At 46.9% G+C, this 143753-nt stretch overlaps 3 protein-coding genes across 3 annotated transcripts in view; 1 reads left to right on the forward strand and 2 right to left on the reverse strand.

Moving 5' to 3' along the window:
* Positions 1-14977, forward strand: part of TP63 (tumor protein p63) — a 101607-nt gene extending 86630 nt beyond the window's left edge. Inside the window, 4 exon segments of the mRNA XM_017810818.1 lie at positions 10765-10922; positions 11860-12004; positions 12848-12941; positions 14207-14977. Coding sequence (XP_017666307.1) covers positions 10765-10922; positions 11860-12004; positions 12848-12941; positions 14207-14503 — 694 coding nt within the window. The 3' untranslated portion in view covers positions 14504-14977.
* Positions 14978-31752: 16775 nt separating this feature from the next.
* P3H2 (prolyl 3-hydroxylase 2) lies at positions 31753-98282 on the reverse strand. The gene is made up of 15 exons (XM_017810854.1): positions 97839-98282; positions 49170-49316; positions 48022-48211; positions 45182-45313; positions 43885-44027; positions 42356-42445; positions 41824-41864; positions 41236-41330; positions 38291-38418; positions 37610-37705; positions 37367-37517; positions 36725-36842; positions 36173-36248; positions 35098-35238; positions 31753-34067 (listed from the first exon to the last, which is right to left on the reverse strand). The coding sequence occupies exons 1-15, from the start codon at positions 98280-98282 to the stop codon at positions 33975-33977; spliced, it is 2085 nt and encodes a 694-aa protein (XP_017666343.1). The 3' UTR covers positions 31753-33974.
* Positions 98283-139278: 40996 nt separating this feature from the next.
* The window catches only part of CLDN1 (claudin 1), an 11669-nt gene continuing 7194 nt past the window's right edge, over positions 139279-143753 (reverse strand). The window contains exons 2-4 of the mRNA XM_017810807.1: positions 142269-142433; positions 141756-141840; positions 139279-141254 (exon numbers count right to left, since the gene is read on the reverse strand). Of these exons, the coding sequence (XP_017666296.1) occupies positions 141092-141254; positions 141756-141840; positions 142269-142433 (413 nt within the window). The 3' untranslated portion in view covers positions 139279-141091. The remainder of the gene's footprint in view (positions 141255-141755; positions 141841-142268; positions 142434-143753) is intronic.

A 143753-nucleotide genomic window follows, 5' to 3' on the forward strand; every position in this document is an offset into this window, starting at 1 on the left:
CATTGACAGCCTGGGGTGAGAAACCTGCTGCATGTGCCTGCCCCAGCTGGGGAGCACAGGCTGGGTGCACTGCTCTCTCGTCTGCTCCAGGGGAATGGCAACAAACATGGAGCCATCTCCCTTTCTTCTCCAGAGAAGCATCCGCTGATCCACTTCCAGCATCTCCACTGAGCATCTTGCCACAGTGTGTAGAGCTGGGACTGTGAGCACTGGCTCAACTGAGTGCTTGGACCCCACTGCTGTGCATCTCTGGTGTGTTGGAGGGCTGATGTCTCAGTGGGACAACAATACTTTAGGTTGCTCAGCTATAAAACAGGAAACTGAAAGTCGAGAACGAGGTTGAAACGTGTAAGATTTCCTTTGTGACCTGTGGGCACTTCAAAGAAAGACTCTACACGTGCACTTTTAAAGTGTTGTCAAAAACTATACTTTGCCAACTGACTCTCCATGTTGCTCATGAGAAATTTCCCATCTGGGCAGGTATAGGCCCTTTCTGAACTCAGCTGACAGGGCTGCACTGGCATTGCTTTGGGTGGTGTAAGTGCCAGGAGGTCGGGGAGAAGAAGGGCCAAATAAGTGTCTGGTTTCCATATTCCTCTCAGTTCCCAGAGCTTTGCAGTTACAGAGGCCAGGTCAGAGAATGACTTCCCAGACTTCCCAGCAGTGTTGTTCATGAGCATTGCTTCACCTGCTGTCTCGGGTGACACAAAATAGCTGCCCAGACTGTAGGCGGCTGCCAGCGGTAGTGTTTGGAACTCACGCGTTCCTACCGGAGAGCTCTCGCGTCAAGAGGCTGTGGGTATAACTCATTCCCCTGCAGAGGTTAGCACGAGGCCAAGGCACCACATAAGTCCCACTTGAGCCTGTAGGGATTTATTTCGGTGCCTTGGCCTTGTCTCAGGACTTCTGCAATACCGCAGCTTTCAGCCAGATCTCTGCGCGTGTTCGCATTTCGGCCTGTGTGTTTTTAGTGTCAGCTGGAGTCTCGCGGAGGTGTGAAAAAAGCCTTGTGCCAAAATGGCTGGAGCATCCAGGGCCTCTGGACTCTTTTTTGGGGGGGCACTTAAAAATCTCATTATTATTAGTTACTTTTATCAGTCATCTACACTGTTTGTATATACACTATAGCTTGTATTTACTAGCTTCTAGGCATTGCGGCCTTTGTGTGTTCTGCTGCTCGTTTTCAAAGCTCCACGTGAACCACAGCCATTTCATCTGAGAAATGGTTTTGTAAGCAGAAATGGACAGCAGCAGATGACAGCTTTCGCTTGGTGCTGACAGTTGGCTTTGCCATAATTACTGTTTTCATTCTTCCTATATCAGGAGGATGGGTTTCTGGCAACGGAGGTTGATATTTGTGTTACCTTTAAGACCAGCATGTAGAAGTCCAGTCATTTAATTTAATGAGATATCTTTCAGCGTGTCTCCTGGCACTTGTCCCATTATAAACTCATTTTTCTCAGTTGCTGAGTGTGCTCAAATACAAGGGAGAAAGATTAAGAGCTTTTAAGGATGCCAGGAGTGGGGAGAAAAATAACTTTTCAGTGCTTGTTCAGAGCTGCTGCAGTTGTCTCTGCCAATAGCCTGCCATCAAGCAGAATCTTCTGTGCTGGAATGCTTATTCAGGCAATAGTTTCTTACGTGCAGTTGGGTTTTGATGCTTTTTCCTCAATAATCCAGGCTGTGGCTTAATATCTGAAGGAATTTGTTCAGGGCAAAGGGATTTTTAGGCTGAAAAGACTCCTAGATGCAGTTGCACTCCAAAAAAGAATCATAAAGGAGCTTCAGGTCCTGATGTGAAAATGGGGAGAGCAGACACTTGGTAGGGAATGGTTTGGATAAGAGCAGCCTAGCAAGTAAGCAGGTTGCTGGGAGATGTCTTGCCACTGCTTCCTTGTCAGGCTGGCCAAACTCAGCAGCACAGAGACTCCTTGGTGAGTCTGTTCTGGCCTTTCATTTTGTAAGTAGGGATGTACTTCCAAAATTCAGGCTTGGTTCACCTTAGTTCAATGCCTATGTGAAAAGTGGAAGCTAGGAAAGTGCATGTGCCATGACCAAGTTTGAGTGTGTTGGAAGCTGTAGGTCCCAGCAGGGCTCTGTGGGACTGGAATGTTTGCAAGTTGCCTTGACTGCTCTACAGTCAAGCCTTGATGGAGGAATTGCTTGATTTTTTTTCAGTTTATTTTTCAGGGCAATGATTAACATAGAGAAGCTATCGAGGTGTGTGGGAAGAGTTGTCCCTTTCATTCCTACAACATGGAAAATGTCATCTTTTTTGATGAGTAGGAAAAGCAAGGGTGAGGTTATAATGGTGAAAGGTAGTTTTAAAATGATAAATCTATCATTTTGGAAAACAACTGTATAATTGCCCTCATACACATACAGACCAGTATTGCATTTGACAGGCTAGCAGATGTAGCTGGAATGTTCTGGAATAAAAAGGACAAATCTGATGACAATCAGAAATCTCGTGTCCCACAAGATGACCAAAATACTGCGATGTTCCACGTTGTGCCAGGCTACAATATTTCTCTGTCTCATCTCCTCTCTCTGCTTGCTCCTTTGTGCATGGTTTTCTCTTATTTACTGTTATGCCAAATACCTTCATGATCATCGGTGGGAAGTTGTTGGGCTTTTTTTCTTGCAGTTTCTATTCTTCCTTTTTCACTGTCTAATCCTGCGGCCCATGTTTGAACCGCAGCACACATACTTATTTAGATGATGTCCTTTTCATGGTCTGCCACCATCTGTGTAAAACACAGATTTACCAGATAATCACTGCTGCAAGAGATATCAGAGGTGGCGAGTGCTTTGTTGGAGAGAGAATGTTTCTTTGATACCCTGATGTGAAATACATTTACGATCAATATTCCCAGGGAGTTATCTGCACAGTCTTTAAGGGTTTCACTGGAAAACACTTTTCCATATTCAGCAAAATTTCCTGTGCTAGATTTCACTCTGAGCGCTGTTTTCAGAACAGTCTGTATTTCCATTTACTGCAGCATAGAATCATAGAATGTCTCAAGTTGGAAGGGACCCATAAGGTCCATAAGGATCACTGAGTCCAACTCCTGTGATTGAAGGATTTTCACAAAGCCTTCCAATGGCTACTGAGAAGAGGGCTCTTATGTCCAAGTGGGATCTTGTGTCCCAGCAAGCATTTCTTTCATATCAGCAGGGCTGCAGCTACCAGCCCACTGGCTGCCTTAGTGAGCAGCACAGCTCATTATGCAAATGAGGAGGAATTAACCTCATAAGTGAGGTGTGACAGAGCTTAGTTATCCAGTGCCTGGAGTGCTCCACCTGAGCTGGGAGCTGCAAGGATCCCGGTGCTTGCTGTCTCAGGGAGGGGGCTGATGGGGAAGGTGTTCTTCATACCTCCACCTGGTTAATCTCATTTTTGGAGTGAAACCTAATAATGGATTTTTGCATGTTTTGTTTTGGTTTTGTAGTGCTGTGCTTGCGTGTGAACTCCAGGCACTTGGATAGCGTTCTAACTAGAGAATTGCCAAGATGAAAGTAGTCAAGTAAAAGCGCTTTGTGGGCTCCAAAGATACAGCGCCCTCTGCATCAGCTCATGGCCCCAGGGGCGTAGTTGAGCTGTAATCAGTATGGGCAGTAGGCACCATCCTCTCTCCCTAGCACCAGCCTCTGGTTTTGAAGTGATTTGTAGTTAGATGTGGACTCAATGGAAGCTGCTGCTCCTTTTCCCCTTTGGTTGAATGCCTTTGTTCCTCTTTTGTCGGTGGGAACATTATCAGGGCATTATTTGTATCCATGAGACTAGGACACAGAATCGGATTTCCATATCAACTAGTTGTTTTCCCTTCCTTGCCAAGCACTCGCTTGTGCCTGTGGCTTTCCAGCTTCCTAAATCTCCCTATCACATACCCTCACTGTAGGTGCTAAGACATCTGCTTTTCCCCTCCTTCAAAGCCCATACTGTGATCATGAAGGTGGAAAGTGACTGTTTCTCTCTTGGTGGCTGGTGAAGGGTCCTGTACATTCATCTTTTTCTTTTCTCTGATTCCTTCTTTACAGTCTCCTTTCGGCCTGCTTCAGGAATGAACTCACGGACTCAAGGAGAGACCCTCCCAAACAGACTGATGCCATCCTAAAACATTCCAGCCCCCCAAACCCATCAGTATATCCATAAACCAAGCTGGCAGAGTCACTTTGCCCAGCTGGTGGGACTAGGAACAGTGGGGCAAATACACAGCCTGATAGCAGCAGAGTGAATAGTGAGAGTAATCTTCTGAAGGGACTCAAACTTTGCAAAAACAACAGACACATCTACAGACCTCTTAGCTGTAACCCATAGCATTGGGAGGTCAGGAACCATGTTGTCTGTCTTGGTGTAACTTTTTTCCTGTTTTTGTAATGTGTCGATACTCTTTCTTCTTACTTCTGTATTTTTGAAACTCAGCAGGGTTTCTCTGAGCAGGTCTCAATTTTAAAACGCCTTTTGTCTTGTTTAAGTTAAAAAACGTGTTCATGGGCTGGGGGGACAGAAGCGGGGGATGTGTGTTTAAATGGTCTGTGATAGTCAATTTGGCCTGTTTAATGCTGGTCATGCACTAATGGTGCAAGCAGCTGACGTATTTGTACTGCTGGACAGGGAGAGGTAATAATTATATGAATTGACACTGCTAAGAAATCACTTTTTTTTTTCCACTGATTTAGCATCATGAATTTTTCCCCTTATTTTCAGCCTTAAGAAGGGTCTGATCTAAAATACATCGAAATTGTAAGGAGGACTGGGTGACTTTGACTTTGCACCAGCCCTGCTGGCATTGATCCAGCTTTACTGAACTTAGGAAGGTCCCTTCTGAGTCTGTGGGCTTGGTCCAAGTGGTGGACTGAGCTGCACAAGTTGAATGTGAGGTTGAAGTGTAATGACATCCATGTATGCTCAATGTCCCTGTCTCTTTGCAACTGAGGGTGTAAAGGGCAGTGTCCAAAACTGCTCACTGCCCTACCTGTGAAAAGGGGTCAGAGTTTAGCCCCTTTCCTTACAGATGTTCAGCAGTTATTAGATGTCGCCATAGTGTTTTCATCAACCCTGCTATCTTTTATCCTTTCTCTCCAAATCTCATAGTTCAAAGGAAAGCAGTGCCAGCATATGTTGCAGTTTGACTCAGCCAAGTGGCCTCAGGCCATGCCCACCTTGTCCGTTAATCCTGCAGCCAGAGGATTTTGCAAATTGTGTCCATGAAGTGCATCTGGGTTTAGCAATTCCTGCACAGAGGACTGTTTCTCAGCAAGGACTTGTAAATTCTCACTGCTTCTGTCAAACTCTTCTCTCTGAAAGCCAGTTGTACGGGGCTTGACAAGGAGGGTTTCGAGTCATTTGGAAATTTCTTTTCTAAGTATCAAGCCCAGACTATCACAATAGAGGAACAATCAACAGGCAAGTAATGTGTCATGGAATTAACCTGTCAATGCTGAGCATGGCACCAGGTGTGGATCCTGGCAATGAGGGAGGAGCTAGTTGAGAGTGAGCATTTTGCCTGCTATGGCTCTTCCATCTGAGAAGTGCTCAGATATCTTTGCATGAAGAACAGCCCCTAATGCTGGTAAGGAAGTGTCCATCAAACCACACTTTCAGGCAGTGGCATTGCTTCTGAGGAACCCTCCAATGTTCACAGCAGCAAGAAACAGAAATGTGAAGAAGTTCCTGAGGGTGCTGTCTCACCAGATCAGCAGTGGCTGGGGAGCAGAGCTCAGTTGCAAATGCCAGTGATGAACAGCTCCTGAGAAACACAGGAGGCTGTATCAATACTGGTGGGGACCTGTGTGCCCTGCAGTGCTGTCTGTGCTGGATTTATTTGGGGCAGGTGCATACCCAGCACTGACAAACTTGTCAGCACAACCTGAAGAGAAGGTGCCTCCCAAATGCAGAGCGGGCCTCCTGGCCCACCCACTAACGAAAGAAAGCCTGATACACTGGGAGAAGACTCTTATCTCTGAACATCATATCATCTGCTTCCAGGCAGCAGAGCTGTGATCTGAGCAGGTGATGACTTGTACTAACATCTCCTTTGAGAGCCATATCCCATCTCTGGATATCTCCTTCATTGTCTTAGCAAGACTTGTTCTACCATAGGAGTGTGGAGGAGGGCTGATGGAAAAAAACCCCAAAATTGTGATTAATATATAAATAATAACTAATTAAACCCCAGCAGTGATTATTTCATATAATTGCAGCTCTACCATCATTCCTTGTGTAAAGATAATAAAAATCAAGTGCCTCTTTACTTTGCCTGTGAATTCCAGGAAATTCTTTAAGATCACAAAGCAGGTAACTATTGTTCTGTGCCTTTTTATATGGGAGAAGAAGGCCAGTAATTCCTTTCCCTATGAGAGATGGGATCTGAACTCTAAATGCAGCCCAGTTGTACAGTCATGCTTGGCGCTGTTGTCTGTCCTTCCAATGAAGGTTTATTCCTGGATCTTGTTCTTGTCTGCTTGTGGATGGCAATATGAAAACACCGTGACAGGGAAACACTAATCTGGAAACACTAGAGCTCTGCTCCAGGGCCTGTCCGCCAGCAAGTTTGAGGAGGCAACCCACCAGAAGATACAAGGCATGCCACAGCCTGCCCTGGGAAATTCCAGTTTGGGCTCCAGTTCATCATTTGTTCTGACCTCTAGGAAATCTCTTGTACCGTGATGGGCAATACAGCATCTCAGACTTCCAGTAAACAAGAATATAAATTATTTGGATCCTGTTGTTCTCTGTAAAGGCTTTCCAATTTGTCCTACTTTAGCTATAAGAGGATGATGATTGTGAAACTAATCTTAATGGTGACTTGATTTGCTCTCCAGCTACAAGGTGCTTAGAAGGTGCTATTTTTTTTTTTTTTAATGAAATACCTGGAGCTGAAAGCAATTTTAGTTGCTTTGTAGTCTGTCCTCTGCAGATAAAATGAAAACTTTTTCCCAGTTGTCTTTTCATTGCTTCTTTACCATCTCTGAGGCTTCAGGAAAGTAAGCTTTTTCCTTTCAAGGAATGACTAAGTGGACTAAATGGGCCTTATCAGTCAGTCAGGTCATATCAGTCTGTGTCAACTAGTTGGTGTATATCCACTCCCTGTATTACAGCTCCATTCCCTGGAGAGCAGATTGCATCCACTGCCTGCCTTGGGAAATTCCCATACCTGAAATCCAAGGGGAGTTATTATCACCACCCCTGTCCCTTTAGGTGCTGTCTGCCTGCAGGAGCTCCTCCTTTCCATGCTTCCAGTTAGTTACCAAACCTACAAACCACTGGTGTGGTTAAAAAGATGCACTGTTCATTGCTCTTTGGGATGTGGGGAGCAAGGGCATCTCTCTGCTTTTTAGTGTCCTGCTTCATGGGCTTTCAAAGCAGATGAGTGCAACTGAGCATCATCTGTGTCACTTGTGTGCTGTTACTAGACTACATCAGTGACACCCCCGTGTTATGCAGCCCAGTGGGAAAACTTGCTTTTAAAAAACATTGCCAATGGGCACGTTGACCTTATGTGAACTTGGGATGTGACCTTGCAGTGGCTCCTGTAAGGGAAGGCAGACACAGACCTGGACAGATTTGATTCTACTTGTGTGTTTCTGCATCGTGGCTGGCTCTGGGTCTTCAGGGGCAGCAAACTGTAGGCACAGGGGATTGGGTGAAATCTTAAACTCTAAACCTGAGCTGCCCTATTCTTTTAGCTAATGAACCTTTGATGTCATTTGCATTAAGGCTGCTTACAGGGCAGTGTGCTTCTCTAGTCAGTAAGGACTCTGGGACTCACCTACTCAGTCAGGTAATTGGTCTACCCAAACAGTTAACTACCTCTGGTGAAGGGCTGGTATCCAGTGAGTTGGGAAAGTGTAAAGTTATACAAGGTAACCTGTGAACTGAACTTAGTTCATATATGGGAGAAGAAGGAAGTTCCTTCCTGACCTTTTGAGATGATCAGTATATGCCTTGAAGCATGAGAGACAATTGCCCTCATATGAGCTTGCATAACTACAAATGTTATTTGCTAAATAATTACATAGCCTCTTGAAGAGAGAAAAATCAGTTGCAGAATGTGACTCAGTGCCTTTTGTATCAGACTGTTCCAAGAAGTATAATAGCCTCTTAATTGAAGTCTTTATACCTTGATATTAAAATGCATTTCGTTGGCATTGATATCAAAGAAATGTTAATGCTTCTACTTCTAATCTTTCTTGAGACATAGTAAGTACAATTTTAATGAAAATCACTGTGCATGACATTCTTATATCTGTTTCAAAAAGAAAATGAGAAAAAAAGCAATATATTTTAAATGAATCCTCAAACACCATGTAGTCCTTGTGCTTAATACCAAAAACATTTTCTTGTGTTTCTAAGGCTGTTGCTATATTGATGTGTGACATTAATTTTCAATAAAATTTTGCATCTTGGTTTATCTTGCAACTTTTCTTTGGCTAGATGGCTGTCTCTAGGCCTTTTAAACATCTGCTTATGTGATGGAATAGCTTAGTTGAAACTAGTATGGGTACAAAGAAAAATGCTTTTGTTTCCTGTATTTTATTCACTTGAGCTTGATTGTCTTCAACTTGACTCTTATGAGTATGAATGAGATAAGAATGGAGTCCCTAAGCTATATGTTGAAGTATGCATTTGTTTTCTAAATTGTTTTCTAAAGCTTTGGGTTGGTTTGTTTTCTTTTTTCTTTTATCCCCAGAGTATTTTGTAGCCTCCTAACTAGCTTTGCTGAGATTACTGTTGGTGGTGGAGAGGGCAGATATAGGGCCACTACTGACCTCAAACAATGCAACCCAATCTCTGTGTGAAATTCTTTGTTGATTTGCTTTGGAATTTCACTGTGTACGTGGTGACCTCCTCACTTGCATATCATGCAGATTTTGCCGTAAGAGACTTTTCAGATTTGTATTAATTTCAGCTGAAGCTCAGTTAAGATGGGTGCCTGAACCTGTAAAGTGGAAATACTCACTGGTCCTAAATCCAGAAGCCTTTTAGGCTAAGGGTGGTGTCAGCCTGACTTGAATTTCATGACTGACCTCAACTTCATAATTAGGGAATTGAAACCTCAGATCTGAATCATTCCCTTCACTCTGAAAAGTTGGGTCTGAACTTCATGGCTCAGTTTCACTTCCCCTTGGGAGTTGCTGCCATTGTTAATATTAATTTGTGAAGCTTCTTGTGCTTTCCACTTCCTTGAGTCTATGAAGTTTGCTGGATCTTGTCCTGCATCTTCACTGCCAAAGGACAGTTCACACCCTTCTGTACCTCCTGTAATTGTGTAATTAGGTAACATTTCTTCAGGGCCTTAGATACTCTAGCCTGTTAGCATAGATGTTTTCTCCACCCAACACTCCAAGTCTTGAAAGTACAGAAGCTGGAGACAATGTAATTGTATGGAACTTGACCTTGAGTGCTGAAGGTTTTAATAAATTATCTAGGAATAAGCCTTTTCTTTCCTTTTACACTTTGCTTATTTGAAGTAATAACTATTCTATTTGCATAGAAGAAAAGCCAGTTCCCAGGAATTGGTGTAACCAGTTATACCCAGATGAACAAGTTTCCCAATGGGAAATAAGATGGGAATGTGCCCTTCCCCATTCACCATGGGGTCACTGTGATATGAGTGCCAGGTTCTGTGGCGAGCTGGGCAACCTCTGCTCTGCAGGAACACCACAGCTTGTGAGGGTGTTTGTGCTTGGGAAGCAGGAACATTTCCCAAGCCTTTGCCCAGTCCTGCAAATGCCCCTGGTGAGAGAGAGAAAAACCTGCTCCCTTGTGGCATGGCAGTGCTCTGCCAATTCTGCTGTTGGACCAGCTTTAATGATAATTTTCTGCATATCCCACATAAGACCCCACTCCAAATGGGATGCCACAGCCGTAACTCGATCTGGGAACTGGGCTGCTGTTCAGAAGCAGTCTGGTCTTCACAGTCTGGATCACTTACACAGCAGGATTGCAGCTGGGACCCTTAGGGCTGGGCAGTGGGTGCTTGCCAGCAAGCCTCTCTGGCCCAGTTCATGAGTATGGTGGATGGAGTTTGGGGCTGGATGGACTTGAGGGAGGGTAATGCTGTTGTTGAGTGGTGGTAGGAACCTGATACTCTTTGTAAGCAGCCTGCAGGGTTTGGATACCAAGTTTTCCTTAACACGAGCAAAAGCTGTTTGTTGGCATCCCAGGCAGCTCTGTCCATCTCAGCAGTGAGCCCTAAGGTGTATGGAATCTGTCTTGAGCAAAGAGCTTCTGGCTGTTAAATATGCACCTGCTAACAACCCGATCATATGAATAACTATGAATTTTGGAGAAACCAAGGTGATAAGTGCCACCTGATCTGAGAATTGTTTCTGCAGTCAGGTGTCAGGGGTAGTTCGAATGGTTTGAGATGGCTTCCTCGGTTCTTTTTCTTATGAAAAAAGTTTTTGAACACAAAGAGAGCTTAACTTAAAAATACACTTTGAATTTTGGTAGCTGGTTGCTGGCTTTGCATATATTCTTTTCAACTGAAAAACTTCCATAGACACTCTACTTTTAGTTCAAACTTTTTATTTAAGTAAAAACTTTACCTTTCTGGTATTCACTTTTTTTTTTTTTTTTTAATAAGTTGACAAGAATACCTGGGAAACTTCTTGTCCTGTTGACTCACTCTCCAGTGATCTTTATCTGTGATGATCCCATGGTGTCAGTGATTTCACTATAGTAGGTCATGTAGCCCCTTGGATGCACATTCTTAACAACCAGGATTCCTGTCCTAACTTCTCCTTGGTTTGCAGGACCTCCATGCAGTCGCAGTCATCCTACGGCTCTAACTCTCCACCACTCAGCAAAATGAACAGCATGAACAAGCTGCCCTCAGTCAGCCAGCTCATCAACCCCCAGCAGCGCAATGCCCTGACCCCAACCACCATCCCCGACAGCATGGGAACCAACAGTAAGAAACACTTATTTTTTCTTCTCCTGTTACCTGTGCGCTCCCTGCTAGTCTGGGCAAGGAGACTTGGCATCTCCAAGTGGCTAGTGTTAAGCTGGAGAGCCTGGAGTCATTTGCTGTGAACCTGCAGAGCCAAATAAATATTGCTCACTGATGTGCCATGGGGCAAGGCTTCAGCATCCTGCTCAGAGCCTCACAGGGGTGAACAGAGCTGCTTCTTGCTGCAGTTCTAGCTGGCTGCACTGTCCTCTGGCTTTCAAGATTTGTTTCTTCATCTTTTCCCAGCACAGGAGATGCAAATGTTAGCAAGACTTTTTTCCCTCAGTTCAATTAAGACACTTCTTAATTTCAAAGGAAATATCTGCATCTCACAGCTCTGTTCCTCCTGGCTGCTGAAGAGTGCCCAGCAGGCCTGTAAATCCAGGATGACAGACATGGTTCTGGGGGCTGAGTTTTGTTGGGGTTTTTTTTGTTGTTTTTTACTTATTTATTTATTTATTTATTTCAAAAGCACTGGACTCTTGCCCACACCTGTTGCTGATCCCCTTCGGGTGCTCTTGCTGTCTCTGAAAACAAAGCTGTTTGGCTTCTGTATTGGGTTACTCTGTTGGCTCTGTCCTGCTCCTCTCCCATGGCAGGGCAAGCCAAGACGAGGTTTCTTGCTTAGGTTTCTACCAAGCCTATCTGTGAGGGAAGGTGACACGACAGAGGCACTGCTGACAGTTGCTCCTGTGAGGAGAGGGCTCCTGAAGGACTGTCTGTCATCTGGTCCTTGTCCCTGCCTGAAGCTTCTCATGAGCTCGCCCTGTGCAGGGCATTGCAGGGGAATTAAGGCTGCTTGGGCTGTGGGTGCTGTCCTTCTGTGCCGTGCTGGGGGTGAAGCAGGGGTCTGGGGATGCCTGGGTAACAATGTGCTCCTCCTTCTTCTCTCCTCCAGTTCCCATGATGGGCACCCACATGGCCATGACCGGTGACATGAATGGCCTCAGCCCCACGCAGGCGCTGCCTCCTCCCCTCTCCATGCCTTCAATGTCCCACTGCACCCCCCCTCCTCCATACCCCTCAGACTGCAGCATCGTCAGGTGAGCGGGAGCAGGCTGCCCGGCGCATGTTTCCCACCCGCAGTGAGCACAGGCCTTGTCTCAGGAGCCTGAAGGGTCCTGCCAGATTACTTGTCCCATTCTACTGGAGCACTGGATCCCCCTGGGCCCTTGGCAGTCGTGAGGCTGGCACCCTCTGGGTACCGAGCCTCAAATTCCCACCTCTGAGCAGCTGAGAGAAACAGGGATGTTAGGACTGCAGGAAAGCTGAGGGATGCAGCATCTGTTGGACTGGTGGAGCTTGAGGGTGCTAGGCAGTCTTGCAAACATTTCTTATTTTTCTTTTTTCCCCTTTGGACACTTGACAAGCTATGGCTGGGGTCAGAAGCCCCTCTGTCCTTCATGAGGTCAGAAAAGTTGAAAGATGCTGCCCATAAAGGAGGAATCCCTTACACTTAGAGAGGAATATGCTGATTAGAAGTGCATGGTGTGTCTGAGCCTCAGACCTTGTGCCTTGCTGAAGCCCTCTGTGCATGCAGCAGGCTGCCATGGGCTCAGCCACCTTCTGGGTGAACAGGACCTGGCAGGAGGGTCTGTGTGAGCCTTCCTGCCCCAAGACCCAGACTGTGCAGCACTAGCTCTTGACTAAGGCAAGGTGCTGCCATGAGGGCTGTCTGGTAGGCGCTGAGCTGAAGGACTCCCTTGTTTGATGTAGCAGTGATGTGGCTTGCTGACCTGGGATGTCTTGGAGGAGGTCAAGCCAAGGGTGAAAGCTTTGTTTCCTATTGCTGCAGATTGGCTGAGTGTTTGGTTTTTCTGTGGTTTGGGCTGTTGCAGCCAGGGTGATCCTATTTTCTCTCTCCTTCCTTCCTTCCTCCTCTGCAGCTTCTTAGCGAGGTTGGGCTGCTCATCCTGTGTGGATTATTTCACGACCCAGGGGCTGACCACCATCTATCAGATTGAGCATTACTCCATGGATGTAAGTAACTCCTCACCATTTCCTTTGTTTGCATTCTTGGCCCCGCTTTAGAAAGAAGTCAGAAATCTAGGCTTAGTATACTTTTATTTTTACATGATTAGTTTGATTTAAGGCTGTAGCACACAGAGAAGACATGTTGTGAGGTGAAGAGAGGCTGGACTCAGGGCCAGCATTGTAACTGCCTTGCCTGGCACAGAGAAAGTGTGTCTCCCCTTCTCCACCACTCTCTGTTTTAGCCCCCGAAGTGGCCCCAGCCCACACGCCTGTTAATTCTGCAAGGCTTGGTTTCAGTTTACACCTCGCTCGCCTGCAGACAAGTAGGCTGTCCAGAAGTGGTCTGCATTTTTCCCTTCCTGCTTCTGTTTTCTGGCCTTACCTTAATCATCTTCCCTTGCCACTGGCATCTCAGCCCTGTTGGTTGTTTTTTTTTCTCTTGCATGGCTTTTGCTGCAGGGTTGCTGCTTCCTCTCCTGAGCCATTGCTCTCCTCTGAGCTGGCTGTCCCATTTTTTTTCCCCTGAGACTTCGGAAGGCTGTGGTGCTTTTGCTCCCTAGCATAGGCTGCCTTCCTTCTGTTGCTGCTCTAATTAGAAAAGCTGACCCAAATTAACCAAAATTGATTGCTAATTTTTTCAGAAGCTGATACCACGTATCCCAGAGTTTAGGTAATGCAACCCTCAGGTTTTGCACCAGAAATGATGGGGCCTCAAAGTACAAGTTTTCAAAGATTGTGTCTGTTATTAGGTTTTAGTTATGTTCAAGTAAATAAGACAGTTCCTATAGAGTCAGACCCAGAACTTTGAATACTGGAGCTTAACTTGGATTCTAAAATCCTTTTGCAGCCTTTGAAATAAACATGGAAGTTTTCAAAGCCATTGACCTTCAGCAGCCCAGCATACCCCACCACTGACAACCAACAGATCTCTGAGGTTGCCTTGGAGGCCTTGCAGTCCAGTTAAGCATCTAGCTTTAGATCACCATGTCTTATGCATGAACATGTGTTTTGTGTAACTTAAAAATAGACCTCATGCCTTAAAACCAGACCATTACTGCCTCATGGCCCCATGTGCCTGTTCAGAAGTGACCAGTTCAGAACCACTTTCATGATCAGTGGTTTGTCTTCTGCAGTGTATTGTGGCCACCTGGATTTTAGCAGCTTTGGTGCTTCATAGCATTTGCAGGGTGGCCCAGTGGCTGCTTTTACTCCTGGAGCCCGTCTTGCCCAGGGATTAATTGCCCTGCTAAGCCCTGTGCCTTGCCTTGCAGGATCTGGTGAGCCTCAAGATCCCGGAGCAGTTCCGCCATGCCATCTGGAAGGGCATCCTGGACCACCGGCAGCTCCATGACTTCTCCTCCCCTCCCCACCTCCTGCGCACCCCCAGCGGCGCCTCCACCGTCAGCGTGGGCTCCAGTGAGACGCGGGGGGAGCGCGTCATCGACGCCGTGCGCTTCACGCTCCGGCAGACCATCTCCTTCCCGCCTCGCGACGAGTGGAACGACTTCAACTTCGACATGGATGCCCGGCGCAACAAACAGCAACGCATCAAGGAGGAAGGGGAGTGAGACTCTCAGACTCCCCCCCACCCCGCCTCGGCCACAAACTGCTCAGCCCTTCATTTGTTTTCCTTCTGCTTGGTACTGTGCACCCCTGGACGAAGGGCAGAGGGAACCTTCTTGCTCACTCGTGCCCAGTTATGCCCTTGATGCTGTCTAGGTCATACTCCTGGACTGTGACCTCCACCCCAGCTCTTGCAAGGGGAAGAGCTGAGCGAAGGGGGAAGGCGGGTGGTGTTTCCTTGAAAGCCGTTGACCTTCTTGAGAAGGTGTTGTTCTTATTTCATGTTTTCCTTTGGGGAGAGGGCTTCTTTTCTTGACTTCTGAATCCTCGCACACATTGTGGGCGTCCTGACATGCAAACTTGTTTCTGTCATCCAGTGATCCCACTTTGAAAAGCAGAAAGGTTAAAATAAAATTTTTTAAAGGCAAAAAAAAAAACAACCCACAAAACAAAAAATCAAAACCAAACAACCAAACCCATGCTAACAGCAAATGCAAAAAACCTAAAGCAACCCAACCCTGAACTGACCATCTTGCTCTTAAAAAGCCTCTTCCCATGGAGCTGAGTGCTCTGTTCATGTATGATATTCTCCAGCGGAGACAGCACATGCACTTTGCTGGGCAGGCCAGCACTTACGGCACCTGCATCCTACTTCTCCCTTTTCCCTCTTCCCTCACCTTCTCTGGGAAAAAACAAACCTGCTGTCTCTTCTTGTTTTGGATTTACATTCTTATGTATGTCCTGGTTTGCTTCTTTCAGGCTATGAGTGTAAATAAAGCCACCATCACTTGAATTCTGCCCCTAACCAGCCTTTAACCATGATGTACCACTACTGACATTTAAGTTAGAGAATTAGGCTTTGCCAAATATGCAGCCTGGCTAGTTTAGCAGGGATTTGCCCACCTAACCTCCAGTTGAATGGAGGACCAAGAGCTGCACACTGATCTGTAGGGCTTCAGCTGTCCTAAACTCAGACAATCTTTTATTTAGACCAGGCTAGATTGGTTTCCTCCCATGTAAAGTAGAACTCTCTTTAGATATATCTGTGATAGGCTGGAGCCTGTTGTGTTTTGTTGCTATTAACTATAGGCTAAGTGACAAGCAGCTAGAAGTGGATAATAAAAAAAGAAATAACTGCCAACTGCCTTAAATCAAGGACCTGGTAATATGGGTGTTGTTACTACAATAAGTAATGTTTACATGAGAACTTGATTTATCTCTGTTTTTTTCTTTATGTGCTCTACAACAGATGTGCTCTGAGGCATTTCCTCTGACTGCCAGTGGTCCTGTGGACAAGTCACTGAGCAGTGTGTTTTCACATTTTTATAGGCCAAGGTCGTGGAACTGTCACGAATACAAAATGTACCTAAGCTGAGGAGCAAGGCTCAGCACAGCTGCTTTGAAGTTGGCTTGCTCTTTTTAACAGTAAGTCTGACCTTTTTTGGCTGGGAAAAGATGAAAAAAGTAGCTTAAATGACTTGTCATCCTACCTTGCTACAGCTGAACAATCTTGTTTCAATGCAGTGGCTGTTTCCTGGGCCCTGCTGTGTGCCATGTATTTCATTTAAGTCCAGTATGGTTAGCACCCTCCATCTGTCTGCTGTGCCGGGTCTGTGTTGTGTTCAAAAACTGCCTTTTGGTAACTGTGCAAGCTGGGTTAGCTATAAATGGTAATGCCAGATGGTTACTGTAAAATGTGTATATAAATGGTTTTTGTATGTGTAATTTTTGTTTTCCTACAGCAGAAGACGGGGAATTTTTATTTCTTCTTGGGCTACTGGGTCACACAGAACCACAATAAAATGTTGTTTGTTTTTCTGTTCTTTTTTTTTATTATTATTTTTATGCAGAACACTTACATTATACCTTGAGACATATAACTAGTGACTGGAAGAATATATTTGTATTTTTCATACTGAGATTCCTGTTACTTTGCAGTTGAGGAGGGAGGGGGCAGGTACTGAAAGTCTGTTTTATCATTTTATTTTGTAACACTTCAAAGAGCAGTGTCCTAGATTTCAAAGTATTTAACATGCTCGGTGTGAGAACTTACTGTGTCTATTAATTTTTTTTCTATATGATACAAAGGGAGAAAGTCATTCTGCTCTTAATACAATAATTAACTCAGTGGGGCAGTGCAGGGAAAGTGTTGGTGCGGATACTTCACAAATTCTTGGAAGTGAATTAGGCTGTGCCCTTCTCACATCCAAGGTTTTGCATCTTTCTAAGCTGTTACAGTATTGTACTAATATTGACGCTAAAGACCCAAATAATTTTTAGGAACTAGGAAGCTTCTGACTATAAAGGTTAATGCAGTTAGTGCTGTGCCCAGAGTCTGGGTACAAGAACTTCAGTGTCTGCTTTTCAACTCAGCAGTGAGATGGAGCTTTTCTGATGCATCATGAATGATAAAAATATATGCTGTGAAAACCTTATTTCCACGGGATAGTACTATGGAGCCCACTTGGGTATATCTGGAACCTACAAGTGAGTTTGAACTACTGTAGCTTTTACCCTCCCCTGTAGAGCTGTGATTTTGTTGTTGTTGTTGTTTTGATGCCTCGAAGCATTATGAGCTGAGAATCTGCCAATGCTTGTAGCAATGACAGTCTTGTCTGCACCAAGATCACTATGTGTTTTGGAACGCCTTGTTGTTGAAGTAACTGAAAATAAAAGCCAAACTGAAAATGACATTGAATTGCCAAACAACTTCTTTTTTTGCCTGTGCGCCTTTTTGGAAATGAGCAGGAGTGTTTGCTGCTGTGTCCTCCTCTGAGCAGCTGAGGCTTAGTGTCACATTTGCCCATGGGTGCAGTTTTCTCATCCCCACAGCATCCATGTCACGAGGGTGTGTTATAGGGTGCCATCACACACAGATGGAACGGGTCAGCCCCGTAAGCCTCTTGCTGAACTGTGTTCTGCCTTTTGCATGGCTCTTTTTTACCCTTTTATCGGGTTTCTTTATTCTGTTTCTGAGCAATGCACCAGGTAGCGCCCTGTGTTCCACATCCTGCTCAAAGTCAGTGGAGCTGTGACTGCTGTGTGCCCTGTCTGGGGGCAGAGAGCATGTACTTTAAGCAAGTAGGGTCAGTGCTACCCTGTTCTTCCTCTGTGCTTGGGAAATAGCCTTCCACGGCCATCTCCATCATCTCCCTTGGAGCTTGGGTGGGGGGGTTAACATCTTTATTTAACTACACCAAAAGCTTTGTGCATCACTCTATGCATCCTCTCCCCTAGCAAAGCCATTTCCCTCTCCACCTCAATTCTTCTTCCAAGGATTTGAAATAAGAATAGCTCAGAGCCAGTGGAGCGGCTGTCCTCAAAGTGATGGAGTGGCCTCCATCAGCCAGGGGCATCATCCTGTCCATGGACCACCACATTAACAGCCTAGCTTCATCAGTGGTTTCTGTTTGGGACCCCATGTCTGTCTCTTGCAGTTTCCTGGGTTATAGTTGGGAGAGGATGTTCAGGAATGGGGAGAGTCAAAAGAAAACCCCACAAAGATCCTAGAAGAAGAGGTGTCCGTAGCTTCCCTTGGGGGATAGCTTTGTTTGGGTAGGGAATGCCTGCCTGATTTCTTTGGTTCTGATCACTGTTTCTTTTCCCTTCTGCCAAATGTTTAGAGAAGTAGTTGTCTCCAGATACCAGTATCCAGAGGCATCAGTACCCTGGTTGCACTGGCAGGTAGAAATTGCCCAAATGTGGTGTTAAAAAGTATGTGGTGTTAACTAGTATGTTGCTCTCAAAGAACTGCTACAAGAACTAGCTGTGAGAACTTGTTGTTTCAGCTAATTGACTCCTTGCGTCTAGATGAGCAAATTGGACCAGATAAAGTAAGATTTCCGTTTCCATTAAGCAGGCAGGCTTGAAATATGGTTGCAGTTTCTGTCTGCTGTGATCCACTGCTGAAGTAGGGAACCTCTACTTTGCTGAGGTTACAGCAAAGGTTTCGGTGCTGAGGAATCCCAAGCTGGTGCTCTCCCTTTTGCCCTCCACCCATACTCATTGGAATTTTGTCTTTGAATATTGGGATGCTTCATATGCAGGCATGAAGTTGTTAGAGCAGGGATCCATTACAAGCTTCCAGCTGTGTTTTGCAAGCCTGGGTGGACCTCTGAAGACGGGCATGCCCTTCTATGCTGTTAGTTCTAAGTGTGCTGAAGCTAGCAGTCCTCTGGAATGAAACTTACCCGGACACAACAAAACCTGGCAAATATCCAGGTGGAGTCTGTGAAGAGTGTCTTGCTCATCATGTTCTTCCTGTCCTGTATGCCTTAGCAGAAACCCCTTCCTTTCTGATGGCGAAGTGGCTGCCTGTGCTGTGGGGGAGGATTGTGGGACCTGGCCTCCTGCTCTGCCTCTTTGCAAGTTGTTTCTCTGTGGGAAAACCATGTGGGTAGCCCAGCCCTAGCACCAAGTCAGAGCTAGGGCTGTTTGGCCTTCTGATTTATTGAGCTATAAAATGCATAACTTACATCATTTGCTGTGTGGAGGTTAGTGAAGAGCTGTGGCAGGCCCTGCAGAGCTCCCCTGTGGGCTGTGCCAGTGCTGAGCCTTCGCCAGGAAGGTTTGGCAAACAGCCTCGTCTGGCTGCCAGGCTCGAGCTGGTGGTTTCTGGGTCCTGAGTTGTTTTGCCTCTCTGCCACCCATGGCAGCAGGGATTTGTTCTCTTGAGTATGTAGCAAAGGGTGGAGGCTGGAGTTTTGGAGCCTTATTGGTATTGGGATACACTGGCCATGCAGGTCAAATAAACTGGGAGGAAGCTAATCTTTATGCTCTGTTGGCAAGGACCGGCTGTGGCTTTCTCCCAGCTTGCTTCCCTAAGATTAAGGAGCCAAAATTTTACTCAGAGGTATATGGCAGTTGCCATTTACTACAGCTTTGCTCTCCTGATCTGGGCCCCATGGACTGATCTTTTCCTTATATGGCCGGCCTCAACAATTGTATATGGCATTCCTTCCCACAAGGTCTTAACATCAGCACTGTGGAACCAGGTAGTTTTAGTTTTTTATGTGTGTGCATTTTTATTAGTAGGTGCCTTTCATTCAGTGAGGAGTCGGAGCCCCTCTGTACCCTGTCTGTCTGCCTGTGGTTGTTGCAGGGCTGCCCATTGCAGCCATGCCCTGCTGCTGGGTGAGCATGGCTATGGGCTTCCATGGCTCAAACTGGTCAAAGTCCTTTTTAGGGTGCTGGAGGGATCTATCGGCTTTGTTAAAATGCTTTGACTTCCCTGCAAACACTCCTAGTGTCATATGTTTTTTTCTTAGGAAACATTAGCTCTGCCTTCCTGAAATGAGCGAGGTGCCTGGGGCCACAGGTGAGTGAAGGAAAGGCTTTGTGGGATTAGGGGCAGGAGATGCAAGATTTGGGCCAGGATGAAGGGGCTGCAGGTACAGCCCCAGGACATGGGCATCCCTGGGGGTGGTATACAGTGACTGCAGCATTGAAGCCAAGGGCTGAAGAGTCTCAGCTACACCTGAAGATATTGACTGTACCCAGTGTGTTTCTGTCTTGGTGACTGCAGTCACTGCAGTACCATGGCTCACCCTGCTCCCACAGCAATATCCAACACAGGCCCATGGACAACTGGATCTCAGTTTGAGAGCTCTAAGATTGTTTGGTGAGGGTTTCCACGCACCATTCAGCTGATTTCCTCACTGCCATTGCAGTGCACTGCCCTTTGCCTTTGTGGTAATGTAAGATCAGCAGCCAGTGGCTTCTTGGCTGTGCCACTTCCCTGGACGATGGGGATACATGTTCCAACAGGAGGTGGGTGCCTTCTGGCACGCTCAGCAATTACTCACAGGCAGCTGGGCTGATACCAACCATTACAGCATGCAAGGGAGATGCTTATATTGTCTCTCCCAACAGCCTAGGGTAGGAGATTAGGCTCCCTGCATCATCAGTGGCAAGGAAGTCCCTGGGGAACCATTCAGAGCATATTAGATTCCCACTCTGAATCATGCCCTGGAAGATGTGGTCTAATTATTGCCTGCATCAAGGCCAAGGGAAGACTAAGCTCATTTGTTAACATTAAGCAGGATGGCTCTGTCCATACAATCAACTTTACTGAGATCCTAAGGCTTGTGGCTGCACTGCAAGAGAGACACTGTCCTGGCACAGCCATTTGTAGCAAAGAAACTTGTGCAGGGTCTGAGGAGAAAAAGGGAAAAAATGAAACAAAATAAATCAGCACAACTGAGGAAGAGATCGTAGTTTTCCTCTTCTGTTTAACTGCCACCACTCTCAAAATGACTGTCTACAAACAATCTTAAAAAAAAAAAAATAAGAGAGAGAGAGAGATGAAGAGAAGAGTACAAATCCAAGCTTGCATTAAAAAAAGAATAACAATTGAGGCAACGGGAGATCTGGCTGCACAGAAACCAGGACTCTCCCAAGTACATCATCTCCCACCCACACTGGTTCCTCGTCGAGGGGGATTTGCAAACCCGCGTTCCCAAAAAAGAGCCAAGTGCCCAAACGGCGCTCCGGGCCGGGCGGTGCCGGGCACCCACCGCCCCCTCGCGGCTCCGCCCGGGATCGCGGCACCGGCACCGTGAGATCGGCGGGTGCGGCTCTGCAGCAGCCCCGGGGAGCCCGCGTGTCCCCCTCGGCCCCTCAGCCGCCTCCGGAGAGTGGGCACGAGTTTTATAAAACGCCTTTTTTCTCACCCCTCGCATCCCAGCAAGATGCAGAGCAGCAGCGGCAACTCTTGTTTGTTTATTTTGCATGGGTGGAATAAACAAGTGACCTGTTGGTGTTACAGAACAACTCTTACTGCGGCTGCCTCTTAGGAAAGCTGCTGGTGTCCTGCCCTTTGCTGTGCACCCAGGGGATCTCCAGTGTTGTGCCCATGCCAACCCACACTAGAGCAAATGAGAAATTCTAACACCATCACCTGCCAAACCAGGAGAAATGACTACTCTCAACTCAGGCAGCTCTTGGGTGCAAAAAGCCTGAACCTGGGCCTTCCATTGGTGAACCTCTACCCAGAGATGCCTTCAGAGCCAGAGCCTACCCACTCCAGGAGATTGGTTGGAGGCACACTGAAGGCAGCCCTGAATGGGTACCCCAAGCTGCAACACCCCGCAGCCAAAAGCAGCGTGCACCAGCACCCCAGGCTCCCAGCACCACGCGTGTCCTGCCCAAGGGCACGAGAGGTGCTCCACCTTCCCTTCATGCACACACACAGAGCCTTGGCTGCAGAACTCTTCCCTGCCAAAGCGATACACATCACTTTTTCCAGCTGAGAAAATACCACCAGGTATTTTGCAGAGAGCACACGCCACAGCCAGGAACTCCCACGGCAGCACCTGGCTGGAGCACCGGCGGCCGGCACAGGCTCCCACGCCACCACGGCAGCCAGCTCAGCCAGTCTGGGTGGGGAGCCCGGCACCCCGCCAGGGCCGACCCGCCCGCGGCTCCCGGCACCCCGTGTGCACCTGTGCGGCTCCACAGGGTGCTGTGTGCGGAGGGGGCTCCCCCTGGGGCTCCCTGGGGGCTGCTGGCTCACAGGCTGTGTGCTGGCTCTGGCTCAGTTTGCTGGTGCTTGCTTTAAAAGCTCACCCTGGCACACATGGGTCCTGCCCCGGGGAGGCCAAATGTGAGAACAGCCCCCAGCACTGGGCAGGCGCCCGCTGCAGTTCTGGGCTGTGCTGTGCAAACAGTCTGCAGCTCCCAAGGAGAAGCTGGGGAGCTGGAGAGGATGGCACCCACCTTGGCTTGCAGGTGGGGAACAGTGTGCTGTGCTGGCAGGCGTAGGCAGTGCTTGTGTGGGATTTGAGCTCCAAGGCCATGCTCTACCCACTCAGGCTCTCTGCTTGGCAGCAAGGTGTCCTCAGTGCTCACCCATGCCTTGGGCTCCAGGTCCCAGCCCAGTTTTCCTGGCTGGGGTTGCCATAGTCTGCAAGAAGCCCAGAGAGGAGAGCCCAAAGTGCCCATTTGCACTCAAAGGTGTGAGCTCTCCGGTCAGGCACTTTTGTGCAGTCATTTAACATTCAGCTCAATCATCTCCAGGCTTTACCTAAACTTTCCTTCCCCCATCAGGGCAAGAGTAGGTCTGAAGGGAAAGGCACTGAGGTAGCCCTTTGGAAGGTATTTTCATCTCTGTCCTAGAACTGTAAACTCTAGCAATGTGTTTCCTGGTTTTCTAGGAGAACCTCTGATGTCCTCCAAATTTTCCTGAGCTTCCTAAATGAAACCCCAGGAAATATGCTGACTTCTCCCTGTTTTCTTCCTGATGTTTTCATCTCTTGGCTGGTTCTTTTTTATTTTTGTTTTGTTCTCCCAGATCTCTTTATGAGCCTCTGATTAATTCAGCTTCTGATTCCTTGGCAATCGCCTCTGGAGACAACGCTCAAGATTTCTACACATGTGATCCATCTTCTTCTTGGTTGTATAGCCCTCAGTGCTGGAATTGGGTAAGAAATGTTACAACAGATCCTAGCACTCTGTAGCAGGGGTGTTAGGAAATAAAATATTGCACAGTGCCGCGTGAAAAACTCTTTGATTAATTAAAGGCGTGGGTGGCTACACAATTGCATCCAATTATCCACGCGCCATGGCGAAATGCGAGATAAAGGCATCGATTTCTTATTCCAAGGACATGGTCGAGGAGCCCATGCTGAGCCCGCAGAGAGTTGCTGGCCTGAAGGTGAACAAGAGTATTTTCACGGAGATGTTTTTCACAGAAACAGGAGGTAATGGGTCATCTCACCACGCTGTGCCCAGAAGGTGCTGCAATAGGTGTGTGCAGGAAGCCTGGCCCCAGAGCAGTGCCCAGCACCCTTCTCCCAGGGCAGTGTTTGGCCCTCTGAGGGCTGATGCAGAGCTCCTGCACACTGAGCAAACACCCACCCCTGAGCATCCTTGTGTGGGAGTCTTCTCCCTTCTGGCATTTAGGCTCTGGCCTGATCCTCAAAGCCACAACATCCTCTGAAAATCCTGAGCAGGGCTTCCATCAGCTAGGAGAGCAGCCTGTGGAGGTTCCTGCCTGCCACTGAGGGTGAGAGCTGGAGGACTTACTGTTTGCTCTCCTCAGAGAAAAGTTTAATTCCAGCTTTAAGTGATTGGGTAGCAATACATTTACTTCTATTATGGTTTATATTCTAGCCTTTCTTGCTGCTTAATTACTGATTTGAACAGAAGGAAGTCAGTGTTCAGGAGCTATCAGCGGGCAGGACTGTGCTGTGCATTGTAGGTTAAGGGCTCACAGTAAAAACACATGCACCAAAACCACACACAAACTTGATTTTGCACAACTCTAACAGCAGTGACTCAGCTTGCCCCAAAGAAGAGATGGCTGAACGTGTTCCACCTGGCCCAGAACCTTCACCCAAGGGTAAAATATTAAGGCAAGTACATTACAGTCAGGCCACAGGCAGCAGCTGTCTCAGATTATTTCAGCCTTGCCTTGGAGGTGAGGAAATCAAGCAGGACTGAAAGCTCTGCCAGGGATGCCAGCAGCCAGATGAAGATGGGCAGGTGAGAAGAAGTCACCCTGCATCCCACATGGGCTGTGACCAGCTGCTGAAGAGGACCCAAGAATGAGTGAGAGCTGATTGAAATTTTAATTTTTGGGGGTTTTTTTTGTTTTTGGTTTGGTTTTGTTTGTTTGTTTGTTTGTGGTTTTTTGTTTTGTTTTGAGGTTTTTTTCTGTTGTTTTTGTAGTGATGTCCCCATTGCCAGGAAACAGAACAGAGATGCTGAGATGTTTCACAGGAGATGAAGCCCAGCAAGAGAGTCTAGCTGGGAAGACATGGAGCACAAACTGTAGCTCTTGGCTCTTTCACATCTTCAACAGCATTGAGTAGAGCCTTCCTTCTGTTCCATTCAAGGTCATGCTGGGCCCAAAGTTCACAAAAGTTAACCCTTGCATGCCTGGTTAGTCCAGGGCATCTGGAGTAGCTTTGACAATGTTCTCAGCTAGCTGAGATAGGCAAGTCAAACCCAGCAAGTCTGCAGACATCTATACTGATCCAGGCAATCCTAAATCTGATTTTCTTCCCATTAATGCTGTATTAGCTGGTTGTGACCATCCCCACTGCAAGTGAGAGAACACAGAACAATACTAACTGGAGTGGGCAGGCATGACAGGGAATGTTTCCAGGCAGCACTCTGCCCTTTTTCCCTTCCTAGGTTAGAACAGGATGATCTCTCTCTGGTGCATTTATCCCTGGTGCATTTATCCCTTTTTATACCAAGTGTGTCTGCAAGGCAGAGCTGCCTTAAAGCTACCATGGCCAGCATGACGACTAATGGCTTGCAGAGCAGCTGAAAGAGGAGAAAACAGAGAGTCCTGCTGGGTTTTCTCAGAAAGTCAGATATTTAGGAGGAATTAGCAGCAGCCATGCCTTTCCTTGGAAAGGGTGGAAGTGCTGAAAGTGAGATGCAGTTTGAGGGCAGCAGGGAAGAACCCAAGGTAGTGCCTGGGGTGTGCAGCACTTTGGTCTCCCCTACATGCTGATACTAGGCAGTGTTCACAGTGGGAACAAATTGGTGCTGAGGGAGAGCAGCTCTTCCCTGTAGCCTGGAGCATGGGCTACCCATCAGGAGCTTCTGACCTGGAAGTTTTCTTTTGCTGCTAGGCCCAGCACAAGAACAGGAGAGATGTTTGTTATCTTCTGTCTAGTGGCGCCAGCAGTTGAGCAAGAGGAGTGGGAGGCCGGTTGCCGGCTTTTGTATCCGTGCCATTCAGAGCTCCCAACTTATCCCGCTGCGTGGGGGACTTGCAGGCTTGGTAGCATTCCTGGTATGGTATATCTCACCTTTTGTTTCAGTGTAATTGGTCTGGAAGGGGAGAAAGGATGTAGCATCTTCCACCTCAAAGGGAACAGCTGAAGATTCATTATGCTCCCGGAGCAAACGCAATTAGTAGATTTGCCCTGATTCCCCCACAGCAGCAATGCTGGCAGCTCCAGCCGGTGCCATTGGCCCTCCCAGCTGAGGGTAGGCAGGTGGCCAGGCAGCCAGGCTGTGTTCAGGGCCCTGGCAGAGTGCAGGTCACAGCTGCAGGGGCAGTACCACAGCTCCCGGTGCAGATGTTCAAGCAAACAGGGAGGAACGTGCATGATGCCAGCTGAGCAGGGCAGGGTATGTGCTCATCAGCCAGGATTTCTCACTCCCTGCAGCGCCTGGGTTTGGTGCAAGCACGTTTACTTTCCCTGCAGCCTCTCAGGAGGCTCCAGAAGGGTGGGCAAGCCCAGGCTGCCAGGGAAGCCCAGTGGCAGCACTGTGGGCTTGTGGCTGGCAGGGTGAACTTGGCAGTTTGCTGGGCACAGGAGACCGGCACATCATTTGCTCACGGCTGAACTTTTGGAAGATGCATGTGAACATCATTCTCTTCATAGCTATGAGTGAGATGAGCAAAACCACCCTGGGCTGCTCTGCCTGCAGAGATGCTGAGAGGGCTGTGTGAGTCACCTGGAGTAGCAGAGGGCACAGCCAGGTTCAGAGAAAGTCCCTGTGTACTTCGTCCCACCCCTAAGAGTCACTGTTGGGGCCACATTTTGGTGTGGGGATGGTTATTCTGAAAGTATTTGCTCAGACCACCTCAAAGTGTCAACCACACATGGCTCAGGGCTTTCCCGGGGACCCTTGGTGACAAACCCGTTCCCTGCAGCTGTGCAAAATGAGTCCAGTGATCACCACACTGCTGACGAGGAGTTCACAGCCTGCCTCATCCTTTCCCAGTGCCCCGGGCTGCCCATATAAAAGACTTCATTTTCCCTTTAACCCGTTGGGCAGAGCAAGGAAGGAGGGGCTCACACTAGAGTTTTTCCAGTGTAACTGAGGGGAGAAAAAGCCTGCTGTGTGAGGTGGCTGAGGGCTTTCCCCACTTAGTGAGTCTGTACCCCCACACCCAGCTCCTCTGCTTGGTGGAGTTGGGCTGTGCCCTGATGCTGTAGGCAGGTAACTGTCACAGAGTAGATAGACGTGAAACTACCCAGTTCCTTCTGCCTCACCCAGAGCCAGAAGGGTTTTTTGAAAACAAAAATAAAGGGGAAAATACAGTCTCCACCCTTCCACCCATTTTGGCCAGTAAATCAAATAAAACAATCTCGGAGCTGGCACCACAGGAGCAGTGAATGCCAGCTCCCAGCCTCTCACATAAGGTGTCGAAATAAAAGGAGATGAACAAACAACCCCCAGGTGCCTGGGGGCTGCAAACTGGTTTTAAGATGCTGGTGGGTTGTTTTTCCTGTGTGGTGGTGGGAGCAGACCCCCACAACCACCCCATCACTGGATAAGTGGCCCCCATAGCACTTGGCTACCCCTGGGACATGGGCACATGTTGATTTGGCTCCATGAGAAGATCTTCATGCAGAAAAGCATGTCACCACAGATGATTTTTATGGGTATCCTGGCATGGGACAATGCAGCCAGTGACTAACAACATGGTGAAGGGGACATCAGGCTCAGCTATCACCTCAGATGTGCCCAGCAGTTTCAGGGAGCCTTGCAAGGATAAGCCTGGTGCCAAGGTGCCCCACTGCAGCTGGAGCCTCTGCCCTGGATAGGCACTCTTGGCCCAGGCATGTTTGATTACTGTGACTAATGAGTCTTTAGAATATGGGGGGGGGGACTGTTCAGTGGTTTTCCAGTCAAAACTCCCCTACTTAGAGCTATGAGCACTCAGAGGTGGCTCTGAGTTTGCCATGAACAGACCTTGTCATTGGTGCAATAAAGATTTTTGCAAAATTTGTGAGGGGGTTCATGTTCCCCCCTCTATGAGGAAGATCATAACACAGCTTCTTCTTCACCTTTGCTGTGGTCCAGTTACAGCACCATGAGCAATTGGGAGATGCTTTGCAGGGCATTCACAAACTTCTTCACAGCTTCTGCCTCAATCCAGTCAAATTAACCACTCTCATTGCTTGCACTGGGGCTGCCCAAGGCACATCGGTGGAAAGTGATGGCCTCATATCTCACTAAAAAAACCCCAGGGACCAGCCTTTAACCTGGTGCTTTCAGCCGACACGGGGTGCAGAAGTGCTGCAAGGAGGGGATGGTGATGCCGGGCTGCACTGAGATATCAGCCACACTCCCGGCCCTGCTGGGAGCAGAAGGGCCGGTCCGATGCAATGTGTTACCCCTGAACTTGGGACCAAAACCACCCCAAGACCATTGCAAAAAAGCCATGTGTGATAAAAGGGTATTTTTTCCCAGTGTTTTTCCCCGTGTGCCTCAGCTGTTGGGCTCGCATGCAAGGCCGTGAGGGAGCTGCTTATCGGCTCAGCCCATCGTGGCAGCACACTGACGGTGCCGCTGCCCATCTCTGCTCTTAATCTCATTACAAATAAAGGAGGGGTAAAAGCTAAACTGAGCTCATATATTAATTCCCTTGCCCTGCCCTGCTCAGCTTCAGGAAATACCTACTAGAATTGCCAATCTCGTTATCCAAACCATCCCTGGAAACGATCATTAGCTGCCTTGCTCCTTTGCCAAGCGCGTCCCCTCGCCATCCTGGCTCCGTCTTGCCCACAGGGCCCCCACGGTGCCTGCTCGTGCCAAGGCATGCACTGCAGCCACCTGCACCTCCCACCTGACCACTGCCGAACCCCTTCCCCTGAAGTTCACCAGTGCTCTCACCCAGAAATAAGGTGAGGGTGGCCAGGCAGCCCTCCGAGTCACCCTGTTTTGCTTTGTCAAGTTTCTGTAGCGTGCCGGACTTATTTTTGGTGGGGTTGGATGGTGGCCAGGAGGTTGGAATATGTTGACCTTTATGACTTTTTTTTTTTTTTTTGTGCATAACAAAGTTTTGTTAAATGAGAAGGAAACAAACTCAGTGCCAGCTTTCACCATGTGTTTAAAACAAGATAAAAGTAATCCTGGGCGGGCCATGGTATCCACTAGACCTGTGGAGACAGTAATTTCCACTGGGGAAAAACAGACAGGTGACCCACGCACACTACGCTGTGCTCCAGGAAGATACTGGGAGGCCCTGTTGCTCTCAGTGGCATCTATTGCACCTGTCCATGTGGATCCTGAGGCTCAAAGTGAAGACAGGGCTGTGCTTGGGGTGAACAACAACATGGAATCTGGCCCTGTGCATGGCTACGCTCCACTGGTTCTGGTGCTGTCGCTGGCACCAAGGCATCTGATACACAGGACCTGGGTGCCTGCTGTGGAAATGGAGTGATGGGAGGAGAAGCACACACATATATGTGCCCATCCACACCTGGCAAAGAGCACAGTGTTGTGGGACCTGGCCAGAGCCATACCCCAATGCACAGACAAGCAGGAACATTTCCCAAGGAAAAGGTGGCTCTTATAGCGGGGTGTGGGCAGAGGAGCAGTTGTGGAAACAAAAGACATACATACTTCTTCCCTTTTTTAATATAGTTCTTCCCCAAAGCAGGACTAGCCCATTTTTATCTCACTGCCAGCTGTTTTGTTCTTTTTTCCCCCAGGCTGGGCAAGGGTGTGGACAGGAGGAAACAACTCTATTTTTTTTAATGACAGTTTTTTAATGGGAAGATGTTCTGCCGCCTGTGAGTGCTCGGTTTGGCTCTGCCCAGGTTTAAGCAGGAGGGATGAGCAGTGCTCAGTGCAAACTCCATCTCCTTCCTTTGCCCACATCTTCTCCCTGGCCAAGTTGCTGCAGCTTGCAGGCAGCCAGCAGCCATAATGCAAAGCTGACAGACCAGTGCAGGCTCTGCTCCCACCCATGACCGCAGTGCCTCCGAGGTGGGGACATCCTTGCTCAGGGGCTGGTCAGCCTTACCTAGAGAAATCGGTTGGGATGGTGCCACCCAAATTGTCCACCACCAGGTCAGAAAACAAGCAGCAGAGTGGAGACAAAGCAGGAGGGATGCAGCTGCGGGGTGGGATGGAGTGGCAGCAGAAGAGGTTTTCAGCCAGGCTGATTGCTTGCAGAGCTTGTGGCTGGGGCTCCAAGGTGATCAAAGCTGCTATATTTTGCTATGTCAGTCTAGAGGCTGGGAAATAAAGTTGACACACAAAGGGGCCCAACTGCACGATGTTTTATAATTTATCATGCTCCACCTTGGAAATAACAGAGATTAGTCATCATCCAGTGGAGTTGTTGGAGACTGCCTTATCCACATGGCCCAAAGCCTTCACAATATTGGTGAGGTTCAGTGGCTTAAAATTAATGCCTTAGAAAGTCTCTCAGGCTAATGCCTATGGAATGTCCAGGTTTGATTAGATTGTAGCCACCGGACATAAAAAGCTTTAGGTATTTCAGTCTTGATTACAGATTGAGGAATTTGTAAATACCCACAAGTTTTATTTTCAGGTGAGGTTTCAGGGGTGAGCTTTTGGCTGGAGGGAAGCTTTCAGCAGCCACTTGCAGTAAGGTATTTAAAGCCCAAAGGGGCTCAGCCTCATACTTTCTGCTGGCCTCTATTGGAGGGTTTTTTTCTTGTTTCCATACACCTACCCTCTGCATGCGGCATCAGGTGCCTTGCTGGGCTATCATGACCCCTGCTAGACATTGCTGCCCACACCTTGGTGCCTTCACTGCCACTGGCTCTTCAGTCTGTTGCTGCATCCCTGACTGCAAAGTGCAATGATTCACCTTCTCCTTAATGAAGGCATCATTTCATCTTTATTTTCCTGAAATATTACTGACTTCCCTGTGCTGAGACATGCCTTGTGGTACAGAGCAGGCTCCTCCAGTGCCCCCACAACCCACAGCATCAGCCTTGTGCGAGGGGCAACTAAACTTGGCTTGAGCCCACTTGAACATCAAAACAAAAGCAAAGCTCCTTGCTAGTAAAGATTCCCTAGCATTGAGTAACACCATGCAGGGCTTTGCACTCAAAATCATGTCCGCACCCAAACACGCACAAACACACAAAACCATGTCAGTTGTTGTTTTAAATACTTTTAAATTCCATTATGTTTCCTTCATGAGTTGTTTTCTTTTTTTTTTTTTTCTCGTTGACTGTCATAAATCAACCCTGCTAATCCCACTCTACAGATATTATTATTAGGAAGGGCATGGCAGAGTGAACAAGGAACTAAGGCATGGTTCAACCATCTCCTTCTCCAAACGGCTCCTATTGCTGGTGATAAAACTGGGAAATGTATAACAAATGGTCAACACCTAAGTGGGTTGTGCCTCTCTTTGGTGGCCAAGCCTTGGCCAGAGTAGCTCAGAGCTGGCCTGGGAGCCCTGAAGTGTGCTCTGAAATGCACATCAGCTTTGTGCTCAGTGGTGTGACTACAGACACTGCCTCCCTGGGGAGCTGCTTAATGCTGGTGCTTTGGGAAGCAGCAGTTATCAGACTGGCAGGGCAAGAGAGGAATAACAACGTGAACCAATGTAGCAGGAAGCAAAAATGTAAGTGCATCAGGTTGTCCCTGGGGCATATTTGACCAAGGAGGAGTGTTATACATTCAGTACTGTTGTCAGCTTTCTTTTTCGAAGGATACAGGTGCCCTGCAGGCACTCTGAACGTGACCCTGACAGCTCTAGCACATGCCAGGCCCCTACATCAAATCTCAAAGTTGAAACACATTTCTCAGAGGCCAAGCCACCTTGGTGACAACCTCCCACTTGGATACAAAAGAGACCCAAAAACCTACATTGTATTTTGGTGTGTGTCTCAAAGAGCTCTGGGACTTGCTCCTGTGAGCCAATAAACAGTGTGCCAACAAACCTGGCACCCACCTCTGCTGTTGCAGCAGAAATACAAATTCACTTCTGAGCTAGACTTTGCCAGAGCAGAGAGCTGAAAAAAAACCAAACTGTAAAAGTACCTTTGACTCACCACATTCCTGTTTTTTGGCTTCAGCCCGGCACAGGCCACCAGCAGGTCCCATCAGCAAAGCAGTGTGGCGAGCAGCAGGGCCCAGGCAGCCTTCTCCCTTCTTGGGAAATTGTTTGCAATTGAGTCCCAAAATGTTGCATCCTTCTGAGGCTGCTCCACACTTCTGCACCAAGGGCGTTTCACCCCAAGTGTCTGTCATGCCCTGTACACCCCAGCAGAGCACAGGGGCTGCAACTCTCTCTTCCCGCTCACCAAATGACCTGAAGCATGTCAGTGGTATGAAAGTTACTGCACAGCTGGATACAGAGCAATGGAGATGGACAGGCAGCCAAAAGCACATACACATTTAATCCTGTCCACACTGGTGTCTCTGACACTCCTCCAGCATGGGAGGGGTGAGGGGTGCTCTAAGGTCTGGGGCAGGAAACCCCAAAGGGACAGGTACCATCATGAGGCAGACCCCAAATTCCTCAGTCTCTCCTTCTAATAACTGACTAAAGAAAGACAAAGACAGGTCCAGATGTGTTTAGTTTATTTCCTCTGGATTTAGACACAGCTCTGGCTAACCACCACAGCAGCAAACCAACCACGACCGGTGCCAGCCCCACCACCTCCTCACAGGAAGACCAGCTGGTGTGATCCCTGGAGCCCTGGGAGGGCTGGGGCTGCACTGAGGAGGCAGCTCTGCAGGATGCACTTGGGCAGACGTGGTTGTTGGGGGATGGCAGACCCACACAGAAGGTGCAGCACGTAGGAGTCAAGCCTTGGATGCAATAGCGTAGTGCAGATGGAGGGACAACAAAACGGGTGTCAGCTCTCCAAACTGACAGCTGCCCTCCCCTTCCTCCCCCCAGCTTCTCCTCTGGCTATTTTGAAAAGGGGGAGTGGGTTAAGCTTTTACAGAAGAGTCTCTTTAGCAGGGAAGGGTCTCTGAAGGCAGAGATCTATGGGCAGTTCTTTGAGGAGCCAACATGATCAATCTTTTCAACAGTCTATGATGAAGGGAGATAATCTCAAAGAAACAAACCATGCTGGTAACTCAGAAACACCCAGAGCTTTGTCCTCTGCAGATTCAGCATCGGAGGAGGTGCAGCAAATGACTCTTCCAGCATTTTCTAGATGGTAATGGTGCCCTCTTCATAGTCTGGGCATTTGTTTTTCCAGATACACTGAGCTCCCCTCTGTCTTGCCCAGGACGAGCTTTTAAGGAGGTCTCTACAGAAGGACCATCTTCTCTACAGCCTTGCAGCCTGAGAATGGATGGGAAGAGGGTGCTTCTGAGTCTGGAAGCTTTGAATAGGCAAAAGCTGCAGGAGCAAAGAGAAAAGACAATTCTCTATTGCAGATTTTAAGTCCTGGGAATGTCAAAGCTGGCAGAGGGAAGCAGAAAAGGACTGAGAAAGTGCCAATGCAGCAGGGAGCTGAGCAAAGTTGCTCAAGGATGAGAACTCCAGCAAAGATCCCTGCAGTGTTTTCTGGAGACATTGAATTCTTGCAGTAAATTCAGCAGTAAAGATTGCTGCAACCTTCCTTTTAGGAAGTAGCACCAGAAGCAGCTGTTGGATCAAAATAAAAGCTGTCCCTATGTCTGGGACATGGGCAATTCTGTGACTCAATGCTTGTTCTGATTGAGATAGAGGCCGCTCTGATCCCCCACACAGGAGTAAATGTAATGGTTGGAGAGGGATGATTTACTGGCTTAGCAGCAGTTACTTGCCTAGTAAATCTCCTGTGATAGGTGACAAGTGCTTTCATTGCAACACCCTCTCGGAACTACTCTGAGCAAATAGATGCTACCATACCATGGACATCTGCTGCTTCTGCACCGTCAGGATGGGAGGATGCAGGCAGGACATCCAGAGTACAGAGCTGCATCGTGATCAACCAACATCATGGCACTGTAATTTCCTAAGCCTTTCAGCTTCTTTCCAACATGGACCTGGAAATTATGGGGTTTACTATGAACTTAGGGGTTTACCAGCAGCAGACTGGGCTGGCAGCTCAAAGGATGCAGTGTGAAGCAGCTTCCTTCATGCTTACCAGGCCATTAGCCTTCCCAAGAGAAGGGACTGAACATGAGCACCAGACCCTGTTTCACCAGAATCAACTGCAAATCACATCCCTTCATGCCTGTGCACAGCTCATGCTCCTGCTCAGTAGCTGATTTCTGGAAGGTCTGCTCAGAATTAATGCCCAAACACCAGCTTTGCATGGCTACCAAGGTATATGCATTTTGCTAGGACTTGGGCCTTCCCTTGTTTTTCCCCCCTAAAAAGCATATTTCAAATGGTGAAGAACAGCCATTACTGATTTGTGCTCCAGTTTTCACAAAGCAGCACTGCCCAGGTCTTCAGCCAGCGCTTAGCAGGAGCAGGAAGACTGGTCCATTAGCACACCTGAGTCATTTCTCTAGCAGATGCTAAAGAGAAGCAGCTATTTTTGGTTGAAGGAGAAAAAAAAATAGGTCCTCCAAGGGGGTACACTGGGCCTGAATGAGTCCTGAGAAGTGCTAGAGAAGAACAGGAAAGGCTGAAGGCAGAGTCAGCCCCAGCAGGACGTGCTGGTACAAGGATGAGGGTCCCAGCAAAAGCTGTGCTAAACACAGAAGAGGCACTCTTGAAACTCCACAATCACATTAACCTGTTAATTTATACAGTGTCTCTTTACAAAAATAGAAGGGTTCTAATAAGATTAACAATATTAAATAAATATTTAATAAAAAAGTCTTTGGTCTAGTTCATAGCTCATCCTTTGGGTTTATGTTCATTTCACTGGGTCCTAGATGCTCCTGGTCCAACATCGTGATCACTTCGTCTGCCTGGATTCGCTCCTGCAAGAGTAGAAGGGGAGAAATGGTAACAGCAGAGCTTCAGTGCCTGCTCTCAGCTAATTCAGTGTGGCTCAGCCTGCTGGGAGGACACACAGCAAGGATTTCACTCCAGAACCAGCAGCATATTGAGAGGATGGGGAACCTGAACTGGGAATTTGCTGGGCAAAATTAATCAAATCCCTTTCTACCTCAATACCTAATTCCCTCCTCCCTTCAGGACTGCACTAGCTGGGGCAGAGCTGATGTACTGCAGCTTCCCATCACACTCCACTGGCAGCCACAGCATACCCTCCTCCTGTCCCCTCAGCATGATTTCAAGCCCCCTGGACAGGGCTGATCTCCCACCATACAGGCAACAAGCACAGCAGATTTACCACTAGCACAAAAAAGCTGAGAGACATTAAAGTACATGATTGAAAATAAGCTTTTCCCAAAACCTCACAGCCCACCTGCATCACAAGGCAAAGGCATCAGGGGTTTGCACTCTCCCTGCATTTAGTTTTGCTTGGTCTTGTGTCTTTTGTTCTTGTAGATCAGAATTGATACCAAAGGGAGGTAGGGACTGGTACATCAGCCTTTTAAAACAGAATCTGGAGGGTGCCTGGTGAAAGGCATCACAGCCCAGATTTTCCAAGGCATCTTGGGTGCCCAGACCCACAGACTTCAGGTTGACAAAACGTCTTTGCAGACTTAGCAGCAGCGACACACCACTGAGCTGTGGATGGCTCTGGAGGAGTTCCCCAACCATCAGGCTATTACCACTAGGTGTCAGAAATGGCCAGCCCAGCCCTGCACAGAGCACTTCCACACCTCACTCAGCACCCCAGCCAGCACTGCACAGGGCAATGGGTGCCCAGGAGCATGACTGGCAGGAAAAAACAGTCCTGGGGATAGCAGCTCATATGGTGGGAATGCTGCTGTGGGGGTGTAGTGGGGGGAAAACACATGTGCTGGAGAATAAGATGGCCCTGGTTCCTGTGGGATGGTGGGTACCCCCCTACTCCCCTCAAATCATGATGGAAGGACTCACCAGCTCTCTGTAGAGAGGGTCCAAGGTGAACCAGAGAGCCACAGCGCATCTCTGGCCTTTGGTGACTGCCTTCACCCCGTGGGGGTTCTCGCCGCCCGATGAGAAGCTGATCATTCGCCCACACTTGGGCTTGATGGAGGCCTGTGGGAAACAGGCAAAACCAGGGTAGCAAGGAGCAGCACAGATTGGCTGTGGCTGGTCTCACCGTGGTCCAGGGCCTGGGATGTTACTGGGCATCTCTCTGTGTCGCCCCAGGACCTGGTGAGCTGCTCTGGAGGACATGTAGAGCTCTGGGCATGGCTGAAAAAAATGCGTGGGGTAAATAGGGAGGTGTCAAGCTTGGTCAGGTTGTGCAGACATCAAGCAGAAAGGACATGGAGTCCTTGCAAAGCCTACAGGTGACCACCTAGAGGAGAATGGGGCCATGGCATAACTCCAGGGGGGGTCAGGCTAAGCCTGGCACGGCTGTGCAACACCTCTTTCTTCTCTCTGCAGAGTCCACAGGAGGTATCCTGCAGAACCTCAGGGGCAGAAGTGCCAATCAAATCAACCCTCCGGCACTTAGGTAAACACAATCTACTCTCTAGCACCCACCAGACTCCAGAGCACCAGCGTGGTGCCCAGACCTCTGTCCAAGCAAAGAGGGGGTGCCCAGCTTCCCGATGACTCCACACAGAGGTGAGGGCTTGTGCCTGAGCCACATCTCTCTTAGGGTTTTATGTCCACCATTGTGACACACTCTAGCACAAGAGACCTGAGCCAGGCACTGCATCTATATGGAAGCACCACTTCATATTTGGCCATGAGATGGGGTGGAAGCTCAGCAGTCCTCCAGGCAGGGATGACTATCAGCCATCCCTCTGCCCTGCACTGGGATGAAGAGGACCCCTGATCTGTAGGTTTCCTGCTTGGCACAGAAAACCCCTGGAAAGTGAACAGAAGATCTGTGCACTCCTGCCAACATGATTTTTTATGGGCTGTTTGCAAGGTAGGAGCCACAGGCTGCCTGGGGAAGCTCAGAGCCCCTGAGCACGGGCTGCCTCAGAGCAGCATTTGGTCCACAGCACCCCCTTACCGTCACAGTTTTGGCGTCCATCTCGGTGAAAATGAACTCGCCGCCTTCAAAATCCGCGTTCATGTACAAGAGGGCACTGGGGAAGGAAGCAGGAAACCTCTGTGACAGGAGCAGTGGGGAGGGCTCAAGGCTGACCCTCGCCTCCAGGACAGATCCCACATTGCTCCATCAAGACATGTGGGGGGGTCACCCAAGCTGCTCTGATTTCAGGGACACAGCTGAGAACCAGCAGAACTCTCCTTGGGTAGGGAGCAATTCTCAAAACATCCCCTGGATCCCACCAACTCTCACCCTCCTGTTTTGCACCAAAAACATCTGACAGACACACAGTCCTGTGGGCCACAGCTGGGATCTCCCAACACTAAAATATCACAGAGCCGTTATAAGTAAACCATGGCATCAAGCTTAGCCACAATGCTTTCTGGCACCATAAACTACCTGCTGGATCTCACTTCTACCATGGCTGGGATGTACCAGCTTTAACCTTGTGAAGCAAGATGCCATGACTTGGGGAGGGTTCCTGGGTGCAGATCTCCCTTCCTTCCTTCTTACCTGTAATCCCGAAAGGTGTAGGCAGGAGGCTCCTTCCAGCACTCATTGGCTTCAGGGTCCAAAAGGCAGTTGTCAGCATGGATGGGGTGGCTCAGGTCATTCCTCCTCTCCTGCTGGCCTAGGCAGGACCATGTGGAGGAAGGGGGAAGGGGAAAGGGTGGATGAGATGGAAATGCCATGCTCTGTGAGGTCCATCATGGGGTGGGAGCCTGCCCCATCCCCACTCTGGGTGGTGTTCACAGATGAGAGGAGAAAAGCAAAGGCTGGGGAGAAAAGGCAACATCTGAGGACTCAGATCTGCACAGCTCTGCTTGTTCCTTACTGCAGGGAAGCAAAATGGAGAACTGTGCGTGGGGTGGAAAGGAGAAGGGACAGCAAGAGGGGGCAAGAGAAGAGGGAGGAGAAAACAGGAAGAGCTGCAGACATGAAAACCAAGAGACATCCCAGAAATTAGTGTCTTTGGGAGAGCAGTGCCCACCCTTTGCTGCTGTGGGGATGGTGACTTTGCCCAACCCTTGGCCACTAGTTCAAGCATCATGCAAAGCACAGTTAATCTCAGGCCTGGGATTTCCACCCATAAACCAGGGATAAACCCCTCCCTTCCCCCAGCCCTGCCCTGCCTCTGGCCCCTCGAGCCCTCACCGGAGAGGGCAGTGCGGCACACCAGGTGTGTGTAGGAGAAGTAGAGCGTGGAGTTCAGCATGAAGTAGGACTCGACGATCCTGCGAGCCTTCTCGCTGATGTCGTAGAAAAGCCGGGCACTCTTCAGCGGGACGCGGCCCTCGTAGCCATACTGGGCAAGGAGAAGGGGCAACAGAGGTCAGTGTCATGTGCCCACCGGGAGGGACCACACAGGAGAGGAAGAGGAGGAGGAGGGAGCTCTACCTTGAGGGCTTTGAGTACGGTGGCTCCTTCAAATCTCTCATTTGGGGTGTGGGGGGAGGTTTTGCCCCTGTAACCATCTCCAGCCAACATGATCCCCTGAAAGACATGAATACACAACTGGTCAACTGGTTCATCAGGAGAGGGGGAGCTGCAGTAGAAGCACCTGACACCCTCTTCCCCAAATTCCCCAGGGCTGCATTCACAGGGACAGATGAGTCTGGTGGGAAGGTGCTGCAGCTCTCTATGAACATGGATTATGGATATCAGCCACCCACTCCTGACTGGAGATGTTCAGGCACCCTCAGTCCCTTCCCAAACTCAGTTAATTGTGAATGAGAAGGCTCAACCAGACTTGTGGATGAGCATCCTCTGGGATTGTGTGAAATGTGGGGCAATGAGCTCTTTCTACACAGGCTCCGTCTTGCAGCATGTTTCTAGGAACAGCCTGAGATGGAGCAGCAGCTCCTGTGCTGCAGTTATGGGTGTGCTATGGGGATAAGTATCTGCCTGCTCTTCACAGGCATCCTGGCATCAGTTGCAACACTCAAGAGCGAGGTATGAACCCAGAACCTCTCCAAGGGCTGGTCACACATTCAGCTATCACAAACCTGACGCTGGGGAGAGCATCAGGCACTCAGCCCAGGTGGCAGCCATGTCCCCCCAGGGGCATTGCCAACTCACACTGGCCACCCTGTGCAGCTCCCGGCACTGCTCCTCTGAGATGACATTGTCCAGGAGCACTCGCTGGGTGCCATTCAGCTGCTGTGAGTTGTAGACAAACTTCACATCGTTGTAGAGAAGTGGGCCCCCTGATGAGAGACACAAAACAACCCTGCTGAACATGCCCTGGCCTTGTTGACATCTTGTACCACGACTGAGGGCCAGCTGAAATGACCCAGGTGTGCAGCCAGGGAAAGAGCTTCACAGCTTCACAGCAAGAGTTTGGCATCCCATCAGCAACAAAAGAAACAGAAACAATGGGAACACTCAGAGATGAAATCAATCTGCTGCAAGAACATCAGCATTTTCCACCTCCTCATCAGCTGCCTTGCAAACACAGGGACCACAGCCTGAAAATGCCAGAACCTGATGGGACACAAGGAGAGACCTGGACAGTGGCTAACTTGGCCCTCCTGCCCAGTTGCCAACATCATCAGAGGCCATAAGTTTCCATTGGACTCGAGCTGTGTGGATCTTGCTGGCTTGGCATGCAAAGCCACTCTCTGCAATTGTCATCAGTGGGTTTTTTGTCATTTACACACACAGAAAGCCTCACGAGTGCTGAGCTTGCTCTCCTCCAAAGAAGGGGGCTGGCAGTGGGTGAGCCAGAGGAGTCTGAGGACAATCCTCCACTGAGGGAAAGGAGCTGCCCTGGCTGTCCCTGCCATCCCTCACATCCTGCCTCCGAGGTGCCTCCTTCTGCCTGCCAGTAGCCAATGGCTTGGCTGCATTTTGGGGGTCCAGGTAACATCCCTGGAATGGGAATATAGCAGTGGCTGGGCTTTCACACTGCTGAGCTCCCACCTGGTATGGGGCAACTAAGCCTTACCACATGCTGAGCAAACGGGCAAGGAGAAGACAGAGATTAGCTTTTTACCAGAGGTTTTGCTCAATCCCCATCAAATTCTACTGATCAAAAAACCAGGGCAAAGCCTCTAAATCACCTCTAAATTTTATGAAGCTTCGTCCCTGCATCTCCTCGAAGAGAGAAAATGAAATAAATGGTAACAATAAAAGCGTAAACCAGATTTTTCTCCAGGAGGAAGGTGAAATGCACCTAAGCTGTGAGGAAAATTATGCCGTCACAGAGAGGCAATGAAACAGAGGAAACAGAGCCAATGAGCTCCTCTCTCACCACTTGGTACAAAGAAACTTCTCTGTGACACTGCTTTAATAATCTCTACTTTTCCTGTCTATTGAGGCACACTGTGTTTTTGGAAGGTCTCCTCAGTCTATGGAGGACACATAACCCCCACAGAGCCCTGCCACTATCCCAGTTTATTTCTGAAGAGTTAGGTTTCTTGGAAATGGAGAAGATGGGATGTTTCTGATGTTCACTGTGCTGATCTTGTTGCTTGATAATAACATTTATTGCAAATGCAGCTGGATCAGAAACAGGACTCTCAAATCCAAACTCCTGGCACACACACTCCAACTCAGGCCTGAGTTTTCCAGCTCAGATGTTGCTCTTCCCCAGCCATAGGCACATGAGGGATGGAAGGCATCACTGACCACTTCCACTATTTCTTCTGTTTATCACAGGAAACTAGCAGAGGTGGCCCTGTGCTGTGAACACCTTGTCTCATACCAGTAGCACACTCCTGCCTGCCTTCACTGACCCCACGCCCTCTAAGGACTAACAGAGACCTGTTTCCTGTGCCTGTGCTCTGTGAAAAACACCCCAAAGAAACTGGGGAATTTTTTTTGACTTTTGGGAGTGAAGGAATTGGCAGAAAGGAAGAAGGGGGGAAGGGAAGAAGTACAGAAGAGTACAAAATTATAATGGACTTTTCTCTTTTGGCCTATTCTTTTTTCAAGTGAAAAGAGAGAAAGAAAAAAAGGCAACACAGAAAGGCAGCAGCTGGATGGACAAAAATCCCATTTTCTTTTTGAAAATGGTTTCAGTTCTCTTTGTAAACAAAAACATTCTGCAAGTAAACCAGAATAAAAACACAGAAGAAAAAACAGAAAGAAGCACTCTGAAATTACTTGGTTATAGAGGGCGACCAGGCCAACAAATATAATTCAACCAGCTCTTGGCTTATGCAAGCTGTTTGGGATCTTCCTGTGGTATTCACCTACTTTATGTATGGCTAGAGAAGGGATAACCATACTCTGAACACAACACTGAGCAGCTGGAGACAACTTGGGCTGGGGAAAGCTGTGAAATTCCCAAAAAAGCAAAACCATCTATTGCATTACAGGGAGGTTTAATTGCCTGCTGCTGTGTAGCTGGCTCACTGGAGACACAAGACACCTCTTGGCTTGAGACCCCACTGTTTTGCAGCAAGAAGCCTGCTTTGGTGCTTGGCTACAATATTGTTATTCAAAATTGTTATGAGGAAAAAATCTTGTCTTTAGTAGAAGATGTTATGGTATTTTCTGTGGTTGCTGAAAATGTGCTGAAATCAGTTGAATGTCTGCCAACAGGCTTAAAAACAAGTGACTTGATGTAAGCTAAGACATGAAATCATAAACCAGTCTGCAAAGAGAAATGGTTGCTAACATGGTGTGATCCAGCACATTTTGCACAGCATCAGGACTGTTACTTTCAGAATCCATCCTTCTGCAGCCTTGACAATAGGGAAGATGTTTATCTTATAAGCATCTTGAGGCAAGACTACTTGCCACTTTCCCCACGATGAGGAAGACCCAGTCTCCCACCTTCACATCTCAGGGCTCTGTACTGAACAGCTCAGCAGGTGGGAAAAGCAAGACCAAGGGCAGAGCAGTGCTAGTGGGATCCACAAACCCAGAAATGCTGTGGCAGCATTGAAGACTTCTCTGTNAAACAAAACTTCAACCCCCTTAAAGAGGAGTGGCCCTCGTTGCTCAGCAGCCAGCCTTTGCAGTCTGCAGTCTACAGCAATAGGAAAAAATCTCCTGATTTTGTTCATCAGACTTACCCTCCTTCAACTCTCGATCTGGCTTTGGCATGGGTTTCTTTGTCAAGGACAGCCGAGGCCCATCCTCTGGTTCACTGCTGATACTTGATGGGACACTGAGGAGCAAGAGAAAAGAGGAACATCATGACTTTGGCCATGGGTCTCCAGTTCTTGGACTTACGCTTTTGCACCCTTTGCAAACTATCATATGAAAAAAACAGGTAAATCAGTGCTTTGTACAAATGTCACAACTATACAAGTTGAAGCCCTCACTCTGTCCCGTGGCAAACTGCTTTTCTGGTAATGGGAACAGTTTCCACCAGCAAAGCACAGACACCAACAAACCTGAACAGCACCACTTGCCTCAACAATCAAGTTGCCTCTAGACCATTGCTAGTTTTGAGGCACTCAGCTAAAAATAAGGTCCTTGTGGGAATCTTTGCCATGGTAAGGGGCAAAGGGCCCTAATTCAACCATGATGGTGTGCTGGGGTGGATGGGCAGGACCCCCCGAGTGGTAGGCTAGTACCCCATCCATAGGCACTTCCCTTTCACCCCACTGTGTGGAATGGTGAAGCCATGGGCTCAGCTGGGGCAGCTGGTGGCTCACCTGTGCTCATCCTGGCGGGCTCCATACCTGTTCCAGTAGTTCTGTGGGAAAAGAGAGAGGTTGAGCTTCTTAATTTAATGCTCCAGCTAAAGCCAGGGAGCTTCCTGCTCTACCTTGCTCCCAGGAACATCAGCCAGCCTCTCTGGATCCATCCCACATAACTTTGGGCAACTGATTGAGGTAATCAGATTGAAAATGTAACCCCAAACCGAACTGACACAGTAAGATGAGTTCACAGGGAGTTCAACTTGCCCAGCTTTCTCTGTCTCGACCCATCACCATGGCAGTGACTGAAACTCAGCCAGACATCATGGCAGGACAGGTGGACTAAGCTGCATCTCTATCTCTTTCACCCCAGAACAGCTGCCACCCTTTCTTTGCCATCACCATTTTCCCACAGGGAACAAACCAAGCCAAGACCCAGCTTCTGAGTCACTACACAGGACTGGCTTTATAGGAGAGAGGAGAGGGGAAGCTAGTCCTGTAGCTGTGAACTCCTAAAGGTCCTGGGCACAGAACACCCAGGCATTACCGGCTCTGTGTAGGCGTATCCAAGGCCGGCCGCAGCCACCTGCAAGAGGTGTGACTCCAGCTTATGGCGCTGCAGGAGTGTTTTTGCTTCCTGAAAAGAAAAGGAAAAGGGGAGTAGTTGCACATGCAGCTTTCATAAGACACAGACAATGCACCTCTGCTTTAGAGGGGTTTGGTTTTCATGCCACACTGCAGACTCCTGTGGGGTAAGGGACGCTTGGAGTAACCCCGGGCACGGGGCTGAGCTGCTCAGTACATTACAGAAGGGATATTCAGCAACTCATTTGAGAAGTCTGAATCCCTAAAATACATGCCCATAGCTGGCAGAGAGTGCTGAGCACCTTGGAGAACATCCAAATATCTGGGCAAAAGGCTGGCCAGAGAAGCCCCAGCTGCAGAAGAGGGTCAGGTTCAGGCTGGTGGGACAGGGACCCCGGCTGGGCGGTGCCGTGGGTCCCCATGTGCAATGCAGAGCTCAGGGCCTGGCTGCGGGTGGGTTACAGCAGCACAGCCTGGAACACACTCAGGGCGCTTGGATGAGGACCACAAAGCACAGCCAGCTGGAAATTGTCCATCAGAGGGCTTTATTTTGAATGAAAAATTTGTAAATAAAACACTGGGGTTTCTCCTAGAAAATGACTTTGCAAAGCAAAAATCACATTTTTTTAACAGAAAAATTCAAATTACTGGAAATAATTAAATGTTTTTGTCAATGTTTTTTCCTGGATTTATTTTGTGAGGAAAAACAATAATTATTCTTGTTTTCCTTTTTGTCATTTCCCTTTTCTTTTTTAGCATTTTACCAAATTAACCTTGATTTGCCTGGAAATCAAAGAATACCCGAGAGAATGGAAAAAATAATTCCTGCCTACCCTCTACTTATGGTGCAAGGGAAATGAGCCTCAGAAGGGCTGTGATGGTATGGGAAGAACTTCTGCATCGTGAGAAAGGCAGCCGCATGGCCACAGATAAAGGCTGCCTGGACCGGAGAGGAAGCCTGTCCTGCTGGGTAACAACACACACTGTTTGGTTTTTTGACCCCAGCCTAATCCTGTGATAGCAAAGCTACTCCCCACAGAACAGGCTGAGCCCTGAACTCCAAGCTGAAGGACTTGAGAGTAACACTGGCATCCCAGTCTCCCCTTGGGAAAATATTTCTCAGTCCCCTCTTAACAGAGGTTGCCCTTTGCTCAGTGCTTCCCTGCATTCCTCCTCCATGTCTCCTCTGGAGCACTGGACAAGATGAGGATTTACATTGTTGAGGTAATTGCTCATCACTCTCCCTGCTCTTGCTTGGCCTTTGCTAAGCTGAAGTCCCCATTTAAAGAAGATCCTGCCCACCAGCTTCTCCCCCGCACCAGTTACTCTGGACTTACACCCTGGCAATTAGCATCACCAGCAAGCCCAGCACTTCCACTTCTGTTTTCAAAGTGGTCCCACTATGGCTAAGATGCCAAGCTGCTTTTATTTTCAACTGATGCTTTTGTTAAAGCCTCCCATGAAGAGCTCTTAGGTGTCACTCACTCTCACCTTTCTGGGTTTGATGGTGTCTGGATCCATTGCACCCTCCAAGAGACCCTCATAATAACCTGCGTTCTCCAAGACATCTTCATCATCAGGGTGGAAGAGGAGGTAGGATTTGGCACACTCCAGGGCTTTTACATAGTCACCAACTGGGAGGCAATACAACAGTAGTCAGGGGGGGCAGAGAGGGGCACAGCCCTACTGGCACTGCCGGGGGCTCACACAGAGCACAGCGGGGCAGAGCCGAGGAGGGCAGTCTGCAGGGAGGGAGGGCACAGCCTGAGCTCCCCACCAGCTGAAGGGGCAGCCCAGCACTCTACAGGACTCTTTTGATGCAACCTTGTCTTAACCACTCCATTTCACCAGCCAGGAAAGTGAGGCACAAAAACAAGACTTCTCTGCCCTCATGCACAGATCAGATGGTATCCAAATTGGATCCAACTGGATGGGCAGGATGTGGATGCTGTCTGGCATCAAACTGCCTCCTATGGGGGGTTTTATCCACCACATTAAACCTCTAACTGGGCAGAGGAATTAAAAAGCCTCTACACCACACACGAAACACTGCTGGCTTCTCCTGCTTTCTTCCCACTGTGTTGATGAATGAAGAACCTTTTATGTTTGAGTAGCAATTCTGACCCTCACACATTCTTCCCTTTTCAGGAAAGAGGCTCTTAGCGCAAGCCTGAGAGAGCAGAAGTCTGCCTACATTTTCTTTTATGAAACAGAACACAATAAAATAGCACACAGAACCACACAACTGGCAGTATTTTATAGCACTGCCAACTCCCGACGTTTTGCCATGCTGCCAACTCCTGCAACTTTACTAGGAATGTTAAAATACTTGGCAATTGGCAAAACTTGGCATCTTGGGATAAGCTTGGGGTAACTCATATATCTGTTACTTATTAACTTAGAAAAAAAAAAGCTATCAGTTCATTTCAGAAAATGTGAAACTTTAAAATCCCTAAAACTTTAATGTCAAAAGGCAAATGAAAGGACCCTAAAAAAGCATGATTTATTTAAAAAATAGAAATTTGAATCTAAAGTCTGAGCTTTTGAAACCTGACTGATGATCTAAAACACCTTTATAAAACTACTTGATTGCATTTCAGTCAACCTGACTTTTGAAGAGACAATGTCCAATGTCCTTTGCTTCCCAACTCTTTCAGACCATGCCACTGCATCACTGTAGCACAGACATCAGGGGGAAATAGCCTTACTTACATATGGAATAATTCAAACTTGTACAAAATGAACAAAACTCAACGAGCACTACAAGGAACAATACAACAGCCTTTACCTCTGTAATAGGCAAACTGCAAGTAGTCGTAATGGAGGGGAAGGAAATTTTCGATGGGTGAGATCCGGCCCGAACGCGTGGCAAGTTCTCGGACACAGTCGTGCTTGCAGGCCAGGACTTGCATGTAGTGATCTGCCAAGAAAAGAGGGGGAAGATGGTCTGAGCTGAGAGAGATGGTGATGGTGCTGAAACAAGGACAGATAGAAGTTAAAACTCCCCCACTGAAGGACATGCAACTCATGCTGCTCTGGTCCAGCAGGTGATTGTGCACCTAGAGAAAGAGCTCAGGCTTCTTCCCAAAGACAGTGGAGAGCTGCAGTCACAATTTTGCCACTCTGTAGAAACGCCTTCCTCCTTCTGTCAACTCTAGAGGGAGCCTGAGCACCTCTTTTGTGTGCTGGGAGCTGCTGCAGGGTGCAGGGACGTGCAGGTGGCAAGTACCTCTTCAACCCCAAGAGCCAAACAAAAGGTGAGGACACCCATAAAACAAGTGGAAGTGTGAAGACAAGGTGGCCATACGTGCTGCCAAATGAAATCCATCTCCAGACTCCTTTCCTTCAGCTCATCTTTAATCCTCTCCTTTCAGCAGCAAGAAAGCTCCTGAGGGCATGGGAAGGTTTAGCTACGAGGGGTTGCTGCAGATTCTCAAGGCACCTGCACCTCCAGTCTGAATGGTCTGAGGTGCAAGTACGAGCAGCAGAAATCCCCATGTTTGCTGCTTCTCAAAGATGAGCTATCTCCCAGGGAATCACAAGCACATGGTAAATATCTGCCATTAGCAAAGTTTCTTAATTGGTGGGAATTCACAATATAGGCATTGTACCAGCTGTACAATTTCAAAGCAAACACTGACATCTGATTCCAGTTTGGAGTCTTTGCTGCAATGTACTTACAAATCTACTTTGCTTGCTCTGTCTCCATGCACCATTAAAAACCTTAAGGAACAAACACAGGCTTGAAAACAACCATGTGTTCAGCTACCAAAGCATTTCTCAGGGCTGCCAAAAAAACAGCCTGAGGAATTTGCAATGAAATCAAGTGGAAACAGTCCCCATTTGCTCTGGACAGGTAGTCTGAGTAGTTATCTGACTTAGCATACACATTCAGAGTATTACATTAAGAAAAGCAAGAAGGGAAAGGACATAAATAATACTGTTGTAATTTAAACCTGAAATAATCAATCTATCACTGAGAAGCACTGCTTTTTCTTGGTACTGTCAAAGTGCAAGCCATATAGACTGGAATCAATTCTCTGAAATGTATCTGCCCCTGGGGTGGGGGGAGAGGTAAGAGTGTTTCAACCTCAAGCAGCAGCACAGCAAATCAGTTTGGGATTGAAAAGAGAAACGACTTTTGAAGAAACCTCAGCTCTTTTTTTGGTGCATAGTGTTCCCACTCCCAGTTGAAACATCCGGGCCTGAGTGCCTGGCACCCAGGAGTGAACTCTGCATTATGCTATCCTGTAAGGAACCACTTAGTTCCTTACAGAAAAGCAGTCACATTACAAATCTTATTTCCTTCTGTGTGCCCTGAATTCCCTGTTTCTTTGGGTACCTGAATGGTCCTGGAGTTTGTTTACCCAGGCATATCTGTTAAAGACACAGTACTTGCAAGGATCATCTGGTTTCTTCTCTCTCCCCAGTGATGTTTTGGGTTAAGGACCACCACATCATGACCATGTCTGTGCTTCAGGGGGGCCAGAACAGAAACATCTCTGCTCACTGGGGCTGCACTCAACTTGCACAGGAACAATTTATCAGAGACCAAAACTTGTCTGAAGAGCAGCAGCTTTCAGTGAGAAGGAAGGTGGGTTTTCTTTGCCAGTGAAGGTTGCTTTCTTGATGTGGCCCCTGTTGCCCTGGTCATGCTCTAAAAGCTGGCATGATCAGCTGACAGTTACGTTAGTACCAAGTCAGCCCTTACAACACTACTTCTATTTTTTGCATGGATAAACAAACCCAACAAAGGCAGCTCCCCATCCGGTATGCTAGTGGTTTCTCATCTTGGTTGTTTCAATTAAATTTCCTGTCTCGACACAAACAGAATTATGTAAACCCAAAAAACAGTCTGAGTGAAGTACTTTCCATACAAGAAGTGAGACTCCAGAGCTTGATGCAACTCCAAGACCATAAGCAGATAAATACGATTTCTGTCACCAAACAAACCTTAATTTATTGCTCTTCCTTCCCTTATGACTAATTAAATGTAATCTCATTTCTACTGAGAATGAACTGTTTTAACTCCCTCTGGCTCAGAGCCACGCATGCAAATATGAAGATTACATAGCAACATTCAATTCTTTCCGGAGATTTCAGTCAAGATCATAATTAGGTGGGCCTCCACTAATGACAAATCCATCCTTTTGGATGGGGAGAAAATCTGTTACGAGCCTTTTTGGCAACTTTCCTGGCCATCTGGAGCATGGCCAAGAGAATTCTGCTACTCTCTTCATACGCTCTCAAAAACAGAAAACATAAACAGAGGCCAGCAACGTCTAGATTCCAGGGAGGTGTGTGAGCCTGTGTACAGGGGGAAATGGAAGCAGTTTATGATAAAGCACCTACATTTCCAGCTCTTACAGAAAGCTGCAAATGCTCCACACATCTGGAAATGCAATTGTTCTAACCGAGCTTCTATTCAGGACCGAAACTAGATGTCCTAGTTCCCTGCTCTCTGAGTTTGCACTTTCTGGACTTCTAAGTGGCTCCTGCAGTGTTACTCACACGGAGCAGTGATGAAAGGGAAGACACTTCACCGAATCCAGCCAAAGGTCCAAACTCGGTAATTAAAAACATTTCAGGGCCAAGGGCAAGAATGCTAAAAATGCAAAAAGATCTCACCTGCAATAGCTTCATAGAGACCAGCCTTATAATCCAGGTACTCATGCTCCTCAAATCTCTGTGGCCCCTCGCACATGATCTGGCAATCTTCATCCTCGGTGTAGTACCCTTTCAACGCGCGCTCCAGAAACTCAATGGCCAGCTCGTACTCCTCCCTGTCGTAGTGCCTCACTCCAGCACTGTAGTCCTCCTGCAGAGTAGGTAGGCAGAACACAAGACCACGAGCTGGCTATGCCGTCTGGGCCACAGCACCCTGCCCTTGCCAACTGCAGATGCTTCTCAAAAGAAGGTGCAAGCGGGCAGGGACAGAACAATCTCCCCAGAGACTTACCAGATGCAACTGGTCGTACCAAACCATTTCTAAGCCATCAATGGACTTTTGGACCACTGGAACCTCAAAAACCTGCCTAAATGCTTTTCTGAACTCCTCCACACTTAGGGAATCATCAATGTCACTGCTAGATTGTACATTATATGAAAAAACATTCATTTTCTTTGTTTTTACCCTCCTACCAAGCAACAAGACTGAATGCCAAGAGAAAAGATGGGTCCTGACCTAGGAAGATCTTTCTTAGAATGGCTCCTAATGAGTACCTCTATTAATTACACCAGCCAGCCACTCCTGCTTCCTTGAGTCTTGTGAAATCAGGAAGTTGGGGGTGGCCCTGGCATTTGTCTTGGGCTTTTGCTTTGGAGAGATGGAAAAAGCTGACGCTCTCCTGCCTGTCACCCTGCACCCTCACCAGCACAGCCACTCATGTGCGTGTATACCCTGCCCAGGTGGCAGAACCCAGGTCAAAAGAAACACACAGGATCCAAGATCTGTCTATCCATGCCCATGGAGGCATCCATCAAAGCTGTCTGCTGGTGCATGTTCACAGCCATGAGCGACCCCAGAGTTGACTGAAGAGAGGGACCAGGCTGGGGATGATCAAACAAAGAGAAGAGTGCCTTGAAAAGGCAGGAGCTGGTTTGTCTGCTTAGGAAAACGCTATAAGGGAGAGTTTGTTTTGCTGTATTGTTTGTCCATTAATGCAGACCTCAGCAAAAATCTCCCCATTCGTAGATGATCCTCTCTTGGCCTCCTAAATCTCTGCTCTCCAGACTGCCTGATACTTAACCTGTGCACCTCTTTAGCTCAGACTCACCATGTGCTGCCTGGCCTCCCGGTCAACCAAGCTGACCTTCCCTGCCGTGGTCTTGTAGTTCTCGATGTCCTGCTGTATCTCCATGTGCTCGGGGTTTGCCATGAAGAAGGTATGAGCTGCATTTGCTGCCTCCTCCAGCTTGTTCAGCTGTAACAAGGTAAGAAAGACCAAGTGAGGTTGATGATGTAGGAAAGTGAACACAGCAGTTTATGCTGCATCCTCTGACACTTGTGTCTCTGACACCCTTTTGTCACCACTGGATTGGGCAATGATGAGATAACCAAGGAAAACACGAACACAGAGGCTAAAGAAAACAGCTGAAGTGAGAGGAAAGCCCAGTGCAAATGAAATGAGAAGAGGTGGAGCTCTTGAGAGCCATACAGGTCACTGCAACACGGTCTGTTGGTGTTGGGATCCAACCCATATTCCAGCAGCACATCCTCTTAACTCAGCTACTCCAACCCCCTCCACAGCCCCAGATGGAAAGTTGCTCTCATGACATATGAGACAAAGAGAGGAGGGGAAAGCAGATGCTGAGACAATTCTCTCTACAAGCCTTGGAAGCTGAGCTATGTCCAGGCTAAAGGCTTCTGCTTGGAAACGGGGACTTGGGACCATTTATTAAGCTCAGCTGTGTATAGCTGCAAAAGGCCAGACTCTGCTGATAGAGGCAGGGGTATAAAGAGGAGCTTATTTTGGTAAATCAAGTTACTTCGGATTTAGACATTCAGAACTGAGACCAGACACTAGTTTCACCCTGGAGAAAGCCTCATAAACAAATAGAAATGCTAGTGCTAAACACATCCACAGCAGCTGCTGGGAGCACGGGGAGCAGAATAGATGTTCAGGTGAAACATCTGTATGACCTAGTAAGAAAATAGTCACTAATGCACTTGCTCCTGAAAGAAAGCCAACACCCCTGACAACCAGCAACCTGCAGTCAGGTCCCCTGGATATGTCTGCAGTCTGACCAGGCTCATCCAAGCTTGTCAGCCAGGACCAGGCTAATGCTGGCCCTGGCTAGGCTGTGTCCAAGTGTTCTTCTTGAACAGAGACCTGCAGTGAAGATCTTGAGCTTCACACCCTGTTATCCTGGGCCTGGAGCAGGGCAGAGAAGCTCCAGGGCAGAGCTGGCCAAAGAAGCTCACATGAGTATCTCCAAAAGGAAGATGAAAGCCTTGGTCAGATGGCACCCCAGCCCGCTCCCCAGACCTGCCCTCTGCACACCAAAGCACAGCTGTGCTGCAGTGCCCACAGAAATGCAAAAAATTTGCCTTGTGTAAACTTCAGAAGTTTTTAAGGATTATCTCTGTACTGACAGCATATGCAGGGAAGCCAGCTTTTACTGCAAAAACAACATCTATTCCAGTCCCATTTGGACTTTTCCAAAGGACATCACTCTCCATAATAACCCCTTGGCTTTCCAGCAGGCGAAAAAAATGACTGTAAGAAATTTTTATTCAAGACAGCACAAAAAAAATCAAAACCTCTTGAAGTATAGAATTTATTTTTTTTTTTTAAAAGAGGCATTTCCACTCAGAAACATGCACCCCATCCCGAAAAAGCTCATCTCAACACAACCCCACTCTGGAAAAGTTCACTGAAGCTGGACATCATTGGATGTAGGATAACGGACTGACCAAAGCATCTCACAATGGGAATTTTCAGGTCCTGCTGAGTGTATGTGAGACTGCCTCTGCAGCTGGTAACTAAAGAGAGTTAAGATGGAGCAAGAAGTTGGTTGGAGACATGTGAGCTGCTGACCTGTTCCAGAGGCCTCTAAAGAAGCCACTGTTTGAGCTGCTCAGTAGAACTGCATTCCTCCACAACACACCACAAATTTCTATTCACAAACAACACCCTGTCTGTGCAGACTTTAAAGGGACCAAATGCACCTCAGCAAGGGAAGTGGTCCCTTGAGAGACAACCTGCAATAGACTGTTGTGGGATGTTCTTTTTCCCTTTCCTTCCATCTCCTTTTCAGGAAGCTGTCAAAAACTGTCACAGATTCCAAGACGAGCTTAGTTCTTCTGGATAACATCTACCCCTGTGAGAGAGGAAGAGCCTGATTTCTAGACAACAGAAAATCCCTTTCAAACAAGGCTCACACTGTGTCTAGTCCTGCTGGCTCTGCACAGCAGAGATGACCTTTGGCATTTGCTAAGTGGACTCAAAGCAGAACATTTCAACTCAATGCTTTTCAATTTATCATGTCCCATATTTGCCTTAGAAACACTCAAGGAACACAAAGAAGCCAACAGCTGCTAAGTTTGGGGGAGTTTTTAAGTGGTTGACTGTATATAAAGGCAAATTCCTAACTGGTAAGACACATTCAGAGTCTAGCACTGACATTAGTAATGAAACACTCTGGGGAAACTTTTGCCAAAGCACTCTGAATTCAAAAGGAGCAGGATATTTTGGTGTTTAAAGGTCTGGGCTGGGACTCAGGACACCTGGACTCAGTTCCTGGCCCTGTCACAATCTCACTGCGCAGCCATTGGAAAAAAACATTTTTGGTTTTTTTTTGCGCCTGATTTTCCATTGTTTTAAATGAGTAAGAATAAAAATAATAGCATTTCCCCCACAGAGTACTGATTTTGTTTATTTGGATGGCAAGTAACTTGGGGGCCATAATCTTGTGCAAGCACGTAATGCAAGGCGATTTTGATCTTTGTACAAACCATTGCTCAATGAAAATCACAAGTTAAAAATGACACTGTAGACTCACAGCCTCAGTATGTGTTCTAAGGTCTGCTTGCTCACCCCACTGGAATGAGATTACTGGACTATCACTGCAGCTTTGCACCAAACCCTGTGTATTTCAGCCAGAGAAGACGCATGAAATCAGAACATCAGCACTGAGAGAGCCCCAGGACCACCCTGCCCTGTCCGTTTTGATCTTAACATGCCAACAGCTAGAACTGAGAAGGGGAAAACACATGTAAGTGCTTCTGGGTTCTGATGCTGGAAAATATTTATTTTCCTCACTGAGATGCTAGGAGTGGCTCATTTCACAGAAAAATAGGAAAAATATTTTAAGCAGCAGAGTTTTGGATGAAAGAATTTTAGCAAATTGCAAATGCTCCGTTTCATTCCCACCTGGGACAGTGCTGGCCTGGACTTCAGTGGGACTGTGACTTCCAGCCTGCAGAGGTGGCTTGGATTAGGAAGGCTGCTTTAACCAGAGCATTATACAGGAACAAACACAGGCTGGAGAAAGGACATTGAGTGAACATCTTGAGCATTATTAGACAATTGATCCCAATTCTCACGGATAACCATTGAGAAAATCCCTTATGGAGCCTTCTTGGGCTGCATGATGAAACACATAACACAATGTTAACAGACCCTTAACAGTTCTAGTACCTGTCAAGTTATATTTAAGCCAGTAAACTCCACCCTGAGCAGTCTAATTTGTACCTGTAATGCCACTGTCACCAATCTGCCATGCTTAAAAACTAAACCGTCTCATTGGAACACGTATAACTTGCTTTTGATTTTACCATCACTTTGTCTGCTGTGTCCCTCAAAAAGAAACACAGAGAATTCACCTCATCCCTAAAGCCCACCTGAAACAGCTCAGACTGGCTCAGCTAAACGTGGAGGGACCTGCTCTGAATTCACACCTGCCCTCACTATTTGCAGATGATGAATCCTGACCAAAGCCCCTCTCATGCCAGATGCTCAGCAAGCTTCCATAAACCCCTGGCCTCTTCCCCAGGAGACAGGACACACAGCAGCACCGTGGCTTTAGCTACAGTGACCCGAAACTTGCAGTCCTTAAAGTCTGCTCTCTGGTGCTTGGCATTGGGGATAACAAAGTGGAACAGGCAGCATGCCAGGTCCGTGAGATGAGCATCACACAGCTTTACAGTCTGCTTGTACAGCCAGGGCACGGGTTGCCCTACTACGACCACTTTGCTTACACTGAACATTGACATGCTGCAGCTTATGGAGGGAAGCAGCTGTAGCCAGAACAACTACAAGTATTCAGCTGCTCCCAGCTCACCCCGAGGTTTTCATGGCAAAAACAAGGACGAAAGAGATACAAAAGTCAGAAGATTTAAGAGAGAATGTAGCCAAAGCAATATCAATTCTGACTGCCTGAGACAAGGGGTCACAGGTATGATATAACCAAGACCTCAGACTATTTTTCATAATGAGTTCCCATTGCATTGAACATAATATCAGATATTTGCAGATGTCATGTATTCTGTATCAGACTGTCATAATCCAACCTGCTTCTATATTAAGGTATCTTTAGCACATAAAACATAGCTTGAATTAATTTTTTTTTTTTTTAGAGGGGAAGAGAAGTAAGTTTTGTACACTGGAAAATATGTCAGATCCCTCAAATACCCAGCATTTCTTGCCATGCCAGGACTGGACCTACCTGCACATAACCTCAGTTAATTGCTAAGTGCATGAGCTTGGCATGGAGCTTGTGAGGAAAAATTTCAAACCATTCAGCTGACCTAGAAAAAAAAAGTCTCAACCCTCCCAGACAACTCCTGGTTTGCTGAACAGATAATGTTTTTCTAAACTTTTCCACAGCTCCACTGCTGCTGTGTTGTATTGAAGGCTTAGTGCCCTGGGCTCTGCAGAGGAGGGACGCTCTGGAGTCTGCAATCACAAACAACAAGGGAAATAAAAGGTTCAGTGCCGTGAAGGATTAATCTCGTTGTGTCTGTGCAGAGCTTACTGCCTGGGTGAGTAGAAGCAAGCAGCAGTGAGATGGCTATAAATAGCATGTGACCTTGTCTCAACTGTTCTATTATTGCAAATAAGAAGGAAAAATTCTCCAGAGAAGTTAATCAAGAAATTTTCCCTCTGCTGATGGGCTCACATCTTCACAGAATGATGCTTGAGCTGCCTGCAGCCCACCACAGCACCCACTGACCCCACAGAAGCACTAAAATCAGAGAGCAAGGCAAACATGTGACAGAAAAGCACCTTAGTCAAGTGTAGGGAATAGGTGCCAAGAGACAAAGATGTGAAGCAGTTCAGTAACACACCATCCCCTGCTGTCCAAAGTCTTTTCTAGTTTCTTTTCTTCCAACTCCAGATAAACAGGGTTGACTCCTATCCCTGACACTGCTGCGATGAGGGGCAGTAATGATGCAATCCTAGAGGCTCCATATGCACCTTTGCAGAGGTCTTTTTCATTTTCAAAATGAATACAACCTACAGTGTGCTTTGGACAGTTCCTTTGGACCACCCCAGCTCACTGTGTGCCACTGCCTACCAATCATTCTGGTAGACCCAAATCCAAAACAGAACAAATTTGGAGAATTGGCACAGGGAATATTTCTCATGAGAAAGGAAATTTAGGACGGGTTTGGGGCTTTTCGGTATTCCAACATGCAATTTTGAGTCCAAAATCATGTGTGGATTGGTAAGCACATGGTCAAAAGAGTTGACTAGATATTGAATTAGCCTCCAGAAAGTAGGAGATACTTAGACATTTAAGACCAAACTGAACAAACCACTTCAACATTCTTCATAAAAAAATTATTTCAATTAATCAAGACAGAAATTGTATTTCCTAACAAATCTCTCACTTGAGCCATGCTGGCAGTATTTTACATAAGTGTACATGTGTCCGTGCAGAGCAGACTGACTGGATAATCCCGTCTGAAAGAGACATTTTGCATCAAGAAAGCAAATTAGACTGACCCTTACATCCTCCCTTCCTTCCTTCTGACATGCTCCTCTTAAACTGTTCCCAGGCACATAAGAATGAAGAGTTCCACACGTTTCTGGCTGTGAATTATATGCTTCAGTGTACACTTGTGTAACAAATCCTGCACAAGGAGCAGACCATTACTCACACCAAAATCACTTCACAGTGGGAGGGACCTTCCCATATAAATCTCAAATACACTGAAGAATTGCAGGATTTATCTGAAGAGCAAGCAGTGGGAAACATGTTTGTGTTTACTGAACCTTCGATCTGACTGTGAAAAACACTGTGAGTCAGATTTTGTCCTGTGTCAACACTCAGTTCTAACATACTCAGTAGCGAAGTTGTATGTGAAACAGTATTTTCAACAAGGAAAAAATCCCTATAATATGCAGTGTGGGCTCTCCTGGCAAAACCAAAAACCCCTACAACAGGGGTTTTAAAGCTTAGACAAGAAACCCCTTGTAGATGAGATTCTTCCCTTCATTCCTGTAGATAACAGCTGAGATCACAGACAGGAGCTGGCAATACACATATTGCAGCACACCACCCTGTACAAAAAAAAGTCACTCCTATCAGCTCACAGTGACAGTTAGCCCCTTCCCTCCAGCTTCAAACACACCACCATGCTGCCAACACACGATGGCCTCGCCACAGTCAGTGTTGCAAAACACCTCGGATTATGGGCTCTGAGCAGCTCCTCCTCTCTATTTTTAAGGATGCCAGCATAATTTTAAAGCTAAGTAAGAGCTTCCCTTATAATTTTCACTTGAAAAGGTAGGATGTATTCAGCCCTCAGGAATCTGTGCAGATGGTTACCCATGAGGCTCCTACACCAAGAGTTTTCCTTGGCCAGGTAATTAACTGTTGGCCCTTGGAGATGAGTAGAATGGGAGAAGCCATACACTTACAGGCTAATGGCAATATGCAGTCTTGATACTAAAAGGTGGAGGGTATAAAACCAGCCAGGCTTTCCAGAGAGGAAGTTTTCTCATGCTTGTCCTTCCTCCTGTAGTTACAGCATCCCTGTGGCAGCCCAAGTCATCGCTCACCTGGGAAAGTATCAAAGATTAGCCCAGGCATTTTAAGCTAATGAAATCGAGTAGCTGGGAACAAGCAGGATGTGGCTATCCCCTCCTCAGGGACCACCAGTAAGAGTCCCATGGGCCACTCCCTGTTAGGTAAATAATGAGCTTTCATCTGATATACTGACTGATAATAGACAGAGTCAGGTGGTCTCTGCACAGAGTTGTGGAAATACCTGGGAGTAGAAAGGTGACTCTGAACTCGCTGGCAAGGAGTGAGGGAGCCCCTTGCCCATGAAGAAGGAAGATCAAGGCTAGAATGCTTCAATCTGATCAAGGCTAAAACTGATTGAATGCTTTTAGGGGAAAACCAGAACAAAACAAACTTGGCAGGCAGTTAAAAGGGCTGAGGGGTGCATCACTTAAGTGTGTCTCACAGGAGGAAGCAGACAGGGCACTCTCCAGCAGCAGACAAGCCACAGGAACATAACAATATTCTACATCTCCACAAATCTCCCAACCTTAGGAATCCAAAGATATTTGATTTGGGCCAGAAACAAACCAAACTCACCTGTGATGACAGAACTGAAGCAAAGTGATGGCACAAAGATGGAATGGGGAAAGGATCACAGGTGCTTTTGCAGAGAGTCTTACAGCGTCTAAGATTCGAACACAAGCACAATCCACTACACCAAGTCATCAGCACAGTAACAAACTTAACAGTGTTTATTCTAAAGAGGATGAAGGCCAAAGCATGCTGCAGCATGTGTCTATCAAAAGACTTACTATCAGCAAAGAATTTCATTAAAACCGCAACACACAACTTCCTCTCCCAGTAATCGGGTGAGAGTTACACTCTTGTGACTGAAATAGATTAACAAGTGCTACATAAGCAATGGTGGATCGCCTGAGGGCTGTGCATGACAGGCTGATCTCATCCATGTGCCTACAAAAGTCAAAGCAGCTTATTATGGCAAACTTCTGGATACCAGTATATGTCCCTGGAAAGGATCGATGCCACTTCTCCAGAATGATTGCAAGAATGCAGTAATGCAAGTCAGACTAGATCCAAAATGAGCAGAACTGCTACACATTCTGTTTTTCACATTCTGCATTTTTCCTGCTTTTATGTGTCTTTCCTCCCTGAGACCCTTAAAGCTGCAGCTTTGCAGTTTAGATGTGAATTTTCTCTAGCATCCTGCCTACTTGGACATTACAGCTGGTCGAACTGTACTGATTGATAACTGGGTCAGACTCCTAATCAAGCTCTCTCTACACTGGTATCTCTACAGAAATAATTACTAAAACACTTAACAAAAACACGACAGAAAAGTCCAAGACAAGCAGAAAAAATCGGAAACTTTCCTCACTTTCTACGGTTTAGCAATGGCTCAGCACCTCTTGGAAGAGTCAGACATGATGAGCTGCTGAATGCCCTTTGGGAGCCAAAGTTTCCTGTGAATATGCATATGCTTGTCTGCTGCTACTCAACAACATCCAAACAGCTACGTGTGTCCCTAGAATACGCCCTTCTGAGAAGACACATGGTTTTCCATGACCATCCTGGAGACAGAAAGCCACAGTGACCTGGTGATAAATGATACTCCTTTTTTTGCAGCCCTTTTATGATGTAAATAGAATTTTGCTTAAGCCCTGTGCAAGACGGAAGGCTGCCTCCCTGCCTGTCCCTTGAGCAACAGAAAGGTTCTTGAAGGTTGAGGATAATGACTATGGTCAGTTTAATTTATTAACACCAGAGGTTCAGCTGGAAAAGCAGAGTGCATAGCCCTGAAGGTGGGCTGCAAACAGGACTGTGTTGTCTAAGGAAGAGGTTGTCTCCCCCCGCCCTGAGCCCTGACAGGGCAGCAAAGGGAGAAGCACACAGACCATACATTTCAAGGAGAAAACAGACTCATAGCATTTCTGTGCATCAACCCCTCACCCAAAACCCTTTACAGTCTTCAAGGAAATTGTTTTAATTACCATGTTTTTTCCAGACACAATGTTTCTGGAGTACCTTTTCGAGGGCTCAAGTCACAAACCAAAGGATCATGACTCACAGCTGATGAATTCATGGAAACCATCATGATGGTGATAGACATTAGGGCACCGAAGATGCCCTGATTAAATAAATGATCAGATCACCAGCCCAGGTCAACAAGCATTTTGAAAAGAATAAAGAAGATCTACAAATCAGAGTGGGCTCTGCTCACCATGAGAGGAGCTGACTGACCATGGGGAAGCAAACTGAGCTTATGCCTTAGGTGACTATGGAGAAAACTGTCATCTTTGGAAAGAAATTTCTGTACTGATTCATCTCTACTGGACCAGCATCAAGGCACTGCACTGGAATCAAAGTTTGCAGAGAAAGGGAGAGAGTACAAGGAAGGAAGTGAAAACATATTCACAGTTCTGCAACATAATCTTGTTTAGTCTGGAAAGCAAAGGAAAGGTCTTGACAGGGGCCCTACCTGTGTGGGCTGCCAAGTTCAGTCCAAAGATTCATGTATCTCAGGGACCTTCCCCCAGCAGTGGCCAGAGGTGGACGGTTGTGGGCAAAGCATAAGGACATGGCAGGTACACAGTGACCCTCACACATAGGGTACTGTCAGCAAAAGCAGCAGGCTTCCTGATTCAGGATTTGCCTCTGGACCACTGTGCTTAAAAGCCACTGATGGACCTGTCCTCCAGGAAGCTGTGCGATCCTTTCTGGAACTCATTTATACAAGTTGCAATAAATAAGGGATTTGGGAGATTTTAAGACATCATTGCATTATTTTCACCAGAGTACATGAGTGGCTGAGAAAGACCTACCACTGTTAGAGACTTTCAGAAGACATGGGAGTTGCTGTAAAATATACCTGCACACACATTTGCATGCCTGGAAGGCAAAAGGCACCGCAGAAGCACTGCAAAACTGCTCAGGTTCCTCCAGTGTTCACTGCACTAAAACTCAAACCCATCTGAGTAAAATAGGGATGGGATTTCCCACCAAAATACATCTTCTGTAATGAAGACAGATGAAACAGGGCAGGAGAAGGAGTCCACAACCCACCCTCTCATCCAGAACACTGAGAGCACATCAAGTCTCAAGGGGGCTCTTTTGATGGAGAGGATGAGTTTGCTGGCATTGGAGGGACTGTGTTGATTTCACAGCACAGCAACTGCCAGATGTGTTCTCAGCAAAATCTGATCCTGACAATTCTGGAGGAGGGGTTCTCTTTCTTAAGAAAGAGAAAACGTGGAAAAGCATGCTGAAGAACCCACCTTTATGCACTTTCACATTCAGTCTACCCAGCACTACTGAAGAAACATGTATTTCATTTGGAGAGGATGTAATTCTACCCTTGCATATGTGACTCTTACCCTACTCCGGCTCTCCCAGCTTTGATGAGCACTGTTACTAATTTGAGAGAGGAATTGCTGGCTTTGAGAGAAGAGTAACATCAGTCTCCAGAATGACACCTCCAACAGCCCAGGGGCACAGTATGGAGGAGTGCACACTGCTGCTCAGGCTCTTGGTGCATCTCCAGCATCTCCTCTGGAGTTACACCAGAGTGAATTTAGCTTGTTCTTCAGCAAGCAAGGCCACATAACACTTGGACAATTGCCTCCATACATGACACACACCACAAGCCTCAGCTGGATTTGCTGCTTCTGAAATGAAAACACTTTGCTTGCTTTCCCCAGCCTTAGCTTGGTAATCATTACTAAACACTTATCAACTAGACAGCCTTCATTTCCTGAGAGCCTGGACCTAATTATACCAGGAAACACGCCACTTTTTCTTCAGACACTGAGAAATGCTGGTTTATGAGCCTTCTACTACAAGGAGTAGGTCTAACTTTGCTCTCATTAGTAGAAGATAGAGAAGGGAAAAAACAGCCAAATATCAAAAGGAAAACACAGTGATCATGCACAGAGATGCCGTGGCTTACTCTACATCATTAACAACAATAAAATGCCACAGCTATTTCATCTCCCCTCCTTCCCTTATTAATCTTAGCTGAGCCCTGTGAGGCCCCTGCAAAGAGGTATCATTTTTCCTGGCTTGCAGGTAAGGAGTCCGATGTCTCACAGCAAATCAGAACCAGACCTCAGGCTCCTCACGCCATTCCTCAAAGGAGTGAAACAAGCCCCCGCAGCTCCGTTTCTTTATCAGGACATTCAATCCAGCAGTGGGATGAAGGAGCCTTTGCCAAATGTGCTGCACACAGAGCAGCGCTTTCAAACCCCTTCTTTGTGTCATGGGGCCCACTGGGATGTTGAGCTACAATTGCCTGCTTGTAATAGAGCTCAGATATCACCACCAAATCAAACTGTTGGTTAATTAGTGTATCCAAAAAACCCTGCAAATGCACAGTAATGGAGTTATAGAGCCATTAGAACCAAATCACAAAATCTGCTGCTGCAGTGGTGTCAGCTCTACCCTGTGAGCTGCCCAGGAGCTGCTGCCCATCCCGGCAGGCAGCCAAACTGCAGGTGCCACATCTAGCGGGAGCAACCTGTGGCAAACCTGCTTGGAGAAGAGAGGCGAGGAAGACTTGAGTTAAGGCTGTGCTTCCTCTGACTGAGGCTTCCAGGCATTCTCACTAATCCTGTTATCCTGGCTTAGGAAAGAACCTACAGAAAGGCAGAGCAGGGCTGTGGGTCCACCCAGTGGTGCAGTTTTCCCTTCACAACAGTTAGTAGAATGACACTCTCCTTTGCGCCCTCTGCAAAGGGCTGATCAGTGGCACATCCCACATTTCTGACTCTGAGTGCTCTCCTACAGATATGTACCTTCACCCTTTTCTTACAGCCAAAAGCTGGAAATAAGACCATTACCCTGTGCAAGAGCAGTCCAAAGACTGGACTCTTGGTCTGCACAGATTCCTGTACTGGAGGCAGATTCAGGCTGGATGCCAGCCACAATCTAGACAAACTTACAATGTTCAGCTGCAACTTCTGTCACCCTTGTGGCCCTGCTTGCTGGAAACCCTGTACAGATACACTCCTCCACAACCTTCTTCACATTAGGGGCTTAAAAGCATCTGCAATGGTGAATGACCTTCACTGGTCTCCTACCCAAGCACTGGCTCCTCAGTTTCTCTGCTCTCGCCAGCACCAGGAAGTAACATCCCAAAGGATGCCTGTCTCACCTGTAGGCACAACACAGGTGTTTATTCCATCACTGCTTGCTTTGCTCTGTCTGCCTGAGATGAAGAAAGCAGATGCTTGGTGTGGCTCCAACGAAGGACGGCAGCCCTCGGGAGAGGGAGCCGTGCCAGCCACTGTGGGATGAACAGCAGCCCAGAGCCCAGGGGGAGCTGGACAGGAACACCACACAGTAGCACACTCAGGGGTGCTGTCTCCCACAGGGATGCTGGTGGGGACCCCCCTGAGCACAGGTGTTATCACTCGTGGCATTGGCACATTCTGTGTCCCAGCTGCCGGCTGCAGCCCCACCACTGACATCACCCTGAGAGACAGTACCCGCTGTCTGGGGCAAAACTGTGCTTAGTATGCAAAAAATGAGAATCTGTGTGCCCTTGCTGAGGACACAGCTGAAGTCATGCTCCTGCCAGAAGCCAGTGTTTTTCCAAGCACTGGGTTTCTGCTTTTAATTCCTGGCTCTGGTTCTGACTTATTGGGAATTTTTCTACTAGTCGCTAAGCACTCCCACAACTCAGTTTCCCTGTTAAACAGCAGCACAAACCTTTTTGCCCTAACTGCTGGAAGGCTGAATGACAACATTTAAATACCTCAGATGACATTTCAGGGATTAAGACATTGCAAGATTTTTCTGTTGATCTGAAAATTATGCACTGGACTCCTGTAAGAGCTCACTCAATCCTTATAAGTGGCTCTTTGTCCCCATTCCCATCCACACCCTGGTTCCTCTTTGAAAGGCAAATACCATAAAAGGCTGTTTATAGAGACTGAGATCTAGAAAGAAGTCAAATAGGGTCAGGCTCACTACGGCTTTGCTGCCCTGAGCTGTGGCCAGGGAGGGGTGGCTTCCTGCTCCCCCCACGATCCATGGGGAACAGCGACCCGTCTGTCCAAGGAGCCTTCAACATGGGTGGGTGTCTCCCTCCCCTTTGGAAAGAAACATTTCATCTTCAGTGGAAATAGCTAAGACGGAAAAGGCGGACGATGCCAAGATTAAGAAAGAGAATTAGGAAAACAGCAAGCACCCCTAATCAATCACGCTCAGACAGTGAGGGTTTTATGTGCACAAAGACTTCACTTAAATTCTTTTTCGCATTTATCCACAGGACAGAACAAAAAATATAGTGCCTGAGGAAATTACCAGATGTTGATTCACCCCTGCTTTCTGAAAATGTTTCCATTTTGTTGAAAACCCAATTAGCAAACACAGGAACCGTGAAAAAAAAATTATTTTTTTAGAAAAGAAAACCTACAAGCAGCTCCAATGACAGCACATGACATGGATGAAGGCAGAGGAACTCTGCCATCTAGCAGACTTCATGCTGTTAACTTTCTCCTGGCCTGGAGCAGCAGAACCGAACTGGACTCTCTCTCACTGGAAGTAAGTCTGGGTTTTCCCTGGCACAGAAGAGAATGCTCAAAGAAACAGATGTGTCAGTGCAGGGATTTTAAAAAGAAAATATAGCTCACTATATTGATAAACGTTATGGTAAGGATCCTAATCATCATCTGGTTCACAGAGGTCCTTTAACTTGGCTAAACAGAATCCAGGGTGACAACTGAGAGAGGGAGCGACTGAAAGACAAGTCACAGAAGGCAGTGAGGATGAAATGGCATCCTATAGGACACCCCAAACACCTGCTAGAAACCACAAGCCCTGAGAAATCCCATCACAACCAGTGAGAAGGATCTGCATTTTGCATTTCAATCCAAAGATAGCCCCTTAGAAACAGCTTAAGGGTTATTTCACTATTACCATTAAAAGACATCACCTAGAATATAATCTATAACTTCAACTCTCATAAGATCCAAAGCACACTTGCTCAGCCTGAGTCATCCACAAAACATAGAGCCTAACCAGTAGGTATTTCCCCCCCAAAAAACAGACCTATGTTCTGATTGCAGCAGGCAGTGGTACCCACAGACCAAGCAGTGAATGGGGGCTTCCCAAGCCCCACACACCACCACCCACTGACAACAGCTCAGAGCATCCCAGGCTGCAGACTGCTGGAGCTCTATCATTTTCCAACATTTCTGTTCTAAAAATAGATTTACAGCCAGCTACCGAGGATTAAATATGAGGGGGAAGACTAAGTCACAAGCCTATTGTCACATTTACTCAGCTTCTGGCATGTGCACCTAACCATAATATCACATCTAATTTTGGGTTTGTTTTTAAAAAGAATCACTTTGGACTTAGTTTCCACAAAGTCCTTCTGTTTGATTTAGTGCACAACAGCTGTTCATTTCAAGAAGCTGTTGGAAAAGTATTCATGTGCTCTCAGATCAGACCATTGTTAAAAAAGCAGAGTATCCTTATAACATTAAAAAAACTCAAACTTTAAAAAGTACAAATACGAAGAACTTTTGACAAATGTGTTTTGGTCATTGTTGAGGCTAATTCAAAACATAAATCACCGCAGGTGTAACTTCACTGGAAACACGTGGCTTTCCATGCAAAATAAATCTGTGGCACAGAATAAAATCTGCATGACTTAAATGGTGACTTGGCTGGCAAATGGAGGCCTGGGCAAACTTTCAGTGCTGCATTCAGCTCTCCTGGTGATTATTTACAGATGCTTCCTATGACGACAGCATCCCTCCCCTCCTGTTCTTCGGGAGCGATTCCCCGGTGCAAGATGCTCTGGAGCAGTCACACTGCCAGGCTGTGGCACAGGCACATGCAGCAGAAACATCCCAGGAATGACGTAAATGTAAAAAAGAACTCTGGTTTCCAGTGACAGAAGCAGAAAATTCTCTGGCTGCCAGACCACAAACAAACTGGAGATGTTTCCCTCCCTCATCCTACTTGACACAAGACCTGAGCCAAGCTCCCTCAGCAGCTCTCCAAAGGGTTTACCATATGTCTGATTCCTGGCTGCACACAGACCTGTCCCTGCACTGGCACGGTGAAAAAGCTCTGCACTACAGGACACTAGTGGCAGCAAAAGCTCTGTCTTGTGATGGGGCAGGAGAGACAGCACCGGCCTTCAATTTTCCATCAACCCTGGGCTGGATTTTACACCAAAGCAACAACAGCAGTAGCAGCTTTTGACTTCTGGAAAAAACAGAGTGGCTTTGAATGAAGCACAAGGGAAAGCCAGAGTCCCAGCAGGGCTGCTCAACAGCTGTGCCCCTCAGTTTGCCCAGGCATGCAGGCAGGACAGGGTGGGCTTCTCACTGCAGCTCGAGATTCAAACTCCCCTTCAGGTCTGGGCTGAGGGCTTCCCGCCATGCCTGGATGCCTCAAACCAGGGCTGCAAGGCAGTTGCTATATCTCACGTGCTGTATCACGTTTTTGTCTCATGCCCAAGAGGTCAGCTTCTGGTCCCACATTGTGCAGACAAAGAGGTCAGACTTAGGTGCCCATTAACTGCACAGAATAGTCTTCTTTGCTATCTCTACCACCAAACAGTTGTTACTTCAATATCTGATGACAGAGGTCCAAAGAGATGGCTCAGAGCAGGGCCCTCTGTGCCAGCTGGCCAGTGCAGCCCCAAACATCTACAAGAATGTGAGTAACTCCTCCCATGCCCAAGTCAACTGGGGGCTTTGAGATGCCCTCACTCCAGAGAGCTCATGAATGAGGTTCCAGAAAGGCACCAAAGATCGAGTCTGGAAAAGGAGGACAGTGAGGATGAGAGGGATACAATAATGCTTAGCTTTTGGAAAACAGATGGGCCCCAATCACGCAAAAAGGCTTTATGATCTCTCAAGCAGGAAATAAGTGATGACATACTGTCATGTTGCTGTGTCAACAGCTGACACATCGCAGCAGGACAATTTCATGGACTCCCACGTTACTTTAAAAGCTCCCTCTGAAACCGCAAACAACAGAGGCACTTCAAGACTTGCAGGGCAATGGTTCTGCAGCAAACCCGCTACTGTGGGTTCAGTGCCTCAAGAACCAGCCTGCATAGAGAAGCCACAGCCAGCCCTACCATCCACTAAAGGCATTTGGGGTTCACCACAGGCAGCTGCTGATACAAGACCAAAGCACCAGCCTCCCTTCCCTTTCCCCCTCAAAGAAAACAGTGCTCTGACCCAAAATGTGTTCAAAGGGTTCATTGTTGTCTGGCCAACACACACGATGCTTGAAGCTAGCCTGGAAGTCCTCAAGGTTGTGGACTAACTTCTGCATGTCTCAAGCAGGCTACAGCACTTCTGAGAGTCTCCTTTATCCCTAAGAGGGGCCTTTTGTTTTCTTTAAACAAAATATTCCTCCCCCCTGTTTCTCTCCCTCTCTTTCTTATTGGAAGCAGACACTGGCATTTCACTGACAAAACTGCTGGGCTGTTTTTCTAAGGGTCTGCATATTTACTTTCTCTGTTTTTTCTCAGCAGTGGGGTGCAAGAGCCAAATCCTTGAGGACTGGCCCACAGGGTCCTGTCACGATGGAGACCAGGAGGGATATCTCCAGGAAATCTTGTATTTCACTGTGCTGCCAACTGGAACTATGTTTCTTCTTCCAGCACCGAGTTCAGCACAACGCACATACTCAGATACCAGCAGAAAGAACAAAACTCATGTCTCCTGTGAGCCTGATGGAAAGGCTACCCCTAAATTCTGCAAAATCCATTCAATCTCTATGGAACATCTTCATTTACAATCCGGTTTCATTTTCTAGCCCATGATGTTAGAGACAGCCTCTGTATAGATGCATTTCCCACAGAGTTTTGCTTTTCAAAATGATGCTGCCTTTGGGAGAAGTTTGCTGGAGTTACCAAGTGACTGCACACAACTCTCTCCTTGGAAAACAACACATCAGGAAATGGTCTGGGCTTATACATCAGAATAAGTGGTTTTGCTCATTAACCTATTAATTGACTCTCCCCAGCAAAGCCTCCCCCGCTCTAGGTCAGTGCCTCCATCCCCTGCAGCAAGCAGGCAAACACGAGCACCACCAGCAGATCTGCTCTGATCCAGCTGCAGCACCGCTGGCCAAAGCGGGAGGCAGGATCCAGGGCCACGGCCGTGACTCACCCTCCTGACCCTGCCAAAGAAGTAGTTTTGAAGCAAGGAAGTGACAGGGAGACTTAAATTAGAAAGCTGGTAAAACAAAATGAAAGAAAATCCTCCTCAGCTCTCCTGGCTTGTACACAGGAGAAGGAGTATGCAAAGTATGAGGGGTGTCAGAGCATGACATGGTGCTGAACCGACACACAGACAGGCTCTGGCCAAGTGACCTTTTCTTCTACCCAAGTGAAACAGCCCTTCCAATCTTTCACCACCTGCTCCAGTGGAGCCATGACCATGTCCAGGCTGCCATTCAGCACACAGCATGCAAGCCAATGCACTGTATGGGCAAGTCATCGTGCTCAGTAGGGTGCTGCCAACCACACTGTTGTTGAGTGGGTTTCCCTCTCTCCCCTCTGCTGTAAAACATTAGAAGTAACACATGCCTCAAGTACTTCCCCAACAACTGCATATAAGCTGGATGGTTCTTGCCTCACATACAAGTGCAGGAAAGCATCAAAACTTAGAACCATGACAGTCAATGGCAAATCTCCCAACGCTAACAGGAGCTCAAAATACAACCCCAGGTAAACTGGCCCAAAAAGCAGCTGCTCCAGGTTTGCCTGCTTCTTCAGAGCTGCTCCTGTGAGTTAACTCCACAGCTTACTTGGATTGCAATATCAAATCTGCAGAAGGGGAGAGAGGGACTTCTGAAGTTTCTGAGGGAGAAATCCATATTTCTCCTACTGTACTTTGACCAATGTAATGAATTACCCTAACAGGACTCAACCATATGTTTAGCTGGCAAGAAGGGGTCAGAGGCACAGCAGATCAGTGTGAACCACAGCCCACAAATACTGGTGAAAGAAATCTGAACCAGGACCAGTACCCTGCCCATAAATCACATTATTGTGAAGAAATCTGGAGGCATGGTGACGATGAACTCTCTTGCTGTGCTTATGTCCCTCATCCAGGATGCATCCTACAGGAAAATCCATTATATTCTGTCCCACACACACACACTTGGCCCCAAAACCTTCTTTGCTGAGTTTCAGCCCACGGCTGAGATTTGATAGCCAAGTTAATAACTTCAGGATGTGTCAGTTCAGAGCAAGGAGGATGACAAAGTCAGGCTGACTTTTTCCCACAGCCCTCTGAGCCTGGTAAATGGGACAAACATAAGGAAAGGGAGGAGGATGCTGTGCCACAGACCCTGGGAAATCCTGTTGTGTGACTGGCCAGGCAGGGTGGATCAGCTTGCCGGCAGGCAAGGCAGATACTGTCAGAGAAAGAAAAGGGCTGATTAGGCCTTTCTACCACTAATAATATCAAAATAACGTATTGCTTTCATTGGCAGTCAAGCAGAAAATGAAATGGTGCAAAAAGGAGAAGCCTCAGGTGAAGTGGACTGGAATAATGGGGGGTCTGCAGGAACAACAGCCCTCAAGTGCCTTAATACTCGAGTTTTCCTCTTGCACATCGGGAGGTCTGTGAGGTACAAGCTATCAACTCCTACTCACCACCCCATGGGAATCCTCCCACGCTCCTGTCTTTGCATTGCTGGTAAACTGACAAGCTAAAGCAAGTCCCTGGGAAACAGGAGCCGGATGGTCCTACTGCCCACTCTAATGGCTGGGGGAAAAACATCCTCCCTTGCTACCTCTGAGAACCATTAAAGTGCACTTTCTTCAGTGCAAAGGGCAGCAAAGATGCTTTTGCTGGCATTTAACCCTAATAATGAATTTTGGCTCCAGAGTCTCACCCATAGGTTCTCAGCTCTTAAATTAGGACCCACAGAGGACACGTCCTTGCTGCTACACAGAATGACAGCTTAGACTTTGCCAGACTTTGATGTCATGGCTCTCCCACTCTGGGTCTATCACACTCCAGCACCCCACAGGCCAGACAGAGCCTGGGCTCTCTGGGGCAAGGAGGGTTTGCTAACATGCCTGTACACTGATTAACAAACTAAACCACTAACTTTTTGTGACTACCTACTACCATGGCATAAAAAAAGAAAAAAATAAAAGCAGGAATACCAAAGAATAATTGAAGCCAGTTATTGAAATTCTCTAGAGTGTTCTTAAGTGAGCTAATGAGTTTTGGTTTTTTTTTTTACTGCAGATCCTGTGCAAAATCCAGAGCGCACGATGGGAGGGAAGCAGCATGCATATGAGAGCACATACCTAGCAGGTACCCTGCAGTGGGGCATAAGGGCACCATAAATCTTCAGGATGTTCCCAGGCAGAGCTACCTCAAGCATTATAGCTCTTATCATCTAAACACACAAGCATGCCCATACACAGCAGCAGCATGCTGTGACAGCATGCAAACTCTCTACAGATCTACATGCACTTGTATATAATGCATGCATTATAACAAGGGCAAACTGTATGTCTGTAGTCAAAGCTGGGTGGAAAGGATCAGTTTAGAAGTGGTGCAATGCACCTCAGCTCTGGAATTCAAACCGTTGGATAGAGTCCAATGGCATTTATCCTTTTTCCTCTCTGTGTTGAATGTCTCCTCCCCCACCACCCTTACCCCCAGGAAAGGCTGAATGCAAATTGTCTGTTAATTCACAAGAATAACTGAACAAACTGGGCTGCAGCAGGATTTAGTACACTCCCCAGCTCAGCTGTCCTTCAACCTAAAATTAGCACCAGAAGAGCTCAAGAAAGTGACTGGAAACACCCAGGGTGTGAGGCCCAAACCTCACCCTGCCCAGGGCTCCACTGACCCTGCAGGCCAGTGACTGACAGGTCATGGAAGTGACAAAGAGTGATGTGAACCTGCCAACCTTTGCAGGAAGGGACTACAAAGGGTTAAAGGTACGGTCACTGGTGGCTGTGGGTGAGCAGGGCAATAGCTGGCAAACCCCTGCTCCCTCCCCTCCTCTGGGATGCTAAGATTGGGTGGCTTTTGCTCCTTTCAATGGTCTGTGCAAAGAACAGATGCCTTTTCCATACACAAAACAAATTGTTTCCTTGCTCTCGAGGAGGAGACACTTCCCTCCCACACATCCACCAGGTTAATGTACATTTACAACTCCTTGAGGGGAGGGAAAGACCAGGGACCCATTGCACCTCGGCTGCTAGGCACTTTGCTTCTGATGAGCAAGAAACCCCTTTGTTGTTGGAGGGCAGCCTGGCAGAGCAGGGCCCCTGGGAGCGGAAGAGCTGTGGTGGGGGCCAGGATTTGGGTCTAGCTGGCTGCTGGCAGCACTTCAGCTGGCTGTGCCAGAGAGAAAAAAAAAAGGAGGTTGGGGAGTTAATATCATTAAATATCTGACAGCTGGAAAATGTGAGCAGTCATTGTCTGCAGCCCCCCTATAGCTCCTCCGGCCAAACCAGTTTGCTGAAAGCAGCAGCAATAAAGTGTAAAAGCCAAGACTGGAAATATTGACTCCCCTCTCTGCCCTGTTGCCCCCATCACAGCAACAGGAGGTCACTCCACCCCAGCTTGTGGGTTCTTGGCTTCCCTGCACTCCCATCCCCTGACCTCATCCCCCCTTGCTGCTTTGAGGCAGCAGCTCTGGGATTTGTGCCGAGAGGCCTGAAGAGGCCATGGCAGGAGCTCTCTCATCTTTCACCCGCTCTGAGCAGCTGTGCTCCATCTCCACACGCAGCACTGATGTTGCTGCTGTCACCACAGGGGTGAGCAAACTGCTTCGAGCACAGCTTCTGTCCCCTCTCAGCTGCCACTGGGGGGAAGGACCAAGCCAGCTACACCCCACATCACCAAAACCTCAGAAACATTGCTCCTGCCCCTTCTCCCAGTTCCACTGATGGGAGTCGCTAGAGACTCTAGGACCTTCCAGCTAAAACAGAACTGGTCCTCTGCAGACTGACATGATCCTTGCACTGCTTCTTCAGTGTGCATGAATGTTTTAGCATTGGCTGCATGAAAAGAGAAAGAAATGCAGAGCTTAAGACACATGCATCATCTTCCACCAGCCAGCAGTGGCCAGCGACTCTGGGGGTATCAACAGCTTAACTACCCCTTAACCTTCAGGCTACCTTCCCTTCCAGCAGCTGACTCTGAGCCCACGCCACCTTCGCCATGCACAGGCTGGCCACTGACTCACTCTCAGCAGCACCCTGAGCCTCCCTCCATATCAAACTGATCTGGTGCCAGCATGAGTGGGAGCATGCTGGAGAGCACTTCTGGGAAGAACCTTGTCCTGGGGAGAAGATTTGATGGTAAATGATGGCTTTTTTCCTTTAAAGCTTACAGATAATTTTCATCAAAAAATCTTCACAGTCTGATTCTGAATGTACTGAACTCAGACACTGAAACCACATCCCACTTCACCTACCAAAATGATGGGCAAGCAAACCAAAGATTCAGTTCCAGGAGGTTCTTTTAAGCAACCGCAGCTGCATGGACAGATTTGTGGGTCTCCTTTTCCTCAGTTCATGTAGCAGGCTCAGGTTTGTATCTGATCACAGGGAGGCACTGGGCTCCACTCTCACACATCAGTCAAAGGACTCGGTCCTGGACATGGGTCCAGTTCAATCTACCCCACACTTCAACAAGAAATGAAGAACTGCCTTCATAGCAGCACGAGAATTAAAACTGACTGTTTTGTAATAACTAGCAGTTAAGAATAGATCCAAATCACATTGTCTGGAAAGGCAAAACCACATCTCCTTCCCTCTCACACCCCTGAAAACTCCTGTGGAAGTGCAAAGGAGGACCTTGCACTGTATGCCACTTCTGCATCATCAAAAACATATTTCCCAGCACATCCTAAAGGAGACAACAGGTAAAGGGATGTTCATCTTAGGCTGAACCCATCGGTAGGATACAGCAAGTACCCTCATGTTTCAAAAGGTATCCTTAAAACTCATGACAGCACATCCACTTTCCAGGTTTCAAGCCAAACAGCGGTGTGAGTGATGATATGACGGTCAATCAAACACCTAATCCTGGCTGGTCACAGAGGAGGAATTATTTTTGGCCATGGCAGATTTTTCTCTGTCCTGTAAATCTGCTAATTGCTGGTTTCTTGGAAAAGAACAGGGTGAAACTATGCCTGTTCCTTGTGCTCGGATGCTGGTGCAGATCCATTCTTGCATTCACCAAGGAACACAACTTTACTATAACCCTCTAATTTGAAAGCTCAAGTGGTGTTGAACTGAAATTGAAAAAAAAAAAAGGAGGGGGGTGAAGAAATAATTGGAAAGAAATCTAGACTTCTGACTTGGTCTTTTTCATCTCATTGTGTCTTTGTGTCCTGGCAGTGTCCCTTAGGAATTTGATGACCATCTTCCATAAGCAATCGGTGTCCTGGAGTGATAACACACACACTCCGAGGTATCTTGTTAGCTTACTCATGTGCATCAAATCCTGCAAAACACTGAATGACACTAATACTCCTTGACCCTAAAAGCTCTTTGCTCAGCACCTCACCAGATGATACAGCTGCAACAGATCTACAGCAATAGCACAACATGTTCACACTCCTACATACATGTAATAGCAATAACCGAGATCCCAAAGACAGTAATTTCCTCACTGCTTCTCCTACTGAGTCCCACGCACTTCTGCAACAAAGAGGAGGATTCTGACCAAGGCAATTCACGTGGGTATAAGGCACGTTTTCCCTGGCATCTTCTTCACTGGATGTTCACTAACTCCAAAAAGCACATAAGAGCACCTCACAGCAGCTTGTTTCGAAGTCTTTGTGTTCTTCCAGGCCAGTTGCCTTCCTCTACCTTGCCTTCGTCCAACACATTTAATTGCATTCATTTATGTTCAAACAGGCCTACTGAAAAATAAGTGGATTAAAAGCTGGTCTGGAAAAAAAATTAAACCCTACTGCAGCACAGCAGAACCTGCGTATTTGGGCTGCGATGTAATGCAGGCAATGGGAATTCTCCTCTGCAAGAGGCATTGGGAATTTAATGTTGCAGCACAGCCAGTTGTGATGCACTTAGCAGATGTCTGAGACCCACAGCCTCATCGATCTACCTTTGATCTTATGTTCCAGTCTTTCCTTCCAAGTCTGAACATTCATTTATCCACTGCAGAGGCTCAGCGTGTTTCTGCAGATGGATCTAAACCCCTCTCTGAACTTCAAGGGCAGGACCTGCATATTCATCTCCAGGCAGCAAAAGAGGACACCCACTCATTCATACCTTCACCCAGGCCCCTGTCATTCAAGACCCACATATGGATATTCTGCTTGAACGTGGCCTTTCCATTGCAGCAGACAGTTAATGCTAAAAATGAGCTGGCTGGGAGCTGGTGACTGAGTTTGAACATCAACACCTTCCCATTTGCACTTCCCACCAGTCAGGGCAGCCAGGCCAACGCTGCTCAGCCTCCAGCTTCCCAGGAGAGGACCCCTTCACAGTCGGTGAAGAGACCGAGACTATACAAGCCTTTCCTACCTCGAGACATCGAAGTTCAGTACTGCAAGGTAGTAAAATACTACACACACACAAACACACACAAACAAATCCTGTGAAATTGCAGCCGAAGAGGCAGAATGGTGAAGAAGCACCAGGCACGTCCACCCCGTGGGTGCAGAGACCCCTGACTATATGTAGCACACACTAACCAGAGATGGAAGCAGTGGGGCTGCTCAGTCCAGACATCTGGGCAATGCAGCTGGGACCAAATAAGCCCATTTCCAGGATGCTGTGATGAAACAAGTTGTTCCTGGAGAGGTTCTCAACAAATAGAACCACTTTGCTTCCAGCCCCATGCCAGTAACTCTGCTGGTGCTACACTGCTCCATGCTGACTTGCTGCCCTAGATGCTGGCTACCAAGGACACATACTCTCCACATGCTCAAGGCAAATATGGGGATAGCCAAAAACAAACCTCCAGGACGTGCCATTCACTTAAGAGATGGATTCGATGATCCTTATGGGTCCCTTTCAACTCAGAATATTCTGTGATTCTGTGATTTGTTAAGCCTAACACCTTCCTTTCCAATTTATACCATACCAACATGCTGCTTCTCAGAGTTGGTTCTAACGTGGGGAAGAGAGACTAGAAAAAAAAAATTTGTAACAGCATTTTGCAGCCCAGTGAAAAAGTTCAGCAGCATTTGGCAAACTATTAAGACCTGCACAAACACACTATGCTCCAAGCTTTCTCTGAGCTTCCCCCTCCCAGCTTTGCTTGCCTCCCTTCTCTAACACAGACAGGATGCAGAGCTGGCATGCTCTCACCATTAATTAAGCAACAGCAATTAGACAACACATTTTTAAGCGGTTCTCTCACAGCCAAGCTTGCTGTTCCTTGGGAAAAGGCCGGCTTCAGCATTAAACTAGCAGCTGTGTTCAAAGTGCCAAATCAGTGCATCAGAAAGGGGGAACTTGATATGTAAACAGCCTTGTCACTAATTACCCCATGCCTTCCAGTGAATTGCCATGGCTTCGCTCCATTAGAGCTTCGACTTCCTCAGGGGCAGAGCTGCAGGCAGGGATGCTGCATGAAGCAGGGGTTTGTTTGTCTGATGGTTAAACCAGAGTCTGAGAGACATAACAGGAATAGCCTCACTGAATATTCAGTGTTGTACTAACAAAGCCATCCAAAGCCAGTGACATGGAGTGGACCCTCTCAGCACGCTCTTGCAGGATTTACCCGTCTGTCCCACAGGCTCTGGGCTGGCGTTTATCACAGCAGATTGCACAGGAGAAAGGCTGGTTTTCCCTAGTCCTTTGGAGCTGAATTCAGAGATTGCTGCTCCCTCCTCAGAAACATCTTGGGAGGGGCCCAGCAGATCACAGGGAATGTGAGGTTTCCATCACACGGGCAGGGAATCGGACCCAGCTTTTCTCTTCGCTCCAGTAAGAACCAGGGACCCCATGTGATCCATGTGGTGCTGAAAACATGTTACGAAATCCCTGAGAAAAATGCTGAGCGACTCTCCCACAGACAGCACTCAGCAGCTGCAAAGTGAGCAATGGTTGGAGGTTGGTGTCTGAGGCGCCACGGCTCCGGCTGTGATCCACCGGGAAGCAGCCACATGCAACAGCAGTGCTGGCACAGGGCTGCACTCTATGACTCCTCTGTCTCCTCTCTGTTTCTTTGGCCTTCACTGGGATGCCATCTAATCTATGTGTTCAGGGAAGCCTCAAGCAAAATTTTAAAAGATTTCCTGTTTTATTTTGTTTTTTTAAAGTAATGGCTATTCCTGCTCTGCTTCAGTAAATGGACAAGGGGTGCCAAGGACAACCAATAAATCACACACACCTGCTCCACTTCTCTCAGCTGAATATTTACAAATTTCCAAAGTTGAACCTCTTCAAGCTGTTCAGCTTTTGCTTTTATCTGTAATATCTATCTCTGTGCTTCTGAGATTTTCCTGCAGCTATCCTAAATTAACAAGGATAGGAAACCGGGCTTCATCTGTAACCCTAAAGGTCAATCGCATCATTTAGCTTCAACATGCCAAATAGACAAGAGGAAAACAAACATGCGGAGTTTCCCAAAGGAATATAAGTGAAGAGCCCTCTCCCAAAGGAAAGCAAAAGCTCTAAACTAAGAAGGATGATTTACAGTAGTTATTCCTATCTGTTTATATAGTTGTAACATATGCAACGCCCAACACTCCAAGCTATGTGCATTTTCCCTGTATTTCCAAGGGGTGATAAAACATTCCTTGCTATTTATGACAATGCCACCACAAACATTTTGCATTCAAATTTAAGTGCAGTTTTGGAGATCTGAGGGGAGTTTGGCAGCCCCAGGACAGCCCCAAGAGGCTTCTCCACACTCCAGCCCACAACACCCGTATTGTGCTGCAAGTATGCAGGAATCCCACCCCAGAGAACAGGGAGATCTTTACAGCCTGAAATCACTGGAAACACTAAATAGCAAGTTCCAGATTAAAGCTCACCTTGGGACAGCCCTGATTTCATCAACATGGGCAACAGTGTGCATTGCATGTCCTGCACTCCATGGGCTGCCCCATCCAATACCATTTCTTGGGTTCTGTTCTCAAGGAGGCAATGGGCACTGGGAACACAGGGGACCTGCCTTAGCTCTGCAAACACAGCATGCAGACTCCCAGCTATGCAGGGATGTGTGGGATGTGTCCCACAATCTGCACTTCAAGGATCCGGAACCAGCAAGGTGATGGCAAAGTTGAATCTCCAGCTACAGGACTATCTCGTTCTGCCCCTCTTTCTTGTGCTGCCCAGCAGGCTGTCACACTCCAAGGGAGATGTCAAAAGAAGAGAAAAATAGAGTCACTAGCAGTTCTGAGCTATGGGGCTGGAGGTCCAAGCATGTCAAAATGAGTGACAGTGAGTTTTCTTGCTCCTGCCATGGCAGAAGAAAATCCATCATCCCATGGTACACTCCAAAAAAGTCTCTTATAATGCCCCCCATTTCCACCTACATGTGACCAGCAGGGAGAAGTGCCTGTGTCATCCCTCATGAGTGCGGGTCCACAACCCACACTCACTCCTGTGCTCCAGACCCTGCGCAGAGACTCAAGTCACAATCCCCACAAGTACTGCTCAGGCTTCCCATGAAAGACATGAAAACATGTTCCGGGTGCAAGTGGACTATGGATTTAAATTCCATGTTTGCAAGCTGTGTTTTCTCAGCAGTTAAAAATAATCAAATTCAAAGAAGCATCATAAAAGCTTTTCCAGGGACCTCACTTTTTAGCCATATTCAACTCTTGAAGTAACATCCCTGATTTCTAATTAATGTACGGCTTTATTGCCTTTAATAGCACTTTCACCCAAATCTGCACTTTCTCTTCTGCCTAAAGCACTAATTTCCATTACCCCAAGAGGTATCAAATTCCAAACTTTCGCTGTAGCTTCAGGTTTTCACACTCTGGTTACAGACACCTCATTAGCCTCCCCACATCTGGTCCAGGCTACAAGGTGCTCATTCTGCAACACACCAGAATCAGTCAACGTGACTGTCTGATTACGCACAGGCTCCAAAATGTCTCATGCATAAGAAAAAAAAAGAAAGAAAAAAAAAAGAAAGACATTAAGCAGATGGCCCACGGAGCACTGAGATTTCCAGTTTTCTTTGTGGAAAACTTCTGGTAACCCCAGTTCCAAAAATAATACTAGGAATAGCCCTCTGTGTGGGAAGGAAGCATTTTCTAAAAACCTTTGATCTCTGTGTTCCAGAGGAGGGAACTGACACATTAATCAGAATATATTGTTGAATGGGGTTACTCTCTCACACCACAAGGCAAAACCAAAGCTGGTATTTAAACGCTGGTGTCCAGTTCCTCATAGAAATTTACAGAAATTTCCCCAGGATATTTTTTCAATTAACAAACTAGGAATGTATCAGTTCAACTCTTACACAATTCCTACTATCACCTCTCCCCTAAATCACTGCTCATCTCCTACTAAAATTTCTTTACAACAGTTCTCACCCAGAATTTTATGCAGGCCTTTGTTAATATGTATGCATTATGAAAATTTCCAATTATAACGAATTTATCTATGGCTACAAGCCTCATTTCACAGGTGAGACACTGAGACACTGAGGAGCACAGGCTCATACTTGGTGGGAACTCTGGTGGTTTACACGGAAGGGATAAATCCAGGCAGTCAACGCTCCAGAATAACCTCGGAGTGTCGCAAAACTCTGCAGGATAAATGTCACACACACACGCCTCTCTCCCACCTAGGTTTCACTGCAATCCAGAATTTACAGGAAAAACGCTTTCCAGACTGGCATTGCTGCATGCACACTCCTCTCCATAACTTATCACCACTTGCAGAGGTCACCTGTGGGGGACACCCATTCCTATCCATATCCTCCCCAAATCTTTACCTAATCAGTGTGAAGGGCCCATGTCATCTAATCCCTCATTTTAGGAAGGCTTTCTCATTTTGGAAACAGCATCTTCAAGTTATCACTGACCCCTTCTCCCCGTCCTCCACCAGCAGCAAAGCCAAGTCCCTGGACACAGGACTACACCGCAGAGCTCACGTCCTCTTCCCAAATTGCCTCTTGTAGAGGCCACAAGCTGACAGCATTTGTTTGGATTCTGTTCTTGGACAAAACCTTGCTTGAAGCATTTGATTTTCTCCACTTCTTCCACTTCCCATCTGTAACATGAAGCAATACTTTTTCCCCTATAAAAATTGAAATTGGGAGTATACGACCTAAATTTCAAGGTATTTATAATTTTTGGCCCACTCAGCCTCAGCATTACCCTGCCAAGCACTACTTGCTGCTGGGAAGGCTGACAAAATGTGATCAGCCATAAACAAATGAACTTTCACTTTACTACAGGACAGAAAAGGGAAAAGGAAATAGGAAAAAGGGAATGGAGTATAATGGAAAAGGGAAGTTAAAATTCTTTACTTTCAGCTAGAACTCTTCAGTAAAACCAAATGCAGCAGAGTAAAAAGGGTGTATGTAAAGCTGTTTGAAATCAATATTGTAAAGTGGTAGATGTATTAAGAGCAAACAGTATCAGACACCTGCCACTTTTGCAATGGTGAGGAATGATGACCCTGCTGCAGAGTGACAACTCACTTATAGACTGGTTTGCTATTGTCTATCAGCAGTTTATATTAAGTATGAAGCCAGGATGAGGGAAGACAGATTATCAGCTCTGGAGAGTGAGGGGTAAAGGTCAAAAACTTTCTAAAGAGAGCTTTACCTCTAAAGAACACACATTCTGTGTGGCTTTATTCATTGACATGATTGCAATAGACACACATGTGTTGAGCTGCTTATTGATGTTTGCATCTGAGAAGAGATATAGAAGAACAGAAAGTCTGCTACCCAGTTTGAATAGTTGGGATTTGGCACAGCTATCTGACCTATATTAAGTTTCCATCCACTGGAGTACTACTTGGAGGAGATTCTTAACCACTGTTTTTATATCCTGTGCTTCTAGTTTGTAAAACAAGTTAATTCACAAAGAATCTGAGTTACCTCAGAGGAAGAGAATTATGAGAGACTTCCTTTGTCTGGATCTGATAATTCATTATCCAGTGCAGGGAAATTTGCTTATAAGTGTGATCACAGGCAACTCAGTAAAACTCATTGACTTTGGCACTAGCTGCAGCTTCAGGGTGCTATGGAGCTGGCTCAGACCCCCTGCTATGATCCCATTAATCAGCTCCCAGCAAGGCAAGAGACTCCCTGAATGCCATCTCCTTCCAGAGCAATACCCTGCAGCTCTGTTCCTGCTCTCTAGACCTCTCCTTGTGAATTTGGCAGTGTTTTCCAACCCGACTGACAGGCAGCAGCATCCGGCATCTCCCACATCTGCTGTCGTGGCAAGCACGTGCGGCCATTGCACTGCACACCACTATGCAAGGGCTCAGCACCATGAACTCTCCTGCCCCTGGAACTGGAGAATCCCACTGAACAACAGGAAGTATTAAATCAGCATCTCCTCTGGAAAAATACCACAAGAAACCACCCACGGGACACTTCTGCTCTTGCTCTTTTGGCCCTGAAACCCACTTCCTCAGCAAATTAACCACCTCTAAGAGGAAATGCTGCCTTTGTCCATCCTATTGTCTCTGAAACATCTGCACATGCTGTCAGCGCTCTCAGGTAGGCAGCATTTCCCCTTGGTCTCCCTCAGTAGGAAGAGCCCTTTCACAAGCACTCTCCTCCAGGAACAATTACCTCTTTAACCCTGCATAGTGTTAACTCAGCCTTGAACTTACAAACACGAAGGACACACCTGCAAAGAAAATGATCTGATTTCTGCAAAACTATAAGGGCTAGAACAACTTGAAGAATCTGGGTTGCTCTTGCAAACAGCATCTCTCACAATAATATGTCTTAGCATTCCCACTGCAGGACATCAGCAGCAAGAAATGCAAAGTCTATGCTTTGGGGAAAGTGGAAGCAAGTTAAACACATATCCAGCAGAGATGGGGTAGGGGCAGGAGGCAAGAGGTAAAGTGACCCTGGAAGGTCTGGTCCAGGAGGGAGGACTGAAAACAGTTGGCTTTGTCAAGCTAGAACTGAAAACACAGAGAGGAGCTGAAAACAGCCTTCAAATGCATAACGGGCTGATATATAAAAGGAAAGGTGATGAGGAGCCAGAGTACAGCCACTGGCTTAGTTTGTAGCATGCAAAAATGTTTATCTAGGTATCAGGAAAAAGAATTCCCAACTTCAAGGACATTTTCCTCTGGGAATTCAGGATTCTCCTCGGGAGGATTTTAAAAACACATATGATAAGTATCTGGCATGTACCTATCTCGTAGCAGGTGGTTGGACTAGGTAAGTTTTTTAAGTGCCTCCCAGTGCCACATTTGCATGAATCTATGACCTTTGAGAATTAATTACAATTTCTGAAAGATCTTGAGCACTTTTAATTCAGAAAATTTCCCAGGAGTTTGTATTTGCACGAGTTCTTAATGAATCACTGCAATTGTTAACTGCCTTTTATACTGAAAACAAGCATCCTATTTGTGCTCTGAACATGTTCTTCCATCTTTCCTTGAGTGCCCAGTCATGGCCGTTCTTGGGGACCTTTATTCCAACTGGATACAGCTGCTCTTGTGCCAGTTGCCTAAAAACAAACAGCCCCCTCCCACAATACCATTAATCGTCTGTTTTCTTGTACACACAAATGTTACTAAGAGTAACAACAGCAGTAACAAAAAGCCTGGGAGAAACAGGTTTTCCCACCAGAAAATCCAAATGTGGTTTCTGCACTGGATGTCCATATTTTGTTATTGCAAGGAGATTCAAAGGAGCACAATTGCAGGGGATAGTTTATGGCACATCTGGTATTGCGCTCGAGTTTATCTGGAAGGGATCTTAATTGAAACAGAAAATTCCTAATTAAGCCTGGAATCCCTAACAACCTTCCCAGCACCCAAACAGGAAATTCCAGGTAGGAAACCGGTTCTCATCCAACTCTGCCTCCTCCTGAAACCAGAAGTCAAAGGGGCCCTGTGTTGGCCAGGCAGTGCATCACCTCTGATTTCATGCTGCTCCTTGGCGCCTTGTTGAACTCAATGGTATAGACATGGGAAAAGGGAAGATGAAAAAAAGCTGCTTGACTGATATCATGAGTATCTTTGAAAACAGAGGAGTAGAAAATCAATCTGCAGGGCAAGATCAGTGTGCCAGGTGCAGGCAGGCAGCCACTCATGCACCACTGCCTTCACCATTTTGTCCTCAGCTGGTACCTCCACCTTCAGCCTAATTTACCACTCCCCACCCTGAGCACCCATAGAGACTGTTTCGTCATGCTGGGATATTTTAGCTGAAGCATCTACTGCATGAAAAGCATCAAGAAGTCGCTTGATGAAATTCAGATTAGCACTTGACACCTTTTATGATAAAAATAACCAAAGGAAACTGGGATTCATCCCAAAACACACTAGACAATTCACATTAATCAGAGGATGATATACCTATCTCATTTCCAGTCCTTCACCTCCTCTTCTCCGGTGAGATAAATGGCAAAGAAAACAAACTAACAGTCTACAAATTTTCTACATGATGAAAGAGGAAAGCTGTTAGATGAGCTTTGTGTGCTTATTTGGCCAGCTAAGATAAGATGCTTGCCTTGGACCGCCCACAGCACAGCCAGAAGTAACAGCCTTTCTTCCCCAGGACCGAGAAACCTTCTCATCTTTTTTTCATGCTCCAACAATTTTGTATTTGATATAAGCAAATAACATCAATCATTTCTTCCTGATTGCTACCTTGCTGCTTAAGCAACAAATAATGTGATTAATGAACCTCTGAGGGAGAAAACAGAGGCTTTACTAAACATAAAAAAAATCAGCTAAGCACTGTGAACTTTCCTTAAATTCCCTAGAAATGAAGAGCAGTTGCCTGGCACCAATCCCCCCCAGCAGTAGTAACTGCAGCATTTGGAACAGCTCTGGATGCTTCTGAAAATAGGCACGATCTTGTGCCAAAGAAAATAATCCCTTAATTTTATAGGTGTCTGATTATAAAAAAAAACCTGGAAATGAGAGTGTCTGGGGAGACACATATAATGCATTCCGTGGTGTCTAAAAAGGTCTTTCCTTTGCCTCTCCAAGTGTCAGCAAGTAGAACTTGACTTGATTGGAGCTTGGGGGATTCAAATGAAAAAACTTTTCACTTGATGTTCAGTTTGCCATTGATTTCAGTTGTTTGGAGTCAGGCCACTCAAAAAAAAAAAAAAATCCTAGCAAGAAAAAGTCCTCAATAGCTTCATGTAGTGGCTGCTGGCAGAGGTTTGCCTGAAATTTTTAACAAGAGATTTCAGACTCTCTACACAGCAGTGGCATACACTGTCGTTGTCTCCTGAGGTGAAACTAAAGGAGATGAAAAATTGGAAAAAAAATACATATTTTGTTCCTGGGTAACTCTTCTGATCTATGCTACCAGTAGCAGGAGAAGTCAAGGTCAGAAGCAACCTTGACGCATCTTGGTAGTGAATGTGGCAAGGGGATGCTTGTGCTGAGGAGGACATGTTCCATTGTGGGGAGGGCTGAAATTCCTCTGACAGGAATAATGCACCCAGGAGAAGAAGCAACAGAGAAATCTTGTGACTGCCCACACCACGATGCCCCTCTAACCCAATCACTGAATCAGTATAAAAGGCTCTGTAACAACTTCTAGAGAGAAAGTGGGAAAATGTCTCTCAAGAGCACAAGAAGCAGCTCTGGAGTTATTTGAAGCATGGAAAATACCAAGAACGGCCTATGAAACAGCAGCTGTTTGGGACTGTTTTTTTATAAGCTACTCTAAAGAAAGCACTGAATATCCTACTTATGTTGAAAATTATACAGGTCACCTTCCATATTTAGTGCAGAGTGGCACAGAGATAGCCAGGGGACAGGACACATTCCTGGTCCATCTTTAGCACGATGCCACCCAGATCCATATGCGTTCTTGGCCTTCTACCCTGTATTTAAACTACAATAAGCTGTGCTCTGCATTCAAGGAAAAGGAGGGGTGGGGGAATGAATCCAGACGTTTGTGGGGAAGGTTTTAGTGAAAAGGCTGGCTGCTTTTCTGTGGTTACTGAGGTAATGAAACTTCCACAGGGGTTTACACAATGTCAGAGTGGAAGAAATTCTAAGCATCTACGAGAAGGGTTTTAAGTTACTCAAAAGCCTTACTGATAGGATTTCAGAGCCAGCTACTCTATTCGGACACTAATGTGCAAGTGAACACGTCTTTCAAAACCACATGTGGCCAGGCTATTCATACTCCCAGTCTTGTCCCAGCCATTCATAAGCAGGAGTGTGAAGCAGCAAGGCAAATCAAATAAATGACTTCGTTCCTCTGGGAGTATGAGCAAATGCGAACAAAGAGGCAAACAGTTACAAATTCAGGGTGCCATATTTTTGCCAAGTTTACTTATATTGGGAACTATGAAGGATTCAAAGAATACAACTGTTGTACTCATTCCTAAAGCTCTGCACCCATGAGTGCACACGGGTGTGTAGGCACAAGCAAGCTCCAAGATCTTCCAAATTTACAAGCCTCCCTGCACAGCTCTGTGGAAGATATCACACAGCAGTTTAATGCACTAACAGTTGTGTAATTGGATACAAAGATGTATGTCTCAGATAAAGCACAGTCTGGGGTACTGCATCCTGTGCCAGGTAAGTGTATCCCTTTTGCTAAAGCAAAGGCCAAAAGCTCCTGGTAATCCTTACTTTGTAGTAGAAAAGGTGTTTATGGACAGGCTAAGACACTCCCAATTGCTAACCTGGGGCCCATCAAAACACCAATCAGCTCCATTGTGAATTTTCTTCTGTAACAATCTATGTCACTGTAGTTCAGAAATGTGTCTATGCTTGCTGCTGTAGACCAATTATATTATAAATATGAAATCTTCTAGTGGGATCTAGAAAAAAAAAAAAAAGGCAAATTTTGGACGTTTCAGTGATGTGTAAACCTGACACACACTACCTGAGAGCCTCTCTGATCATGTGGCCTAGAGGATGAGTCCCTCCTAAGGAAAGAACAAATCCCCTGTGTGACAGTGCTGGCTTTGCCAGACACTGGAACACAGACTTTAGGGGTGGAAGCAAAGCTATACAGCCTTCAAAACCATGACACAGACAAGATACCTGACAAGTTGAGAGACATAAACAACAGCTGTTTGCTGTGTGCAGGGTCGACACCCTGCAAGATATTACCATCAGCTCCCTCTTTCTCAGCCTCAGTGGAGCCTGCCTGGCTGCTTCAGTCCCAGCACGAACTCCTCCTTCAGTTTTCTGCAGAAAGAAGTTCAAAACCTTCCTTTTGGCAAGTTCCCCCTTTCAAAACAAACCAAATCCTTTACTACTCATTCTCCTCAAAACTTGCTACAGGCAAGTGCCCTGCAGCATGACAGCATCCCCATGACCTCCTCCAGTTTGGCACAGGAGTCTAACAAACACATTTGATGCTGTGACTCGCTTCCCCTGATCCCTCTGCTGTTTCTGTTCCCTGCCCCACTCTTCTCTCACACTTCTCTTTTGACTCTCCCAAGGCTGGAAGACAAACTGAAACATGCTCCAGAGCTGAAATTTCAGTTCACCTCATGGATTTGGAATTAGGCAGAATATCAACTTTCAAAAAAAAAAAAATATCTCAGTGGATGATGAAATAATTATTTTCCCAGGACTGATTTTTTTCTCTTAAAGCAAAGCAATATGAAAAATAGATAAAGTCTTGATGCAAAGGGAGAGTCCCTCTCAGAGACTCTCCTCAAGCAGCACAGCTGAGACAGGATGAGCTGTCAGCAATGCTCAGCCCTGTTGCTGGCTAGGCTGTAAGGATGGGTCTGACTTTCCCTGCAGTAAGTAGCTTGTTTTGATTGCAGGGGTTTTGCTGATGAGGTTCAGCAGAAAGAAATAAGGAGGTGAGCAGAGCAGACTGCCAGGGAAATTTACGGTGTGCTATAGAATGGGATTTATGGCATGGGGTGGTGATGTGACAGAGGGATGGGATTGTGTTTAGGACATTGAAGATCCTCACTTGACCCTTCATCCTTGGCCAGATGTGTCCTGCTCTGTGAAATGAAAGCCGTTGCCTCTAGACAAGGCAGCTGGCTTTCCAGATTCAGTCCAGGTCCCATCTAGAAAATGTTTGTAACTCAGGAAGCACTCCAAAGAAAACTCTTGAGTCACATTTCCTACAGTGACCCTATCAGGGTTTTAAGGCCCAAAACAAGGAAAACCATTATACTGCAGCCTGCTAATGATTGAGGATTCCCACTCATGAAATACTCAATTTTCCCCAGATTCCAGGGATATCATCAGGTTTTGAGGGCCCTTTAAACAGCAGTAGCAGTAGCTCTGGGAAGAACGTCTGGAATAAAATATACTGAAGGTCCCAAAGTCAAAACAATCTCTACCAAGGTAGTAAGGAACACCTGACTGCAAACATCTGCTGTATGGAGTCCTGCACTGCTGGAACACAGACACTGCACTGCTGCCTGCAAAGGAGCTTTAACAAAGGGTCATGTCGGAAGCTGACCTGTCCTGGACCTGCATGGCTGACACGTCTTCTCTTTCATACATACACAGGACAGCTGTGAGAGTTCACACTGCTGTATGACCGTCTCCACTGAGAGGACAGTTAGCTCATGCTCTGCTAATAAGCCAGGCAGCACTACTGACTCTGAGCAAACCGCTCCATAATTGGCCTTTTGCAGCACAGGACATCTTTAATTAATCTGCTACTGTTTATGTGTGCTGTTCCCCTTGGAGCTCACTCACACTGCACAGACATCATGCAGCGCATCTGACATTCCCCAAACATGTGATGTTGGTTATGTCTTACAACGCCGAGTGCCTGGTATGTAATTACTGCACATCAAACTCATTCCACAGATGGGCAAATCAGGGAATGGACTGCTGGGTTGGAGCAAACCCAGCTATTCCAGTCCTGCCTCATGGACTGTTCCTGGTGTCCGGGTCACACACTCCCAAATAAAACACAGTTGGGACTATCAGGCAGTTGCTGTGCATAACCATGAGGTCTGCCAGGTCACATCTGAGCACTGTGCAGAATGCAAACCCAGCACGCTGGATTCAACATACATGGTTCAATGCACAATGCAATTGTGCTTTAGTAAGTCATCAGGCATCAAGCTGAGTCATTAGAACAGATGTAAGTCAGTCCACTGGAAGTACAGGTACCAATTCAGCTCTTTTTCTTTCTCCATAACTTGTGTTATGCTCCCCTCCATTTATCCAATAACCTCCACCTCAGCGCTTTCAGATTAAAGAACAGATACTGCTGTGCCATTACACAGCATAAAACTGCAAGTTTTATTGCTAATATCACCAGATCTCAAATCCAGACACCTGTGAGGGCACTGTTAAATCCATCACCAACTTACAATCCAGCAATCAGAGCAGTTGTCCTCGGCGTGGACCAAGAACAAAGTGAGCAACTCAGGAGGCTTCGAACCCTGCTATTTTCAGCAGCCTTTGGTACTTATCTCTATCTGAAATTCCCCAGCACTGACATCCTTCTGCTGTCACCAGCCCCTGCTGGGACAAAGCCTCTGCTTGCATGAGCAGCATCCTGACTCTGAACCAAGAGATAGCTGAGTGCTGCTCTATGACTCCTAATGCTAAGCAAATGCAGATCTAGTTCTCTGTGCTCAGGACTACTAAATCACTAACTGCAGATAAGAGCAGAGGGCAAAGCCTGCAGACACATAAAGGAGAGAGTATAGCCTAAATCTACTGCAGTTTTGCAAAATTAAACATGGTTGAGCTCTCAGCTGTCTGAGTTTAGCTCTTCTCCCTCCATAGCAGAAAATAACATCCAAAGTTGGCATTAAGTAGCTTAAATAAGATGGACAGTAAAGTAGTTCATATAATGCACTATTGACCTAGCACTTCAAAGCACTGATAGCTACACAAGCACTCTGCTTCACTCGGCACAGTAATCCTGATCACTTCCCAAAGACAGTCCTTCTTACCTTAAGTACATTCTTACCCAGTGAAATAATCCCTCACTCAGGAGGCTAAGCTTTGCTGGCACCTAAGCACTCCCTCCCATCTCAGGTGTGCAGCACAGACAAACACCAGGAGGGTTTTCTTATTCATCACCCCAGCTCCATGCATATCTGCACCTGAGAAGAGCCTGTGTCACACATCTAAAGCATGCAAAAGCTCAACTGTCAATCCTACTTAGCGAGACTTTGTTATTCAACACAGGCTGGCCGCAGGACCAAAGCCACCCCAAAGCGCAGCACAGAAGATCCCCAGAGACCTGGAACCCTTTCTAAGCACCACTCCACCACTTAGGAGCTGAACTGTAACATCCACCATGTAAAATAACAGCAAAGGAACAGGAATGTAAACAATAAGCCTGAACCATGCAAACCTTGCCTATCCAATACTTCTCAAAAGCATCATGAAGGACAGTATGGCTTCTACACTGTGTTTTGCAAGATAACTGAGCACACTGACTGCTGGCAACTCAGTGACAGCTTTAAGTGCTGTAACTTTCGAAGAAAAAGTCCAGACAAATGGTTATTCAGGTCTCTCTATCTGGTTGGATTCAAAAAACATTAGAGGCTAAAAATGGTTTATATAGGAGTCTATAATCTAGCCAGATTTCACAGCAAGAATCCAAAAATAAATTTGGAAAACAGAAGCACAGTGATTAAAATAACAGTGATTTGGAGTTAAAAACACCACTGTGGGAAGCCTTCTGCTACAGTGCAAAAGTCATTTTCCTGGACTGTTTTGTTGAACAACCCAAACAGTAATCAGGCTGCAATCAGTCTCCCAAGATGGGAAAATCCCTTTTGTTAAGCTCAGATCCAAGTTCGGGAACATTCAAATAACACAGAATAGTTCAACTCCCAGTCCTTCAGCTGCCACACTGGAGAGTCCAGCTGCCAAAGCTGAAACTGCCCTGCACATCCCAGGCAATCAGGGAGCTACAAGCCTTGTCCTCTACAAACCACTGCCTTGCAGGCCTGCCTCCTGTCACGCTGCTCACTGCAGCCTTCCCATCATCCAGGCTTGAACTACCTGCCCGGGCACTGGGGACCAACCAGGCACTCATGTCTTATGTTGTGCTTTACTTACACCCAAGTCACTGAGGCTACAGAAATGAGACTCTAATTCATCATTAAAGCACTGTGTATAGTAACTGCCCCTTTATACAGTTGTGAGTCTGGTCTAGGGATGCTCAGGTTACAGTGAGAAAGATTCAGGCAGTTTGGGTGGTGGAGAGCAAACCCGAGCAGCAGGAAGGGTGGTTGGGTGAGGATCATGCTGATGGGAGACAGGGGTGCAACAGCTTCAGCTCCCCCACACCGGCCAAAGCGCTGCATGAAGCCTGTCTGAGCCAGGCTTCAGGTGTAACTCAGCTGGAGATTACAGCCCAGACATGGGCATTACCTGGGGAAGGAGCTCTGTGACAAAAAGAGGGGTGGGAGCCTGAGGATGTCCCTTCAATCCTTACAGAACACAGAACATGTTCGCAGTGAGCTACCAGACCCTTGCAGCCCAGCCTGGGCTGTAGAGAAGGTACATGCAATGGACAAGCTGCTTCCTAAAGTGCCACATTGCTGTTTTGTTTGCTATTTGCCTGCCTTCTAGCACAATTCAGTCTGGAACCAAGTTTTATTAGCAGCACCCTAGTGAGCCAAGGTAGCTGGTTGGAGGAAGAGGCAAACCCAAAGGGGCAGTCAGAGACAGCAGGTCTGTGACTGACCCTGGAGTACCAACTCCAGAGGAGCTGCAGAGCCACCAGCATCTGGACACCAAGATGCAATACTTACATTACAGAAAATGGAGCGACACCGCCAATCAAGGGATGTGGGGAACCACCCTCTGCCAAAAGACATGAATGCTTAAAGTAAAGGGAATAGTAGTGACCAGCTTCCCCAACAGTCCCCAGAAGGAATCTGCAGTCAGTGCAGCGCCCTGAGGTGCCTAGGCACGGTGTGCTGAATGCATCAGGGTAATTAAGAGCACTCAGGCTACAGCAAACCCTGTCCCGAATCCCTCTCTCAGCAGCAGAGATCAGGACTCTGTACCACCATGCAATAAAAGTCTTTCCCAAAGCAGCACGAGTCCCTCTAAACAAACAGCTTTTCCTCACCCACCTCTGAAGCTCAGTGAATCTCACAACTCTTGGTTAACAGCCTGCAAACACATCCCCAGGATCAGTGCTGCCCACAGGCGAGAAAACTCCTGTCTGTTCTCAGCCCCCGTGACACAGAAAGATCAGCAGTCCCAGCAGACAGGATGCTTTGCTACACACCTGAAAGGGACATGGGTGAAGTGAAATCTCTGAAAATAGTGAGTTTTAACTAATTCTAATTTCCTTAAAATAGAATGAGATTTAATAAAATCCTTTAAAAAGATCAATCCCTTATCACTTATCTACGTCTCCAAGATTATCTCTAGAAAGACTCTCAAGAACAAAATGAAATTTTTTGTTCAGTGAATCATCTCAGAATACCCATCCATAAAAAAGTCCACCTATTACACAGCTCCATAAGTAAGGAAAATAGGGATAAGACACAACACATTTTCCTCCCTGTCACTAAAATATTTTGCTCAATCACAGATCCTTTGGATGAGGCTGGCAGCCCTGGACGGGGAAGAGTTTTCCAGCAGCAGAACAGTACAACATACCGCAAGTCAGTGCTCTTCCTTTCAGACTATTTCAATGAAACTTTGCAGTTTCTCATCTGCTTCCAAAGAGACAGAGTAACTCAGGTCACAGATGCCCCAGAATATACATAAGCCTTAGAACAGGCAGTGCCTTGGCAAAAACTACTTTGAAAACAGCTTTCTAAGCAAGAGAACCAACAGACTCTGCTTCAGTCCTTGGGCAGTCACAGCAACACCTTCGGCAAATATTTTGAAAGATATTTTCCAAGCTCTTTCTCTCTGTACCACACTGATCTTTTGGGAAGGGATATTGCTGGCTCCATCTTCAAAGGAAGTTGCACCCAAAGCCCTGGGCTATGAACTTCAGTACATCTCCCCATGACACCCTTGGGAGTTCAGCCCTGACCTCAAAGAGATGTGGGTTTAGGCAGTGCCCTACCTGCAGTACTCTGAGGCAGGATTTGCCTACCTTTTTTTTTTTTTTTTCCAGGCAGAAAGCTCTCTGGATTCAAGTGCTCCTACCTCTAACTTTGACTGGACACAGCACAGTCTCAGGCTCATCCTTCTGCAGAGACATGATGTGAGATCAAGGCCACCACTCCATACCTTATATAGTGGAAACAAGATTTTTTTAAAGGCAAAAGCATGAGCTTAGCTTTGGACCTAAATCCCAGTTTTCAGGCACTGAACACATCTCCCACAGGAGTCCCTGTCATTCAGCTTGTTCAGGGAAACCATCACTGCACAGAGCTGATGTCAGTGCCTTGGTGTGAACCTCCTGGGATAGAGGTATGTTCTGGTAGGGCAGACAGTCCTCTTCTGACAAAGTTCCTTCATTTTCTTCTCCTTCAGAAGTTTTCTGCCACTTCCCAAATGTTCCCCCAGCCCTTAATAAAACCTTTAATGCTACAAAGACAGAATTTTTTCGTGCCCTTGGATAACCCACATTTAAAACCTCCTGGCTTCTCTGTGCCCGTGGTGCTGACGGCCTCCTGAGCAGTCTGTCTGCAAACTCTGCCTGACCTGAGAACCAGCATTAGAGCAGGGGGAGGTGGCCACTGCCACCAGGCCACCTCTCAGTGGCCAGCCTGTCACCTCCACACCGCGAGGGGACATGTTCCTCGGTGTGCTGTCCCACACCCTCTCTGCTTCCCATCTCAGCACTAGCACAGACCCAGCCTTTCATCCAACCCTGAAAGAATGTGTTTTTCTCCTCTTTTTTTTTTTTTTTTTTTTTTTTTTTTTAGTGAACAAGAAGCTACAAGTGAGTATTTGGCCTTCACAACTGATGGGCTGCAGCCAAACCCTGCCATATGTTCCAGCTAATACATGTGGGCTTTGCTTTCCATCCAAAAAAGAAAAAAAAAGGACATTTATGAGTCGGGATTCAGCAGGAGCATGTGGGAAGGAAGGGGTGGGGAAGAGATGCTATTTTTGTTGCTATAATTATTTGGTGGCCAAATCCCTGACCCTTGACGTCAGCCCTGGAGGGTCTGTTTAACTGACCAGTTGTCATGGAAAGAAGGACTGGTTGGGAGGTACAGACTGATGAGGAACAGCTCTTTGCTCCCTGAACCCACCCACAGGCAGACCCCCTGCCTTCATTAGTAATCACCAGCTCATGGCCAAGAAATAAAAATGTCAGTACCTTATTGCTGATACATTGGTTGGAAACAAAAGCATCCAGGGAACTTTGCACCCTCCTTCCTGCCATCCATTACTGTTAAAAAGCATAGGCCAAGTCCTGATCTCAGTTTCCCCAGTGTTAAGGCAGAGAAACTCCACAGCCTTCAGCTGGGTCACTCCGGGTTCACATCGATTTATCCAAACTCAGCCTGGCCTCAGTCCAGACTACACACATGGAAACATGCCATGTGCAGAGTACAGGGGTTCCTACTCCTTGGGAACGAACCCAATCACAATGACTAATTCATACCACCTCCAAAGGAAAAAAAAAAAATAAGATAAATAACCCCTCAATTCCTTGCTCCAGACATCCAGCACTGCTTTGAGCCCAGAGTCCTGCTAGCAAGGCTCCAGCAATGCTCAGGAGGTTGGCAGGAGTCGGCTCAGCTACTGACATGATGGTGTCTCATTACTGCCCACGCCATCCACGATGAAATCACCAGTTGTACAAGGAAATTGGAATAATCCTTGTTGAAACCTCAGGCACGACTACAGAGTACTGGGCATAAATTTGCTTAGCAGGCCTGAATTGCATTGCTCATTCACATGCAGTTCATTATCGGCTGCCGTTAGTTATTCCTGAGGCCAAGGACAACAAAAGGACTCCACAGAAGCCAGAGCAGAGCTCGCTAGGACGTATGGATGAGATTTAACAGGCAGCACAAAAAGTCATTTAACTCATCCCAGCACATTAAGGAGCAGCCAGCAGAAGATGGTGCAAAAACCACAAGAAACTAAGGAGATACAAGAACAGGGAAGGGGCAGGTTCCCAGGTTACAGCCCAGCAGCAGGAGTCTGGGCTCTCCTGCACTATTGCTGCCTGGTTTTGCTCCGGTTGAGATATAACTTAGCTCATGCACTGGGAGGCCTTTGGATTAAGGTCTCAAAAGATCCACTGAAACCATGTGAGTCACACCTGTCTCGTCCATCATCCAAGCCACGTCATCAGGGATTGCCAAGAAATAAGGAGGAATCCAGGCCTACCTTATTTTCTCCAAAAGACTGAGAATTATTGCAGTCTGGGACCTGCTGCAAGTGTGTTTTGAAGCCCTAGCGTGACTGCATAGCTATGAGGTGAGAAAGAGGAATTCGGCAAGACATGGGAAGTAGCCCTGGCTATCAAATGGCTGATTACTAGGCTGTATGAAATGAGCTTAGTGGGCCTAGGACAAGTTTGTACTAACTGACTGTGTCCTGATTTATTGAGCAGAGCTGTGTTAATTTGCTATCAGTTGAAATGATGTGGCAAACTGCAAACACCTTAGTTTTTCTTTAGATTTGCTCTATCAAAAAAAAAAAAAAAAAAAAAAGGAAGGAAAAATCCACCAGAAAAACAAAACAAAAAAACATCAGAAAGTCACTACAGCCATCTAACTTTTAGTACAGCACCAGCCCAGAGTCAAGTCCAAAAAGTCAAGACTAAGACGCCCATGAAGACAGTGATACCCCTCACCACAAAAACATGTGCCTAGTCTGAATTTGCTAACGGCAGTATTGAACCACTGGGTCACCTCTTTCCCTCTCTGATAATACTTTCAACCCAAAACATTTTAGAAACATTTCATTTGAAGTGGTCGGCAACAACAGGAACAGGGTCACTATCCTGGGTTTAGGGCAAGACTAAATATCCTGTTCTAAACCCAGGACACTGACCTAACCATCAAGACTCAGAGTTTTCCTCCCATAAACTGAGTTTATTTTTGTCTACATAATTTTAACTTTCTGAGCACTAACATTTACCCTCTGCTGAGGACTAAGAATGCTCTCTCAGAATATCTAAATAAAGAGACGTTCCAACAGATTAATTCTGGGATCTATGTATTTATCCAGTATCTGAGTAATACTACTTCTCAAGACTGAAGATAAATAAACACCGCTAATGATAATAATACAAATAATAATGATTGACTGTTTTACTATAGGTCTCTGTCTAGGATGTGTCATATAAGGCCTACGAAAACAAGACCAGCTCCTGGGCAGACCTTGCAGGACAGGTGGTGTGGCTTTTGTGAGAAAGAGCCTCAGTAGGCTGCTCCCCTTTTAGAACTTCAAGAAAGACTTTAAAAAAATAAGAGGTTTTACACATTATCCTGTGTCACTACCGATGAGATGCTGCAAGTGAAACCACCACATTTCCCCCAAAGGCTGTGGCTCACCCCGGGACAGAATCCTATTATCTGCTTAAGTCCATGCATTATTATGGCATGAAGGAAAACTGAACAAAACGTTCATGGAAAATATCAGTCCTTCAGTGAAACAAACCAAATTCCCTAAGCAACTACATTGGTGTGAATCCAGAGTTACTCCACAATCATTAGGCAGGCTATTCAGACATGTGTCATGGAGATAAAGGACTCTGGCCCTGTGAAACAGCACAGAGATGGGCAGCAGTGAGTAGTTACTTGAGGTGGAAAGAATTTGGTGGAGGTGTCTTAACCATCCCAAGGGTTGCTACAGCTGCTCAGACACCGAAGCATGGATGGTGGTGAGACTTCTGTAAGCACTGGCAGATGACAGAAGGATCAGTCTGGAATGGTTAGAAGCCCAGGTTTACATACAGAAGTCTCCTCCCTTGGGCTTGGATTCTCATAAATAGGGAGTTTTCAAAGACAGAACTGGAGTCAGGCAATGATCTATACCACAGGGGTTTCTGAAGTTTGGGCTCCCACTCCATTTCTTTCGTTTCTCTCCTATGGTCTTTTTTCAAGCCATTATTGTATCTGTGTTGCATTTCAGAAATCTTGGCGGTGTGGGTGGCAGGACAGCACAGTGTGACCCAAGGACATGCTCCCAGCAGTGCCCCATCAGCTGCAGTGTGAAAGACCCCGCAGAGAAGATAAAAGTGGAAGTTCTCCCCAAACAAGACCTTTTTTTAGAAAAGAAACAGCTTTAAAGAACAAATAAACTGCCTCTCGTACAACATGGAAAACCTAAACATCATTGTTTTATTCTTGCAACGCATGAAATCATGATGATAACAGAACTGAAGAACATCTCTGATACAATAAGGGGGGGAATTCAAGCCAAAGACTGAATAAGCCAGATATAGTCAGACTCTTGCCCCTTTTGCTCCACCTACAATCTGACATTACTAAGAGAGGAGTAATGTCTGACATGCTGGGGACTTGTTTTATTTATTGTTTTAAACCCAAGCACAGACTAAAAGGCTTTTTCTCATCTAGATCCAAGGCTGGTGGTTACAGCCTACATACATACAATTCCTGCCATGCTTCACTGATGTGCAACGGGGCATGCAGGCAAGTGGGAAGACAAGACCATTGCAAGTCAGTATTTACAAAATGGGAGGAAGTGCTCAGTAACAGCACATCAATATACAAAGAAGAAAATTAAAATGGACTATAGTGATCAACCCAGCAAAGAGGCCAGGGAATTCTGTGGCTGGGAATAGGATGAGACAAAGGAAAGAGACCTCGAGGAAAGGGCTAGTAGGGTAGAAGAGACACAAGACACGCGTTTGCAGTTGATACAGTGATCAACTTTTCCAAGTTGCTTGTTATTTTTGGACCAAGCTGACTTGCAGGAGTTAGACCAGGGACTGTAAGTAATGCTCTGTCACAGGGTTCATGGCAGACCATCCACAGCAAGCTCCAACACAGCTACTGAGTCAGAAGCTCACAGCAGCAAATGCTGTCATAGTGTACACTGCGTACATTTCTTCCACCCTCCACTCACTCTCAGAGCTAGAAAAACTCCAAAAAGGAAGGTTAGGAACATCATGGCCTTCAGGCTAGGTTTTAACAGAAACAAGATGACTAAAGCAGCAAAGCAAGAAGGATGAGATTAATAAAAATGTTTATGAGGGCAAAGAGATCCCCCCACACCCACCTGCCAAGCCTAGAGGGTATTTCACTGAAAAAGACCAAGCAGCCAGCACACAGCAGAGAGCCACCAGCATACGGCAAATTGTCCTCCCCGTCGGACGTGACAGCAAAAACCCACTGAAGGACCTTTCCTCTGTGGGATCAAGAGCCCACTACACACTTTACAAGAGTTAAATCCCATGTTCTCATTTCCTTCTCTGTTTCCACACCTTCTCAAACCCATTCCACCCTAACTGCCTCAGCTAACTGTACCCAGTAAATTTCTCAATTACCTGAAAGCATTAGCCATCCAAGGAAAAGGAGGAGTCTTCCTACTTACAATGCACATTCAGAAGCTGCAAAGAAGATCTGCAAGCATATTTGGACTTGGGCTGCTTGTTCAATGCAATTTGTCTACAGTCTCTGTAGAGTCTGCAGTCAACCTCAGAGACCTGAGCCTGAAGCTTATAGAAACCTCCAGCTGAATCCTCAAACTGTCCCATTCCTGCAGTCCACCACAGTGTCCCCTCACATCATGCTAGAGTCATCAAAAACACACAGATCACATCTGTGAAACAGAAAAGTCGTCTTCAGAAGACCTCTGTTTCTATTTCAGAAAAGTACAGAGAAAAAGATAAATTTAGGGAACTGATAGGATGACATGGATTTAGAGGCTGATGGAACATGTTCTTACAGAGGGATACCACAGATATTTCACCTAAAGACATCATCATCTCCCTGCCCCTTTACAGTGCTCTGTGCAGGAGTATCTTGAGCATCTGCTCAGCAGCAGAAGCAGTGCAGCCCAGCACAGCTGCTGCCACAGTCCAGTAAAAAAAGTCCCCAAAAAGTGGTAAAAAAAGTCAAAACCTTCCAATTTTAGCACCAGTTTTCCACCAATTCACTGCAGAGTCTCATTCACATCATCACAATTGGGCAAGACTGTACTGGTGCTTGCCCTGCAGTGAGAGACCAGAGGCAGTGGGAGCCCCAAGCCTGCTCCCAAAACAGCTGAGGCACACGCAGTGATGGTCATTGTTTGGCCTGTGCATCTGTCCAGCAGGACTCAAAGCCTTTGCTTTTCCTACCCCACAGGAGTGTTGCAAGGATTAGTTCATGTATATTCAGCACAGTTTTTCAAAGCACTGCAAAAGAGCCAAACCCTTCGATTTTTTTCATCTTTTCCTTGCTCTGTCACTCCCTCCTGAAGGGATGTGTTTCTCCCCTCCTGAGAAACAAACAAGCATGAGGTCTGCGGGAGTGGGAGGTGGGAAGCACATTCCAGGCTGCTCCTCTTCTCTCAAACCACAAATGGCACCAAACCCTGCCATCCGTCCAGCACCTTGCGCAAGTGCCTGGCATCCCGGCCTCCCCATGAAGCCCAGAGAGGAGCCGGACAGGACATGCAGCAGTGTTTAACCTCATCCCATTTTCTTTTTGGTTTTAAGGAGCAAAACACAAGGGTCAAATGGCCACCCCTGGAGCTGTGCAGTCTGCCAACACACCCACAGCAAGGCAGGGGGATTGTGCACAAGCCTCGCTTTGCGGCTCCCCTTCTCAGACAAAATGCCAAGCAGATGCTGCAGCCAAGGTCTACCCAGAGGGTGTGGAGCCGGTGCATCCCAACCCTCAGGGAACATGCCAAAGCCTTGGCACTCAGCCTTGGCACAAGGGTATGGTTCACATCCGAGTGTATGTAAGGGCTAGACGTTAGACCTCGTGTTTTGTGCAAGTGCAGGCACATCCCATGTGGGGCGTTTTCTTCTGTGCACTGACTTGCTGAGCCAGAGCAAAAGTGCAATCCTGGGAGCAGAGCTCAGGTACAGGCAGCAGCAAGGTGAGGATGTAGACAAATCACTGGGGGTTGCCCTATGGGACAAAGCTGATTGGAGTTCTACTTAGAAAACCCAAGAGCATCAGAAAGGGTTAAAGAAAAAGGTACTAAAAACGTGAACAGGTCTAGTCAAAAAGTACCTTCCCTTGGCTACAGTGCTTGACACCTGGACAGCCATGCAGAGAACAGGAACATCCACTACTCCATAAGAGAGCAGCAAAATCAGTGTTAGCATACACATGAAGTCTCCAGATGTTGCAAAAGCAAATTAAGATGAGTCACACATAAAATAAATTTTTAAAGGGTTGCTTTCAACACATTGCTTTGATAAGCCTAGAATGCAATCTTAAATGAGGAAAATAACCTCAGTTATTGAGGAAAATACTCTCAGCATAAGAGCATAAATGCATAAACTCTAATGCAAGAACACCTCACACCCCAAAATCCACTGGGGTTTGGTAAATCAATCTTACTGAAGCGGGAGACAAAAACCCTATTCCCTAATTCAGAGGAAAGCTTTTCAGTGAGTTTGACATCAGTGAGTCTGGAAAAGGTTTTGAAATCAAGATAAGAAATCACTTAATTTTTTAGCATGACAAATTTAGTGTCACTTCCCACAGATGCTGACATTACATAGAGCATCTTTCATGATAAGGACTGCAGGAGAATTCTGTCAGCTTCAATGGCATTGCACACAAGCCAAGATACAGTTCCAGTTCACTCCTAGGATTTCTTTCAGGAACTCTGTGCAGCACGTGGACACTAGAGTTTAAGCCAATGCAGTTCTAGTCTTTGAGTTGTAAAATTGACATTAAGGCAATGTCAGAAAAGGAAGTACAGAAAAAGCAATGTAGCTATGAATTTCCAAAAGGTTTCAAAATGCAATAGCTGATGATTTGCCTCCTTGATGTGTTGCTGTGTAGGCACTGCACCACAAGCACTTGCACTGACTAGGACAGATGTTTGCCTCTCCAAATGGAAATGGATTTCAGCAGAATCACTCCTCCTGTGCTCCACTGTGCAGGTTTTCATGTATTAGACTGCCTATAGCAACTAAAAGGTTATGGATGTACTCAAATAAAGCAGAAATTCAGAGGGAGATGTTCCAGAAATGCTTTAAACATTCAGCTTGGCATGAAACAAAATTCCCACAATTTCTGTCCTTACTAGTCATGAACAGGAAGACTTAGTATAGGTAGCTGGCTTGACAGAGCACAAATCTTGAATGAATAATAAAAATACCATTAACTATCCTAGTGTGGGTTGGTGGGGGTTTGCTTTTTTTTTATTTTTTTTTTTTTTCCTTCTTTTTGGCAAAGAAGTTTAAAGAATAACATCATCTTTCTCAGGGAAAGTAGCAGCTATAAGGCAGAAGTTACTGGGATAAGAGGATGATACTCAGGATGTCAGTGGCTACTAACTACTGACTGCATAGTGTTACACAAAGTATTTCACATCACATCGAGGATAATGAACATCAGATTCCAGGAGGTTATATACCTCCCAGCCTCACGTACAGTCCCAGCTCCTCAAACACAGCATCAGTTCAGTATGCCTGGAAGGGAAGCACCTCTGGGGCAGAGGGCATTGGAGGATTACTAAGGGGTTTCTGGGAGCTCTTCTCTGCAAACTGAAGGCAGATCATTTTCAGAATACACTATGTTATACTAAAAGACAAACAAAAACATCCTTCCCAAAAACAAACAAACAAACCAGCCCAAAACAAACAAACAAACACAAAACAGGAAAAGTACAAGAAAGCCAAAGCTGGACAGAGTCCACGTTGTCATCCAGGATGCTGTGTCTCGGGAACTGGCCGTGACCACTGACCGCGCACACCAGTGAGAACGCTGCGGGGGGACCATACGTGGGTGGCTTGAGAGAGATGCAAGAGGGGGCACACGTGGGACGTTTGGGAGCATGGAAGCGCGTGGAACCCTTTGGAGAGGGCGGTGAGGAGGGACAGGGAGGGGCGGTGCCTTACCTGGATGTAGGCGCGCTGCAGGTAGCTGTAGGGCACCCTGCGCTGGAAGTCGGCGCGCACCTCCTCGGCGGCGCGGTGTCGGGAGGCGGCCCCGAGCCGCGGCTCCTCGCAGCGCCGCACGCAGTCTGCCCGCCGCAGCACCGAGCCGAAGAAGGACAGGTCCCCGCCGGCCCCCGGGCCCGGCGCCTCCAGCCGCACCTGCCCGCGGCACGACCGCCGGCACCGCAGCCGCGCCGCCCGCAGCTCCCGCCGGCTGCGCAGCGCCCGCTCCAGGCACCGCGCCGCGCCCGCGAAGTCCCCGCCGTAGTACGCCTCCACCCCGCTGGCGTACAGCGCATCGAAGGGCTCCAGCGGGCCGCCCTCCGCCGCGCACCCGCCGCCCGCCGCCGGCAGCAGCAGCAGCAGCAGCAGGGACCCCCAGGGCCGGCTCCCCCCGGGTGCCATGCCCGCCGCACCGGCGGCTCCGGGCACCGTGAGCCCGGGCTTGGGGCGATGCGGTTCGCAGGCGGGGTTGCTGGAGGGTCCGCGCGGTGGAGTCCGTCCGTCTGGCGGGGTCTGGGGATCTCTGTGTAGTGGGGTCCGTGCAGTGGATGTCGGCGTAGCGGGATGCGGGGGTCCGCGCGGAGGAGTCCGCCTGGTGGGGTCCGCGGATCCGTGCAGTGGATCTCTGTGTGGTGCGGTCCGCGCGATGGATTTCGGTGCAGCGGGACTCGGGGGTCCGTCAGCGGGAGGCGGGCGCGGTGCAGTGGCTCTGGGCTCAGCGGGCTCCGGGGCCGGTGCGCGGGGTTCGGCGGTGGCTCTGCCCGTACCGGGCCCGTGGCTCCCTGCACACCCGGCCCTGTGCCGCCCTCCCGCGCCGCCGGCACCTCTTAAAGGGCCCCGCGCCACCGGCCCGCCCCGCCCGCGCCGCCGGCCCGGCCCCGGCCCCCCCCGCAGCGAGCTGGGGGCGCGGAGGGGGCGCGACCGGCTGCCGGGGCCGCTCGGAGCATCCCCGCTCCGCCGCTCGCCCCGGCGGCTGCGGGGATTGGTAAATGACATCGGGAAATGGAAATCTCCGTGGGGTGATGTCAATGGCAGCAGTAGCCCTTCCTCCCTCTTCTCCCTGCCGTGCCCCACACGTCCTCCTGCCTCCCTCCTGGCGTCCTCGTTCGAAGGATGCTTGGTTTTGTTTCCCTGCGAGGCTGTTGCTTGGAGCTGTTTTCCGCTGGGTTCTCCACCCCCCGTCGCCACTCTTGCCCCGGCAGCATCCCGCCTTTGGGAATTCCGCAAATAAATCATCTGGGATGGGCACAGTGAGTGGCTGGCGAAGCCTTTTCAGCTCCCAGCTGTGTGTTTGTCTCGATTCCTCCGAAATTTCTCTCTTCCAATGCTGCAGTGCCCTGCCCTGCCAAAAATGTTACTCATTTTTTGCATGAATTTTAAGACATTCTTGTGACGAGACATTTGGCAGTGCAGTCTAGTGACACACGAAAAAAGGTATCTTAGTTGGCATTTTAAATAATCTCAGCACCTGTCAGCAAGAAGTTTTTCAGGTTAACACAGTTAATTTGGTTGAAATCAGCTGTTCCTGAGAGGGAATGGCCAAATCCTGGATCCCACTAGATGCTTTACTGTAGGCTGTTCTGGGCTTGAGTACTCCAAAGTCTATGTGTGCAGAACTGTACTCAGTACAAGGCACTGTGGCCTTACTTGTTTCAGACATTTCAGGAATATCTCTATACATGTTGGCTGTCTTCTCCTAGACTAAAATAGCTGCAAATGGGAGATGCTTGAAATCCATTTGGTCCACATTTTGTTACTGCATCAAGCCAGATGTTCCTCACGGTCATGCTGTGCATTCTCCTCTGCTGCTCTAGTGTCTTTGATCAAATTCTGTTTTGTTTATACTGCTGTGTCCAGGATCAAAAACAGGGCTCAACACTCCCTCATTGGGCAAGTGATCAGATTATGGATTCAGTTTACAACAGTTTCACATAAAGAAAGTTTTTTTCCACAAGGCTAGAAATTTACTAGCATTCTTGGTGAAGATCTTTCCCAGCTGGTAAAGATTTCATAACAATCGTCCTTGTTGCTTTCTAGCAAATTGACACTAAATGTTTTAAAGGTTTGGGTGTCCCTCCTTCCTTCTGCCCTGCCAGGCTGGCATGCTGGGGAGGGTACTCACAACAGGGGAACTAAACGCCCTGAAGGGTTCTCTCCAGTGGGAGGGGTACATGCTGTAACCAATTGCCTGTGTACTATGAGGTCCAGATAAAGCCTTTTGCAAGGGAAAGGTTATCAGCACTCCTGGGGAGTGGAGGCGACATTATGACAGGGCTACTTAAACCTTCTCAAGCGTCACAGAGGTGCCACTGATGACTGCAGAAATTAAAAGTGAGAGTGAGCTCTACCTCAAATCACAGAGAGAAAACACTTGGCTCCCCAGGTGCACTTTCTGAAGCATGCACCTCAGGTGATCTGTTTGCAGAAGTAATTCCCTATTGCACATAATTCCCCATTGCTTCCAAGTCAGCAACATCTCTGCTCTTGCAGTGATAACACTGAGCCCCTGCGCAGGAAGGAATGCAGAAAATAGATGAATGACTGAAGAGAGAATGAAGTAAAAATGTTTTATTTCAGACTGCTGCGTGTTCTGATCCAGATCTTTTATTCGTTAAAAGTCCTTTTTAAAACAGTAAAGAAAATGTTCTTAGTTCTGACACCCCACAGCGCAATTCTGCTGCTCTTTCTCCTGGGTTTTCTCTGTAGGCACCCACTTGCTCTAGGACCAGACTGCTACCACCCCACTTTGCAGTCTCCCTGCTTCAGGTCGTGATTTCTTTGGTCACAAAAGTTTGTGCTTTCCCCTACCTTGATGTTCCATTGCTACCTAATTGCAGGAAAGAGCTCAACAACAGTTGTAAGGCTCTTATTCCAGGGTATCTCTTGGACATTCAGTCCAGTTGCTTGAGCAATCACCTTTAGTTTATGACCCTGCTCACTGCCAGAGCGGCAGCCAGATGGAAAGAAGTTTGCTGGTCCCCTGGCTGGGGGTCTTGTTCTTGCAGAAGATCTGGACCATAACATCCAGCAGTGCTGCTACTGCAGCCATCAGCATCATAGGCAAGGTGGGCTTGCCTTCATGGAGTTGGAAAGAAGCCTTGCAAATATAAAGGCAGGATTTCACCCAGCAGAGCAATTACTGGTTTAGGATGTTACAACTCTGAATCAGTCCCCAAGATACCTGAGATATCCCTCATGCCTTTAATGAAAGGAATAATTCTAAAAATGTAACAACTCAGCCCGTGTTCAGATGTTGATCCTGGCCTCTATGCAGTTGTTTTGAAAGACCTTTTCCTACGTAAATAGGTTCATCTGAAGCTTTCTTTTTTTTTTGAGGAAAACTCTGATATGTGAGTCAAACCACTGATGATTTGGCAACAAGATATGAGCAGAATTTAAAATGCCTTTCAAAATGGCTTTTCAACATGCACTTTACAAGCAGACCTAAGTTTCAAGCCCTCTCTGTTTCATTTGTAGACTTTCTTTCATATTTAATCATGGACAAACTTTATAATTCCAAATCAAACACAGGTGACCTCTTCAGCCATGTACCTTAGTGAAAGAGAGATCTTTGAATCAGATGCAAAAGTACAACATACCCTTATGAAGGGCTTTGGTCTTTGCCTCATGTATAAAAGTGCAAGTTTACTGAATATATATAATCTGTTACTTAAGTACTTCATGATTTAGACCTGAATCCATACCTGAATTCCATAGAATGCCTCCATCTACTCAACATCTTTTTTTATTCAAGAAGTTGTGAGAATGGTTGCGAATGTCAGTAAATGTCAGGAAATTAATACCAAATAAAAAATGTGCTGCAATAAGAGTCTCCTTCTAGGAAAAATCAATCAGCGTGATATAAAACTAGTCTAGGTTTGGGCAGGGTGACAGAATGAGTGACCAAGGAGGAATTTTCTCTCTAAATTATTATTTTTTTTATAGCAAGATGTACCACATTGCAACAGTGCAGAATGTGGATGGAGAGAACACAAGGTGCCTGCTGGGGTTGCCGCTGCATCTGCTCCGGGTTGTACCTGTTGTTTCTCTCCTTCTGACTTATAGATCTACTCTCCCACAGCTGTTCCACTGTATGTTTGAGCCTGTCTTTGATGCATTGCTCTGGATGGGTTGCTGATGCCTTGAGGTCAGCACAGGTGAACAGGAGGTTTTTAATTTTTCTTCCTAAACCTTTTAACCTTTACTTCCTCCTAGCAATATTTGTGCAGGCTCAGGACCTGGGACTGACTATTGCTTTCTCCAAACAGACATCTGACCTGTGATCAAATGCTGGGTGTTCTTCTTCCATAAACTACAATTGTGAGAATCCAGGGTGTTCTCTGTCCTAGCAGCTCCCTATCCTGACATTCCTCCAAAGCATGTCCATTTCATATCTTACTGATGACATTCTCTCTCTTTTTTTTTTTATGATGTCCTCGTGAGGTTTCCTCTGCAGAAGCACAAAATGATTGCCAGCAAAGCTTTGCTTACAGCATTGCTCTAAGTGCATAACCCACTTGTGTATTCTCCTCACACACACTGTCAAGGTCATCCCTAATCCTCCTTTGCAGCATCTAGTAAAGTTGCCTTGGCACAGGCTTGTCCACTTCTCTCTCTGCTGCACACTATTATTAATGCCAAACTTGACAGCTCATTCTTTTCTTTGTCCTGGTCTGTCCTGTCTCTGCTTCATTTCATGGGATTTACTGTGTCTCTGCCTTTTTTGGACAAGGTTTTGTGTTCTAGAATTTGCCATTGATTCTCTACTGCAGCACAAACCAAAACTAACTCCCCAAAGTCATCGCTGCAATGATCCCTCCATTGTGCCTCTTGAGGCTTTGGACATGTGCTTTAGTTTGCAAGCACTTTGTGATACACAGAAACCCCTGGGCTGCATCTGTTATAAAAACCTTAATACACGAGCACAGACAAATACAACACAAGGTTTGCTGTTGGCACTCAGCAAAGAAATACAATCATATAAATCACAAAAGCAGAGAATCCTTGTGTCTTCCCATGCGTAGGCAACAGGATAGCCTTATTGAATTCCAAGTGCCTTTACACTTTGCTTACTTGGAAACTTGGACTTGACTTTACTGCCATTATAAATTAAAAAACCAATAAAAATAAACTTCAAAAAGTGCAAAATACACAACCAAAGGCCAACTAGTGTCTTGGAACAGTTGGCCACATGCCTACATCTTTGTGCTTGGATTTAAAATACTTCCATAGCCTGTATTATTTAGGATGACTATAATTAACCACACTAAAGAATTATTATACTGTGCTCTACATCCCACTTTTCCTATGCTGACAGCACAAAAAAAGTTTTACATAGTTAGAGTTGCTGTTACAAACAGGAAGGTACCTATAAATGACATAAACTGAGAAAATTTAATCAGAGACTCATATGACACAGTTATTTTCAATACATAGTCCAGAGTTAATGAGACGTGTGAATGGTTTCATTGTGTAACTGTCTGAACCTCAGCTGTGAGCTGTGGCAGTTTCAGGGGGTGAACAGGGTCCAATTCATGACTGCTGTAATTGGACCGAAGTCGGTGACATTGCCAAAATGATGGGTCAAGTGCAGAGCGTGTGCATGCACAGCCGGAGCCTGGCTGCAGCTCCAGGAGGTCCCACACACGGTGAATGGATGGGGCTGGGACAGACTGGCTGAAGTGGCCTCTTTGAGTAAGGTTTGAAGAACACAAAATTAATCTGAGGGTTAGGAGGGGTAGAGCAGCAGGTGACACTTCTCTCCAACAGGACTGCGGTCCTGACATGACTGTGTGAAGGGAGAAGAAGGACAGGGGATGGTGGAGGCACACCACACAAAGCAAACCTCCTCTTCTGCCCAAAATGAGGTTGGTGGAGATTTGCACGTGCGGATGAAGTGGCCCAGGCTCAGATGCAGCTGGTGTGGATGTCTGCTTACTCATCACCTCTCCAAAGAAGAGCTCTCCATGAAAATCATGGCCGTGAAAACCTTTGGGGTAAACATCCGATGGATTTGATTCCCAGGTTTCCTTGCACTAGCAGCTCTGCTGCCTGTAATGGGGCTTTTCATGCCAAAAGTATGGGGACTGAACTGCTGTTGAGGGACACGTGAGAATAAAAGTTTGTAAAAGCAAGATGTGGGCATCAGAGTGGAACAACAAGGCAAATACTCAAGGGCCCCTCAAAAGCTGTCTGATGCAGTCTGTATCTTTTAGTGGAAATGTTAAATAAACTCTCATTAAAATCAATATATCTACCCCAAAATCCAGTGTGGCCATATATTTGTCCTGCATGACCTCATGTTTATTTTTCCTGTGCATTATCATCTGAGCACCTTGATGCATTTATTCTTTTTGTCATTCCCCTTATCAGTTCTTCTCTGGTCTCTAAATATTGTTCAGGACTTAGAAAATAATTAAAAATAAGATTATGTATAAACCATGGGGCTGCTGAGCCAGCTCACGTAAATGCTGCATCCCACCAAAACATAATTTGCAAATAGCAACGTTTTATCCACAGACCTTTCTCCCTGCATTGCCAAGCAGTGAGAGACTGTGACTCCAAGAGTAAATATTTGTCTTTCCTGCAGAGCTCTCCACATGAGCCAGACCCCAACTTATTGAAGAAAGAAGGAAATGTCAGGCAGGGGGAAGAGGCCCACAAGGAGGGCAACCCAATGGGAGAGGAGGGAGAGTTGTTGCAGTGGGAAACCCAGTGTCCTGCCTGTGAAATCAGAAGGGTGGATGGAGCTGCAGAGGAGGCCCAAAAGACAGAGAAAACCCACTGAGGAAATGAAAAAAGCAATTTGGGAGCAGTAGAACACACGCAACAGAGAGGAGCTCCCTGGAAGAGGCATGGTTGAGCGCCAGCAGTGACAACCGGGATCCATCCCCCACTGCTGCCATCCCCCAGCAGGGACACAGCAAATACCAGCAGCTCTCGCCAATGGTGGCATGGCAGAGGCGGAGAGGGGACTTTTGTGTTGCCAGTCTTTCCCAATTTTAATGATTCAATGCAAAAGTGGAGGGGCTGAGAGGCTATGAAAGACATCAAGCTCACTTCTTTTAAAAGTACTGGGTTCCCTATGGCTCCCCTTTCACAGTCCATCTTTCCTATACATTACTGCAGTTCTGACTAAGCCAACCAAGAGGTGCAAATAACATCTACAGCCCCATCAGCTGTAGCACAAGGGAAACGTGAAGAAATGATGTGCAGTTAAGTATAAGTTGGAGTAGCTCCTGATCTTCTCAAAGACCTGCCCTGGTTAAAAGTCAAAAATCTTCATGAGGGTGAAGTGCTATTGGAGCAGATCATGGACACACTGTGCATGCAGAGAAAGAGGCCCAGAGGTGGTTAAAACTACACTCCAGAGTGCATTTGGCTGAATCATTTTTACAGCAAGGTGCTAGGTTTATATGGCCATAGTTTTCATCCTAGAGAATCCTAAAATGTTCTGCTAAGGCTACACACATAAAACTCACTTCAGTACAGCTGCTAGGCAGACAGATTGCTGGCACACTGCATCCCACCCAGATGTGGGAAGGGAATAACCAGCCCAGGACATCTCAGCAAAATCCTGTCTTAAGGGAAATTACTCCTGGGAAAGGAAGCAGAACTTGAATTCTTAACATCTCATGTAATTCGCAGACCTCTGGGGGTCTTGGTTACTCTCCACAGATGTAATGCTGGAGTCAGAGTGCTGAAGCCAACTCTGTGGCCCTGGGGCAAACAAGAGGAAACACCAAGATTTCAGAGTTGGCCTGGGAGCCTGCAATGGCCCAGATTCTCCTGGGGGTGGGTCCATACCACCTACTCTGCCTTGCTTGGCCCCAACTTGGTAATACACAGCAGCAGGGGTACCTCCTGGCCCAGAACCCATGAGAAACTTCCTAACACTTGGTCAGCCCCAACCAAAAGGAATCAGGAGACTGAGGGTCTGTGGCCAGCTGAGATGTGCAGAAGATTGCACCATCATTCCTCCTCTCATCCTGTCCTTTGTAGCTCTTTCAATAACTGAGGACTGGATGCTGCACAGATACTATGCAGAGCTATTCCTGCTGAAGAAAGGGCTGGAAGGGCTGGAAGGGGTGAATGAAGGAAGGAAACTTGGAAGAGGTGGCTGAATAATACTCTTATTTGCAGAACTACTGCAGGCCAGTGGAAAACATTCAGTTTGGGAACAATTCTGCCAAGCCAAGCAATGACATATTCCTCCATTCTTTTTTTGTCTTTCCTTTTCTTCCCCCATGGCTAATTTTTAGGCTTCATTAAAGTTGAAGTAAAGCTGGATGAATTCCCCTGCAGCAGCATACTTACACTGTTTTCACAGTGGTACAAAGTACAGAAAGACTGGGTATGGAAACCATTGGTGTAAACAGTGGTGTGAGGATGCAGAGTGACTCCAGTTTGCTCAAGAACAACACTGTGAGATCAGTATCAGCATCAATCTCCCCTGTGCACCCTCTCCTACCCTTCTAAGGGATGCCAAGCCCCAGGGGCACCAACTGCACATCAGCCAGGGGTGGCACTGCAGAGGATGACTATAACATCAGCTGCAGGATATATGGCAAGAGCAGCAAATCCAGATGGTGATAATGAAGTGGAGAGGAGCAAATATCCTGTCTCACTGAAGTGTTCCCTATAATTATAGAAATTGCAGAATAGAAACACTTTCGAAGAATGGGAAGGGAAATTGCCTCTATGTTCCCTGTGGTGCAGTGCTGTGTGAAAGCTGATGCTTCTCTGACTAGTGGCAGTTTCTCCAAGGGGAGCAGGAGAAGGCTTTGGAGGGAGCAGATTCCCAGCATACCAGGTGCTGTGCACCCAGGCAGGGAAGCAAGCAGCCTGAAACCACTCAGGACAGAGGAACCAGCTCTCGTGACTCTTCTTGCATGGGGACACCTTTTCTGGGTCAGGCATGGAAGGTGAGCACTCCAGCAGAGAGGATGTCACTGGCACAGCCTGTTCAGTACAGCTTCAGTAGTTTGTCTGGGGCCTTTTTTGGCTGAGGATGGACTAGCTGGGGGGGGGGGGGGGGGGCAGATCTCAGCCTTACTGTAATCACCAAAAATAGACCCTGGTGTGCATTTGTTCCCTCTCTCCTACATTGCATTACCTCTGGGACTTGTCCAAAAAAAATTTCATAGGGCAGCCAAAAGGAGATGATGTCTGAATACAGTAGCAAGGACTCAGTTTTCCTTAATTTTCTAGTTTCTGTTTCAGCGTTTAGTGAAAAATAAGCCACAGACAGTGCAGCTTTTGTACCAGCTCCTTGCATTGAAGATCTCAGCTGTTAGAAATTAGAGTGTGGTTACATCTTTGACCCCTGTAATTTCTGCAGAGAACAGTGATCTGGTCTCACAAGCATCCCCCTGGCCAAGCCTTCAGGACTAGGAGTGAAATTTGCTCTGCGTGCCAGGCCAAGGGTGCTTTTTGAAGTATATGCCCAGAGAAGGAGAGCTAAAACCTTCAGCAACCTTTTGCTGCATTAATCCATCATACTTTGACAAGCAGATGGCTCAAATGGGCTGGATCCTTTATGGAAGAAGGGGGATTTCTCATAAGAAGTGGGATTTTGATGGCAAAAGAGATATGTGAAAGCTTTAATCTTTATGCCAGGCTGTTTAAGGGGATTCTGACCATTTTTTGGTCAGGAAAGATTGCTGTGAACCTGGCTTTGCAACTGGCTGGATTGTATATTTATTTCTTTAAACAGCCTCCCTTGTAAGCCAGGAAGGTCACTCTGAGCAGCAGCTGCTGAAGAGCCTGGCGGGCGCCCCAAAGCAAAGGTCACCAGAGCACTTCCAAGGGATTAACAGCCAGTTGGGTGGAGATGCAGGCCTAAAAAGCATCTCAGAAGGTCCTTGTCCACAGCTGGATGCTGAACCATGTCAGTAGGATTAATACTGTCGTGAATGACTACAAGTTTTTAAGCAACGTGTGCTTGGATATGCTGGGTTTCATGGTCTTTGAAAGGGGCTGCACAAACAGCCCTGGGGAATGTGTTTCCTCTCTGGCTTCCAGCTGTAATCAAGGGCAGCATTGCTGTGATTTTCTACCATGCTTTTTGCCATCCTGTGCTTCAGGATCTCAGTTCAGTTGGCATCTGCAAAGGCAAAACTGAGCCTTTAAACATCAGTCGTGTCCCTGCTGCACCACCAACAGCGACACTTATGGTGCAAATTGCTGCATATAGGCAAAATACAAAGCTCAGGCTTCCTTGTGGCATTTCCCATGGGAACAGCCAGCAGAAACCCTCTTCTGCCAAAAGTAAAGTGGCACATGAGAACAAGAAGGGGATTTTACCCCACTTTGGACTCAGATCTCTTCTTTCCACTTTAGTCATGACAGCTCTTGAAATCCCTTCTCTATGGCAGTCCCTGAAGGGGCAGGGCAGAGCATCCTTATGGCCAGGTCTTTCAGATGGAGTTCCAGGCAGGCTTTTGAAGCTCAATACTCAAATTGACATAAGGTACATGACAACACACTTCTGAGGGAACAGGGCTCTTATTTCCCTGCTAGCATCAGCCTCCATGGGACTCCAAAATCCTCCTTGGAATAAGCAGGTAAGGCAACAAGAGCCCACTCTGAGGGCTCAAAGATGCTCTCAGACCTTGAGTATAGCTGATAGAGCTGTTCAAAGGGCATAAGGTCAAAACAGCCTCTAAAATTTTCTGAATTCCAGTGTAGAAAATTCCCTCAAGTGCCTGGGCCCTACAGCAGAGTGGGTAAAGAGGCAATTCCTTACATCAGATGGGGTTCTTCAGTGTTTCATGCAACCAGGCAGGGCTCAAAGAGTGACAGAGCCCAAAGAGAAAAGAAATAGAGGATGATAGAGTAAGTGATAAAACTTATGCCCCTTTGGAAGTCTTAATTAGTAGTCAATCTGTTGTTTTACAGACAGCAGTGTATCTTGGGACAAATTATACCGACACATATTTTCAAGCCGACACCAATTTTCAAGCACATCTTGTGCTAATTTTCCTAACTTCTGTGAAAAGGAGAGTGTATGGGGGGATTTTTTACCCAGTTAATTTTATGGAGTGCATTGAGTAAGGGTGGATTTATTTTCTGAGCTAGACGTCGTTTCAAACATTGCTTTGTGTTTCTTCATTGAGGAGGCAGGGCACCGTTTTATTGCCTTGTGTAAATTGCTTGTTGTTTTATTGAAGCATAAAAACACTTGGCACAGCTACAGCGTCCCATTATCTTTCTATTGGGTGGGCAATAATTCCTTAAACAAACACAAAACCTTATTAAACTCTCAAATACCTAGAAATCAAAACAACTGAAGAACAGGGACATACAATATGCTGTGGGTAATGAAGAAATGAATGCGCTTTTTAACTACTGAATGCAATTAGATCTGGAAAACCACCTTGAAAGCAAAAATAAAAGCATGTCTGATGCTAGCACTGCCTGCAGTGTTTCCTTGTTTTTCTTTCTGCTTCTGTCTCTGCCTCTAAGCCTGATACATTGCTGACTATAAGCACTGACCAAATCCCAAGGAACTGCTGATATTCTGCTTCCAGATGAATTTGCAGATGCTAATCCAGCAGAGAGAGGTGGCAAGAAGAGGCTGGCAGAGATCCTTGTATTTGCTGAGCCATTAAAGAGGGATGTGTGCCAGTGCTGGACTCTGCACGAGGGCTGTTGTGTTGTCTCTTTGTACACACACAGGATGGAGATCAAATCATCAGCTAATCCCCTTCTGCAGCAGTCCTGCTTCGTGAGAGCTGACCTCATCTCAGACAAACCTCAGCACATTCATCACCAGGAATTTGTGAGTCATCCCTGGGAAACGTTTCTCCTTCTGCACTAACATCTGAGCAGAACAGCTCACACTGCACTGGCCAGAGCTTCGCTGCCAGGTAGGGCTTCAGGGGATTTTCTCTGACTCCGTGGAAGCAGCTTGTCAGTCAGGATCCTGCCTATCAGTAGCACTCAGAAAGGCTGTGCCCATGGCTTTTTTCTTCAACTTCTCCTTCCCCAAATAGCAGCATCCTGGTAGAGACACAAGGTTCAGTCCCTAGGCCGGGGGATGGCTCATGGACAGCACAGCAACTAGAGACAGAACCCGAGGAGAGAAGATGGCAAAATCCAGCTGTGGTGACAGTGCTGAGGGTTGCCTTTGACATCAGGATCAGTGCCAGGTAGCAGCAAGCAAGGGCACCCTCCCAGCATTGTGGTCTTGGTGAGCCACCATCAACTCCCCAGCTGCTTAAAAACTGCCACCACCTTTGGCTCCTGTCCTCAGCACAGCACATCTCCAGCCAGAGGTTGCATGGGAGCGAAAAAAGCTCCCCAAAATGAGGGGATCAGCAAGAGCATTCAGGAGCCCTGTGCTCCAGCTGAAAAGAGAGGCTGCACTGATTTTTCAAGCTCATGATGGTCAGGTTGACAGGAACACCAAAAGTCTGTGACCCTCTTCTTCCCTCACAAATCACAGCAGGTCTCTACAGGATATTAAACATGGCTTTGCAGAGGTCCCAGAGTCCCCTGACCTAACAACAGAAGAGGTAGATGAAGACTGAAGAAGGACCCATGTAAAAGCATTCTTCAGCTCTAGAACAAATTTGTCAGGAAGAAATGAGGAAGCAAGTCAAGAACATGAGGTAAAATAGCACCGCCCATGTTACAATGGGGAGGTACCAAATCACCCATCAGCTGGTGCTAGATTTTCCCTAATGAATGCTGTATCCATTACACACACACTTTCTGCTTCCATGAGGGGAAACACTGCCTGCTAGAGGAGCCCAAGGGAGGTGTTTGGTTTTCCAGGGTAGCTGGAGCTAGCATGTTTATATTAAGAGAAACCTTTCAATATTTGAACCCATTCCCATCTGCAGAGAGGGCCTACTCAGTCAGATGTCTTCCCCAAATTTAGCATGTAGGAAAAAGGAGGCTAATTCCTGTACTCAGATGGGAGAATGGTGTGGAAGGAGTTCAGGCAGCTGGAGGAAATGGCAGTAAAAGCATTAGGAATTCTCATAAATCATCTGTGAGCATTTGGATGCTTCATTTTATGCTTATGCCAACACGCTTACTCTCTGGGCCAACCATCACTGATTTTGTTGGAGTTTCCCCAATGTGGCTTGGCCAGGATAAAATGGGACCTTTTTTCTTTAACTGTGTGTCCACTTTTTCATCACAAAACATCACAGGAACTCATTCTTCCCTACATTGCACCCCCAGCTTTGCAAGCACACGAACATTCCTGTGCAAATAGTGTCAACTTCTGTGCTCAAAAAAAGCATTACTTGAGGTTTGCATGTGCCCAGCCCAAGCAGCGTCAAGGCTGAGTTTCTTCTGCCCTGAACAGTGAGCAGGATCCACATAGAAATGGGCAGAGTTAGCCCCAAATACAAGGGAAATCAGCCCCTGGTTGATGCCAGGAGCACTTCATCTCTGCAGTGGTTTGGCCATCCAGATTTCTGCTGCAATTAGCACAGCAAAACAGGGGTCTGAGACATTTCAGTGACATTCAGCAATGAGACACAAAGACAATAAATCCTTGCATTTGGGAACTAAGATGCTGCCTCTCATCATATTGAAGGGGAAGTGCCAGGGCAGGCACCCATGAATACAGACTGCCCTCTTCTCCCTCGTGCCTCCAGCCATCCTAGTTGTCTTATTTTTGTCTTAGCTATATTTTTCTCCTCCTTTATACAAACAGCTAGGAGAGAAAAGATCAAGATGTCCCTCCCTTAAACATATTGTGAGCCAGATTTTTATAATACATTAGTACTACCCATTTATTTCAAAGAGGTTCTGCTGATTTCCAGCACAGAATGTAAGGTTAGTGAAACAGAGCCAAGATCAGGTCCCTGGGGCAGCCACATCTTTCTGAAGGGCTGAGATAACTAATGGTGCCCAGTACCAAAATGATCTCTCACAGTGGCAGGTGCACGTGGGGAAATCAGACAGAAGTCCCAAGTCACATGTAATATTTCAGTGATTATCAGGTTAAACCCTGCTAGCACAGGAAAAGAACCAGGCAACTGTGTTGGTTTATACTAGTTATGGAACTGGTCCAAGTGTTAGATGCAAGGTTAATCAGGCACCTCATCAGGAGACCAAGAAACAAAATAACCTATTACATACACAGGTATTTTTACAATATATGTGTTATGACAGCACTCAGGGTTTGTGCAAAGTGCTGTACAAATCCAGAATAAAAAATCTCAGTCCCCTCTCTCAGGATGTCACAATATAAAAACAGAAACCAGACAGACACAGAGAAAAATAAACAGAAACTTAAGATGCCTAAAAAATCCCATCACCTTTTGTCTGATTTACTCACCGCATTGACTGAGATTCATTTCCTTCTGTCTGCAGTCAGGTCTAGTTTCACAGGACAACTGCTACCTGGTGAGAGCAGGTATTTTGGTGTAGAGAGAAGTGTAGGGACTGGCCTCAGGGTGTTATTTAAGGCCCAGACTAGGATGTTGGGGTTTAATCTCAGCCAGCAACTAAGTACCATGAAGCTGCTCCCTCACTCCCTCAGCCTCTCTGGTGGGATGGGGAGGAGAATCAGAAAAAAAAGGTAAAACCTGTGGGTTGAGATAAGAACAGTTAAATAATTGAAATAAAGTGAAATATCATTATTAAAAGTAATAGCAATGGAGACATAAACCACAAGACAGACAAATGATGCACACCACAATTGCTCACCACCTGCTGACCAATGCCCAGCCCATCCCGCAGGAAAAATCGGCTGCTTCTGGCCAACTACCTCCCTTTTATCCACTCAGCAGGACATTCTATGGTATGGAATATCCCTTTGGCCAGTTTGGGCCAGCTGTCCTGGCCATGCTCCCTCCCAGCTCCTTGTGCATCTGCTCACTGGCAGAGCATGGGAAAGAAACTGAAAAATCCTTGACTTAGGGTAAGCACTATTTGAAACAACCAAAACATCAGTGTGTTATCAACATTATTCTCATACCAAATCCAAAGCACAGCACTGTACCAGCTACTAGGACGAAAATTAAGTCCTTCTCACTCAAAACCAAGACACAGGAGCACCAAAAGAGAGAGCAAAATGTTTTTAGAAATACTTTTAGGATGAGACCTAACTTAGAGGTGTCGCCATCAGATGTCAAACTTAAACAAGTGATTTTTCATAGGGTTTTACCTCAAAAGGAAACAAATATCTTCCAGACTCTCTAAGGACAAGCAAAGCTGCTGCAATCAGACTGACTAGTGGCTGCTGCTCTCTGTTCCGCAGCTGCTGTGATTAAGGGAAAAGGAAGATTGTGGTTATATGAAAAAGTCTGCTACCTGCACCTAAACCTGCAGACAGAGAACACAGAGTCAGGGTCAGATCTCTGTAGAAGCCTCTTGGAGACACATTCCCAGGACTCTGGTAATGTTTGAGCAGCACTTTGAAGGCTACAGGTGCTACATATGTGCTAAATGCTGTTTTTAATTGGAAGCCAATAGGTGTGATATTGCCTGCATTTGTGCCAAAAAGGATTGGGATTTGCATGGCTTCCACACCAACCTATAAATCAGCACAGGCTCTTTGGGAGCTTAATGTGAACTTACTCCAAATTTGGCCTTCCTTTGGAGAAGGTTTAATGTCCAGAGTCAGGGGTTCATGGAAAAAAAAATAAAAATGGAACCTCCCCCACCCATTCCTGAGTTATGGGGAAGGGTCCCAGCCTACAGCTGCCTTACCTGCCCCCAGTCCCAACCTGGCATCTTGGAGCTGGGGGAGAGAAATTACCCCCCACAGGGAGTTATAGGATTAGATAGTTTTGACATTCATATAGTAATCCAGAAAGCTGAAGAGACATCAGTGTTGAGCCTGGACAGGTTTCTGAAAGAGGCCTAGGATTCCAGAGTTCCACAGGATTAATGAAAACACAGGGGAGGTTGAAAAGCCAGGGATGCTGAAGGCAAACAACAAATAACTGGCTATATCATGTCATGCAAGGAAGTTCTCTGTTCCTAAATTGGCTAAGCAAAATGAAGGATAATTTTTCTCCATCCCATAGTAATCCAAAATCCTGGGAGTAATTTATTAAGAAAATACGCTTAATGTTGTGCAAAGGGCATCTTTGGGAAGAGACCTAGTCAGGGCTCTCACGAGGAAATGAAACAGAAAGAAACCTTTTGGGAGGCATAAGCAAAAAAATTTTGACTGTGTATATTCACTGAATAAGAAAAAGTAAAATATTATGAGGATGTGACAGTTGTACTGCCAAACCCTCTGAAATTAGAAGGCATCAGAGCTCAGGATGCTTTATTTCGCTTCCTGATGTATCCATGAGTTGAGTGCACTACAGGAGATATCCAGGATATATTGCCCACTCCTTATTTTTTCCGCCTCCTTCCCCCTCAGCATTGTGGTTCTCCCAGATAACAGAGTAGACGTTCATGTCACGTGAAACAATTTAGTGTTTTGTTTTCTCCTTTTCAACATGCAGCTTCAGCTATTATTCAGTGCAAGCTTTTAAATACTGTTCTAAGGGCACAACTTCACATTAAGCTTTTCTCTGACTACTTTTAAATACTGCTCTGACGTTCATTAATTTCTTTCTGTAAGAAAGAAACATTATTAGTTCCACGTTAGCTGTATAAAATTAATCCACACAAAATGAAGATGAAACATAGCAACAAATTTTGGTGTGGCTTCTGGAGCATTAGTATGCTGGTTTTTCAGAGTACAGCATATTTAATCTATCTAGGACACAATTTGTATTAATATCAGTCACATCAGTAAGCATCCACAAGCCCCACCATATAGAACAAGTGCTACAAGAAGTTTTTCAGACACCTGTAACTTGTCCAGTTTGGGGAAAGCAGGAAAACTCCCACTCAAAGTGGGCACTCCCTGCCAAACCTCCAGGCTTGGGCAGCACTTTGTTTTTGCAACAAACCAGAGACAAGAATGTGCAAAACTGTCCCAAATCTTGGCCACAGAGAACAGAACAATTACAGCTGAAACTTTCCAAAACCACAGAAATGCCTGAGGTGGACAGACCACATGGAAACCTTTAGCTCAGAGTGTTTAACAGAGTTAGAGACGAAGGTCTTCTGCTGGGAGGTGCTGCCCTGAAGTGCAGGTGGGCACCCAGCCCACGCAATGCTGGAGCAGTAACCAGGGCTGACCCCGCTGAGGGATGGGGTCCTGCGTCATGGCTAAGCTCTGGCACCTCTCCCAAACCAGATGTCCCCACACTGCTGCCCCTTGCTGAGACAGAGCCTTGAAGAGCATGGCTAAGCCTCATTAAAAGCAGCATGGGTAGGAGGTGGCAGTGGAGGCCACATACAGCCTCTGTATTCTCCTCCTCTGATGCTGAACGGAAGCCCGGATGGATTATTTTCAATATCAACAACTATTTACTGGTCTGGGAGGAACTCTGCAGGATTGTGGCACAAACCTTGTTGTCACAGCATCCAGTCCCTGCTCCAGTGAATAATGAAAAAGTAACTGCCGGAAAGAGGGAGAAGAAAACACAGTGTAGCAGAAGGTGGTGCGCAGCACACTGAGCTGGGGCCAGAGCTCCTGGCAGGGGCTGTGAGAGGGTGGCCCTGTGCCCAGCCAGTGTACGATAGGAGATGCACAAATGACTGCTGAACTGAGGCCTTGGCATGGATGTAGAGGGACTGTAAGACTGGACATGCTGTTTTTCCCCTGAACTGTAAAACAACTTCTGACTGCTTTTGCTCATTTGAAATAGCAAGTGTTTGAGTGCTGGGCAAATTCCAGGTTGGATAGCTTCATTATGCCTAGTTAAATGGTCATGGTGGGTTTTAATTAAGCTCATAATTCTTTTTGATTGCCTGCTTCAGGCTTCTGTGTAACACCACCAGACATTAATAGACAAGTGTGAGATGGATCATACGGAGCTCTGAGATCCCCGTGGCCATGTTGTAATTGTCATTGCTATGGTACCTTTCACAGCCAGGTAAACTGTCACTACATCATTTCCACAGCAGATGTTGGCTATTCTAACTGCAAGCAGATGCATCTGCCAGGATGGTTAACCTTCTACAATGAAATCTGAAGGATGCTGACTCCAGAGCAAGCTACTAGGAGTGCTGCTTGGACTGTCCTTGCTCTGCCTTGGCTAGAATTATAGAGAAAAGACAGCAAAAATTAAACTGGTAGGCAGGTATGTGTATGAATCTTGAGTCCAGCAGGACACAGGTTCAGCACAGTTTCCTGCACAGTATGTGTCTGCATTGTCAGTGTCAATAATGGGTTGGGTAGATCTCCTGAGTTGGTTTTACTGCTGGGACTGACCTCAAGCAGCCAGATTGGGTACTAGACATGAGGAGCCTGCTGCATAGCACCAGACTGAAAGCATCATACCCATTTTGCAGAGCAAGCAGGACTCCTTCCTGATGGTCTTGCACAATGGTTCCCATGGAGATCCTACGAACATTAAGCACCGAGACTTGAGATAACCCTTCCCCTTCCCCTTCCTGGACGGATTAGAAGTAATATAAGTAATGTCCAGGCATCGTGGGGTTCATGGCCCCGCTCTCTAAAAGGAGCCTGTTTGTTGCATGGTATATTTGGGGTTGTGGAAAAATTTATGAAGTGAGCTCGTGCTTGTGCTTGACAGTTTTTTCCAGGAGGCCTTTGAGTCGATTTTCTTCCAAGAGTCTGCATTCAGTTACAGTTCGGAATATGTGATCTCACAGTGTTTGTATTTATACCCCTCACAAAACCATTTTTACAGCATCAGTATCTACAGGTTATTGTGAGACACCGAGTGAAGTCATTGTAAGGTCACACGCAGGATGCTGCCTCCTACGTGGAGCACATCAGTTTGGCTGCAGGATAGCTACAGCCAAAGCTACTTTCTGTAGGTGTGAAATGAAGAAATACAAGCAAGGGATATTAAAGTGATGAAATAACACAATATAAAGTGAAAATACACTATCGGGAAAACGCTCCCCGGGCTGGGGTCAGTTATGAGTATTTGATAATGGAAGGGGGATTTTCCATCACCTACTCCCACATTATGAAAACGTGCAGTTCCCTGGGCAACAAGCTCAGAGGGCTGTTGTTTTCACGACTTCTTTAAACAGTCTCTGATGTCTCATGAATGAACAAAATTTCCACAGTGAGATTTTTCTGTATCTACTCCAAGATTCCTGAGCTCTCCTGGGAACATTCCCCCCATCAAGCAGTTGACACCCTTGCTACATAACAGTGTAACAGGGGGCTGCAAATTGTCCTCACACCATGGAAGAGATTTGACTCTTGCTCTTCTTGCCTCTTCCGAACTAATTTTCAGAGGGGAAAAAAGTAACCTCCATATTAGAGGAGGGGAAAACATGGCATAACAGATCAGAAGAAAAGATACAGCAAAGGTTTTGACTCTGACCTTGCAGCCTTCCCTGGGTAGTTGAGGAGGAGGAGTCCCAGTCTCCGTGAGTCCAGCGTGTAAGCTGGGTGCGTGGGAACATCCATGATGTGGGAAAGAAGCACCCCATGGGCAGTGTGGAACTCCTGGAAATCTACATCTCAAAGGTCCTCCCTGAACGAGCTCTGCTGGATACACAGCTGTGTGAGTCTGTGGGGTGGGATTTGGACCTTGTGTCATAGCAGTGGGATACACACGGTCCTTTCAGGTAGTTTGGCTCATTTGCCAGGTAAGCTCTTTGCTCAGAACAGAAATACCAGGCTGCACATTCCCATAACAAACTGGGGTTAAGAAACACCTTGATTTTCAAACCAGTCAGAGCTCTAAGGTGACTCCCAGTGCTCCGAAAGCCCAGAGCTTTTAAGAAAAAAGTGCTCCATTTTTCTTGCATTCAGAACTTTGTTCTTGTTGGTCTGTTTTTGTGGAAGACACTTAAGTGATAACACAGCCATTTCTAGAGCTCACTGCTGCTGATTGTTTCATCCGGTGGAAAACCTGAGCCCTCCTTTACTCAGGAAGGCAGTCAAATTTGTTCTGCCAAATAGCTCAGAGGCATTCCAGCACCCAGTGGAAGTGCTGGTAGCCTTCCCACTGACTTCAATGGGCACAAAATATTCCCAAGACTGGAAATCCCAAATTACCTGCATCTGTTCTGCACATTTCTGAAGCCTTCCAACTACTAACAAGATCATCACGCTACAAGAATAAGTACAGCTATGTGAAACATTAGTGAGAATGTGTGTCTCAGCCTAAGTCCTGGTCTACTCCAGCTGATTGGAAAACTGCCATAAATAAATCAGGATTTGGCCTCACAGGTGTGCTGAGAACAAGGGCCAGGTTCTTCAGCATGCTGCAAGTGCAAGGAGCAGCCCTTGGCTTGGGCTTCATGGGAGGGTATTATTCAGTGCTATGGTTTCTATGGCTGCCCCGGCATTTGGATGCTTCCCACCCCTCTTGTCCTCAGCCACTTGGTTATGATGAGTACAGGGGGGAGAAGGAGGATTCAGTACCCTGTAAACTGGAACGGTGAGAGTGGCTTCCCTTCACTCCTTGGAATGGGAGGTAAGACCAGAAGGAGAGTATAGGAGTGTTACAGAGAGAGTACGGGAGTGTATAGAGAGGATTTGGGGAGTTGCTGGAGGATGTGGAGGGTAGCAAACAAGCTGGGGTTTTGTATTGCAGAAGAAATTGGGAATGCAGTGAGATGCAATAATTGTGGGGGGCATGTCAGGGGAATGAACCACTGGAAAGAAGTCATGGTCTCCCAGGTCTTTCTTTTCTCTAACTCCTACCCCAACTTCTTATCTCTCCTCCCAGCTTTTCCTTTGGGGCTGGAATGCAGGGAAGATTGCTGAAAACTGATGCAAGAGCAGAGGAGGGACAAAGATGGCCAAGAGGAAGGTGTGAGAGTCATGTCACGTGCAGGCAAATTTGAGGGGACAGAGAACAGGCAGGAGATGATCACAAGGGAGACCTCCCTTCTCCTAGGTGAAGAGATTCTTGCCCAGGCTCTCATCCTGGGAGAATTTATGGCTCTAAAATATAAGATAGAAAAATACCAGCCCATGGTAGAAGGCCCCTCCCTTTCACTTCCCTTGTACTTGTCCCACCCAGCACTGCCCTATCCCTCCAGACTGGTGGTAACCTGTCCAGGAGACACACTGCTGCCCCTCACACCCCCTGCTCTCTCATATCTCACCCACTCCCAAAGAAATACAGCGGTGCCTCAGCACTGAATTCATCCCCTCTTGGAGGAGTGAGTCCTTGCCACCTGGAAAGCATCTCACCTTAACAGGGAGATATAAAAAGGAAGATTAATTTGGTGAAAGTATAAGGATTAAGTTTGCATAATTCTTGCTTAATAGAGCTAAATGTACAAGGCAAACTAAACCCAAAGAAAAGAGGAGCGATAGCACAGGCGAGGCACAGAGGGGTTCACCCATCCTATTTTGATGTCTGAAGTTATAGCTGGCAACCTCTTGAAAGGGACAGTCAACATTTTAGGGACAAAGTCGCCTGCCTGGCTGTACTGAGAAAGCAAAAAAGATGTTCTGGGAACAAAGTCACGCCTTTCAGTGACAAGTGTGGGCTCGAGGGGATTAGCAGGGCACAATGCCTTCCTTCTGATCCGCCCCCTGGCCCTTCATTCCCTGCGAGGTGCGTGAGCAGCCACCCCTGCATTCAAGTGGGGGAAGAAAGTGTCAGTGGTAGGGAAGGTCAGAACCAGCCTGAGTGAATTCCTCCTTCCATCCTCCGCACGGTCCCTCGGCCAGAGGCTGAGTAACAAACACAACACAAAGACCGGCTGTGAAGTGCACACCCGGGATGGTGTGCGATACGGTGGACTCTTGGGACTCTGGGCTCTTTGTAGAGGGCATGGGGCTCTGCATGGCAGGATTTGGGGCTGAGATCCCGGGTAACCAGACAGAGCCTCCGCTCTCCCCGCAGTGATCCATCCCCGCGGCAGCGCGTCCCGGGAAAGCGGTGCCAGCAGCGCACCGCCACCTGCCGGCCGCTCCATCGGCTCCCCTCCTGGGTCCTCCGCGATGGAGGAATCCCGCCTGGATTGATTCTCCGCGGTGCCAAGGAACCCACCGGCGCGGAGCTGACTCTGGGCCGCCGAGCAGCTCCGCATCCCTGGGATTTCACAGAGACAGAGATCCTTTCTTCGCTTTGCTACCTTTCCCAGCTCTCTGCGTCGCATGCATCCTCCCAATTGCCCTCTCCTGGTGTTGAAACGGTCTGCTCCAGATTGGGCTGCTTGTATTTACCACGTGTGAATGTGTAAGTGGATTGATGCTGTTTACGTGCTTCTTGCCAGCTTACTCGGTAAGGAAAGCTTGCAAACCTGCAGGTGAAGCCAGTCCAACAGCAGCCCAGATGTGCCAAGAAAGGCACTGGGCTTGGTCCAGGGACCTGAAATCCCGCATGTTGGTCTCTGCATCAGACAAATGAGCTGCTGAAAGAACCGTACGTGCCTGCTAAAGAAAAATGAACGGGATCACAGCAATGTATTTCACACAGACTGGTCACATCAGTCCTGACAAGGTCACATACACAAAAGGTTGCAAAAACCCTTCAGGGAGTCTTAATGAGAGCAGTCTGCTATAAATTTCAGATGAAGTGAACATTTTTTGCCTGCATGAAAGGCAGTAATATTAACATCACACTTCAGATACCTGCAGCACTTTGCAGGGATTAGCTAGTTAACCCCCATAACTGCTCTAAGCAACTTTTGCTGAGGCATCATTACCCCTTATTTTTATATATCCCAGATGGTAGAATTTCTCCAAGCCTAAACTTCAGAGCAATCAGTTCCCAGACCCTGGGTCAGTGGTCAATCTAACCATCCCTGCTGCCATCTTCTCCAGATGGATGGATGAGCAAGGGCTATGCTTGTAGACACAAGAGTCAAAGTACTCATCTGGCTGACAGGGGGACCATGTTCATGATTTCTCAGGTTAAAGGGATCAGCACATATCCCACGAGCAGCCCAGACTGAACACTTTGCCTCAAGTAGAACTGGAAGCCTGATGGACTGACCATGTCTAGCTCATTTTGTTTTCAGCTTTGTTTTCAGCTTTGTTTTCATGTATCAAGGAAAATTTTCGAGGTAAAAGCCTTGTAGACCAGTGTTCCTGTTTATCTTCCAATTTAGTACAACAACAGCAGTCACCATGAAATCTTACTTGACAGTGAGTCAGTCCTGGGCTGAGGAGCCTACTTCTTCCAGAGCCTGCTCCAGTATCTCAACATTCCCACTAGTGGAGAGTTTGCCAAGCTCTGCCCACAGACGTCTTAGAGCAGGTGTCTTTTACAAAGAACAGCAAACAAGACATGAATTGTATTTGTAATCCCCACTCTAGGTTTTGTAGGATTGCTGTTATTAGTAATGCAAGACCAGAAGGCTCCTCCTCAGTCATGACTGCTCCTGGAATATCAGTTTAAGCTGCAGAGAGGGTGTTTAAGGCCTTCTCAATCCTCACATCCTTTCCTTGTAGAGTGCTAATCTGGGTGTTCACCATCTGGGTCAGCGCAGTAACCCTGTGACTGTGGTTTCAGAGATATTCTAGAGCCTCCACCACAACTGCTGAAGCCACCAAAGGAGCAGCAAGAGCTGCTCTGGTCTGTGCATGGTGTGGGCTCTCTGGGGGAGAAACTGCCAGTGTGCAGGGGTACTGGCCCCAGCCCTGCACTAAACTGGGGCAGGCTGCCGCAGTCCCCTGCAAGCCCTGAGGAGCACTGAGTGAAGAGGGACACTGGGATGATGAAATGTTGTTATAGGCTCTGGTTTAACTGCTGCTGGACTTTGCACTGAGGCCAAATATACTTTCCTGCCTTGTCCAGGGACAATTGCATGTGATACAGGGGAACGTGGGCAGATGGGTGCAGGAACTTTGCATGCTCCTTGGACTGCCTTCCCAGGGTTTGCTGCCCATGACTTTGTGGTCCTGTTCTCCAGGGAAACCCAGCAATAAGCAGAACAAGTGCTTGAGAGTTTAAAAATGTGGTCACATCACGTCAGAAGCCCATGTCCCAGCAGTGATGGGAGATAAAGATACCACCTCACACCCTTCCGCTCCTCATAGCTAGACGATGAATTTCTCCTCATTGTCCTAGTGACATCCTGTCTCAAGGAAAGATCTGGAGGAGGATAAGAAGGATCTTAGAGACCGGTTCAAAGAGGGCAAAGCGTGAGAACACACCAGACGGTGGGGCAGACAGCGGGGCAGCTGGGAGGAGCAGCACCCCAGTGTTGCAACCAAGGGCAGGAACACGATGGAAAGGGCCAGACGGCAATGGGCTGTGCAAGCCCAGCATGAGCAATGTAGTCTGGCTGGAAATCTACGCTCCGGGGAGCGACTCAGTGCAGGCACAGGCTGGGTGAGCACCTGCAGATGGAGCTGCGAGAGCAGGTCCTGCAGAGCAGCAGCCTGCATTCCTGCCTGTACAGCCCGGGGAACGGTGGGTGAGGCGGGCAGACAGGCAGGGCTGGAACGGGGCACATCGGCCCTCACCTAGCCCCAGACTTTGGCTCAGGAAGGGCAGGGCTCACCAGGCTGGGAAACAGTTGCGTTTGGAGGAATCTATGATGCTCTGTAAAAGGTTTCCTAACTGGGGTGAGAAATCTCAGAGATGGAGGCAAAAATGCCCTGCCAACAGCAGAAGTACCCAAACCAACAGACACTAACACAAATGTCAGGGCATATGCTTAGAAAACAAGCTGAAAATTGTATTCAGCACAGTTTAAGACAGGGAGTGAGACTACCATCACGCGGACCTGTAGAGGCAACCTTCACCTTGCCAGGCTTTACAATTAGCGTGAATATTCAATATTCACTGACCCAGAAAGACTGACCGTGTTCCCCAGGGCCTGGCTATGGGAGATCCTGCTAGACCTTCCTCAGATTTCTGTCTTTTCCTGCAAGAACTCCTTCTCTCAAGGGAAAAAGCCTAAATGCCACCTATTGCCACTCAAAACACACTGTGACATCATCCAGTTTTGTGCCCTCCCCCCCCACAACCTGCCCTGGAGCAGTGGCCAGAGCAATGTCTCCCAGTTCCCCACAGCTGTATCTTGCCCCAGGGACGATGTGGGGTTCCCTGCACATCTCCCCTTCCAGCCCCATGTCCCTTCCCTGTGCATGGCCAGCTGCTCCCAGCACCGCAGGGAGCTCAGCATCTCTGCCAAGTGCTTCCCCGGTGTGGTGCAGTTCCCCAGCAGCTCGGCTGGCTGCACTCTCAGCTCCGGTTTGGAAGCCGGAGCACTGGAAGCAGAAACTCATCTCGGAGCCGTCCGGGAGCAGGTTCCTGCATTCTTGGTGAAAGAGAAGAAAAAAAAAATCAGGAAGTGAGCAGACACGAAGGCTGTGTGAGCAGAACAGAGGTCGGGGCATTCAGCTGTAGCTACGTGTGTGTCCGTCCATGGGGGGGCAATATCGGGGTGCTACAGCCCCTGCAGGATGCTCTGCTGGCTGGTAAAACACTCAGTCTCTGCAAGTCATTGGACTCAGAAAACGGTTCATCCCTATGTACCCCTCCTGGGTCAGGCATCAACCCCATTTTAGCCGAAAAATGTCAATTTTTTGCTGTTGTTTGGTGTGAGGACAGCCAGGAAGGGAGGGGGTGTACAAAGAAGTGGTTAGCTGGTGACAGAGAAATGTTCATCAATATGAAATATATCTGCAGCCCTACTCATTTTTCTGCTGTGCTTCCTGAAGCCCTCTGAGCCCATCTCCTCATTGCAGCAGCAGGAGGATGCTCCCCATGAGATGAGAGCCCTACCCTTGGGTTCATTTCCAGGCTCAGCTGCTCTGAAGTGACCCCGTTCCATGGGAAGGGGCTACACGATCCAACTATCTGTGAGGCCAAACAAGGAAAGCCTTTCTTGGCAAGGGAGAAAAAGGACCTGGGAGGCCCTCTCAGCTCAGGTGACCCACCCGACCCCCATCACAAACAGCTATAAATCCTCCCACTTCCCTGCTGCAGCATTCCCAGGCACTCCCCCTCTCACTGGAGCTGGACCTGGCTCTGCAAAGCGTGTCAGTGCTGGCCATCCTCGGAAGGTAAATATGCAGCTGGCTGAGTTACTACTTATTGGAGAAGTTTTCTGGCTGAGAATGGAGCTGACTTTAACCAGTGCAAAGCAGAGCTGGGCACGAGCAGGCTCTTGGGCTTTGCCAGGCTCCCTGCAGGACCAGTTCTCCCAGACCCTTTTATCCAGCTTCATCAAGACTCAGTGTGGTTCCTGCCAGGAGTCCCGAGGCGGGGAGCCTGCCACCGGACACTCTCATCCCACAGCCATCAGCCTGGACTCAGGCTGTGCACGTGCTGAGTTAGCAGTGAGCAGTGCATTTCCACCGGGCACAGAAGAATGAGGCATCAGGACTCGTTTGGTATATCCCAAGGATGGACTACCTGCTCAGCAAGTCTTTAAAGAATGGTTAACTTGATAGAGATTAGCTGATTCTCCATATCTGCCCTCAGAGCCTCTCCCCCCCCTCTGTTTATCTGCAACAGAAAGCTGGAAAACAACCTGCCACATTGCCCTTCCTCCACTGGATTTTCCCCCAGCTCCATCCCATCTCAGCAGAGAGGCTGCTCTCTGAGTCCCCACATTCCACTGTCACCTTCTCACCCTACACCTTCTCCAGACTCTCCTCCCCAACCAAGCCTCCAAGCACTTCCCCCTCTCCAAGTCCTCCCTTCAGTGCAGCTTTTGCTGCCTCCTCCCTTCCAGGATCAACCCCCTCTACCTCCTCCCCACCGCAAGTCCTTTCTTGCTGGCTTGTTTCTCTCTCAACATAAGCCAGCCAGGGAGGTTTGAGTATCCGCTCCCCATGCGGGGGAAAGCCCTCTGGCAGGGTTGTTATCTTGGCTCCCTGCCACACAGCATCACAGTTTTGGCTGGCCTGGGGCAGGGGGAGCCCATGGGTGCCCCTGCCAAAACCCAGAAAAGTCCAGAAGCTTCCCAAGCACTCTGCCTACAATTTAACATAGTTAACAGGTGCTCAGCACTGGGGAAGCCCCATGTTTTATATAAGTCATTGCTAATCATCACCACGGGGCTTACCCATAGTAGTGGCACATGAATCACACCTGGTGCAGGTTTCAGCTCCTCTTCTGGCACGTGGAGAAAAGAAATGCACAGCTGAGATCGTGCAGATAAGGGAGACACAAACTTGTTCCCGTTTCAGGATACAAAGGGACCAGCGATGCAGGAGGCAGGGTGCTGGTTTGGGGGCGCTGTCCCACGTTATGGCTCCTGCCCCATCCCTGCACTCACATTCCAGCTGCCAGCAGGGAGACAGCAATGTCGTGCCCGGGGTCTGGGTTTCAGGGGCCATCAGCAGAGGACACACGTGGCAGTGTGGGGTGCAGGGTGTGGGTGACAGGCAGAGTCTGGCAGAGCACTTTCCAGGCAGAAGGGCTGTGACCCATGTGGAGCTGGGGTGGATTGTCAGGCAGGTGGGATGAATCATTCTTTCCTCCCAGTTTCTCCCCATCGATTAAGAAAGGAGCCGAGATGGTAGCTACAGATACTGGAGTGTGTGTCCTGTGCCCCTGGCCACCGGTGCCATGGGCTCCACTCTGCCACACACAGTGACCCATCACCCTACAGTGACACACCACAGGCCACTGAGGATTTACAGCCCCTGGCACAGAGACCCAAGATCTCTAAGATGTTATGTCTTTAAGAGGTTTCTGGTACTTTGGTTAGGCAACGTTGCTACCTGTGCAGCACAGTTTACAATGCAAACACAATAGAGGGACCACTTCCTTTGGAGTTCCTGCTCAGGGGAGCTATAACTTGGTAAAACTCACCAGATTTCCACCATCACCTTTTTTCTTCCGGCTCAAGTCCTTAAAGCTTGACTGCCCATGCCTTTCTGATTCCCACTCAACTTTCTGAGTCAACAACTCAGCTGGGAGTGTTAAATACCTAAAAGAATCACATGCAGTTAACCTAAATAACAAGCTGAGAGCTTCCAAGAGATAGATAGTTCTTCACCAGCCCAACCCAGCTATCCAAGATGTGTGTGTCCCTGAGTGATCACAAGCAGTACCATCAGGATATTTGCCATCATCACCAAACCTTTCTATTAAACCATCTCCTGAAGCTGCAATGGTTCATTGTGATCCTCTCTTTTAAATGGATTGAAAGTCATGGCTTCTGCATGGGGGGTTATTGCAGCCAGGGACATATCCATCACCTCTTTAGCCTTGTGCAGTGCCTGCCTTCGAGCTGGAGCATCCCAGTGCTCAGACACCCTCCCCCTCTGATTTTTTTTCCTGCTTCAAATGCAGACAGAATATCCAACTGATTTTAGGCAAGACCTGTGCTAAGAATTATTGGTCAGAGGGTGCCAGCTCTCAGTTGCTCCACACTTCAGTTAGGAATGCCCTTCTTTGTTTCTTTCTTTCCTTTTTTTTTTTTTTCCTATTTCAGGAATGTTGTAAGTAAATTCACAGCTGAACAACAGTGGGAATGGAAACCCTCAGAGCTGAGGGATGCCTGCATTACAGGTACGATAATTCCAAACTGATCCTCCTTTGTGCTGATAACAGGGCTGGCTATTGTTTTCCTGAAGTCCACATGTCCGAAAACACTGCAGGCGTAGATAATTGCAGTGAGCATGTGCTTTTGAATCTGTTTCTAAAACACGCCTGGGATTTAAGCTTTTTAAAAATCATGACCCTGATTCTGCTTTTTTCAAACTCAAAAGCAAAAATTCCCTTGGCTCGAAATGAAGAAGGGTCTAGCTCTTAAATGCAGCTTACAAAGGGGCAAACGTGCCCCTCTTTTCTTTTTACTTTTCTGTGATGAAAGAACAAAGCCTGAAAGCTTTCAGCACTTCCCCAGCTTCTTTCTTGCCCCCGCCCCCGTTCTCCTCCCCTCCCCCTGCTTTGATTTTATTTCCATTTTTAGGTGTAGAAAATCAGATCTTATTTGAAGTGACAGGACAATTTGAAACTCGCTATTTTTTCTGTTGATGATGCTCATTAGGTCAAGCTTTGTCTTTCGCTGTAAGGGGTTTCTTTTAGCTTTTGGTTGGGCACTTGGCTCCACACGACCACCTTTTCATCCTTTCATGTTTTACCACTGGCCAGCTGAGACTGGAAATTTCATACTTAGCTGTATGAAGAAAGAGAACAAGTGAGGGATAGCTGAATGAGCAGGATGCTTCCATAGGCTATTTTCTGGTAATAACCAAGGTACCTTTTGGTTTCTTTATTATCTAACAGGGTAGTAGAGGTTTGGGGACTGTTTGCTTGGGCTCTGAATCTTCATTTTACTGTTGCTGGCTGTGAGCTATTGCTCTGCATTCCCTCCATCATGACACACCAGCAAAGCACATGACACACAATGGAAAACAGGGGAAAAATCCTGAATAAACCCTTCTTCAATTAAATATTTTTAGGAAAGGGCACAGGAAAGGAAAAAAGGCAACTTGACCGATATCCCTCTGTCCCTCTTCCCCACCTCCTCTTACACCCGAAAAGATTTTGGCCTGGCCAAGGTACAGCATGCTCACAGTTACATCATCATGGGGCTGGCTCAGCTGGGAAAAAAGTGGAGTTGTAAACATGTTGTTACTGGGGGCCTAGTTCCCCTTGGTGAAACAGGGCTGCATGGCTGGTGTTTGTGTCGTGGATCCTTCAGCTCCTCGTGTCCCAGCTTAGAGGGATTATATTTACATCTCACCTTACCGATCTTTTTGGCTTGCCTGCCTTGGAATTGCTTCCACAGACCTGCTCGACTTGTTTGGCTGCTGCTTATTATTCAGCACAAGCCCCCACCCACTGTCCTTTCATGTACATTCATGTTTGTCTCTAAAAGCCACAAAGTGACATTTTTTGAGTCAGCACTGGCTGCTGACTGGACCCTCAGCTCCCTGGACTCCCAGGGCCAGTGGTGGGGCAGAGGTGAGTCCTCTGCTCAGTTTAGTGCACAAAGCAAGGACAAAACAGCTGCTGGCTTGGTGAGAGTGAGTCACTCCATTTCAAAATATGGAAAATGTAATGAGATGCTTCCTGAAACGTGATTTTTGCTCTCACTAAGCACAGGAGCAAATGCAAACCAGGGTACAGCAAGAAGCTAACGTTAGGGTGTAGATACAGGCTCAATCAGGGATGGAGAAAGATTCCTTCTTGCTCCCCCACTTGTAGCTGCAAACTGGGTATCACATGAGCAGATGCAGGCAGTGTTGATGGACTAGGCATGATCCTACCAGTTACAATTATGTGTAGAGGAACCTGCTAAGGGTTAAGAATGACACAGGAGATTTCGGACTGCTCTGATTCCATGTGAGGAAATGGCTGTGCAGCTCCATGAGCAGCAATGAAATGGAGGGGCGTTCTTGAAGCAGGCATCTCACTGCCTTAGACTGCATTTTCATGTTGCCCTTCAACCTATGGCCACAGTTAAGCTTGCACTCAAATCCATAAATCCTATAGTGACTCTTCATCAAGTGTCTGATTCAGCTGACTCTGAAGTCACACCATGATTTAAAGGGTGCTCCTCAGTAAAGTCGAATGGGAGAGTTGAGCTGAGTCAGCCACCGAGACTGCTGATCCACTGATCTCAGCTTGTGGGAAAAGACTGGGCTCTTAGCCTATGTTTTCTTGCTCAAGGTTGTCCTTGTACCCAGCAGGATCCCAAGCTTTCCACCAAGTTGTGCCAAGGTGTCCATGAGCTAAGTTCCTGCAAAGGAGCAGCTCAGTCTGGATGCCCTAAAGGAGAACTGATGCACATTTTACCATCCTCTGCCCCAGACTCAAAAGCTGAAAATAGGGCCAGCTTGAACAAAGGCAGCCTGTGCAGGTGCTGGCCATTGGAATATCCATGTAAGAGATGGAAGATTTAATTCATATTCATGCTCTGATCAGTTTGGAGGCTGCAAACATCCTCTCAAGGGAGTGCCCTAACCTTGGGCTGGTGGCTTTTCTGGGTGGCTCTGGTTGAGGTGTGCCTGGGTGTGAAAATACACATCAGGAAAGACAGGACTCGGTCAAGACTCCTGGTGAGTCAATCACCAATCTGGACATCTGAGTCACTCAGTCTCTGTACCCAAAGGCTCGACTTCAGCAGGTGCGATCTGATCCCTCCATTCCTTCTCCCCATGCAGGGCTGTTCTGACAACACTGTTTCCCGAAAAGGCTCCTGGCTTTTATTTGGGTGACTGGACACAGGCATACAAGGATCACTCAGGTTTCATCAGACTTCTGAGACATTGCTGGCGTTGGAGCAAGCCTGAGCATGACTTGAGTGAGGCAGTTGGGACAGCAAATTCCAGGGGAGGAGAAACTGCACCAGAACAAAGGAAGTTTGTTTGAGGACAGAAACACAAAGAAAAGTCCTCATTGTTGCAGCTCTTAGAGAGAGATTAAACTGTTTCTAAAGTTAGGTGACTGCTCCCTGCCTCCCAGCGTTCCTCATTTGTCACCCAAATTATGTTTAGACCTGGGGCAGCATCTACCTGTATTAAACGGAGTTATTTGCATCCGAAAAGAGTCATTAAAAAAAGAAGGTTCAGGCAATGCTACTGATCTTGCTCACCTGACCTCCTTTGACATTACGGTCCAACTTTTGTATCTTTGTATCTTCGGCAGAGGCAGATGCAGAAAACCTTCCTCCACCCGGACTCTGCTGCTGGTGCTGCCAGCTCAGCCTGATACTGTGACCAAGCAACTGCTCCCTGCTAGAGCTCCTGCTGACCTTAACGGAAAAGGGGAGAGCCTTTTTTGATGACTCACAGCATTGGATATTATGTTGGGAAATGAGCAGTTCAGATCAGTGAATTGGCTTGCTTTCATTTTCAGTAGTGACTGTTCTGTTGGATGGGGATTAGGGAGGCAAAGGGTGGTTTGTTTATCCGAAAGGAGAAAGGACTTAGTTGAAGTTTCGGTGGCTGATGGAAGTCCAGAGTCAATAGCTGAGAATTGGCTCAGGGGACTTCCAGATCTGAAAATCTGATGGCATTTTCAAATAGTACCAGTATGGAGAGATTGGGATCATTTCTAGATTTGAACTGATGTGACCACCCAAATGAAGCAGGGATTCACCACTGGTTTTGTCAGAAGCTCACCAACCACATTTAGGACATTTTAGCTGTAACTCAAGAGCTTTCTATTTGTTCAGCTGCAATCAAGAGCTTCTATGATCAGATTCAAGGGAGACCCTTTCCTGTTGGGGTTCACTATACCCCTTCTTGCTCTAGTGCAAGGAAAGGTGAACGTTAGATATTCGATCAGGTGCCTGTTTAATTCAATCTAGATAAAATCTGACAGTAGCTCATAACTGTTTACTGAATGGTAGCTATGGACAAGCTCTTTGTTAGCTTGAATATGGACCTCAACCAGATGAGAAAAGGGATATGATGACAAAGGTAGCTGTACTAGCAGGATAAAAGGAAAGCCTCTTCCCTTCCTGAGTTGTTACAACAAACAAATGGACTGAACCTTTTTTCCTGTGGGAACCCCACATAAAAATAACAGAAATTGCCCCAACAAATGGCAGCAGTCAGTCCTAAGCTTTCATTACTTCCCCTAGAAGCCTTTTTTAAGCAGATACTCTGATCACCTCTAATGTTCTAGCATTTGCTCTTGCAAGGTTAGTCTGGTGTGTGTATGTCACCTACACATGTGCACGCTTGCATAAACACACTTTCACTCCTAAAGGTTCTAGTCAGAACAGATTCCCATTCTCTACTCTACTAAGCAGTTAAACTTTGCCCTGCTGGAAGGCTCCCTGTGCTGGCTGTGTTATGTTACACTGACACACGCACACATGACATTTCCAAGGCAGAAAGAGAGCCTGACTTCACCAGTCTGCTTAAAATTTGACTGATCATCTCTAAGAATCCTGCCAACTGGTTTTCAAAAGTGATCAAGAACAGATACTACTTCTTTTTTTAATTGCTTCCGTCAAGCTTAATGGGATGTTCAAGCTGAACGAGTGTAAGTATACAGAGGTGGGTGTGGGAATGTGTCCCAGGTTGCACACACCACGTTCTTCTGGTGTTCTCTGGAAGAAGATATCATCATTCTAGTAATCATCCTCAGCCATCCCACAGGTTTTGGGATGGATGGAGCCCATCACTTCCCTTCCCCACCTGCCCTGGTCAACCAGAGATAAGTTGTGGGAAGCTGACTGTGTCCACCCCCTTCCTGTGGTCTGTGCATGCAGCTGCCTTCACAAACAGAATTAAAGCCACATGAGAAACATCCAGCAGGAAAAAAGAAATCTCTGACACGGAAGAGATTTCATTGCCAACAGGACTCCAAGGATCATAGGGAAGAAGAGAGATAATGCTGAGTTACTGGTGTTAGGAGCAGACCCATGTACCAGGATTGTGGGAAGGGACACCTCCCATCACAGGCTGGGGGTTATGGCACATCCACAAGCACACCAGTGGTCTCCACAAATATGTGCAGCCACCTATCCTGAGAAGAAAAACACTGCTACTGGCACTGAGCAGAAACAGTCTTTTATAGGAAATCACCTCAATTGCTCTTAAAAGGAAAAGCTATGACTCTGAGAGGAAACTTTCCACTCTTGATTAGCTACATTGTGAGTTGTTCTGCAATGAATTCCACGAAAAGAAGGAAGAGTGTGTATTTAGCTTTTATCAGCAATTTTTTTCTGGACTTCTTTCAGTTCTGCAGAAAGGTAAAAACTGAAATGTCCTGAAAGAATCTCCTGTGGGAAGTCATGGATGTTGTAATCACTGCTCTTAGCTCCCATTTGTCCAGGAGATATAAATCAAAATTACCCATGTCACAAGGTAGTCCCAAACAAGCCTTTATCTAAATCTCATTGTGGAAGAGATTTGCAGATCCACTGCTTTACTTGCACATCTCTGCTCTGGCAGAAAGGGAGCAAAGCATGCCCTGCACTTCATGTGTCATGCAGCTATTCTGTAAGAAATGCTTGACTGGACAAAACAGGGACAAGACTGTGGTCAGTCCCGAGACCCTCTGTGCTTTATCAGTCCTATCATTTCCATAGGAATCCCTTCTCTAAAATTGGTAGGAACAGCCAAGTTGTGCCCCAAAAGGGAGCCCAAGTGCTGCAATTCCCAGGCAAGCTCAGGGACACGGAGCACAACATCACCTGCTTCACCAGAGCTGTTACTGCACTGCAGTCATGCATGAACAAGTCGATTTAAGTGTATATATTTGGTTCTGTCCCACCCTTAATACATTATGTATTTTTCCAAGCTCCAAGCTGTTTGTACGGCTGGCACAGCTTAACTGAAGCCGCTGTTCAGAGGGGCCGAGGGCTGACTCCGTTTATATAATGCCAAAATAACTTGGGTTAGCAGCTCACCAATGGAACCCTCTGCCAGTTCGTGTGCACAGTGTGTCACTGCCCCTTTCACACAGCAGGGATTTAATTCCCCAGGTGAATAATAGAAGGAAAGGGAGGGCTAACTTCTGAATACCAGGACACAGATAAGCAAGTTTGCCCTATTAGGAGGGGGTAAACTGGCTTAGAGCAGGTACTTTACGAATCAGTTTGAATCCCCTCCAAAGCCCTTGTATTTTTGGGTCCAAGCAGACAAAGCAATGCAATCCTTCAAGTGTTCTCAGTGTTGACACACACTGCTGAGCTCTGTGTATGCCAAGATAAAGAGGCAGCCTCCAGTAGTCCATTATTCAGTGCTAGACAACTTGATTATGATGGAAACAAACCACTCTTTTGTAATATTGACATTGTGATCTACAGTAACAAGTTCTAAAAGGCCTGCCACATTTTGAACTACTACTATGGCTGTAATTAATGTCTTTAACTTGATCTGAAACACCTGATATATCTTCTTTGGAAAAAGGTTCATGCAAAGTGCAATTCTGTAAGAGCAATTTTCATTTGCTGCTAACTTCACTCATAATGTTATCACCTTTCAAAGCTGGCCTGAGACTGGTTCTGGGAACAAATTGTAAGGAAATTCCTATTAAAGCACTGTCTTGCAGTGATAAGAGCTGCTTGCATCAGGACTAACTCATGCCTTCAGCAGAATTAGATGTGTACAAGGAAAATTTGGTCATTCTTCTGAAACATAAAATGCCAGGCAGACTCTTACTTTATAATCCAGTTTCTGAGGAATTCTGCAGAAAGCTTGGGAGGTTTGCAGGCCTGCCTTGCCCAGGGGTTTGCTGGTGCCAAAAGCATGGTCCTACCCCACTGCTCCACATTTCTTCCTGGACTCCGAGCTGGAGGCCCTGCTCCCTGCCTTCTGCTGGCCTGACCACCCACTGACAAACCCGGCAGTGAACTATTTGCTCAGCCCAATCTGTTCCAGAGATGGCAAAAAGGAGGAGTTAAGAATACATGACTAGCAAGGGTGGACATCTCCCTTTCCAGGGCAGCTTGAGGAAAAAGTGGTGCATCTTTATCCTGTGCCTGCAGCCAGAGTGAATAACTTATAACATCTGGTCAGCCCGACACCAACACACAGAGAGCTCCCTGAGCATATGGTAGATTTGTGGACGAGGAAAAGCGCCAGCACAGATGACAGGAGACTCAAATCCAGAGTCTTATGGATCTGTAGGTACTTCCCTTGGTTTTAGGCATTCAAGATTCAGGGCTATAGTTTGCCTGCTGCCCATTTGTTACCAGAATGAACACACCGTCCTAACTCTCCAGGCTGCTCTGAGGATCATGAAGAATTTAGGTATGAAGAGCCATGTAAGTCTTGTGGAGAGAAATACTTGCTCTGGAGTTAGCTTGAATTTCAAACAAGTATTTTGTCTATCTGCAGGGCTTAGTCCTGCAGACTTACCCCGAAACATGCAGCAGACAGCCTGGAGCAGTCCCATGAGCTCAAGTGTTGCATAGGTGTAAGTAATTATTAATAACAAAGCTACTAGGCAAACAGAGAGGCATGACAATGTTGTATCCCAAAGCAGGACCAGATCACAGAGCAGTAATTATTTGCTCTCAGTGCAAGTCTGTCTGTCCAATATCACCCAGTCTGTGTCTTCAGATCATTCGTGGTATTTCTGCTGCCATTGTTGGTACTAACAACAATATCCTCACCATTCTTGCCTGAAAAAAGCAGAGTAAAGGTTTACTCAGTTAGAGTAAAGGTTGTAGATGGGGGATGGAGCTATATTTTTGACACTAATCAGTGATTTGAGAGCAGTTCAAAAGCTTTGGGGAAATACTGCTTGGTCCAGTGCTGACACTTTAATTAACTTGGGCAGCAGTTCTTAGTGAACAGTGAGTGTCACTGCAGCAGATGCTGGGCTGTCACATTGTACCTGGCTCTGGAGTGTTCAGGGGGCTGCTCCCACCTCATGAAAGCCCCAACAGCTCAGCCCCAGCTGAGCTAGTGCCTGTTATTTTCTCCAAGATGGTCCAGCCACAGTCCTGTGTGGTGGTGTTTTTCATGTGGATGGAACACACTGCAGCTCCAATGTGAGCAAACACGTTAACATCAACAGAGCCTTTTCCCCAAGCTAAACATATTACAGCATCAGCAAATTACAGGGCACTGTAAATTAGACTCCCTCTTGTGCAGACTCTGCTTGCTGGGCCAAGGCCACATCCCTCCCTTAAGGAAGGCAGCAGCCAAGGGTTTCATTACTCCTCAGTCTCTCCTGCTCTGTGCACGGGGCTGCTCGGGCATGGTCACATTTCTGCTCATGCTCCCAGAGCATCCATCCCACGCATACTTCTCCAAGGATGCTTTTGCCATGTTGCAGTATGACAGTGACTAGTAAACCTCCACAAAGGCGACTACCTGTAGGTCTGGGTCAGTTGTGGGGCATTTTTACTCCCTGGGGAAAAAAATGCACATAGGAAGGGACTGGCTTCCCCTTTCTGTCTCCAGTTTCTGAGCTCCTGTTTTGAAATCCTGAAGTCAGGTAAACAAGCAGACACCTGGCTCTCTGACAAACATGTTTTGGCCAATGTGTTTTCACCAGACCTTTTCTGCAGAACAGAGTGTGGAGAAATGTTATTGTGGGTCTGGGAAAAACAATTATTGAAATGAACCGTTGAGCTCTTTTCCCTGGAAAAACAACAAATGCAGCCCACACTGTCCCATCCCCCTTGCTGCAGCTGGCAGCTTTACTCACAGGAGTAACCCAGGGCTTCCAGCTCCGGTTGTGTGTGACAGAGCTCTGCCAGCTCCGAGGCTGGGGCTCTGCCATGCACACCTCAGGGCAGTTCCTTCGGGAGCTGCATTTCAGAAGAAAGGCACTAAAAAAAGGCAGCAAAAGAGGATCAGACACAGGTAAATGATTATTTACAGCTGCTGCTATGGGGAGTGTTACACAAGAGGAGGGTGGAGCGCGTTCCACCGCCCTTCCACAGCTTGTGGGCAGAAAAGCCGATCACCGCCGTGGTGTTTCTACTCCCCCAAGACGGAGTTAATACTGTTTACCTTGTAATAAGAATGCTATTTCTTGCTTTTTTTCCCTTGGCTGAGCTTGTTTTAAGTCTCCCCTGCTGCTGTCCTGCTGGGGCAGCTGGCTCCAAGGCCAGCCAGGAGTGCTGGGCTGGGAGTACCAGAATCCCACGCCTCCCACCTGCTGAACCTTGCTGTGTGGTTCCCAAATTAAAAATCAAAGCCCTTGCCTGCAGTGGGAAGTGAATCCATGGCAGAGGAGAACCCTGTTACTAGCACTGAGCAGTTTTCACGTAGCTGAGTCTTTCCTAGGAGCCAGGGATGTAGGCACTAACTTGGCACTAGCTAGTTTCATGTTGTTCTTCCCTCCCTGCTGCCTGCAGGAGAATCTTTCTCACTTTTTTTTTTTTTTGTCTTCATTAAAACCCACCTGAAAACTATTGGACACTGGCAGAAGCTGTCTTTGTACCCCTCAGTCCTGGGGAACCTTGCTGGCAATGCAGGTGGAGGTTCTTAACTGTGATGAAAGGGTTTCTTCTCTCACTTGATGTGAAAATGCATTTTTGTTACATCAATCATATCCTTCACCTGGACAAGAGCTTTTGCAAGTCTTTTTAGTGAGTGAAGTACAAAAATACCATGAATAAGAATGGAGACTTGTGCAATGTCCCAGAATGTGCCACCAGCTCATCTAACCCAGCCTGGCTGTACCAGTCAGGAACAGCCTAGTGTTAGATGGTTAGATGGTTACTTTTTTAAACGGTCCTTCCTCAAGGAGGAGGGAAGACCTGGACAACTACAGTGAAGAAGGGCACAAGGGAAACAGAGCCTAGAGTCAGAGCAAGGCAAAAATATAGGAAACTTAACATCAAAGTTCACATTTCTCACATCAAAGCTGCTCCTGGGCCCAGCTGACGAACTAGGTAGGAGTGGAGGGCAGTTTCTGTGCCTCAAGGCAAGCCCAGCAGATGTGTTACCCAGATGAGTTGCTCAGTGCTTGGCCCCCAGCCTGGGCAGGACCCACCAGCTGAGAGCTGCTTACAGCCCCTGCGGCAGCAAAGCAGGATCACCCACAGGCTCCATACCCAGGGATTCCTGTTGTCTGCAGCAGGTCTCTGTAGGAAATGTAGACCCTAGAAACACCGAGTCCCAGACACAGTATGCTAGGAATCCAGGCAGGGCTTTTCTGGAAAAGCTGTAGGAGTTGGGATGTTTTCCAATCAAGCACATGAGGTTCAACAAAGGAGTGTTTTTCCCTTTCTGCTCAGTGATGCAGATGCCAGAGTGCAGCACTTCAGGAGCTGCAGAAAGGGTCAAAAGCAACATGCTATAGAAGACCAAGCTCCTTGTTGCAGGCTGGACTTCTAGAAGCAGGCAAACAACTAGGCAAATTGAAAAAACAGTGGGAGTGGAGGAATGAAGGGTCTAATGAAGGGGGTAGGGAGAAAATCCTTGCGATACTGTTTGTGTTGCAATCAGAAGGCCAGTTTGGAAAGTTCAGATCAGTTGTCCACTTGGATGCAAAGCTCCAGATGAAATATGTGGTTGTTATAAGTCTGTGGCTCACCTGCCCATCTCTGCTCTGTGTGACAGCAGCCATCTCCTCTGCCAGTCAGTAGGTGCTAAGGTGGTGGGCAAACATTGTGGGGGAGTAATCCTGATGGCATACACACAAGCTGGCAGGACTCTGGCCACTTGTGAGGTCTGACATTTCAAGATTTATTGAAAACATCCCTGCTAATTGCAGGGGGGATGGACTAGGTGACTTTTAAAGGTCCCTTTCGTGATTTGACTGACACTGTGCAAAGAGCTGATTGCAGAATAACTTTTCAGGTAGACTCGAGTGTAAGACCTTGGAGGATGCTGCTACTATTGGCATCTTTTAGCTGCCCTTTGTGAAAACATTTTGGCATCTTTTACCTGCCCTTTGTCAAAACACTAAGATAATTTTACATCACTGTCACTTCACCGGTTGCCCCAGTTATTCCAGGTCTCCGTGCTCAGGACAAAAGGGTTGAGCTCTTTCAGTCTGGTTACTCATCTAGATTTATAAATCTACTTTTGCGGAACTTCAGAAAGTTACTGCCATTTCTGGGGTTTTCTTTAAAGCAGAAGTCCTGCATTAACTTCTGTCCCTCGGTAATGCCATTATTTCTGTTTCTGCCTTATATTTAAAAGATTCTGAGCTTTTATTAGTATTTCACTAACATTTGTCACCAGATCTCTTGGTTTCTTCTGGGATCTTAGTTGTAAGTTTTCAATGGCTTAATACTCTTTATATGTTCAGAGCAGTACAGAAAACAAAGCCAAATTTATTACAAGAAGCTCATGTACAAATCAGAACTGAAACTGGTAAAGGCAAGAGCATGAATGATTTCTTAAAATTGAATTGGAGAAGACAAGAAATCCAACAGGCTGATGCTATTCCAAAAACATCTTGAGCTCTCTTACTCCTTTGAATTATCTAAGCAATATAAATGAGCATGTAATTCCCACTGATAGTCAAGTTCCCTGCATAGCATACAGAGCTTTGGCACAATGTGAATAATAAATATGGTATGGAAGAAGATGCCAAGAAGCAGTCAAAGTTCCCATTGTCTGCACAAATGCCATCATTTCGTTGCAGGAATGCCAGTCACAAGAAAAGATTGAAACCTAGTGAGAAACTCTCCCCCAACTTTCAACCCATGTAACTCCTTTCCTATGCAACCTACAGCAGAGATGGCCAAAGGGCTGTAAAAAACACAGCCAAGTAGAATTGCATGATCACACAAGAAAGGCAGGGCAAATGAAGGTTTGGCTGTGAATTTTGTCAAATTAAAAGTATAGCAAACAAACAAACAAGGTAGCCTCTGGCTCCTTCATCTGTGCCAGTCTCACACACAGATCTGCATCTCCTGCAGTGGCCAATTTTTGCCAGCTGCTGAGAAGTCCTACTGATCATTTTATAGGTGGGATTGCTTTCCTCTCTTCTGCCCAGGAAACTTCAGAGCAGAACTTGCATAAGTCCTTGGAGAGGGAGCGAGCATGAAAACATGGGAAAAAATTAATCTCAATGGAAATCCTTGACTAATTGACAGGCTGGAATAAGAATGACCATGGACCCCAAACTATGCCAGGCAACCAGCCTGCTCCAGGCACTGCAAGCTCACTCAGCCAGCCACATGCCTGGCTGTTTTGCTTTGCCAGCTTTACAAGGCCTAATTAGCTCTATTCCTTTTGTTTGTAATTACAAAAGCAAACAGCCCTTGGAGAGTGAGGGACTAGAAGAGGTAGCTCCTTGACTGAGCTTAAGAAAATGTTTTAAATAAAGTTTGCCTCTCATCACAAGCACTTTAAAATATGAAAAGGATGAACACAAGAGCCCTGGCAAATGGAAAAAGGTTTCCAGGGCAGGTAGAAGCAGGGCAATAGAGCCTTGCTACCCCGAGGATGTATCAGTGCAATTTAGAAGAAACCATCCCGATCAGGAACCATTCTCTACCTGGCCTGCAAAAAAGGTACACCCAACTGGTCGTGCTGTCACAACTAGCAGAAGCACAGTACACTCCCCAAGGGGCTTTAGAGTGAGATGGATCCTCCCACAGCCCATCTCTTCATGGCCCTGTTAACCCAGAAATATCAAGGAGGTGCACATAAGAGCTTAAGAGACACACAGGGATCAGCAGGTCTCTCACTGCTCTGAAGGCAAAGCATCTCATGCAGGTAGCCATAGCCTGCACATACCCTAACCCAGATACAGCCATGGAAAGCACAACTGCACTGAAACAAAGCACCTCTCCTGGGAGCACCATGGCTCCACACCCCCTCCATCCCTTCCCCATTCCTGCAGCTCCCACTCCCCCTGTAAGGGAGCCATCTGCCTTCCCCCTACCCCTTCCTGCTCCACCCAGGGTGTAGCCTGCCTTGCCAAGGAGCAGACCTTCTGGTTCCTGGGCTGCAATCACAGCAGATTACTGGGTGAGTTTCTGCCAGAGGCCACAACTGCCTGACTCACTGCAGAAGATCTGTCCCCACCTATGTCTGCTGTAGATACACACAGCTAAACAAGCTCCATCCTGGCAGGCAGCCTCCCAAAAGCCCAAGCCCCACTCTTCTCTTCCATGCACACCATCCAAGTTCTGCTCAAAAACAAGAAATGAAGTAATAGCCTGATTTTCCTTAAAAAAAGTCCATTTATTGAAATTGTTTAAACACTTTATACAAGTTCCCAATACAAGCTTCTGCTCCCTGGCTCAGGGCTAATGCAAATACAAAAGCATAGACTTCATCAGCTCTTTAATGTGACCTGAGCTGCCACCTCCTAGGACAAGAGGTCTCACGAGGCAGCTGCTGTGCACAGGCAATTCCCCATGGAGAACTAGAAGACATGTGACCCAGCTCCAAGTACAGGCCAACATCAGCTCAAGCTGAAGCCAATGCTCTGGTTGGTTTCTTTTAGTAACTTTATGCTGCAAAAGTCAGGTAAGACAGAGGTACAAGGCTTGTACAAACCACCAACACCACGGTGGTACATAGCTCAGTCAGAGGCTCTCCCTGTCTACAGAAGGAAATCAAGAGATCTGATGCCTCTGAACACATACACAATTATAAAGCCTGGTCAGAAGCAACCGTTTTCCTTCTATACAAAAAGGTTGAGCTTTGGAGAGGTGGTACCATCCTTCTAGGAATTACAACATTTAACTCCCAGGATAAGTAAACACCAAGTGACTGACTGGGTGTTTCAGGGGAAGAAGTGGGAACGTTTAATAAACTGCATGATTTTTTTTTTTTGGATATCACTCAATATGCAAGGATAGCTTTATCTTTAAAATGTTTGTTTCTTCCTCTTTGGTGAGCTTGGATTACAAGAAAATGCCATAAGCTTTGGATCAGTTTTCTTAGAATTTGCCTTCATATCATCACTGAAAGTGTTTAGGAGAAATACAGGATGGAATGGCAGCGTGTGAGGTATCCTTGGGGAAACATCAGGGAGTGGCAGTGCATTCAGTTTGGTTTAACACAACTAGCTGCATAAGGCAAACAGAGATCAGTAAACTAAGCCCAAATGATCCAAGGAAAGAGAGAAGTGTTAAAAGCTGACCTGTAACACACAGAAGTGGATAAAGATTCAAGCTCAGCTACCAGGGTGGGAACAAGGAGAAAATCACTGGCAGCACTCGGTGTCTAAGGAACAGCCCCACCAGAGACACAGTGAAAACAGAAGGCAATCATTTTTTTTGAGCTCTTCCCTGGCACCAGGCAAACCTGCAGCTGCTTTGGGAGTCTGATAACTTCTGTAGTTGCTACGTTACACTTCATCTTCCTTTGGCCAACAGCATGTGCACGGACAGCATGGATTTCTGTGAAGTCACTGCAATTTAATAGCGTCTGACCCTTTGTCTGCACAGAAAGCAGGGTGTTGTGCTGAAGATGATGCCAATAAGACAGTACAAGAGTATTTTACATCTCTTCAAACATTCCTGCATTTAAAGTCCTTCCCCCAGAATTATGTTTCCCCTTAAGCTATCGGTTTCATCATTTTGTATAGAATATATGTTCCTTTAATTTCTACACACACCACACTGGGCTCTAACTTAATGGGATATGGGACTGAATTGTTACCATCTATTTAGAAAAAAAACCAAAACAAACAAAAACAAAAACAAACCTAAAAAAAGCACCAACATCCATCTATAAAAACAGTATCATTTTCCCTTTTACTCCCAAATGCTAAACTTAACCCAAGCTTGGAGGTTTCATCTTTCCAGTGGCAATACCTATGAACCTAGGCTAGCCTGCCTCCACGGGCTGGGAGAGAAAGGAGAAGTTATGTCCAGTAGCAAAGAGGATTACAAAAATATACACATTTTTGGGAGAAGAGGAAGGCAGAACCTAGAGCCTGGACTCTGCTCAGGACAGTGGCATTATGGTGTCCTCTCCAAAACGCTTTCACTACCAGTGCTGGTGGCTCCTCTTCTTTGTTTTATTATACATAATCCTTCCCTGTGGAGGAGGCATTTTTTGGGTAGCCTCGGGTGGGTGGATATGAAGTTTCTCTCCGTGGACAGGAACAGCAGAGGAAGGATCCCCCCAGTATGGCCAGAGATGAAGCTGCCCAGCCGATGAAGAGAGCTGACCCAAACTCAAATCTGGGGGAGAAAGAAGGGAGAAAGTGAATAACACTGTGATCCAGAGGTATTACTCGTAGTAACATGTTCACACAAAGCAGAAGGAAGCAGAAACTGGGATGGACATGGCTTCCTGCAAGGCAGCAGTTTGGAGCAGTCTGAGACTTTGTTGACCCTCAAATCCAGACCTTCAACATCAGGTTAGTCCAGTATTTTGGGTTACCCCACACAGCTGCAAGTGTGCAGGGTGTGAACTGAGGCCAAGCTCTGAGCAAACCAGTAGTGGAAGAAAATCGTAGAAGTCACATCAGTCAGGTCTCTGTCAGTGATGCTGCCTTAACAGAAAGCCAAGACCTAAGAGCCACATGGATAATCTGGTCCCAGCTCTTTCTGCACAGTTTGAAGCCAACCCAGTTAGCTCAGAAAATTCTCTTTTTCTTTTGAGCTGCTGCTACTCAAAACTAAGCCCTGTGAGCATTTGCCACACTAAACTGTAATGTCTTATACCCAAAGGGTCAGTACCTGGTGTTGACGGGGGTGAAAGGGTCATAAAAGGCCCGAGCCACTCTGTTGCCATACCACGATGTGGCCACCAACGCTGCCAGACCTGCACATAAAGGGAACACAATGTCATGGCTTAAGAAAAAACAATCAATAAAATCACTGCAAAAGTATGCCTGCAGCAGAATCAGCATCTCGACTAATGGCTCAGCTGCGGCTACCCTGGGCAGCTCTGAGCTGTTTCAGTTAGTGCTGGTTGGAAGAAAAGCTAAGAAAGGATTTGAGGTCCCCCCACAGTTACACTGCACCCAAAGCAGGACTGCTGACAGCCTTTCACTGAAGCAGGGTCAAAGGCAGCTCTGCTAACAGATATTGAAGGCATGAAGTCCACATAGAGGGAGAGTGTAATGCTAGTGCCAACAGACCCATTTGATGCCTCAGGCAGCCAGAGCAACAGTGCCAAAATCTGCTAAGACCAAAATGCCATCTAGGAAATAGCACATTTAACACTAAGCGCATCTGTATGTTACCAACCTGAAATGATGAAGATCACCCCACCAAAGACAGCCATCCGCATCTTCTTGACCTGGTCATCTTCCATACACTTCATGCATTTCATGCCAGTCACAGCAACAAACAAACCCACGAGCCCCAGGAGTATTGCAGCCACCATCAAAGCCCTCGTGGCTTGCAGACTGCCTGGAAGACATGAGGATTTGAGTTACCACAAAGAAAACTCGAAATACAAATAGAAATTCAAATTACTGGCTCGGTAATCATGTGTCAAAATACTCCTATTCCCTGTCATACAGGATACATCCAAACAAGACACTCCTTTTTAGCTTTGGTCTCAACACTGTCATGCATCAAGATCAGAGGACTCTCAGCCTTTTCTAAAATGCATGGCAAACAAGGGCATGCAGCCTTTCGGCAGGAAATGACCTGGGAATTGCCCTCAGACATCTTTTCTTCCTTGATCATTTGAATCCCAATTGGAAGGACGTATCTGTTTATCAAAAGAAGTATTCAGATTTAGGTTCTACCTTGACAAAGCACTTAAGCACCGTTTTAATATGAATAGTGCCATACATATGAATAGTCCCACAGCAGACAGCAAGGCCCCTTTACTGTTCAACACTTCCAAAACCTGCCTTTAATACAAATAACTCAGTACCGATTTAGATTTTTGTTTTGTGCTAAACTCTCAGTTTGAATCCCAGAGGGTACAAAAATACAATTGCAACAAAACAGGATTTTCCCAGCCAATTGAAAAATGGGTTGTTTTCTACTTAAAATATTTGGCTTAGTTGACTCAAATGCTTTAAGAGCCTCTTGTGCTTTTGAAGAGTTGGAACATGGGGTGATGCCTCACATCTGCAAGTGTTGAATTTGCCTGAGTTCTCAGAAGACAGACTTGATGTACTTTATATGGACTCAGCTGAAGGCGTAGACACACTAACCCTATGAATGTTAGTTACTGAACTTGGATTTTCTTGATACCAAAGAATAATATTAAATTAAGTCATTACTAAAAAAAACCTCAGGTGACAAAACATCTGACTAGCAGTGAAATAAGAGCCTGAGCTTTATTGTCTGGCAAATCAGGTTTGTTTGAAAGGCATGGATTTTAATATACAGTCCTGTAAAGATCTGGGAACGAACAGGGTTGGTTAGTAAAAGGAATAAGCTCCCAGGAGCACGCTGTAACCAAGGCAGCACAAGTGTCCCCTGATACAGAAGGTTATCTAGCAGTGACACAGCTACTAGCAAACTATCACCAGAATCTTTCCCAAGTCTGGAGCTCACCCTTTCAAACACCCTGACTGCCTCCTGCAAGCGCTCTGCAAAGCACTTCAGGCTTGGAAATTACAAGATTTAAGCCTATAACAGAGCAACTTCACACTCAGTCAATGCTGGTATGTGAACCCATCTGAGTCCCTGATTCAACAATGGGCTCTCTGGCTCAATCTGAAACTCAGAAGTTCAGAGCTGGCACTGGCCAGGAGGGGAGCAAAGGCT

This window comes from Lepidothrix coronata, unplaced genomic scaffold, assembly GCF_001604755.1.
Source record: "Lepidothrix coronata isolate B3197 unplaced genomic scaffold, Lepidothrix_coronata-1.0 Scaffold29, whole genome shotgun sequence".
Lineage (NCBI taxonomy): Eukaryota > Metazoa > Chordata > Aves > Passeriformes > Pipridae > Lepidothrix > Lepidothrix coronata.

What these genes read in the sequence shown, in the direction of transcription:
- P3H2 (XM_017810854.1), bottom strand. Translation starts at nt 98,282, where the DNA reads ATGGCACCCGGGGGGAGCCGGCCCTGGGGGTCCCTGCTGCTGCTGCTG. An exon ending in TGCAGCGCGCCTACATCCAG is followed by an intron (nt 49,317 to 97,838) that starts GTAAGGCACCGC and finishes ACCTTGTTACAG; the next exon opens with CTGAACAAGCTGGAGGAGGC. An exon ending in CCGTACTCAAAGCCCTCAAG is followed by an intron (nt 37,518 to 37,609) that starts GTAGAGCTCCCT and finishes CTCCTTGCCCAG; the next exon opens with TATGGCTACGAGGGCCGCGT.